This window comes from Homalodisca vitripennis, chromosome 5 (assembly GCF_021130785.1).
Source record: "Homalodisca vitripennis isolate AUS2020 chromosome 5, UT_GWSS_2.1, whole genome shotgun sequence".
In the NCBI taxonomy this organism is placed as follows: Eukaryota; Metazoa; Arthropoda; class Insecta; order Hemiptera; family Cicadellidae; genus Homalodisca; species Homalodisca vitripennis.
This window is the reverse complement of record NC_060211.1, coordinates 54,648,775-54,770,670: the sequence shown is the minus strand read 5'-3', so window position 1 is coordinate 54,770,670 and position 121,896 is coordinate 54,648,775. Positions and strand designations below refer to the sequence as shown.

General features: G+C 32.0%; 8 protein-coding genes across 8 annotated transcripts; 1 reads left to right on the top strand and 7 right to left on the bottom strand.

Moving 5' to 3' along the window:
• Positions 1 to 7,640: 7,640 nt before the first annotated feature.
• On the bottom strand, positions 7,641 to 10,862 carry LOC124363836. The gene is made up of 2 exons (XM_046819102.1): positions 10,728 to 10,862; positions 7,641 to 8,052 (listed from the first exon to the last, which is right to left on the bottom strand). The coding sequence occupies exons 1-2, from the start codon at positions 10,743 to 10,745 to the stop codon at positions 7,693 to 7,695; spliced, it is 378 nt and encodes a 125-aa protein (XP_046675058.1). The 5' UTR covers positions 10,746 to 10,862; the 3' UTR covers positions 7,641 to 7,692.
• Positions 10,863 to 13,671: 2,809 nt separating this feature from the next.
• LOC124363476 lies at positions 13,672 to 86,365 on the bottom strand. Its single transcript, XM_046818723.1, has 28 exons — positions 86,223 to 86,365; positions 82,418 to 82,561; positions 81,028 to 81,145; positions 80,257 to 80,441; positions 76,638 to 76,739; positions 74,889 to 75,212; positions 68,794 to 68,937; positions 67,360 to 67,477; positions 66,464 to 66,648; positions 64,551 to 64,652; positions 64,022 to 64,345; positions 55,560 to 55,703; positions 53,954 to 54,071; positions 51,252 to 51,492; positions 43,727 to 43,976; positions 37,273 to 38,199; positions 36,935 to 37,078; positions 35,029 to 35,154; positions 34,767 to 34,892; positions 34,392 to 34,494; positions 32,541 to 32,722; positions 30,554 to 30,840; positions 23,593 to 23,725; positions 22,493 to 22,636; positions 19,740 to 19,848; positions 18,594 to 18,775; positions 16,564 to 16,665; positions 13,672 to 14,172 (listed from the first exon to the last, which is right to left on the bottom strand). The coding sequence occupies exons 1-28, from the start codon at positions 86,329 to 86,331 to the stop codon at positions 13,853 to 13,855; spliced, it is 5,493 nt and encodes a 1,830-aa protein (XP_046674679.1). The 5' UTR covers positions 86,332 to 86,365; the 3' UTR covers positions 13,672 to 13,852.
• LOC124362225 lies at positions 30,351 to 32,456 on the top strand. Its single transcript, XM_046816546.1, has 2 exons — positions 30,351 to 30,840; positions 32,354 to 32,456. Exons 1-2 carry the CDS (start codon positions 30,540 to 30,542, stop codon positions 32,359 to 32,361), a joined length of 309 nt encoding a protein of 102 aa, XP_046672502.1. The 5' UTR covers positions 30,351 to 30,539; the 3' UTR covers positions 32,362 to 32,456.
• Positions 33,561 to 40,437, bottom strand: LOC124362222 (aspartic and glutamic acid-rich protein-like). The gene is made up of 5 exons (XM_046816542.1): positions 40,292 to 40,437; positions 37,273 to 38,199; positions 36,935 to 37,078; positions 34,392 to 34,494; positions 33,561 to 33,632 (listed from the first exon to the last, which is right to left on the bottom strand). The coding sequence occupies exons 1-5, from the start codon at positions 40,383 to 40,385 to the stop codon at positions 33,590 to 33,592; spliced, it is 1,311 nt and encodes a 436-aa protein (XP_046672498.1). The 5' UTR covers positions 40,386 to 40,437; the 3' UTR covers positions 33,561 to 33,589.
• On the bottom strand, positions 51,328 to 57,934 carry LOC124362224 (phenoloxidase-activating factor 3-like). Its single transcript, XM_046816544.1, has 6 exons — positions 57,797 to 57,934; positions 55,560 to 55,703; positions 53,954 to 54,071; positions 53,059 to 53,243; positions 51,945 to 52,046; positions 51,328 to 51,545 (listed from the first exon to the last, which is right to left on the bottom strand). The coding sequence occupies exons 1-6, from the start codon at positions 57,894 to 57,896 to the stop codon at positions 51,475 to 51,477; spliced, it is 720 nt and encodes a 239-aa protein (XP_046672500.1). The 5' UTR covers positions 57,897 to 57,934; the 3' UTR covers positions 51,328 to 51,474.
• Positions 86,366 to 91,383: 5,018 nt separating the features above from the next.
• On the bottom strand, positions 91,384 to 98,102 carry LOC124362223 (spaetzle-processing enzyme-like). The gene is made up of 6 exons (XM_046816543.1): positions 97,950 to 98,102; positions 96,970 to 97,113; positions 95,285 to 95,402; positions 94,491 to 94,675; positions 93,189 to 93,290; positions 91,384 to 91,806 (listed from the first exon to the last, which is right to left on the bottom strand). Exons 1-6 carry the CDS (start codon positions 98,050 to 98,052, stop codon positions 91,481 to 91,483), a joined length of 978 nt encoding a protein of 325 aa, XP_046672499.1. The 5' UTR covers positions 98,053 to 98,102; the 3' UTR covers positions 91,384 to 91,480.
• A 6,192-nt stretch (positions 98,103 to 104,294) lies between these two features.
• LOC124362221 (serine protease 29-like) lies at positions 104,295 to 105,659 on the bottom strand. Its single transcript, XM_046816541.1, has 2 exons — positions 105,531 to 105,659; positions 104,295 to 104,837 (listed from the first exon to the last, which is right to left on the bottom strand). Exons 1-2 carry the CDS (start codon positions 105,562 to 105,564, stop codon positions 104,524 to 104,526), a joined length of 348 nt encoding a protein of 115 aa, XP_046672497.1. The 5' UTR covers positions 105,565 to 105,659; the 3' UTR covers positions 104,295 to 104,523.
• A 10,146-nt stretch (positions 105,660 to 115,805) lies between these two features.
• On the bottom strand, positions 115,806 to 118,221 carry LOC124362220 (uncharacterized transcriptional regulatory protein TBS1-like). Its single transcript, XM_046816540.1, has 2 exons — positions 118,097 to 118,221; positions 115,806 to 117,533 (listed from the first exon to the last, which is right to left on the bottom strand). Exons 1-2 carry the CDS (start codon positions 118,191 to 118,193, stop codon positions 117,127 to 117,129), a joined length of 504 nt encoding a protein of 167 aa, XP_046672496.1. The 5' UTR covers positions 118,194 to 118,221; the 3' UTR covers positions 115,806 to 117,126.
• Positions 118,222 to 121,896: the final 3,675 nt, after the last annotated feature.

Genomic DNA, 121,896 nt, shown 5'->3' with positions numbered 1-121,896 from the left:
TTATCGTAAATACACTTACAGTGAGTAATTTAAGGAGTGCTCTAACGCTCTGTCAGGTGTACCACCTCCATCTACTAGAACCAATTTAAAGCATTTACTTTGAAGGTGGCTCAACAACACATTCTATTAATTTTTCATGTTAGCAAGCGACGGAGGTGTGACCTTATATGGGATTTTTCTACCCATACAAAAACCAGTATTTTATGCAGGGGAAACTAGGTCATTCTTTAAGAATAAAATAAACTTTAACACTAGAACTACTGTTCATCGATACACAGATGATCCTGTAAACACAATTGTACTCGGATTACACATAACATTATTTCATTACATTTACACTACATATTACATTAAATTAAAAAGTATGGTTTATCTACATTTCAAATTTTTCTTATATAAAATCCATTCTTTGAGAGAAGCATGTGAATGTAGCAACTAATTTACGGAATAATAATTACGTTAGTGATAACATACGGTCTACAAATAAATTTATTAGTTTCGTTAGGACCCTTCACTTTCATTATTTAACGTAAGTATTCATTTGGTTTACAAGATACCTGGAGCATGCTTATAATCTAGACCAGAGTGCATGTATACCTACATATATTTAAATACAATTACCATAAAACACAGCTATGTCGGTAATAGTAGAATTTATATAATCTCTGACTATTCACTTTATGAAAAAGTTGGAAAGTCTGAAGAAAACTCTATGTTATAATTAATTTCTGCTGTTTAATTTTATAAATATTTAATTAATATACGAATAATTTATGATAATTCTGAATGTAATGCTTGTATGTATACTTGTAAAAATTACGTATGTTTCGCTCAACAGTGATACAATCAGACACTAGTATACAATTCGTGTTTGTTACGCTTAGCATTGTTGACATAAATAATAAGAAAACATACCTGGAAAGAAATAGGCCAAGTTTAACATGAAAATGTTTAATGACACAAAGTACATAAATGGGGGGAAAATAAAAGTTTTTAAGAATTACATATTTATTTGTTTAAGTATAACTATAAAAACTATTTATACGTGATCATTACGAGTGCGAAATATTGCATACGTACCTGCATATAGTGTTAAATATTTTAATTTCATAATTAATTATATTATAATTAGACAAAATACGTCTAAGTGAAGCTGTACCACTATTAATTGCTAAAATGCCACGAGTAACGTTTGTACAACTCTTCCATACAAAAGGTATAATTGATTAAATACGTATTTGGATTGATGTGAAATTTAAACTTGTATCTATGTTTGATATAGAGTCCCTAAGGATGATACTTCATTATTTCCTGATGGGATTAGGAGCACCAGGATCAGGAGAAAGCACATCCTGCAGGATATTGGTTTTCTCGAAGATGTCCCTCTTTGTGCACGTACTGTAAGCAGAGTTGTTCCGTAAGCTGAGAGGAACGTATTCTTGATATGTGGAATACCCCAGATTACGCAACGTTGTACTTAAAAAAAAAAAATATATATATATATATATATATATATATATATATATATTTGTATGGTAAAAACTATATACATATATACACACGCAAATATATATATATACATGTGTATATATATATGTCAACTAGAATATCATTTAAATTTTACTGTGATGATGAATTGGTAAATCACAATAATACAATAATGACGTAGATTGTTACATACAATCCAACGTTTTCAATTAGAAATAATGCACTTCAACACGAGTCGGTTATTTGTAAATAAGGAGGTTTTCATAAATTACCCTATCGAAAATAAAATTATGTGATGTGTAAGGTTCAAATAAGTAAGAACTGTCATCAAGTATAATTATATCACTTTAAAATCTTTTTGTGTAATTTTTTATGATTTTAAGAGAAATATTGTATCTTTAAAATAAATAAAGACATAATTTTACAAACTTATCACCAATTTTACTCTAATTAAAACCTGTTTTGAAAAAGTTTCAGAAAAATATCGCATGAGGTTTCAAAATGACTGTTTACATAAAATTTCTTAATTGTAATCAAGATTCTAAAATTTATAAATATAATAAAATATAGAATAATTTTGATTAAATATTTTGTTACCATGTTTATTTCGTTACGATAACCTAGTATTTGATGCAATAAATTTTACCAAGCGCGATTTCTCACTTACAATTCAATTCATATTGTTCAACTGCTAATTAATAATCGGATGAATCTTGTATTTAACATTTTAAAATTAATTGTTTTAATTTTGAAAACGTAATATGGATTTCGTTTGGATTCATTAAATGCTGTTTGTGTTGACTTGATCTTTAATTTGTTTATTTGTTTATGTATTGCAACTAAATTTAGCGTCTTTTTTGTTTATAATTATTTTAAAATCATGATCGGGTTTGGCATACACTTTATTATTTTGAGAAAATAAAGCAACCAATCATACAATTATCCGAACCTTTGAAGTAAAATACAGCGAAATATGCAGTAAAATGAAGACATCATACCTAATATGTTATTAAAGGTTTGGCATAATCTATTTCTTTTATTTTATTAAATTGCTCAAATTTAAAAGCTCATAAGCATTTTATTACTCCAGATAAATAAGTATTTAATATGTCAAAGTGAATGTCTAATCAGAATAAGCAATTCTGTATCGTCTACCAATTTTAACGTTTCAAGATTGTTTTAGTTTGGTGACCTATAGAAGTAAAATATGGTTACCAGTTTATCATTGCATATATTATTTAATTGCTTTAATTGACAGCAACAACGAAACTTCGTTTTGCCTCCTTTTTTAAAACGTCTACAGTAAAAATTACTGTACTATGATAGTTCTAAAAAAAACATCTACTGCATTCCAATAAAAATATATTGAAGTTTCCCAATAACTTTAAATCTAATTAATAAATTTTTTAACACATTGGAAATAATTATCAACAGAATAAGGAATTCTCTATCAGTATAATATGTGCATTACACACACACACACACACACACACACACACACACACACACACACACACACACACACACACACACACACACACACACACACACACACACACACACACACACACACACACACACACACATATATATATATATATATATATATATACATCAAAAAATCAATCAAAAAAGTACTTGCTCCGCCGGGAGTCGAACCCGGATCTCTCACTTGCCGGGTGAATGTGCTACCATTACACCATAGAGCGCTTACTTTTTCTGATTCAATTATTTTGAATATAATTGTTATATAGTATTTTATATCTTCATTAATACAAATATAATTTAAGATTTATCCAGCTAATAATTTCTTTTAACTTGTAAGAATATTAATACTGTTTCAAATTATATTGGTTTCACACTTTACATTGGCAACTTTGGTCCTGAACGGCCTCGCGTATTAAATTATAAATTATTGGACAATTGCGTGATTTCTTTCTCCTGCAATAGTTTTTTTTTATTCACAATAGCTCCTCCGTCAATGCAATCCATTTGGCATTCTTCAATATCTATCTTTTGTAATAAAAATATATCATAATTTGTATTATTAAGATAAACTAATGATTTACCTAAGTATTTCCTAATTGAACGGATATTTAGATGTTAAATAGAAGGTGAGTTGCGAGGAAATGCGTTACCCGAGTAAAAGGATTAGACGTCCTGTTAACACTGAGAAAAAATCTTTACTTCTGAACACTACATACACAAGTATTTTTATCTCATTGAGAACCAGTTATTTGTGGGCGTCTAACGTGACCTTGGCCTAGAAATCAAGTAATTTGATAGTGCGTAAAACTGTCGCACGCTGATTGCGTTTATTGTTTGTTTATGAAACAAAAAAAAAACTCTTAATTCTGCTAACCTATGAAGTGTTTTTGCCGATTGGAATTTCATTTTGTTCCAGAGCTTTTAGTTAAACGGACTTCTTGTTGGTGAAAATACAAGCAAGATGGTTTGTCGATTTAAATGTGGATACAAAGACCAAGGTTTTAGGTAACAGATATGCAAAATAACACTAATATATAATTTGATATCCAAACATTAAAAATGCTGAGGCACAACTAAACTATTGTTGTAAGTTAAACTGAGCCTATCGGACAGTTCACGTTGACCAGTTGAATGTTATAAATATGTACTCTGAATAACCATAATCTCAACTAGCTTACATAGATTCAAAACCTAAAAGCAGAAGGGATAACATTCACCTAGCGGCATACTTACTCTGTTCTATTACCACCAACTCTAAGTCATTGTATTCAATAATGATATTCTATAGCACCACAACATGAACAAATTATAAAGTATTAATACATACATAATTAATTATCAAGCTCTCCAAGTAAAGCTGTAATGTTGTATTATTCTTTATGTTTAGGTGGATGGATAGTTTAACATATTATATACTATTTATGTTCTAGCTTGCTGTGCAGTAGATTCTCACAAAATAAAATCATTTATGAAAGCTGTTCAGATGTGTTAGCTTGAAATGTCATTAAGGCTAACACGTTGATCTATTTCTATTCCAAGAATACCGGCGGATTAATCCAAACTTGTGGAGTACTTAGTTAAATTTAATGTGTGAAACAGTTGTAATTTCCTCGTATCGTAAAGCCTGGTAATAATACATCTGTAAATATATTCCTAGTTATACCATAATTTGAAGGGTAATGTAAAATATATTGGAATCTATCTTCCTTCCAGAAGAACCCTACTTAGATCCATACCACAACAATTTAGCAGTGTACAAGATATTTCACAGTTTAACTATTTAACGAAGAATGTAACAGTTAATTAGGCAAATTACTGTGCTTCAAATTCATATGTAACCTAGTTTATTACTTAATAAAATTACCAATATTTGAAGTTGTTTAACCTGTTTCAAAACTATGTTCACTATTAATTTATGTTTTAAACAATTAATTTTCATTAGTGGCTCGTGGCAGCACTTGCTCCTTTATACACACCGTTTCTAAACTTTATTACACTAACTCGTGGCAGCACCTGCTCTTTTATACATACCGTTTCTAAACTCTATTACACTAACTCGTGGCAGCACTTGCTCTTTTATACACACCGTTTCTAAACTCTATTACACTAACTCGTGGCAGCACTTGCTCCTTTATACACACCGTTTCTAAACTCTATTACATTAAATTGTATAAATGGCAATTGCCTTATTTAATTTCAATAAACATTGAATCGCAAAAAGTACTTGCTCCGCATTGGAGTAAGTACTTTTTGCGATTCAATGTTTATTGAAATTAAATAAGGCAATTGCCATTTATACAATTTAATGTAAATAAAAGTCGTTTGACAGGTATTTGGTCTTCCGATCATATGTTAGTTTGCTTATTTAAACGCATATGTGACAGATACGGCCAAATACAAAATAATTGAATCGGAAAAAGTAAACTCTATTACAGTAACTCGTGGTAGCACTTGCTCCTTTATACACACCGTTTCTAAACTCTATTACACTAACTCGTGGCAGCACTTGCTCCTTTATACACACCGTTTCTAAACTCTATTACAGTAACTCGTGGCAGCACTTGCTCCTTTATACACACCGTTTCTAAATGCTATTGCGCTAACTCTTGCTCTATATATTTCAATAGAACAGATCTATACCAATAATATACATAATTTCAATAAACATTGAATCGCAAAAAGTACTTGCTCCGCCGGGAGTCGAACCCGGATCTCTCACTTGCCGGGTGAATGTGCTACCATTACACCACAGAGCGCTTACTTTTTCCGATTCAATTATTTTGTATTTGGCCGTATCTGTCACATATGCGTTTAAATAAGCAAACTAACATATGATCGGAAGACCAAATATTAGTCAAATACAGTAAATAAAAGTCCTTTGACAGGCCTGTCACTCAGTGGGATTTGGCTGAGCGTTAGCTAAAACGAACTGGACTACAGACTTAAAAGTTTGCATGACACTTCGTGTCCGATGATGTGCATGTCTCTGAGCGTAAGCGAATATTTTTATATCGGTCTTAAGGGTGTCTGCCGGGAGATGTAAAACTTTATTTTCTGTGTGAAAGTCTGTATACAGAACTGTCCGCAGGACGTCTCGAGAATAAAATGAATGAGCTATAGATTTAAAATGTTGCAAGAAACCTCAGCGAAGCCTGTTACGCGACACGTGGTGTGGCGTACCTCTACCTTCTAGATATGGGTAATCAAATATATGAACTCATCAGGATATTTTATGCGCTCAATATGTTGCTGAACTAAATTAGATACAAATAAATGTATAAATATCTCATTTCAACACACTGTATAATTCTAAAATAAGAAATCTAACAATAAATTGTCTGTTTGTATATGGATGGGGCTTTCATGACCCACCATCATCTGCATTGTGTCGTACGAGTTACAAATCATCAGGTAGTAACTACTAAATACATAAAAACCATAAAATGTTTCTTCGGGTAACAAGCTTAATGAGGGAATATTTCCTCGAAGGGCTGACTGAACAATTTCCGTTCTAGACACGAGAGTGCCGCAGATAAGATAGTTGAGGGCGTGGATCTTACAGTCCGCCATACACCTTCATCCAACAAGAGTTTATAACAGTATGTTATTATTATTAAAATAATAATGAACACCAAATTATCTTAATATTCAATGTTATAAAACAGTAACAATCCACAAACATTCAAATATGTTAATGTTTCTTGTTAAAGAATGTGATTAAAAAGGAAATAGAAGGTGTCATATTATTTGCCATGTTGGGCTGAATGAGTTTGTGAACGAAGTTACTTAATTTTTTCAATTAAAAATGATAAACAAGGGTATTATGAGATGTTATCAGACGCGACAGAGACGACAAATTGGGTGGTCCCTAACCGTCTTATTCTGCTCCTCTCTGGTCGCTTGGCATACATCTGTCATATTTAATGAGTTTCATGACATTGTAGTAATTTACTGAAATTTAAGTAATGACATCACCATATTTGGGACTTTTAAACATTTGGTTTATTGTTAACTGTGGAAAAAGTCATATTTTAACTTATGCTTTAATAACTGTAGCCTATAATTCGGGACAGTTATTCCTCTGACGAGTATATAAAACACTTCAAAAATTTCAACATACATATTAGAAATTTATGTAAAATATCGTTTAGGAACCCTTGGTTGCGGACTTTGGGGTTTCTCACATCCTCCAGGTGATGCTGTACTTTGAACTTTGTTCCATGGCAGCAAGTCAGGGATTTTAATTAAAATGGAACATGAGGTAGACACATAAAAAAATTGTACATTCCTAAGCACCAGTGGCACAGGTTGGTGTCAAGCTGATAAAATTCTTTCAAAAGGCAAATAAATGAATGCAACAAATAAATGATTTAAATTAGTTTTAATTAAAGCGTCTATTGGTGTTGAGTGCGTCCATTGCAAGTATATAGGGGCAGCTACTTGGCGAATGGAAAGTTTGGTTTGATGATGAATGAAGTGTAAGTGAAATGTGATGGTACTGCAAAGCGCATTTGTGACAATTAGTAAATTTTAAAGTCATGACATTGTTAGGTTAAGGGTCAAGGGTGAAAAATGTATTACATTGTATTGTAGATGTCCAAACTAAGACAGCTGGATAATCCTAACAAAGTAGTGAAATTTAAATAATAGTCTCCAGTTATTTCTTTTATTACTTACTTTTTAATTTATAGTTATTGTTTGAAAGTACAAATAATGTTAAATAACTACCTTGCAAACTTTATGAACTGCATCGACAAGAGTACGAAAAAATGTTTCTGTGTTCTGGGATTGCCAGTCGTCCGGGAGAAGATTTGCGATTTCTTTTGCAAGTTCTTCCTCTTCAGCCTCAACGTCATTGCAGAGGCAAACTTGAAGTGCGTCCTTTAGATTACTTACAATATTTCTTGTTTTAAAGTATGTCTCGTAATTTGAGGGTTCAATGTTAACTTGGGTGGTTTTACCATCGTCTTCCTCAGAGACGTTTCTGTTTTCTCCGTGAAATCCTCCGTATTTGCTGTTCCTTATAATTGAAGTTTCATCCAGCAGGGAAGAAGAGACGGCGATAAAGCAGAGCACCTAAAAAAAATAATGACGTAATACAACCCTACATTTATTTTATAATTTTAATATTGTATCAAATATGTCTAGCAAGAAACAGAGTGACTGTAAATTAATATGAGAATACCTTATGCTTCTTGGCTGAGACATTAACGAGACGTTATATATACCTGCTTGGTATTACCATTACTATGTTGTGAGAACTATAAAATGAACTCCAAGAAACAACAAATCACCAATAAATATCTTCACAGTTTGAAACTACAGAATTATAATTTGAAAGAGTTTATAAATATTACCATATAATGGAATATGAAATAAAATAAATTCTCAATGCTTATGCATAAACCCGTTCTAACACGTCAACGGGGGATCAAAGGCTTAAAGATGACTTCCGAACCAAAACCAACGGCCGGGCAGACGAGTTGGTTGCTAGGACAGGATCACTCAGCGGTCACACATCCAAGCAGGAGCCCCACTCAAGTGGCTTAACTCGTTTATCTTGCCGTAACCGCCATATCCGGTACAATATGTTATTGTTAATATTTTTTTTATGAAGTTTTTTCGCATGTATGACATGTGTAACAATAAACAATTGTATTACTATTCCGATACAAAAGGTACAACTAATATGTTTAAAAGTCTAAATTCCACGAAAAGTACTCGAAATTGGCTTCTCTAATATTTAACCAAAAAGTGTAACTAATTGGGTTTATTGTAATGTTTTACATACTGATGTATTATTTGTATTGTACAATTACATTTGTTTAATATTATGTTATTTAACCTATTGTGTATTTAAAAAATACAGGGAGTGGGGGAGAAACTATTTCTTCAGATTTAGTGAAAATTTTGAAGTCACCTAAGTTTAAAATGGGTGGAAAATGTTCGATGGAGCAACGGATACATTAGGCTATTTATTAAACAGTTTTAAGACCTGGTTAGAGCAGTTGCTTGTAGCTTAAACTATCCTATGCCTTCTTTATTTTAAGTTTTTTTTGACATTACAAGGATTTTTAAGGAAACAGGATTTTTGAGACATTTACCATCGTTCAGTGATAAAAAGATTAGTATCACTACGTTTAGAAATCTGCAATGTGATCTCTTCCTCGGGTAAATATCTAAACTAAGATGTAACTACAATCTTTGTGAAATAAACAAATCATACCATAGCGTTATGACACGCTACACCTCACACAGCAATCCTGAGTCAGTGAATCAGAATAGAGATAACTCAGCGTTTATTTCAATCCCTTTTGTGACGGGATTATGGAAAAAAATTAGAATATAGAAAAAACTACAATAAACCACGTTTAAAACATCCATTACTCTTAAACAAAGCATCGTAAAAACAAAACCAAATAATAACACACAGGATTCCAAAACCATTAAAATATATATGTATTTCCAATAGGCAAGGCATAGACGAGACAGAAAGAACATTAAACGTAAGGATAAAAGAACATAAAAAATACAAGTAAGGAGCTACAACAAAAGTTAAAAATTGCGCATTATTGTTGGTTCAAACACCATTTATGAAAATTGAGATGAAGCCACCATAATAAATCGGGAACTTCATTTCTTTAGAGACAATTGATCAGCCTTCATCCATAAAATTGGAAGATCAAGCTATCGATAAATTATCCGTCGAAATTAGGTCACTTTGGTTGCAAATTCCGAAAAATGAACTAGCATAAAAACTTAAAGTACGTTCAATATGGAAACGCTATAATAACAAGACATTCGCAACATACATTTTGCACTAAACAATTTATATAAAAACAACACGTTTCACTTAAATTAAACATATTTCTTTGGAGCTAATTTTAAAACACTAAAGAGTTCTAAAACAAACTTAAAGATCAAAGATAAACTATTTTTTACTGACTTTTAATTGTTGTTTAGAATGTAGGGTAAAGAAATGTAGTTTAAATAATAAACGTTGTCACATATTTCGTGCCAATAATAAAAATATAAATTTTTAACCAATTTTCAAGTGGAAATATTCTAGAAAAGTCAGATTGAATCATATACTTGCAAATATAATATTATTATATAATGTAAATATCCCGAATGAAGCCTCTTTCAAAATAAAAAAAGGCATGTGAACTTACTTCCCATAATAGAACAACCCAACGATGTATTTAAGGAAAACAAAATAATATATCTGTGTGGCTATATCTGTGGCTATTCAAAGAGCCCAGAGACCGTGGGAATTCCATTTCTTAAAAATGCAGATTTGCTAAGGATCAGCCGTGAACAGAGACAACCAACAGGCATAGAGGTCCCACAACTGAAATTTTAATACCTGGAATATTCTATGGGTTGAGAAGCGCTGGACGGATAATTTGCAGGACTTGCATTTCTTCAATAAGATATGAATGAATTTTTATTTTAAACACGATGGCGTGCACATACGTAGCGAAATAGAAATAATGGTGCCGTTGTTACGGCAGGGGAGAGCGACACTATTGTCGTATAAGCTAACCACATTCGAACATTTACACTGACCGTTATCGCTTATATAGTAACGATGGTTAATATAAGAGATTTCTAAGAACTCCAAGGCAATACCGAAACTGAATTCTGTTTCTCTGATTCCGAAACAACCAATCATACAAAATCTAAAGCAATCAAACAATTTCAATCCTCAAACAACAAGTTGTTTTAAAGATCTGATAACTTTTACTTACAACGAAAAGCTTCAACATGTTGATGATTATGTGTTTGCGGAAGCAGTTGAGTGAGGGAGGCTGAGATGTTATTTTCGATTTTATATCAGTACTCACTCAACCGTAATGTTTTATTACAGTTTTCCTTGAACATGCTTTAATGCATAACTATCTAAAATACGAATTATGCATAGAAGGGATCAGTAACTTTTAATAGGTAGTTGAATGTTAAACCAGAGAAAACTACCTATTAAAGCACATTTTAGATAAGTTTCTCAGATCTGTGATAGCATTTAGAGCGCCGCAAACAGGTTGAGTCTAATCAATTTTGTTTCGCTATTTTTTACAGATTGTGACTCAGACACAACTTACAGTTTTACTTACTTACTTTTACAATTTTACAATGTGCATCAGACTGTACATTGTTAAAGTTTTAACGTAGTCACTAAATAAGGTTTTGCAGAAATTCATTCGAAGTTAAATTCCTTTAAAACCCGAAAAAGAAATAAATAAACTATATATTCCAGTATAGATTAATACGCAACTTATTAGTTTGGAAATTAAAAAAAAAAAACGAGCAACACAATTATATTTTGAAGTCAGTGAATCAGAATAGAGATAAATCGGCGTTTATTTCAATCCCTTATGTGACGGGATTATGGAAAAAATTAGAATATAGAAAAAACAATATTAAACCACGTTTAAAACATGCATTACTCTTAAACAAAGTATCGCAGAAACAAATCCAAATAATAACACACAGGATTCCAAAATCATTAAAATGTATATGTAGTTCCAATAGGCAAGGCATAGACGAGACAGAAAGAACATTAAACGTAAGGATAAAAGAACATAAAAAATACAAGTAAGTAGCTGCAACAAAAGTTAAAAATTGTGCATTATTGTTGGTTCAAACACGATCAATGAAAATTGAGATGAAGCCACGATAATAAATCGGGAACTTCATTTCTTTAAAAACAATTGATCAGCCTTCATCCACAAAAATTGGGAGATTGAGCTATCGATAAACTATCCGCCGAAATTAGGTCACTTTCATAGCCAATTCCGAAAAATGAACTAGCATAAAAACTTAAAGTACGTTCAATACGGAAACGCTATAACCAGATATTGACCAGTTACGCATTACATTTTGCATTACACAATTTAAATAAAAACAACAAGTTTCACTTAAAGCAAACATATTTCATTGGAGCTAATTTTAAAACACTAAGAAGTTTTGAAAATAAACTTAAAGATCAAAGATAAACTATTTTTTACTGACTTTTAATTATTGTTCAGAAGGTAGGGTAAAGAAATGTAATGAATGTAGAAATGAATTGAGATTGTTTTTTATGCATACTGGTCTTCTCATTCTAAAGGTACATAAACAGCCAATCAATTCACTTTCAGCGCCAGTTTCAATTATTTTATTTCATTTTATGTTTTATTAGTAATACAATTTTTATAGAAAGTACTATTTTGACTATACCAAAGCCTGGAAGTTGAAAATGTGTCCCAACCCTCGCCTCTAGTATGGATTATGTAATCCTTTTTAAAACTGTTTCTATACACTCTGTAGGAGTGTCTAAAATAATTATAGAGTATTGGCTTCTATTCAGAACGCATTTATTTTCTTCCAATTATACATAAGCTTTCTGGGTTGAACATACTGGTGATATGCGATTATAAAATAGGGGTTTTATTTTTTTTATTTCCAAAAGTTTACATGTTGAAATGTTGTTGATTGAAGGAACTTATAAATCAAGTTCTCCTAAAAAGGGAAAACACTTTAAAGTGGGAAATACCTTTCCCGAGAAAATAAAATTGAACTAAATTTTTGGAGATATGGAATTTTTAAATTGGAATGAAGAACATTATCTTTAATTAGGGTGGTATACAAATTCTGAACACATAATCCACACAAAACTGCCCTTGTTCCATTCAGTAATATAAAACACAGAAAAATATGTATAAATTGAAGTAATTTGGTTAATATTTAGTTACGATGTACTAGTAGACAATTCAAAGTATATACAACTATGCAACTTTAATATTTCTAAGTAGTAATATCATCGTTTTCTATTATTTTCTATAGTAGCTTATCCGTTATCTTGTTTGGTTGTTGGTCTTAAACAGACCATTACTGCCGGAAGATTATGTTTCTTGTCAATCTGAGGCCAGTGTTTCTTCAAACGCTGCAGCAATATGTGGACCTCGATTACTCCAAAAGCTGTACTGAAGACAGAAAAGAGCACAATTTCTATTTCTTGATTCCTACATAGACACAAGACTAGTTTTTAACTCTCTTTAACATCCTGCACTCTCCAAGCTTGCATTTGCACATTTGCATTGCCTCCTGTGTTACATATTGGAGTAACTTGCAATTTTAGTGTGTAAACCAAGGATTTTTAAAGCAGAAAGCTGCAATTGTCTGCTTTAGAATCTCATAACTTCATACGATTACGCTGGACTGCACAAGAGGTAGCTTATCCAAAGTCAAATTTTGTTCGTCAGAAACTGCACTGAGACAAACATTGCTTTACGGCCTGATAAGTTTACCCTTCCAAGTGATGCTGTTACGTTGGTTGTGAACATTTTCTTCCTTTTTACAGTTGCTTTTTTAAGTAATTCTTGGGGAAATTTTTTAATTGGGATCTGATTCATGAACTATTTGTATAGAAGTAAATACTAAAAAATGAGAGAAATTATAGAAATAAAAATTAAAAAAACAACTTTCAATTCATAGGATCTCAATATTCCCTAAATAGCCCAGATTTTGGTTTGACAATTTTATTTGCTTAGTGGAACAAGGCCAGGAAATGGAGATTAATACTTTAACGTTTTCCTATATAGTTATTAAACACGGTAGTACGTAGAAACATGAATATAAATTCTCATGCAGACATTCATTCATTGCAGAATTAATGTTATTCTTACTCTAAGGGTTAAATAAGTAAAACAAATGCACTTCAAAACTCTCTTATTAATTATTAAGATCATAATATTAAATAATACCTGATTTTTTTATATATTAAAACGTATATGTTGGATTCTATAATATGCAAAACATTTTATAAAATGCACATAAAAGAATGTTCCAGTTTTATTTGAGATTAAACACCTGCATTGTAAGTATAGAGATGTATTTACTCATAAATTGTATCCAAAATCCAATCGATATATTTGGAGACTTTCGTGTAGTAGCCGGGAGAGTATGCAGTGAGCTCGTGAGAGCAGGGAGGCCCAGAGGAGACCAGGCCTACGAGGTAGTGTGTAGCTGCTCCCCCCTCCACAGTGGTGTACATCAATGGACCGCCCGAGTCACCTGCGCAGGAGTCCTGTATTTGAGCGTCTCCTGCGCAGATATGTGTACTTTCTTCAAACTCCTCCAGATCGGGACACTTCTTGTCCGATAGTACTCGGACTCTGACCTCTTGGAGAACCTCAGGGGTTCTTGTCTCGGGCTCTAGAGGCATAATTGAAAATATGACAATAACGTTATTATTATATAAAAACTGTAATAAAGAAATTACTTTATGAATAAAGCTATTCTACTGCCTAGTAACGTAAACATGTTATAAAATATGTATTCTTAGTGTACAACAGCATCTAAATTCTGCCCACTGATAATTATTAGCATTAAACTTGTCGTAACTGGTCAATCTGAATTTTCACCAATCACTATTTTCTATATCAAGTAAATACATATCTTTTAAGTTTTCAAAACTAAAATTGGGGAAATCTCCGCAGATAGACTGCTCCCTTGTTCAAAGATTGATGCAATATGCAATAACTGAGGAATAAAACAAGATAAACGTAAGCTTTCTAACTGATGAGTTTTAGATTACATAAATAAAAAACAATTATGAAATCTAGCAGAACTATTACACGTCAAAAATTAAAAACTCTTTGAAATCTGTTTCTATTTAAAGAACTAAAAAATTGCTATTTATAATGATCGCTACATTAAAAGTTTACTCTCAACATTGTATCTTCTGTATTTTACTATATTAGTGACAGATAGATATTAATATACACTGACTAAAATATATACAAGTTGTTTTCAAAAGGTTAAATTAGAAGTTAGATGTCATACAACCCTAACACAAATTTACCATGCCATTTAAATTTTTCTTTACTGTGTAGGATTGTAAAAAATATTAAATTAATTCATTATTATATTTTCTTCTTTGTTTTTAATTACTAAATGTAGTACATATTGTAAAAATATTATAAATCGCACTTTTTTCTTTTATAATGATATGCATGAATTTAAGAACAATATTTACACTATGAAAAAATAAAATATATATGAGAAACCGAAGTAATGCACTGTGAACAAGTGTCTTTCGGTATTACTACTGCATTTTATATTGTCGACTTAACCAAATTAACTTACAATATATTCCCACCAGTAGGAGTTAAACCAATGATTTAAATCTAAATAACATAATATTAATTTAATTCTAGGATTTAAATCTAGTTGGCCTTGGTATTTGCACTGTTTTGGAGATCTTAACATGACAGGTCTCTCTATCTGTGGTGTCTCTAAATCGAGGAAGCTGGTTAACCGCACCTAGTATCCAAGTCTCAGATTGTAGGTAGATGTTTTACTTAGTTCTTGATGTTCACCAATATACAATGAGAAATTCTAAAGTGGGAAGCTAAAGCCGTCGGTGAAGTCTTCAGACTCTGGATCGGGACCATCCTCGGTGTACAAGCTCAGAAGAGCCCAAAAAGAGCCTCTCTGTCTCTTCTACTTAGCGCATTTGCTATCTCTTGTAAAGTGGTCTCTAGGCCGCCACTATAGCAGATGGTAAGTTGCATCCGCTAGCTGCTAAGTTAATTGTCTCACTCTTACTGAAATCTAATATCTTTTATCCAATAGCTCAGAGATTATTAAGTTCATTTAACTGTTGTGAACAGATAAAAAGATAATTAAATAACATCCACAACTAAGAGATCCACTTAAGTTCTCATCCTGGCACCACGCTTAAACTGGCAATCGAAATTACGAGTATAATATCTATCCGATAACCATCCGTATTGACAGTTCACATAGTACGTAAGTGACTCTACCAGCACTATTTATAAACTATTTCAAACAGAAAGAATTGCTGATTTCTATTGTGACATTTGTTTTACTGTTTTGGCAACAGTGATTTCACAGTGACTTCATAATACTTGCCAAATCGATCGTCTTCATGTAGCCAATTTAAAGTCGATGTCTGTATGTCTTAATGAACAATAATAGTTAAATATGTTTAAATAATTATTTATATAATTTTTATACCTTGATTATCTCCAAATTTTCCTGAAAAAATAATCTATTACACATGTAAATTCATAACATAAAGTTATTATTTAAAACATTTTTAAAGTACGAGTTCAAAAATACTCAAAAATGGCTCTCCATCTGGGGAGAAATGACCACCAGTTTAACGAGTTAGGTAGAGATAAGTAGTATAGCTGATGGAGCTACCTCAGATGTAGCGTAACAGCTGTGTGAGTAGTTCTATTATGTTTCCTCAGCCGTGTTCAGTAAATCTCAGTTGCTGAAAGAAGAGGCGAGTATCCAGGTGCAGAGTATAACGTATTCAGTGGAGTATGGACATAGATACCGCCCTGGACATTGTTACAACACTGTCAAATTGCCTACGCGTCGGCAATAAACCTTTTCATTAACGTGATTGCAGTTGACGCAATATCATTGAACCACTGCAGGTTTGATTTATTTGCCCAGATATCTGTATACCAAAAGCAATTAATTAAGAATTCGTGGAATAAAAGAGGTTACCTGCTGAGTACCTGCTGTATTATTCATTCTTAGTTGACTGCTGTAAATCATGTAACTTACCCTGTTCAAGATACCCCCATCCCGCCACAGTCAGGGTAGAGCCGACGAAACTTCTTTCCATCATGTCTTTAGATGTGGGGAGACATATTGGCTTCACATAATCTGTGAGAAATTAAAACAAATGTATTAATATTACGTTATACAAGGTCTATTCAATTAATCCTCAGGCTATCAATAAATCCTTTTGGTAGTAACAAAAATAGGTTGTTTTAAGTTGACAAACTATATTTAGTTGTATCTAGCTCATGGCGTTATTTTCGAACGAAGTGACAAACTTGTGTTTATTGAGGACAAAAAGGTAATTTCCCAAACAGACGTTTATTATGAGATGGAGATGGAGATTATGAGTGTTGGATGATGATAAATTAAATGTACCCATTATTAATTCTCATTTGTATCTTGTCCTAAGGAATGGACATATAATTAATTGTATTTCTGTTTTTCCATATAAGTTTATATAAAATATAATATAATTTGTTATCACAGTTCATATAATTTACAAATACACTAAAAACTTTATGTAAGATTAAAAAAAAATTAAAATAAATGTCCTGAAAATGGCCTGGGTGCAAGGTTGATGTGATAATAGTGTTTTGACATCTGTTTATAATTTTTGAAATACGATCGCCATATTTCGTCTATTGTATAACTTGGATACCAGTGATATTTTTCTTATCTCAAAATAACCATGTTATATTCTTATCTCATTTCATTACAATATTTATACATCTGTTTACTCGTATAAACTGAATGTTTCTCAGAAAGGTTTGGACGGTGTTCACGGATGGAAGGCTGCATACAGGGTGTACCAGACCGCCTGGGCGTTTCTAGGGGTAATACGAGTAAAAATAGAAACTCAGTTTTAACTGTACCCTCACTGTAGCCTGGAAATTCGATAAAGTTATTTTAAACGCCTGAAAAAATCTGTAAGGAGTACTTTTGGGGGTTGATGTGTTGTTCCCCCATGATTTTAAACGTAAATGTGTGGGGTTTGGTACCTCATTTTAAAGGTCCCTTGACACGGATCATTTAAAAAATGATCTTTTCAATTTAACTTGCTGTAAATCCACAGGGTGTTAAAAAATCAACACTTTACTACTTTAATTTAATTTGGTGTAGTGCAAGCTATATGGTTGTATATAGTGTTTTAAAACATGTTTCTTATGTTCAATGTTAACAATATTTAAATTTTGAAATTATTTTGGAACTGACATTTCTTATTTATTTTTTGAATTGGTAGGTCTTCAAGTAACAGTAAAAAAGCCTGGTAAAGCAGTTTTTTTAGATTTATTAAAACTTTGTACATTTACTGGAACATAAATTTAAAAACTATATTTGAAAGTATCTGTGTCAAGAGATCTGTCAAGGTACTACACACCCCACCTTTACATATAAATTTTTCAAGAAAACAACCCTCCACAGCCAAAAATACCCCTTACAGATATTTGGGGGTTCAAACTAATATCATCGAATGTTTTTCCCACAAAATATTGGGGGTAGGCTACAGTTGAAATGGAGTTTGTATCTTTATTCGTTTTACAATCAGTGACCCAAGCAGTCTGGTTCTCCTTGTATGAATAAAAAAAGAAGGCACGTTGGAATTAGTTTTCAGAAAATTTAAACTACTATTTTGAAACTGTCAACATAAATTGAATATGTAAAATATCTTTTGTCGGCGTAATTAATAAGACCGTACAAGCTGAATTAGTCTATGTAAAATTAAATAGTATAACTTTAACCACAACAAAATTAGTAAATAATAAAAAAAATGAAAATTATTATTACAATAATAAAAAAAGTTGTTGTAATTTATTTATCCAATTTCTTTGGTTAATGTAGTCGATACTTTAAATTAAGGCCAGAAACAAACAAATAGTTTTGTCACGAGATAATTGGTTTTATAGAATTTCTAAAAACATTGATCGGCTTTGCTTTAGAGCTTTTTAAAATCTTCCATTGATACAGTTATGAAATATACTCGAATATCCTTGATAGAATGTTTTAGATGAGTGCCAAAAAATAACACCTACCACTAAACTCAATATCTTCACTCAAGCGGAGCAAACAAATGTCGTTCTTCAATGAATTTGAGTCGTACTTGTGGTGCATAACGATCTCCTCGATACCGATCTCCAAGGGTGGTGGTGAACACTTCCCTCTGCGGCAGTCCTTCGTATGATGGATATCGAACTCTCCCAGCTTGACGTATGACCTGGATAAGAAACAGGTTATGTAACAGTAGAATCAATATTCCGCTTGATATCAAAGTAATTCTACAGATGACTTGCTCCTACACCACGGTTCGTGTAACAGGCATCACTGATTTTGCATGCAAGATTTCGAACATATCGGTTGACAGATAGACAGACAAACAGTGTCAAAGAAAAGATATGTTTATCCCCCCTCCGAAGTAGAAAAAAGGGAAATTGTGTCAGACTATTGAGTGATAGTTGGCATTGACATTCAGCCAAATTCCACAGTATGACATGCATCATATAATTCATTCTTGTCTATTTAGAAATGAAGTTTGATGCAAAATGTCTTCAAATGAAACACTTCTCGACATATCTTTTATAACATTTTTTGTTCATCGGGATGGCTTTAATAGCAATGTAAGGAAGAATCTGCTAATATAAAAAATACCGAGTATTATCACCGATTTTTAATATTATCTTTTCTCTTATTCTTTCTTACTCTCAGATTAAAAATTTCATACGGTTTTACTCTGTTTACAAATTTCTTTATTCTGCAATCAGCTCCCTGATATCATTGCTATCCATGAGACCAATGTAAAAATGTTTATTAACACTCTTCCAAATCCCATATAGTTACATGCAGCAACACAACACAGTGTTACTAAGTAGAAATGAGGCTTTGTAACAAATTTCAAGTTTGTAGATCAGTTTGTCTTCGAGACATTATTTGGATAGACAGAAAAAAATTGGAATTTTTACGCTCAAAAAATAATTATATTAAGTTTCTAATAATATTAATATTAGCTGAATAAATTCAGAATAGCTACCTTCTTTTCATCATTGTATTTTAAAGTAATAGCTTTACTCATATTAAAATAGAACAAGTTTTTTTAAAGCTAGCATACTAAGCAAACTTCGCTAACGCTCAGCCAATAAAGAGTGCGTTTATATAAATTATGGAATTGTACTGAATGGATTTACAGGCCGCCGTCGTAGACAGTAGTACAGCAGTGTGCAGCGGTCAACACGTATCTCTTGTTTATAACAGAACCACCACAAAGTCCTGTCTCACCATTGTTCTTCATTGATTCTGAAAAAATATAAAAACAATTAAACTATTGTGGTGAAGCTATATCTTATAATTTACGTATTAGAAACATTATAGTATAAAAGTTCCCTGAACATTTCCTATTAACTTAGCTAAATGATTTAATTTCTCGCAAATGTTTGCAAATCATCACGACCTCATCAAGATCCCCAGATATTAAAACCACCGACGTAATGTTACTTTATATACAGATAGCCTACTCTCCCAGAACTCTCCACCAAACTTGTCATGTATTATTTCTGAACTAAGGACGAACCAAAATATCACATTAAAGCTTTTAAAAACTCAGTAATTACATGAAAATCCACCATTTTGTTTTTATCACATAACAATTTTTTATTTGAGATTTCCTTGTTGGAGTAAGTTGAAATTTTGTATGTAAATTTATTACTGAAAGCACTAACTACAGAAAAAGTATTAATATGTGTAAAATTTATTTTTAAATGGCAGCTTCTTAAAAATGTTTGACGTAAAAATAAGTCTGTAAACACCTTTACAGCTATTGTATTTTATTTTAAGAATTTAATCACAAATCTATACCATGCTTAAAAAATCGCTTTATGAATTAATTTTTAACGCAGGAACTAAACAAAATCAACAGTCATCAGGTGACATCATTGCTTGTGAGCCACAACAATGAGCTGTTTTCATCATAGATGCTCTAATAAGCTATTTAAAAAATTATTTTGTTGAATTTATACGTAAAATTCTTAATAATTACAGATGTTAGGTTTCTTTTGATTAAAGCTCATTAAAACAACAAGAATTGTACGATTTGCAATAAATCGTAATAAAAATATGACTGCTAATAAATAATACATAAAATATGTTTTTTCTTATGAAAAAGAGAAATCTTTCTGTAGTCTTTAGGCTGATGCGATCATTTTATTGTAATCGGGAGTAATACCTAAAACAGTTGGTAGATTCAAAGCTCTGGTACACCCTACATGTGAAAATTTTTCATATATGAATAACATTTTTGGTAAATAACTCTAAAAATTGTAAAGGGGGTGCAGTTTTACACTACAGTAGTAAAGTTAAAAGCTACAATATCAAAATATCGCATGACAGTATGAAAATGCTTTAGACATGTGCAGTGTATTTTACACGGTACAGTGAGAGGTCAACGACCATGGGAGAGTTTTGTTTTGAAACATCCACACCTCCTCATCATCGGGCGAGTCTATTTTTAACCCTATGTCACGTCACTGTCACCTGTCATTTCAGTTGCTCAACTTGTTCCACAGTGTAGTCGTAGTTGCGGATGCGGTTTGTATTACATAACAATCTTCAGTAATGTTTATTCAATAATACATAGACAGTTTTTATCCTACCATTTTTACCATAAAAATGAATGGTAGGATAAATAACCTGGATATCAAGGTTATGCTCGAAAGGCCGAACGAATCGGATATCCTAATCCCTCAGTCCCAATTGGTTCAGATTTTTTACGCTGTACTGTAGTTATACTTCAGTTGTAGCAAAATGAAACTGAGCAAATTCGTTTTTAATTCATAGATTATCTGTTTATAATTATGTTAACACGTTTTATAGACTGTTCTATGTCATGTAAGGTTTACGATTAGAACTGTAGACGGTTGAATAATAGCATTACATCATCAATATTTGGAATTTTAGCTACCATAATTTCTAACCGATGACATACAAATCAGGCACAATTATATTTAACATACACTGATTGAGATTGTAGGTTTTACCCGCTCAATCAAAAGTAATGCCAGTTTTTGATTAATTGTCAAAGCAAGGGTTTTTGCTTATTTCGTAATGTACAAATTGAGAGTTTACTCAATGTAACCTTCTTAAATCAACACATAGACATAGAATATATGACCTCGGCATGAATATTATTTACTTTCTCTGAGAATATAAAAATATCTGTTTTCAAAGTTAAAGACCATGCTCAATTTTTTTTATTTATAAAGTGGTTTACCACATCTTCTTGTACCAGTTAATATATTCTTGTTGGAATACCGCGGGTTCAATTATTATGACAGATTTAACGAAAAGCGATGGAAGATAAGATCAGAAACGTTTAAGAAATTAGAAACTAGTTCATAAAAAGATAAAACATTCATTATTTCTTTTTTTTAAATCGGATGACAAATAACTGATAACATTAATTGTGTATATTGAGAAATCAGTTTAAGGGAAGTTATTTAGGTTATAATAACGGTCCTACTGTAAAACCATAGTCCCAAATGAAGCCAACCTTAGTTAAAACCCTAATTGCTAATATAGAGCTACTATTTCTGCTTTGGAGGAACCTTATTACGTTTAAATAATAGCTAGGAAAACTCTGAATCAAAAAAATAATTGGACTAAGATGGATTGTATTACACTCTAAGAAGAGAAAAGAAAGTGTTGTCAGCACTGGCAGATCATGATAAGAGCCATGTCATCGTGATATCTGTGTCTCACATTATTGTACAGAAATAAAAATAAACCGTCTTAAATTCCGATGTAATCCAAGCTGTCGAAGCACTGGACAATGGTTTTTTCAAAGTTAACAGTCTTAATTATATACGTGATTGTTGTTATTATGGAGGTAGTCATCTCTAAATTAACTTAAACTTAAAATTTCTATGAATGCGTGTAAATCTATTACGTCTGTATATGAGCCGAGCCATCCAAGGATATTCCGCCAAGTCAGCGTTGTGGCCACCGATCGTCTTCCTGGTCCACCAGGTGGTGCTGCGGCCACATACGTCCTTGAGATCCAGGAGAGGCCAGTTCTCGTGTTCTGTAACGTCTGGAAAGATAAAAGTAAATTTTACTTCACTGAATCACAATGACTTTAGTACTTTTGAAAATAATTGGTGTAGTTCCCAATACAAAACAAGGAGGGTGGAGCAAGGGTCAACACAAAATTACTATTTACTGCCAAGCCAATTAGGTTTAAAAAGTAATTTGTTTCTTGACAAATTGAATGATCTCTTCAGTATCCGGCCAGTATCCTAGAGTTTACTATCTGGACTTCCAGCCAATACTATTGGCAACTCTGATGATTTACAAAACAAATTCCAGTACTTCCTTTACGGAGTGAACATATTTATCCCTTGTTTATAAAACTTCTTGTTTAGCTGTAGAAATAAGACGTACAAGTCTCATAGTTTTAAACTCAAATTCAATTATCTTTAAATTAGAAGCTCTCTGAAAAGTTGGTTTCAGCTATTTCTTCACTAATCTGAAAAACTTTACTTTTGACATGAATGTACTTTATGAATTTAAATTATTAATTTATTACAGAGCCTACCATTTTTTTATGCATTAAGTTACATACAGCCAAATACTCGACTCGAAGTTAAAGGTTTTAATGTGTGGGTTGCATGTGTGGTTTTACATTATATACACTTTTAAAAGAAACAAAATAAATCTAATATAAATCAAAACTACTCCAACATTATTTTACTGAAAAAGGAAGCTTGAAAGTTTAATATTATCTCTAAATAAACTCGCGTTATACATAATTTGGAACATATATTTGGAATCGTAACATATATTTTTTATGACGATCATTTGCTATGTTGTTATCTGATAAACGTAACACGACTCTACTTCTACTTTTGAAATAATTGGATTTTCAGAAATTTATATTTTGATTGGGTTCTAGAAACCTAATATTTTTAATCCCCGCAAGTAAAATAGAATCTTATTTTAAATAATCTAAACAAATAGTTTACCAAATTTAAAATTAATTTCACTCACCATCTTGATATCTATGTAAATGAAAAGCATCTGTCACAAAAAATAAAGTTAAAAATATTAAGGTTTTTGGCACCATTTTGAAATCTAAATTATACTTTGCTCTTTGGAAATGCACGGGTGTGATAGGGATAACGTATCACAATCACTTGCGTAATGCCACAATTGATTGTTTTTGACGGAAACTTGTGGTTACCAAATTATCAAAATTCCCACGCATTCCAGGTTTCTATAGGTTACTCGACGCAATCAACAACTAATACAAAACCTAAATTTACAATCATACTAAACCACTTAACCTATAAAGCTACGTGAACTTTACATATAAACAGCAATTTATAGGATGTGTCTGGAAATACCCTAATATTTACCTTAACAGATAAAATATACAAACTCTGAACAATTTTATAAGGTTATATTAACTATTTTTTGGGGCAATAACAATAAAAAACCAATTAGACATGGCTCGTAAGGATATCTTAAATGAAGCTTAGGTCAATATGCATATCATTTACACATTTATAGCTATTTACTATTAGAACATAATGCCGCAGAAACCAAATTTCAAAAGCTTTATTCATTACAAACTGGTGGATGTTGAAGTAATTTCAGGGTTGAACCTAATATAATCACCATTTTTATGGGGTAAATGTTTTAAAAGTCATGTTTAGTTTGCATATTTTATCCGCTATGCTTTAAAACAAATTAAGTTGCCTTCAGACATTTGCACACCATGTATAACATAATAATTAATACAGATACAATACTAATACATATTTCAGTAGAGCTTTAAGTTTTATTTTAAAAGTTCCAATTTTTCAAATATCTGACTAGCTGTATTTTTATAACATTTTCTATAATTCTGTTAATATTGGCAGAACGGATTTGAGGAGTCATTTTATTGAGTGAGATTTTCTAATAATAGGTGCTAATATGCTGTTTCCAGATTAAAAAAAAAAACACACACACACTTAAAATATACTTATATGAGTCAATACACGGATCATCAATTCCGAAATTTTTTATTTCAATAGCACGAGGCTATAAAAATCTGCTTACTGCTGCTTTTTGTTTTTCAGGTTCCGTAATTTAAAAAAAATTTAGTTGTATTATTACCAAAGCGATAAATTTGCGGGTCAAAGTTGATGGAGTATGGCAGTTCATTATGTTAAACACAAATTCGAGGTCAGATTTACTGACAAAAATTTATCTACTTAGTATCCTCTCATTTATCCAGTGGCTGATTTTTTAACCCTATTTCAACTCATTCCTTTGACGCTCTTTACTTAATTTACTTTTTAATGATTAAATTTAACATCATTAAATATTTTTAACATTCTCAAAACATAAATTTGTATAATTTCCATAAATATAAGACATCAATAAGTACCCTTTGACGAATCCATTCTAAAAATGCAAAAATATCAAGCTTTTGTGGATTAATAAGATTTTAAACATATTGTTTATTTCATTGAAATACAAAATTTACCAATGTATATTATTTTATGAATAATATACTAATATATAATATACTAATAATAATAATAATATATAATTAAATATTCTCATATTTAATTAAATGATTCAGAATTTTTAGTGGTTCTAATTTACTCATATACCACATGACTTAATAATATTTTAAAATTAATTATTACGATTACATACTAACTCGTTTAAAAATAACCTTTCTCATGCGTTTTTTACATGTAAATACAAACTGCGTGGAAAACCAATCTGCCTTAATTGTTTTAATTATTACTTAAAGCAGTTTTAAACCAGTATTTCACTTACTAACAAGTCTACATTAAGATGCATAACCAGCTGCATCTCCAGATTGTAGCAACAAAAAGATGTAGAAATTAGATATTGTATGGACATTTTTTCACTAGTATTGACGTATATTTTAGTAAAAACAACGTATGTAATTTTAAACTGAATTGGATTAAATTCTAATTTAAAACTTTAAAATCTTTTCTGGTGCTTGTAATATTTGTATTTAGAAGTAAATTCAAGCCACTAGAGCACTTTGCTTGATAAATAACTTTGCTCTACAAAACGATCATCGCTGCTTTATTGTGAACATAAATAATAGTAAGTGTGATAAATTTTTACGCACACACACACACACACACACATACACGTGGTCCTGTTGGTTCAGAATCAGGTGTTTTCAGCGGATGTTTCACCTCCTGGAAGGAAGTACCGGCCTAGTGTCAGCTGTAACTTTTCACCACATGATATTTTATATTTTAATATTTGCATCGGTAAAATATAATATCAGCAAATATAATATACATGTCAAAATTTAAAAAAAAATAATAATGGAAAGTTAGTAAAGTGGTTGATATATATTTTTCAACATTTGCTACATTTTATAAAATACAATAATCACTGACATAAATATAAAAAGTAATGAATATTAATTCATTTTCCTTACTAACTCACTGACACCAAAATGGCCGTGATAGTAACATCCCTAGCGGATACAGAGCGAACATGCATGATGCGCGAAACGAAAGTTTTTCCCCGTGCAAAACATCTATAGCCCGCCAAACGAAGTAGTCACTTCAAAAAAGTTGCACTGAACATAAACTAGTAAGGATAGTAAAACAAACAGTCAAATGGAAAATAAGAGTGTTTCTGATTGGTTATTTTGAGGAAGCATGGTTGATAAGATGGAAAAACTGTAAAAAGCACTCTTTGGTCAAAACATAAATATTTATTAGTTTATTATAATTATATAAAACACGATTTAGTTGAAAAAACTACAGTTTTAATTGCAATTCAACGTTAAGCTTTCAAATGTATCAGTATTTAAAAAATGTTTTTCGGAAAAACAAAATTGAATGTTTGCTTCTTAATTGGGTGAGGAAGAGACGCCTACCTTGGTCTAATCGTTTAATTCGAGGAGAAGTAATTAAAATCAATAAAGGCATAGAGGATAAAACAGTAAATTTCAGGCTTCATAACCTACATGACATATTATTTGTTTAAAGTATGTTTTTGGCTGTGGAAGGCTTGTAAAGGTTACAGGATTATTCCAGATCGGGCGTTAGCCATTGTTCAATAGCACGAAATCAGTATTATTAATTTTTGAGATCTGCAATCCGATCTCTTCCTCAGGAGGAAAAAAGCGATGTGACTGACACTCATTGTCAACAATCACAATCATGATTCATTTTTGTCGAACTTTCCAAAACCACACGTTGACTGTGCATTAGTTTATTTGATCTTTCAATATTGAATAATGAATATGTTCTCCTTTTTAATTTACGCTTTGGTGATCAAAGCGGACTAATTTCAAAGGACGGATAAATATAGAGTCAGCAAATTTAATGTACGAGTTCCCGATGTAGACTATGCCTTATTATATCTTACTAGCACATACTTGCGGCTTCGCCCGCAATTTATATGCAATATTCCGTGTATTTGTGTGAATAGCTCTTACGATTTGAGTAACACAAACTACTTCAGATCAATGCAGAAGAACTACAAAGTCGAATTTCAAAGCTTTCTTTTTGAACGCACTTGTAATGTAATACCATAGGTTCCTATGATAGTTTTAAAATGTAACTATATTTGTGGTGCCTGTTTTTCAGTGTTCATAATTAAGAGAGCAAAACGTTAAGAAGAATTTGCTAGTAAATTGCGTTTAAGGTTTTGTGCTTCTAGTTCTAATTAATTTCTACATTTTATGCCTTAAAACACACCAACACGTAACATTAACACTTTTTTCGACACCTAGATAAAATTAAACTTTTTAGTACGACTCTAGCCTACGCACAGGCTACTTACTCATGTAGGCTAATTTCCAATGTAGACTACATGGTAATCTGTAATATATAGCTTAACAACTCATACTTAAATTATATAATAATATTTATCCAACTGTTGGACTTAAAATTAAACTGTTTTATTTTATCGCCGCTTAGTAAGTATAGTAATATATAATTTATGAACTGTAAATAAATATAATATCTTGGTGTATATTTTTATGGAAATAAATCATTTTTCTATTCTAAAAAAAACAACGTAAAATTGGATTTGATATTTTGTCCCAAGAAAAACTAAACATACACCTATATAACTCTGTAATCAACATAATAATAATAACACATTTAAATACTTACATTATGACAGCTCTCATCCATTTAAAGATGATATGTGATAAAAAAAGTACAGGTTCTTGCTTCTCAATCGCTATATCATACTATTTCTTCAGTCCTGTCTAGGAGTTATATCAGTATTTATGTACCTAATCATTATCGTTTACCTCATCAGTGAGAAATGGATGTGATGTCCCCTCAACGATTGTGTCAATAAAAATTGTATTTACTGTCTCGTGTATTACTTTGTCATTTCGCTTGCTATAATCACGGACTCGACTGCGCACAAACCACACGGAGTGAATGGTTGTTGAACCCGTCCATTTTTTGTCCTTAATTTACTTTAAATATTCCGCCCCACAATGTCTAAGGAAACCAAATTCCATAACCTTACATGTTCACATTCACAATTAGGTTCTATAAATAAATCGGTTTACCTTGGTGCTACGATGTTGAAATGAGAAGTGTTTTGTCAAACTTTCACTCTATAATGTAAACCAATTTAAAATATTAGTTAAATTAATGAAACATGGGACCATGCTGCCGTTATAAAATGTCACACAGAAAAATTAATTACATTTAACAGACTCTTTCAATTATTTTTCGGAACATTAAAGACCAAGATAGGAATGTAACTGCTTTATGGACCATTGGAGCGTAGCCTGGAGGAATTTTCTATATAAGAATAGGCCTATATCCATTCCAGGGGCCCTATGTACATGTACATTTTTAGTATAATCTATTGAAAAGTTAATGTTTGAAAACAAAGCAAACTAACAATGGCACTTTCATATGTATAATATTATTAGGATATATTGGTCTATGAGAAATATATTATGTTCTGCTAATCCCTTTCTCATTTCCGAGCTCAGAGTCCGGCTCCAGTTCACCCTCCTCTCAGAACGGCGTTCGCATCCGCAAAATGATATTTTTAACTTCCTCTTCTAATTTCGGTTGCATAAACTGAGAAACACTAATGTTGAGATCCAAAAATTTGTTCAGTTTAGTAACTTCGGGAGGGAAAACAACAAAGCTCCACATATCTCTACCCAATCTCGTTTTGAACTCAGATAAAACCAAGGTGTTTTTCTTAAATTCCTCCATAAACCTATGGGCAACAATAGGTAAAAGAGGAGACTTAATTACATTGAGTGCATAGTTCCAGCAATTTCACATTTAGTGAGGCTGGTCATCCCAATTCACTACAAGTCAAATCACGACAGTTAATTTATTGACTGGAAAAGGATGCTTAGTTTTTGAGTTTTGGGAAAGACATAAGTACGATTAGGTTGGAATAGTAAGGAGTTATTCCAATCTTAATTTAGCTCAAAAACTTTTCCGCTGGAAAATAATTAATAATAACTTTGTTCCGCCCAATTTATTGATTTTAATAAATTGTATAATTACAACTGAATAGTAACACAGTAAACATTTTATAAAGCAAAAAATGAGTTTTCCATTTAGCATTATGCAATTGTTTTCAATCTCTATGCATGTTTCAAAGTAATGTTTTATTCAGAATAAGCCTGTACAGAGTCATCATAAATTCATTAGTCTCTATAGATCTTAACATCTTGCAGTTTATTTATAAATATAAAAAACAAAATTCATCCTAAAACAGATCCATAACATACACCATAGACAGTTTTTACATTTTAACTGACGTAGTCACTATTTTTTCTCTTTGGTTTGCATTTTACAGATCTCTAGTAAACTACTCAATAGACATACCGTATTATTTCTGACAGCCACATAGTATTTAAAGCTTCAGTAATACGTATTCTATGGCATCATATTTCTTGCATTTATTTATTAAATGTAAAACTGTAACCGGGTAAATCTCAGAGCAAGGAATCTCGTGAAACCCGTGACTAACCCCCCCCCCCCCGCCACCCATCGAATAAAAGAGGTGTTGTTAAGGCCAATCATTTTTGTGACTTTCAAGTTTCTGCCTTGATCGGGTAATTACCGCGACGATAGTTTTTCTTACGTCACTGAGCGGATGTTGAATGTCGAGTGATGTATAAGGTACCTTAAGATAAATACGATTTAATAGTACGTGTTGTTTTGACGTAATATTTTAAAAACTGTAAAGCAGATGTTACTTAAAGGAAGAATAGTTGGAAATTTTATTTCTTTTTAATTTTTGTATTACTTACATTTATTAAATACATCTTAATTTATAAGATTTACTGCATATGTGCATGATGGATAACCAAACCTTCATTATTATAAGATTGATAATCCTACAAATTAATTTCTTGTTCAATATTCTGCACATTTAAATAAAATATAAAATTTTATATTTTATGTGAAATGAATACGAGAATTAATTGAATTTATCATTTAAAACATTTTACCACTATTCAAATGAGATTTGATAATGTGTTGTATTGGACACTATAGGTATCAATTTGCTAGTTTGTACATGTACGTGACACATGAAACAGTTGACGGACATATGGTGTTACATAACGTGGTGATGTCATAACTAGGTGACAGTCGCAGACCAATGTCGCTCCGTAACTGCTACAGTTGGTAACTATTATTCTATTGAATACAAGGGGAATTTTGTTATTTTTATCAGTCACATACATGTACGGCGATACAGAAATAAAAAACAACATTTTTTCGCAATAGTTTTTATTTATTGCCACACAAATATTTTGTCTGGAGTTATAAATATGAATCATACCCAAAATAATGAAATCATGAAACTAGATCTATTCTGATGTGATTAAAAAAAGCATTATGAAATATATTTGAAAACAATAAGTGCTCCAGTAAAATATTTGTATTTTGTCGAACTGTGACTATTGGCGAATTGTATCCAAGATCCAAGTCATGAATGCGGAGACCTTCGTGTATTCTCCGGATGTGGGATCACTGTCCTCGGGGGAACAAGGCATTCCAGAGGAAACGATGCCGAGTTGGTACTGTTTTGGTGCTCCGTCCTCCGTATCTTCAAGGTCAGCATACATGAGGGGTCCGCCGGAGTCTCCTGCGCATGCGTCTCGCCCAACGTCCCCTGCGCAGATCATGGTGTCGGCGTCATACCCATCGAAGTCCCAGATCCTGCATTTCAGCCCAGACACCACTCGCAGCTTCACCTCCTGCAAGATGTCTGGCAGTCTTCCCACAGGCTCTAGAGAGTTCGATCGGATGATACTTTGTAAACACAATTTTGTAAAAAGTTTTTTTTTATAAGAAAGAGATTCAACTAATTAAAATTTTCAGGATAGCTCCAATTAAGGTGCATAATTGTTTAAATATTTCAAAATAACTTAACATACATTTCTGTAAACAGATCAAAATATATTTATTCCACAAGGTGTTTAGTGTAGACATGCTGAGCATTTTTGTAACCAAGCCCAATAAAATGGATCTAGAGAAGGATTAGATTGTTTTACAGTACGTATGCGAGTTATGTCACAATCCTCTGAGCTTCCTTCATTAATATTACTGATGACTCGAACTTCTACTGAGCACAATTATCGAAAAATTACAATTTAAACACTGTCGTGTTCGAATTTTCTGATTTGTCTTTGTAAAATACATTACGATTGATGGCAAAATTGACTTATTTTATCAATGTGTTAGAGAAGTATTGTAGGTAACGAATTGAAAATAAACATATTCTTACGAAAATATAAAAAATACATAAGTTTATTATACAGTACATAAAGCAGGCTGTGACAGCGTCATGCGCTTCACTAAGAGGGTGGTTAATTGGAGCTATATTCAATATTTACATACATTTACTAATAACACTTTTTTAATTATACATATCTGTCTTCAGGATAAAAAAAACTCCTACAATTTGGATATTCTGCTGGATATGTGTAATATTAAAAAGATACATATATTTTACGTGGTTCTTATTCCGCACTGGAACAGTGTGAAAGCAACACTTTATGCGTTAGTTATTAATGTTCTTATGAACTTACAAGGAGAGCCTGCAAAATCTCACAAAACACGTCTGCACTTCACAACATGTAATGGTCGCCATCAGGGTTAAAAGCAGGATTTAGTAAAATTACTTCGAATTTTTCCCTATAAAAATTATTTTACGCTCTTAATTTTCATCGTACCGTTACGGGAAATTCCGCTTGTTTTTTTGTAAAATGTATACTTTTTGATAATTTAATAATTAAAAACGACAAAGTTTGAGATTCTTTTCTGAAAGAAACATAATAAATATCAAAAATACAAAAAAATCGTTTTTGTGCAAATTTATAATATCTTTTATTTATACATATCTTTAAAATGAGATATGTCATAAAATGATGCTTCTAAAGATAAGAGCGTAAATTGTATTTGGTTTAGCAATTTAACTTTGAGGAAAACTCAATGGTCATTTTCCTACCGCCGGGATTTGGAAAAACAGGCGTGTTTTTATAAAGATCATTAAAAAGTTCATATCATTAACCGTCTTTCCGTCACTGTTATTTTAAGATGTCCTGAAATGCAAGTTTAAATTTTCACCACTCTTCGCGGCGGTATAATCAGTATTTTCCGTGTTCTTGTGTCGAGAAAAACTATTTAACAGGACATAGACTGTACAAAATATTTTAATTGAAAAGATTAGTAAAACCTCTTGCATTATCTTAATTATACAATCAAATCAATCCAAGTAGAAGGATAGCAGATGTGTTTACCGCTTTGAATTTGACCCCATCCGGCCAGCGTCAAGGTTGTGCCTACGAAGCTGCTCTTCATCATTTCAACGGAAGTCGGAAGGCAAATCGGCTGTACATAGGCTGCAATAAATAGGAAGAATTACGTGTCGGTTAATAAAGTACACCAAAATACTGAAAAACTTATCGGCTTAATTAATATAATTACCGTTAAACTCGATTTCACCACTCAAACGGAGAAGGCAAATGTCGTTCCTCAGAGTTTGGGGGTCGTAATTGTGATGTTTGGTCATTTCCACAATGCTGTACTCTTGAGGAGAAGGTGCACATCGGCCTTGGAAACAGTCCTTCGGGTAGTGTACGTCATACTCGCCAAGCCTCACAATAACCCTGCTCGTCCAGAACACACAAAACATACAGAGATATATAACAAATGTTGCCTTAATACTACATGACTACCTCTGATTGGAAACAGTCCTATGGGTAGTGTACGTCATACTCGCCAAGCCTCACAATAACCCTGCTCGTCCAGAACACACAAAACATACAGAGATATATAACAAATGTTGCCTTAATACTACATGACTACCTCTGATTGGAAACAGTCCTATGGGTAGTGTACGTCATACTCGCCAAGCCTCACAATAACCCTGCTCGTCCAGAACACACAAAACATACAGAGATACATAATGAATGTTGCCTTAATACTACATGACTACCTCTGATTGGAAACAGTCCTATGGGTAGTGTACGTAATATTCGCCAAGCCTCACAATAACCCTGCTCGTGCAAAACACACAAAACATCCAGAGATACATAACCAATGTTGTCTTAATACTACATGACTACCTCTGATTGGAAACAGTCCTATGGGTAGTGTACGTAATATTCGCCAAGCCTCACAATAACCCTGCTCGTGCAAAACACACAAAACATCCAGAGATACATAACCAATGTTGTCTTAATACTACATGACTACCTCTGATTGGAAACAGTCCTATGGGTAGTGTACGTAATATTCGCCAAGCCTCACAATAACCCTGCTCGTGCAAAACACACAAAACATCCAGAGATACATAACCAATGTTGTCTTAATACTACATGACTACCTCTGATTGGAAACAGTCCTATGGGTAGTGTACGTAATATTCGCCAAGCCTCACAATAACCCTGCTCGTGCAGAACACACAAAACATGCAGAGATACATAACCAATGTTGTCTTAATACTACATGACTAACTCTGATTGGAAACAGTCCTATGGGTAGTGTACGTCATACTCGCCAAGCCTCACAATAACCCTGCTCGTCCAGAACACACAAAACATACAGAGATACATAATGAATGTTGCCTTAATACTACATGACTATCTCTGATTGGAAACATCTAATTTGTTGTCAAACATAATTACTTTAACAAACATGCAATTAATTTCTCAATTTACCCTTATTCTTCTCACATGGGCCATTAGCTTTTGCAAGGATCTTACCGATACAAAGTAAGGGGCAAATATGGAAGATATTATTAAAAAATCACTTTCCAATATCTACAAAGAAAAGAAATAATAATGGAACATAAAATGTCTTCATAACAATATCATCAACATTCTTACATAAACATTTATATACAGGAAAATGTGTATATAATGTATATATTGAGTATTTCGGGAGAGGTTGATACAAGTATATGACAGCAGAGACATCTGTTACAATTTGTGTAAAATTCTTCAAAAATGTAATATTTGGGAGAGAATAAACAACAATCTATTATTCCTGCTAAACAGGATAATAATTCTTTTAACAGTAACAATATTAATAATTACAGTGTTTAACGTTATCAATTATTCATTAATGTTAATAATACTATAAAAGATGTTGAAAAAATGTTTTTTAAAGTTACGAGATACGGCCAAGACATTTTTAATTCTATTTGGCAGAATAATAAACAACATATTGAAATGATGAAATTATAATCTGAATTTTCTGCACATAACGTAGCTGCACATATTAACACGATTTTTTGACGCTTTTTTACAGGAAAGAAGGAGCTAAAAGACTTACAGAGGATCCGAATCTTCGTCTGGGCAGCAGTGAGCAGCAGTGAGGACGTAGCGGTTGCTGATCACAGATCCACCACAGGCTCCCATTTCACTGTCATCCTTGCCTGTTGGAAAATTAAGTATATTACTAAGTATAATATGGATTCTAGTCTTCGTCTGGGCAGCAGTGAGCAGCAGTGAGGACGTAGCGGTTGCTGATTACAGATCCACCACAGGCTCCCATTTCACTGTCATCCTTGCCTGTTGGAAAATTAAGTAGATTACTAAGTATAATATGGGTTCTAGTCTTCGTCTGGGCAGCAGTGAGCAGCAGTGAGGACGTAGCGGTTGCTGATTACAGATCCACCACAGGCTCCCATTTCACTGTCATCCTTACCTGTTGGAAAATTAAGTAGATTACTGAGTATAATATGGATTCTAGTCTTCGTCTGGGCAGCAGTGAGGACGTATCGGTTGCTGATCACAGATCCACCACAGGCTCCCATTTCACTGTCATCCTTGGCTGTTGGAAAATTAAGTAGAATACTAAGTATAATATGGATTCTAGTCTTCGTCTGGGCAGCAGTGAGCAGCAGTGAGGACGTAGCGGTAGCTGATTACAGATCCACCACAGGCTCCCATTTCACTGTCATCCTTACCTGTTGGAAAATTAAGTAGATTACTGAGTATAATATGGATTCTAGTCTTCGTCTGGGCAGCAGTGAGGACGTATCGGTTGCTGATCACAGATCCACCACAGGCTTCCATTTCACTGTCATCCTTGCCTGTTGAAAATTAAGTAGATTACTAAGTATAATATGGATTCTAGTCTTCGTCTGGGCAGCAGTGAGGACGTAGCGCTTGCTGATCACAGATCAACCACAGCTACAATCATCATCCTCATTGTCATCCTTGTCTGCTGGATATATATTTATATAGTAATCTAAATATAACTAAGTATAGTAGAGTTATATTAATTAACTTTAATAATGAAAAAGTAACTTCAAGCTTCTAAACCCATATTGGAGATGTGACGTGAAGAGTACGCAACTTTGGCGAAAGTTTTTATTGATTCTTTCAATTTAATTATATTTTAACTTCACTTTATACCAAACTGTAAATTAATGCAAAATAGTCCAAACCATTTGTAATTTGTGTTGGTCTCCCCAGAAATCGAACCCGTGACCTCTGGGATAGATAGCCGCAGCTTTAACCCAGGGCTACGGTGAAGAACTATAGATTTTAGCACCGGTATCGTCAAAATAACGCCTGTACATATTTGGTACGTTCCCTTTCCGAACAAATTAAAGCGTAGAGTCCGGGAAACAAATAAAGGAAGGGCCATTTTAAATTTTATATAATTGTTATCTACGAAATATTACGTAGTTATGAATGAATGAAACTATTTACTAACCTGAAAGGGGGAATGAGTACTTATTTACTATAACAGAAATAAAACTAAACTAAACGCTTGATGAAAATAAGAGTTACAAAATAAAGTAATATAGGATAGGTATAGTTTAAAATAAAAAATATCCAATGCCTGAAAAAGAGGAAAGGAAAGGCAACATTAAGCACAATGTTTTAGATGTGGATATAACATTTTCCAATCAGTAGAAGCATAGACTAAAACCAGATCAAACAAGCCAAGGTTAAAATATAATACAGTCTATGATTATCGTCTATGACTAAGGTCTTTGAGTAAATCAAATATAACCGTATTTTGTAATAAACATTACCTATAGAAGGCATAATTACTTTTTTTGCTAAAATTTAGAATTTTACTACTAAAGAGAGATGATAAATTCTGTAAAGGGCGTATTTATATTGCTTATGCCATGGTTGTTTAGTTGAAAATGAAGCTCATCGGTCTTATTATTTTGTTATTTTATCCTTTTTCCCAATAGTTAAACTTTAAAAATTGGAATTTATCAACATAAATTCACTGTTGCATTCGAAACCTAAAAATATTTCTAAGTGTTTACATTTTACGTGTCCTCGTCCAAGTAATAACCATAGTATTGGCAGTGAGTATAATAACTATAGTATTGGCAGTGAGTATTACTACCTGACTATTAATATTATTTTACTTCTTCGCACAGTAAGCATCCTTTACTTCTTTATCCACTTTTGGAAAATTTTATGGGCACGAGTTCACTCACCTTGCGGGATAAGGAGCGTAAAGCTAGTATTAAAGTAGAACTAGTTTATTAAAGCATAGCAAAATCTGAAAAGCTAATTTTAGTTGATTTAAATTTGTATCTATCGGAATTTCCTTGGCAGACTACACATTAATTATTTTAGAGCAATATCCTATGACATAACTTAAAAATGTAACTCAAACTACTGACGATTTGTTTAGGCCAGATTTTGATATGTTCGTTTTATACGAGTTGTAAATAATAGTTCTCTAGTACCTATTTGTACGATTCAGCAATATTCACTACACAGTACCATGATAAAACAACAGATAATTTGAACTGAATCTAATAATATTTGGATCCTATAAATAGACTTTATTTTCTGATACAACAGATAGGTAGGTAGTGTGTGACATATATGTACCTCTGTATATGAGTCGAGCCATCCAAGGGTACTCTGCCAGTCTGGCGTTCTGGCCACCAATAGTCTTGTCGGTGGGGGGAGGCTGCCTCCTACCACAGTGGCCTTTGTTGTCCAAGAGCTCCCAGTTATCGTGCTCCGTCAATTCTTGAAAATACAATATATAGGTTCCATAGGTTAAAAACGAAACAAAGTATGTTTCTTTAACTTTAAAATTAATGTTTTGTTACTTTTCTTTGACACAATCAAAAGCATATATAATAAAAATAATAAAAAATAGATAAATAATAATAATAATAAATATTTTACAGCAAAAAGCAGTATATTATATTACAACTTACCAGGACTTATATCACCTTCTTCTCCAGATGTCTCCTCTGACTCCTCGCTGATCTCGTATTCTTCTGAATCATTTGTATCATCTTCCTCTCTTGATGCCTCATCTGACTCCTCGCTGATCTCGTATTCCTCCGAATCATTTGTATCATCTTCCTCTTCTGATGTCTCCTCTGACTCATCACTGGACTCGTATTCTTCAGAATCATTCGTATCATCTTCCTCTTCTGATGTCTCCTCTGACTCATCGCTGTACTCGTAATAATCTTCAGAATCATCGGTATCATCTTCCTCTTCTGATGTCTCCTCTGACTCATCGCTGTACTCGTAATACTCTTCATAATCATCCGTATCATCTTCTTCATCTGATATCCCCTCTGACTCATCACTGGACTCGTATTCTTCAGAATCATTCGTATCATCTTCCTCTTCTGATGTCTCCTCTGACTCATCACTGGACTCGTATTCTTCAGAATCATTCGTATCATCTTCCTCTTCTGATGTCTCCTCTGACTCATCGCTGTACTCGTAATAATCTTCAGAATCATCGGTATCATCTTCCTCTTCTGATGTCTCCTCTGACTCATCGCTGTACTCGTAATACTCTTCATAATCATCGGTATCATCTTCTTCATCTGATGTCTCCTCTGACTCATCACTGGACTCGTAATTCTCTTCAGAGTCATATATTGAAGTTGTTGATATATCTTCATAATAGTCTTCATCTGAAGGAGAATCAGATGATGTACTGTATTCATCGTCTGATTGAGTGTCATCACCTCTGGATGATTCATCAGGGTTATCGTCTGAGGGTGGCTCATCAAAAGGACGATCATCGTCTGGGATTTCGTTAGTAGAGTCATCGGTAGAAAAGATTTTCAAAGAATGACGAACACCACGAACATCACCGTCAGGAATACCAATATCTCTACCTGTAGGTTAAAACATTGCATAGTCATAAGCAATTGAATGATTTTTAATCAAATGTATCCATGTTTTTATAGATAAATGTATCCCGTTCTTCATAAAGCCAAACGTATGTGTTTTTGAATAGTCACGTTATACACAGTGTTAATTCTTATGTGGCCTTTTTATATCTAGTAGTACAGTTGGTATAAATGTATCTGGGGATGAATGTACGATAACATAGAATCATTGCATGTATATTTGTTTAAAATATGATTTTTAACTAGCTGTGACCATAACTTTCTTAATTTTTTTGGAGTATTTCAAGTTTTCCAATCTTCTTATACTGCTAGTGTGGTACAAACTGACATTAAAAATGATAATGCAACTCCAGTATCAAATCGAGATGATGGCCTACTGTTTTTTTTATACCTACCTTCCTTTGTTTACTGCTCTGGAAGGGATATATTTATGATTAATCTAGGTTTAAAACACCTTTTTATTTTACTCTTATTGTTTAGTTGACAAAACATAGAATAAAAAAATTAGTAAACAAATCTAACACCTCGTCAAATTTAATCATACGATATTCCTTGGTAAGTTACCACATTGTAACTTTTTTGGAATGGTTGATTTAACTCAAAACTTGAACATTTTAGCTTCGTACGAACGTATAAAACGTTTACAACATATAGCAAACATATATGGCAAAGAGCGATTTACTGTATTTTGCAACATGTAAACACGGATGAAAGATGAGATGAACGGAACGTGGATCTCATGTATGGTTTTTTAAACATTTTATTAACTCCCTTTTTTAGTTAAGTACACATATTTATACTGTATATATATATATATATATATATATATATATATATATATATATATATATATATATACTCATAAGAGATTTTGCATAAACTCGGGATAGTGCTCTTTCTATCTGAAGGAATACTTCAGGAAGGAATAATTTTTCTCTGAAAATTATTTAAGACGTTTATCACTATATATGCAATTTTTATTAATTTTCTTGGTTTTCCTTGTCCAAAATTACTCATTACCAACATTTTCCTCCTGAAATCTATACCTCAAGTTACAAGCGTTAGCTATGCATAAATATTCATGTAAGCATTGCAAGTACCGGATTAGTTATTGTGCAATTATAAAGAACTATATTTAAATCTGCTGTAAATTTACATACACCTCCTGATAAACAATGCTTTTTGGTAACAATAAGGAGTCTGATTCCCATATGAAATTTCAAATTTATCAATTTTAGGGAGGGTTTTTACAAAAGCTGTATTAGTTAAATTTATACCTGAAATATGATGGTTCTTTGTTTTCGTATTAAATTTAAATTTAAATTAGTATACCTCCATAGTTCCTTTGAACAATTTAAAACAATGTTATCAAAAAACGTTCAAATAATAAACTTTTTATATTTATCCAATGTACCTTAAAAGTATTAATAGCTTATAATTAGGTTTAACTATCAAACAGGGTGCAAAGATTATGTGAAAAAAATCTGAAAAAACTGCGTAAAAATTTAGCGAATTTAGTATTTATTTGTCTGTGTACAAAAGAGGTACAGGAAAATTTTTGAGTGAATTCCATTCATTGATTGTTAAATATAGTCTTTAACCCTACACGAAGTTTTATTGGCTTAGCATGTAGATGGAGGCTATAGCATGTAGGATGTATCATGTACTATGTAGTAAGTATTATGTATCGTGCAAGCTGTAGCATGTAGCATGTAGCCGGAGTATCTCCCATCAGTTTATGGTTAATTCTGATTTCTGTCTTTGTGAATTTGCTTATCTATATACACGACACTTTTTGAACAGGTTAACTTAGAGGTTTGAAATTTGGTATACAAATCCACTTCTACGTCATTCATATCAAAATGTAAAATGGTAACTAACGGACAATTGGCAACCGCTCTACGGGTTACGATGTCCGCTGTGGGGAAACCTTCCACACCGTCATGACCTGAAGTGTGTTTGACCAATTACATTTATGCTAATATGATGTTTAACATACATTAAATTTAAATGAGTTAACTATTGAAATGGTGAAAATCATAAAAAGGTTACATATTTATTTAAAATATATACTTACTCGTACGGCTGTCGTCAATGTAAAAAGCATTTGTCATAAAAACAAAGGCTGCAATTATTGACAAAGTTACGTAACAAACATTAATAGCCCCCATGGTAAAAGCAGCTGTAGTATTGACTATAAACGCCGTATATGTATATTTTAGCGACGGAAGCCACAACTTATCTAAGTCATATCTCGAATGGTTCACTTTTGTGGGAGGCTAATTTTATCACTTTCTTCTAAGCGTGTGAAAATTTTTTCTCGCGATTCTTTAGACACAGTTTTTAAATATTTATAAACTTTATTAATAAGGATTTTTTAAATTAATTAAAATTTAAAGACGATTTTAAATATATCGTTTAGCCGGTAGCCGCAATTAAAAAAATATGATCTCCAAAATTTGTAAACCTACAGTCACCAAACTTTGCGCATATGTTTTGATATGATAAGTAAAAGAAAATATGAACAAATAAAGGTGTAATTTGCTTTCATATTAACAAGATTGATATTAAAATTTTTTAAATATAATAATAAAAACCAGCATTTTTATAAAATGTTTATAAGATACCGATAATTTCTCAATTTTTATAACAATTCCAACTCATTTCAACGAATCCGTAACAACCACTAAGGGTACGCTTGCACAAGGCGGCAAAAATCTTATTCCAAATATATATATACATATGTAATTATATGTGTGTGTGTGTGTGTGTGTGTGTGTGTGTGTGTGTGTGTGTGTGTGTGTGTGTGTGTGTGTGTGTGTTTATTGAAATTATATGTATATATAAAATATATATATATTGAAAATATATATAAAACTGTTATACATACACTATATGTACCTTTTATTTACTGCAATTCATTTTCCTAAATAAAATCTAAATGTCATTATTCTCATTTTTTCCTGATAAACTTAATTATTACAGCTTATCATTAAAAAGAACTATTCAATATGACACCTAATTTATATATGATTAAATTGTTTTGGTATAGTAACATCTATCGAATTACCTGGATAAGTTTTAGAATTCCTTAGTTCTTTAAACTGTTTAAATGTAATATATACTCAAATATAATTGGTTGAGAGTTACGTTGTCTCAAATTTTATCTATAGTAAGGGCTGTGATATTCCACTAGAATTGCCAAGAAATTTAAAAACAGAAGGAAAGTAGAAAATAGCGCCAGTAGTAAATAAAACGTATTAGATATGTATTACATAGTAGCGGCTGTTTTACTAATAAGTTTTGAAAATATGAACAGGGGATGGGAATTAAAAGAACCCTTAAAGTATGCACCAATGACCAATATTTTCTCTTTTTTAACTTTCTACATTTCTTTTTCAATCTAGGTTGTATTATGTATTTGTATACAAGTTTTAAAGATCCACGATTTTCAATTTTGTTTTATTTTTTGCAATATAACTTTGGTCACAATAACATTTTCCATAGAAATACTACAGTTACTCGTATAATACTAAATTCAATGTAACTTAAATAACTAATACGATAACTGATTAATGTTATACGATCCACAATTAGTAAAAATAACTGTATAAAATTTAATGATTGAAAATATATCCTATTTTCCTTTCCTGTGGTCTTTGATGCATTCTATGTAGAACTTAAATTTAATTAAAACTTCCCTGCAAGTATGCATCCTCCAATAAGTGAATAATCCGTAGACATTTAAGTATCAAATGGTCAAGAAATTAAAATTAATTGTTTCAAAATATATACGACAAACTAAGTACATAGTAAAACGTTAAAACATTCAAGCTCTTTATCCGTACTTATTGTATTATCAATTTCCCTTGTTAACATTGTAACTCCTTTTCTAGTATAAAGTATGCACCAGTTATTGTGTCGATCGGAGAAGATTCAACACATTTACAAGCTAACAGATATTGAACCATGAACTGTGACTCTAGACAGTGAACTAGTTCCTTGTCGCTGTAAGTAAGCAGCCCCGGGCAATACTGACCGAAGCACTTCAAAGCGATCAAGCGATCTCAACGTCGCAAACGTTACTTTATCAAACAAAATTCTGTGATGTTTGTGATAATATCTCAGAAATGCCGATATTATGGGGATGACCAACTATTACTAATGTAATTTTTGTTGTTTGACTTTCTGCTTACTGAACAAAATTTAATAACATTTAAAAAATAAATCTTCTATCGAACCAAAGGTGTGTTAGATATTAAGCTTAAGCCCCCCATGACAAGGGTATATCCATTATACATTAATCCATTATTATTCCATAGTCACCAATATTCCAGAACTTGGACCACGGCTATAAAAAATACTTAAAATAAAGTCAGAGTTTTTTTTGGCTGTCTCTTTCTCTGTGTTTGAAATAATTTTTGCTTTAAAAGGGTTTGAATTGCATTATTAATATTCAGTACATATTGCGGGAATTCAAAATAATCAAGCGAAAAAACAATATTATAATGTTTATAGATTCAAAATTGCAACATTTTTCCACTATTCCAAATTGCATCAAAATTACAGACTTTTACTAACAAAAAAGTATGAATAAATTTTGTGAAATGTAATCACTAAACTAAATATACCAAATTTATTCACATGGTTTGAGTCATTATATTTATTCTAATCAGTCTCATATAACCATTTGCATGCCAGTTAGTTTGAATATCTTTCAAGTTTTGGCAACAATGTAACGTAATGTCACTGATTACTGCATTACTGCATTTTAATGCATATACAGGGTTTTTTTTTATTTTGGGCGGGTAGATGTTGAGATGAAATAAAACAAGCTATGTATGATATATTAACGAAATTTATTTTTCATTTGAAAGGCCCGTGTATGCCATTATGTGCAGAACATAACATCGTTCAAATGTCCACCGCGGTTTCTCACAATAGTACGGATTCGAATGGGCCAATTTTCAATTACTCTGCCGCATAAATCCGGTTGAATTTGAGCGATGGCCTGGGTTATGTTGGTCTTAAGTTCATCGGTTGATCGAGGCCTATTGGCATAGACCTGCGACTTCAGAAAAACCCATAAAAAGTCTAGGGGCGTTAAATCGCAGGATCTTGGTGGCCAATTCACGTCACCTCTGCGAGAGATAACCATACCCTCAAATCGTTCATACAAAATGTTCATGGTTTCGTTTGCTGTGTGGCACGTAGAGCCGTCCTGCTGAAACCACATGTCATTTACATCCATATCGTTCTGTAGCATTCGCCGTGTTGACAGTGATGGCCTCACAAACGTTGTTTTCAAAAAATTCGGACCAATCACACCGCCAGCCCAAAATCAGCACCAAATAGTAACTTTTTGTGGATGCGCCGGTACTTGGTGAACTTCATGTGGGTTTGCGTTGTCCCATCATATGGCAATTATGCTTGTTATCATAGCCATTCATCCAGAAATGTGCTTCGTCGCTGAAGATAATTTTTCGGCAGAAATTAGGGTCCTCTTCCAAACGCTCCAAAGTCCACTCGGTGAACAAACGGCGTTGTCTACGGTCATAAACTTTAAGCTCCTGGGTCAGATGCATTTTGTAGGGATGCAGTCCTAGATCCAGACGCAAAATTCGCCAAGTTGAAGTTTGTGAAAGGCCAAGTTCTTTTGCATGGTGAGGAATTGACTGCCTCGGGTTCCTCTGCACACTTTCACGGACATTGGCGGCGTTCTCGATAGATCTGCTGTTCCTTTGACGTCTGGGGTCTGTAGGCTGGTTGTTTACCTAACTGGTCTTCTCGAATTTAGCTACCAAAAGTTGAAGAGTAGATATTGAAGGGCCTCCGCGTCTGCCGTAAAATGGTCGCAACGCACGTAACGTTTTAACTGGTGAACACTCATTTTGATAATAAAGTTAATCATCTGAACGTGCTGCTCAATCGAGTAACTTGTCATTATGAAATAAATTGTAATGAAATTGCAGAAATTACTGAACAACAATACACTAATGAAACAGCTGACACCAAAACAACATGTCCGCCACAGGCTGCCAACATCTACCCGCCCAAAATGAAAAACCCTATATATGCACATATAATATTTGTTTCAAATGTTGAGTTGTAATGTAAATGGTACTTTCCTCATATGATAAATAATAAATCAGAATACAAATCTTGGTTGAAGTATATGTTTTGGTCAATAATGTTATTTTTTAAATATTTGTATTATTCTTCAATAATGGATGGACGAACGTAGTTATCAAATTTATTCCATTCAAGTTCTCTCTAGTAACTTTAAAACCCTTCGCATAACCTATGGTTCAATATTGTAATATTATCCGTAACAAGACAGCAAAAAAGCGAATGTTTCTGTACTCCCAGATGAAGGGTTCGCTTCTGTCTGTTCAAACTCTACAGTTGAACCTACTCTGAGAACAGCAAATAACGATTTGTCCTTTATCTCAAGGGAAACCTATCGATATCCAGTAGGCACATTATTAACTACAAATGTTGAGATAATATTGGAATGAATGGGATGATCGATAGTAAACTAGACTATTGTGTAGGATGATTGTTGGAATGGCTAGAGTATTCTTAGTTTTAGCTATCCTAGATATGAGTGGCTGCTGTCCTGTGCCCACTCTGACTAGAGAGGCTGGTACAGAGCTAGCCTCCCCTTACGAGTTAACACCCGCTATCACTCCTCATGGGATCTCGATATGAAGTAAATTGCAAACACTACGTTTCGAGATCTCCAATCTGATCTCTTATAACTAACCAAGCAAATGAGTACAATCTAGCTTAAAATAAATAAATCACACAATATGAATAACAACAACCATGTTGCGCGTCAAATCAAGGCCTTGGAGCCGGCCTTAGTCAAGTCATGAACACTATCCACCTTAGGAAGAGATCGGATTACATGTCTCGAAACGTAGAATTACTAATATTTGGTACCACTGTACAGAGGCAAATGCCAAAGATCAAGTTTACTTTAAAAGCCTTTTATCGTCAAAAACAAACTTTAAAAACGAGTAGTTACTGTATATTGGGACTCTAATAGGAAAATCCGTCCCAAATTCATTTATATTAAAAATCAATTTCGTACCCAAAACAGTAATAAACCCACTATCTAAGCCCAATGATTTGTTGTCAGCTCTCATTGTCTTACAAAAACATAAACGAAATCTCATTCATAATGCAAACAATGTGACAATAAATTAGTTACATTAATATGTTGAGTAAGCCAAAGGCCATAGTGCGCTTGCTGTCTCATTAAAATACTTATCATTCATTACTCATGATTGAACTCTAGTGAAGGTGTTAAACTAATTTATAGGATTATAAAATTATATTAAGAGGGCATTTTGTTTGGGTTCAGTAACATGTAATTGTTCAACAATTTAGCCCAGACACTTTTCAGAGACTTGTAAACTCCTACATCAGGGGGTTGAAAAAAATGACTCGTGTGTGCAGGAAAGTCACAAGGTATATTTCATTTTGCTTTGTAAGTTCTATGACTTTAAGCCCAACATGCGAGCCATGACAGTCTATCAGTAAGATAACAGGCCTTGCTGGACAGATAGCACCAATGAAGAATTTAAACCATTCTAGGAAAAGTTCTGAATTTATCCAACCTTTTGAGGATAGCCTAATAAGTGAGTTAGGAAGACTGTTTTCTTTGAGTTGGTCACTCCATCTTATCCCTTTAAAAATCACCATTGTTGGGAAGAAACTTCCATCAGCGCAAAAACAACACAATACTGTTTGAAGCTGCGTATGTTCCTTTATAAACATATTTTTTCCAAACTTGACACACTATTTTATTCGGTTTTACAACATCCATCCCCAGTTTCGTCTACATTCCAGATCCTATTTGGCTGGTTTTTTACTCCCAGTTCAGACAAAAGTTTTTTTAATTTTTGAAAATAATCTTGCACCATCACTGGATTTGCCATGCTTGCTCTTTACCTTGATAAGTTTTCGGGTGTCCAAAGACACAGGTTATAGCGTTCTTTAAATTGTTACCACCAACCATTTACTGGCCGTCTTTTTCTCAGTAAAAAAATGTAATTTGCCTATTTTTTCTGAGAGGTCATAAACCAGTTTTTAATTTGAAGCACTGTAAGGCCAAAACCCAATACCTGCATTTTAACAATAAAGTTAAAAACACGCAAACTCAATATCTGAGGGCAAGACGAATGGCCTGCACATTTTGAGAACATGAGCATGATCTAAGTCGTAATTTTGGCTAAAAGGTTTTTTAATGTATTATAAGGAACCCCAGAGTCCTTGCTTGTTTTGTACAGGGTTACTTCACCTGCCTTCACTTTCTTCGCCGCACTTACTAGATCAGATATTTCATAATTTCTATAAGTCTTACGATTGCTTAACTCTTTGTCTTTACGTTTAACCATTTTGAATTTTTAATCAAGAGTAAACTGAAATAATATGAATAATGGTGTTCACGAAACACAGTATTAATCAGGTTAGGTCATTTCGCAGTGAAAAATAAAGCGTAAGAAAAGGGTAAGGTAATTTCGCATAGCCCAATTTTTTTTTTTTTTTTTTTTTTTGACAATTTTATTTACAATCTGTTCAGACATTCTTAGAACAATAAGTAAATTAGAGAAAATAATAAATTAACACGAGTTAGACTCTATCCAGCGATAGAGCTAACACAAATAAACAAGAAATTTTGAAATTAGAACCTAAGAGGTAAGTCCAGGATTGAGTGTCTCTTCAGACGTGTAACTGACGCACTATTATCCAACAGGTTCATCGCAAGGTAGTTCGGATGAGAATACAGCTTCTCTTGGTACTTCTTGCTATAGCGAGTTATTTCCTCTTTTACTGTGGGAAGTTTTGGTGTCTTGATGTATTAATTGATTAGTTATATATACCACGGAGCTTCCAGGATGTTCCGAAGGACTTAAGACTGAAAACGTTGGAGAATTTCGATGTTGGAGTTTGATTTTAAAAATTTTTAAAATATGCATTATCATATAACATTACTTATGCATATGTATATCGATTTTATCAGGCAAAATAGCAACAAACTTGCTTAGGAAAAAATAAATAAGCTATACAGTAACTGAAACACGAAAGATTATAGTGATTTTGCTAACAAAAACATCTTGGTTTCTAAGGTTATGGCTTATTTATTTTTACGGATAGAACTATCAAACTAATATTAGCTGAAACTGTGTTTCATGAACGACATGTACCATACCAGAACTTCTACCACACACACACGTACTATATAAACAAAATCCACCAAACAACTGTAGTATACTCGTAAAACAGCACAACACTTTAAAAGAATTGTCAGATATAACCTTTCACTTTTTTTACAACACGAACTAGAAAGCAGAACCGGCAAAACATGTGCTTCTTCAAAACTAGACATTTTAACCTACCTAGTGGCAAATGCTTGAACTAATAACTTTACAGGCAAGTCTGTAGTAGAAGAAACAGAAATTACTGCGAAGTTACCTATACTACGAACTAACCTTACCTTACCCTATATGAAGTTACAAACATTATGTGCAAACATATTTTATGTATTATGTACAAATAAATGTTTCAGCTATAACATGACACAGTAGAAGTTAGAACCTTATAATTTCCGTCTTTACATCTTTTATATAATTCATCGTGACATAGAATTATAGGTTATCCTTAAATTGTTATTTGCATTTTTTCCCGAATGGAAGTTTTACAATCAGCCAAAGTCAATGATTCAGTCTCGGGAAACTATAATAAAAAAGGAGACATAAAAAATGTTTAAATTAAATTTTAGTAATTGATAAAAATTTAATATGCTTGCAAATAATTCTGTGTTTCTTCATAGACATTGTTATAAATCCACATCATCGCATCCAGAATGGGTGCAAACATGCAAGAAGCATGTCTCTATACCGGAACCATTACGCCTCCCAGGACTTTAACGTGTACAGTGAAACTCCTCAGTTGAAATATCTATATGAGGTTTCACTATATCTCTTGCAGCATTCGCTATCTATTTATCTATCTATGGCCCGTACAAGAACTACGAATTTTAAAACTTGTAGTTTTTTTAATTCGGAGTTCTTCAACAAGGAGCTGTCAGGAGTTCACAGCCCCTAAACTTTCTTGACCCCAGGGATTCTCCAAGTCTGTAGACGCTATTGGCATCCGAAGTTATTCAGCTTCTAGATGTTTTCTGCACGTGATAACTCCAGTTCTTTAGAACACAGTCTACTTAAAGAAACCTCCTCTAGTAGATTTTATATTCCCAGAATTTCAGATCTGGAAATCTCCAGTCTTTGGGATATCACTTTCAGGAAACTCCTACTCTGTAAGAGCTTTCAGCCACTTAAAATTCTGGGCTAGAGGCTGCGACCCTATAATAATTATGCCTTATTGTTGAACACTCTTCAGTTAACACTATATTCTTAATTAACCTATCGGTGTCAGATCATAAAGCATCGACATATTTTTTCTAGACTTCCAGGCTTTGGAATCCTTAGCTCTAGGATCTTCTATATTCTAATATTTCTTAACGTATGAGTTTCCTCTCTTTAGAAAGTTAAGATTTTCCTTGAATAAAATTTGTTTGCAACTAAAAAATCGTAGTCACCACAATCACCAGGGCCTTTTGAAACTTCCAGTTTGTAAGATAACCAGGATTCACCATCTATGGACATTCTCTGCCTTTCAGTCTTGAGGAACCCTTAGCCAGTAACATCTCTTAAGCTTTTGGAGATCTCTAACATTGGTAGACCCCCTCGTGACTGGAATCATTCTGCGAACGGGTGCTTCCCATCTCCAGAAAGTTTTTTCCTGAAATCTGGGAAGTTTCAGTATGTCAGACTTAGTTCCAGCATCTACCTTATAACACCAGCATCACGAACATACTTCCAGCATCTCGGATTCCGAAGGCTCTTGATCACTGAGAACTCGCGGTGGTTTGGAATTCATGGATGTTGGAAACATCCGGTTTCCATGGTATTGCAGATTCTAGGAATTGTGAGAAAATTGCCTGGATAATAGCTTATTTTATTAGTGTATGAGTGTAAATGTTTAATTCAAGTTATATACCTTTTAAATTTTATTAGTAGTATTATGTTATTGGTATTACAACAAAATTATTGTTAATATTGAAATCCCGTGTTTTATTTGAATTGTGTAGTTTATGGATTGTAAAACTGGTTTAAATTGAAATAGGTTTTTATTTTGTTTTAAATTTGACTTCAAGCGTAGTTAAAATTTAATCGTTTTAAGTTGTGTATTTATTTCATATCTTCCTTTGTAAAATATTTAAGTGGGTGATTACTTTTAAATTGGTTCTGGTTAAAATCATGTACATATTTTGTGTAAAATAGACATCCAATTTCAATCTTGATCACCTGCTTGTACTACTTATAGTAGATAATATGTAGTACTTATACTACATATTATGTTGTATGTTATGAAATAGGCTGTAGCTGTCTGATTTCTACTAATAATTAAATTTATTAAAATTTCAACAAATATGATCTTTGTAAAAATATTTAGTTCCCAGGAAGCAATAAATAAATGCTGGCTGGTTTTACCACTAATAGAATCTATACTGGGTGTAATAAAAGTAGAAGTCACTTACGTCTGGACAACCTAATGGATATCCAGGATCGGCACATCACTAACCGCTAATGACAAGATTTATTAATATTACTGCTGAAGAGAATTTTTGGGCGGGTAGGGATCCCTCTATTTACAAGTTATTGTTTATACCTAAATTTAAGGGAGAACCTCTCCCTGCCCAATTTGACTGGAAGGGCCTACACTTCTTCGCAGCTGACATGAATGATTTTAGTATCTTGGGTTCTTCCAAATGGTCAATTTAATAATTTATTATGCGATCTCTTCATGAGGCGATACCGATCCTTACCGAACCTGGATATCCTCAGTCACTATAGAAGTGACTACTGCTATGGCTATATGCAAAGAGACGTTTCTTTAACGCCTTATCCTCAGAGAACGATAATATTTTAAAGCCATACCATTGTGTTACAATAGTTTACTTTTAAAATTACTTTTTAGGAAACGACTTATCTGGAGGTCGCTTGGTTGACCCCGTTTTCTCCAGTGTAGTCTGAATCAGCTGTTGGAGTTATAGGTCGGGTCAGCACGCGTTCGGAGGCGGACAAATTTCATTCCATAAATCTTTAGTGCTAAGAACCGAAATTAGGTAATAGTAACCTTGAGTTGTAAGGAACGCCCATACCACAACAAAAGTACTAAAAAATACAAACCTCAACGTAAACCCATTGGCTAAGGACTTGTTTCTTCCTCCAATGTATCTTCAAAACATACTAATAAAATATCCACATAAATTAAAGCATTAAAATTTGAAACCATTCATGTTATCTTGCTGTGTTTACACACAAACGACTATTAATATATTTAAGAAATTACTAACCAAACGCCTGAAACCTTTTACAGATATTCATGATTACAATGCTTCAACCGCTGATATAAAAGATTGAATAGCAACTCAGAACAATTTGCAGGTTCCACTTTTTACATAAAAGTTTTCTGGCTTAATAAATAGTATCATGCAATTATTTAAAATTGACAAGTTTACTTAGTTAAAACTGTCATTATGTTTCTAAACACAAGTTTAGTTTAACCAGCAACTACGTTTAATTGGAAATTGTAATTACAAATTTCAGTTCATTTAGTTAAATCATTCCTGTTTTGGTATTCTCAGTTTAGAATTTCAGCACAGGAATGATTCCAAGACACTCGGAGTAGTTGTGATTTCTCTTCTATAAAGTATTCACTTTATAGATGATTATGAATAAATTTAAAATCAGATTACGTTCTAGATCAGAAAGCTCATTTATTTAATTTCATTTTTGACATTAGTACACTTTTCGTAGGGTTGAACAAAAATAGATGTTCAACCCTACATGTATATGATATATATTAACCACAAACTTAGCTAAAAACACCAGTTATGCAATTTCAAAAAACACTTTTATTAAACATCATCAGTGGATGTTATCTAAGATCCAAGGCATTACAGTGGACACTCTAGCGTAGATGCTAGGACGGACCTTCAGGTTGTTTTGGAGACAAACGTATCCAGCAGAGGTGACCCCCATAAGCACATATCTGCCTGAGTCTCCTGTGGTGTTGTAGTACATGAGAGGACCCCCAGAGTCCCCAGGGCAAGGGCTTGTGTTGGGTTCGCTCGCCCCTGTACAGATCTGACTCTCCCAGTCAAAATGCATTTCTATTTCAGCATCACAGAACTCCGTAGGTCTGACGACAAACGTCTACCTCTTGGAGTATATGTGGATGTCTGGTTTGGGGTACTGCATGGCATCAAATAATTCAAGTTATTATTAAAATATATTCATTCAGCTTCAAAAAATTATAGATAAAACATGCACTGTATATCAAAAGCATATTTAAAATATACAAACTTGCAGAAAAAAATAATAACACTTAGTGGAACATAAGCTAAGTTACTAATTATGTTATTTAATTTAACCTTCCAAATATTTGAAAATTCCAAAACATATTCCAAACATTTTTATCATTATATGATATGTATAAGTATTGGTTTAGCATTCAATTACAATAAGATATGTTGTAAATTTAACGAGAAAATATTAAATAGGCACATACAAGAGATAGATGTTTTTATAAAACAGTAAAAAAAACACTCCGTTTACCAAAATAATAAATATTTATTCATACGTAATACTCACAATTCTCCGTAGCTCCCCAACCAGCGACTGTCATATTCATATTATATAAGGTCTTCTCATCGTTATCAATTACGGAGGGTAGACATATTGGCTGTATATAATCTGCAATCACACTATCACTTATAATGGGATTTCAATCTATATAAGATCAATATAGTAGTACGATGCCTTAATGTTTTAAAAATGTTAGTGTTTCTTTCTGAATTTGGTAATTTACTTACAATTTAACATGAAAAGGTGAGGTGAGCTGTGACAAAAATGGAAAGACTTGTCTAGTATTTTTATATGTATGTTTTTAAAGATGCATGAAATTTATCAAAATTTATTCATCGGATTTTGAAAATTATATACAATACTTGAAAACTATATTTTAAGTTTCTTTAAAAAAAAAAACTGAATGTTCTCGTTAATGGTGTTACGTATAAACGTTTTAAAAGGAGTTATTAGAAAAGTTTTAAAGTATTTGAAAAGCAATTGGGAGAGTACAAAATAGCAGGCAAAACTAATTCTAATTCGACATTCGTTATATAAACTTCAACACTTTTTATTGGTGGTAGTAGTCTTTCATTGATTACATCATGTGACATTGAATGACGTATTTAGCTTCAAACTTTTTTCTTTAGTTATTTACTATTTTGTTTTTTTTACAAACTTCAGCATTTATTCATTTGTATTGGGATTACTACAACTATGGTCAATATTTTTAACATATACACTGATCTGTATATTACTGTAATAATAGCTTATGCAACAAAAGTACTTATATCTTAATTTTTTATAATTTTAAAACCTTTAAAAAACTACAATTTACTATTTTTATTATTATTCAAACCTTTTTAAACTTGATTTTAATTTTAACTGGTTAACTGTTGCTGGGCCAGATTGTAATATAGTAAGGGCAAGAAAATAGTCCAGGAGCCAATTTGAATGTTATAAAACAAAACAAACAACCTACTTTTCTGTTACATCGATTGAGTAATGTCTCATAAGAAGAAAATCGATTGTAAACCCTAACATTGCAATTCTGTTACACATAATATATTTTAGGAACATTTTTTTCATAAACTATCCAAAATGTTTTAACTCTTAGCTAAAATCCTAAATTTAGCATTACCATTAAATTCAACATCATGGATGAGTCGAAGTAAACAATAATCATCTGAAAAAGGGTTCGCCTTTCTGTAAAGAGGATGTTTTATTATATCTTCAACTTCAACTTCCAAGACGCGAGGTGCGCAGTTACCTCTGTAGCAGTCCCTTATATGATGAACATCATATTCTCCCAATGTAACGTATGCCCTGGAGAAAATAAAGTAAGAAATTGCATCAAGCCAGAGAAAGAAAGATGTAGTTTTATATACTGTACAAAAATAGTATACACTGTTTTGTAATAGATAGCTAAAAAAATTAAAACCCCATGATTACACAATTTCAAGCAAAGGCAATAACACATTAATCGCAAAATAGTAAGGTTCACACTATGACCACAGGTAAATTTTGGGTGCCCAATCGTGGCTTACGATGAAACACCGAAAGACACATTTGGTCCATTAGATGTCAAAAAGCAACGTTTTTTCATCATACACTAACAACATAAAACTGTATTATACTGTAATACGAAAACAAAGATAACGTTTGCATGGTTTATTTGATTTATATTACATAATAACTCATCATAGTTACAACGTCAAATTTACATGTTAAAAAAGCTGTGTCTTTTGAATTTATCTTCTGAAACAATAACAAAGTTTAGTTTGAGCTCACTGAAACAATTTATCTTGTACACCAGCTGCATTTTAGTAGTCACTTTATAGATCAACTTAAGTATGAAAAACAATTGTTGTTTGTGCATTATGGTAAACAGTGATATTTCGTCCACTACTGAAGAGAACATGTTTTAAAACGTGCCCATTATACATTCGAAACTGCTAATTACATTTGTAACAAGAATAAGGTTCTATTCTATAGCTTTGACTAGTTATTTGTATATGTTTTATAAAATAACTCACAACACCATTCCGTATGCATTCGCAGCAGTATCAAGGCAGCAGTGAGCCGCTGTGAGGATGTAGCGTTTGTTTATCAGGGATCCGCCACAGCTTCCAGTCTCGGCATCGTCTTTGGAAGCTATCAACATTTATTTTTTTTTGTTATATATTAATATAGTTGCAGAGTAAAATGCTATAGCTGGATCTGTGGAAGAGTTAATGGAAATGTAAAGTGTCAGAGTTTCTTCTCTGTTTGAAAGGTTCTAAGTTATTAGAGTGTTCTGGCAACTGAAACCTATAAGATTGAGATGTTAAAAAAATTGGATCTCAAAAAATGTCGTACGTATAAGTAAGAAAAGAAATTTTTGAGGTATTACTATTGAAAGAATTTCAACCTGACCTAGCATTTTTTATATATTTGATTTATTGTGTATCTGTTGACTCAAAACCAGTCAATTCGTGAAATAAGTTGTGAAATGGCCTTTGAAGAGATCAGATTTAGGGATTTTCCAAGTCATGAGGAATGGAAATAAATTGAATTTTTTTAAACACTACTATTATTTTGTTTTTTCTGAATAATTTTTTACCAGGTACTTGTTAATGACAACTTTTTATAAGCTTGATTTCTACATCATGTTTGCGAGGAATTAAAGTTATTATGCCTTATTGCATTGCCTTTTAAGAGCGTTTTCCGAAACTTTAGTTTTTGCAACTTAAAGTACCATTTTCTCCCAAACTACAGTATAACTCTAACTAACATGAAATTTGTTTGCTTATTCTTTCAAGTATGATTGATAATAATAAGTTTTTTCATGATGCCGGAATAAAACATATATTTTACTCACCGATAATAGGTCACTAACTTATGGAGTCTCCCTACAAAGGATTGCTGGACTCAAGAAAAGTCATTTCCCTCCAGTATTGGAATATTGCTTTTTCTGTTTTAGGAAGAGGCTCAGCTGATAGCGATTATTCCCATTTGGCGTTGATAAAATAAAATAAATTCTTAGAGCAAGATCATTTTCTACAAGATGATGAGTGAGTAGAGAATTTAACACCAGTATTCCTCAATGAGCCAAGTATACAAAGGCTAGAGACCCAAGGAAAGTGCGATCGTTGCGAATCATACGATGAATTCATGATATTTACAAATATACATATCATGTTCTTATCCATAAAGTGTTTTGCAGTTTGTCCTATTTTAAGCCAAATATCATATGATCTCCCTTTTAAATTTCTAATTTTCGTAGACGTAGATACTATATAATTCCTTTTTTATATCCTAGCAGCACATGATTCTATTTATTAAACATAAGGGTAGAGGATGCAAGTAGTATTTTTATTAGTTCATATTTTAGTTGTGTTTCTCTTGAAGTAAACTTTAATTAAAAAAGGATACATAATTAGGATGACCAGTCCAAATAGTAAAGATACTTATTCCAAACACTTCAGGTAAAAAGATTTCGGGTTTCATAGAAACTCTGAAAAATATAATCATCTAACAGCCTTTTTTCCGTATATGATAATTGTAGCAGAACCTCGTCTAAAAGTGGAAGGTTCTTGGTTGAATTTCAGCTTGGAATTTTGCTATCTATGATAATACTTTATAAAATATGTGAAATCTTACCTCTGTAGACAAGACGTGCCATCCACGGGTATGCTCCCATGTCGGCGTTGCGGCCAGTAATGGATTTGCGAGCCAGCGGCAGTTTGCTGCGGCCACAGTTCTCGTCGTGATACACCAGCGGCCAGTTCTTGTGCTTCGTCAGATCTGCAAATCAACAACAAAACATAATAAAGTTCTAACATTTCACTTCGATATTTCTGAAAATTTGAACTTTTACGTTATTGGGTTAATTTTAATGAGGCGCATGGTGACTGATTTCACCTGCAATACTTACAGGACAGAATTTGTGTCATAGAAACAATAATAGCTATAATCAACGAACAAAGGCAGTGGTTTCCGCATGATACAAGTATTTGAAGGCAAAATTTGAAACGATTGCTATGCCCTGTAACAATCCTGCAGTCTCTTGTGTAGAAAAAGCAGAAAATTAAAATGTAAAGCGATGCATAAAATTAAAAAAGGAAAAGATTATATCTTATCCTGAATTGAACCAAACTACTGCGCACCGTATTTGTAACTAATGAAATGCTATATTACAACTAATATAAATATGAATATATGATGAAAAGAGATTAGTAAATTAACTTTACATAATAACATATACGTGTGTTTAAATAATGTATTTGAATTTCAAATTTAATTTAGTACCATTTAATATGATAGTTTTAACAATTTTAGTATGATTTAATAACAATAAACCTTGAATCACAAAAAGTACTTGCTCTGCCGGAACTCGATCCCGCAGTAACTTTTATATAATATTAAAATTTATTATTATATATTGTTATATCATATATTACATATCTTCTGTTTTTATTGAGTCTAAAAGTATCAAATACCCGGGATTTGGATTTTTAGTGTGGATATCGTAACTGATATTATGTGTAATCATGAATGTCCAATGTTTTAAACGTATTTTTTACTAATGTACATAGATACATAATAGTTTTTTCTAAAATTTTTTTTAGAAAGAAGTCTCTTAGGACAAGAAGCGTGCATTTATATTAAATTGCACTGTATCTGTAAGATACCTTTATTTATATTAAAGGATACAAATGGGTAAGGTTTGTATAAATGGCAGTAGCCGAATTTATTTCAATAAAGAATTAGGGCACTACATCACAAAGTACTTGGTCTGCCGGAACTCGATCCGGAGTAAGATTTTATATAATATTTAAATGTATTATTATATCCCTTGTTGTATCATATATTATATATCTTCTGTTTTGATTGAGGATATATCCCACCAACTCGCAACAGTCATCTTCCACAGTAGTGTGTGTGTGAATTGTGTGTGAATCTCAACATTTGCGTGTGTGTGTGCCGTGTGTGTGTGTGTGTGTGTGTGTGTGTGTGTGTGTGTGTGTGTGTGTGTGTGTGTGTGTGTGTGTGTGTTACAATGTTTTTAGTTTCTTAGGGCAATGATCAGAGAAAATCCAAAAACTACTCCCAGAAATTCTGTCATGAGGGTTACTTCAATAGGCAGATTTCTACATTCATTCAATTTAATTCATTTTCAATTGGTAACTTATGGTACAATGTTCATTTTCCTAGTGTCATACAACTAAATAAATAGTTTATATAGATTTTTCATGGAAAATTAACATAAGTATATATATATATATATGTGTGTGTGTGTTGTGTGTGTGTGTGTGTGTGTGTGTGTGTGTGTGTGTACGTGTGTGTGTGTGTGTTTGTTAATATATATATATATATATATATATATATATATATATATATATATATATATATATATATATATATATATATTAGTAGGCCAAAATCCTTAAAGATTACACGAGATTACAACATTAAGCATTATTAAAACCAGGTGTAATGAAGTAACCCATTCTACTTGTAGAACGTAATGAAAATTATCATTCAGATGTGAAGAATGTTACACAGCATAAAACATCTTAATTTATTATCCATTGCTCATTGAACTTTTTATTCATTCTGAATTATTGTGATACCTACCTTAATTTAACCTAAAATTAAAAAATATACGTATCTAAGTGCAATTAAATTAAAAAAATTTTTAAACGTGTCGTATTAATTTACATACTATCTGATTAGTATAAGGTGTTCTAAATTTAAATTGAACAAAACTTGTAAATAATGGAAACCTTTTGCTTTATTGCTAATATAAATGATTGAGCATTTGTAACATACTTAAGTTAAATATATGTATATTTTGCTATATTTATAATTACTTTCAGTAAATTATTGGAACTTACCTATTTTATCTTGGTTGAGAATAAAGGCCTCCACCACAAGATGGAAACCGACAGCACAAAATATTAGTAAAATTGTCATGTTGAACAAAACAGGCCCCATGTTTTAGTCCAGATGTAATAGCCAAAACTGGACTAGCGGTTACATCTGGTCTTTTCGTTGATAATTTATTTTGAGAACAATATTATCAACCACATGTGGTTTCCTCAAGAAGTAAAACCGTTCCCACGTTAGAGCAATTTTCTTGTGAAATATTAAACATTTATTTTCAAACGAAGGCTTTTGCTGATTAAAAAGATTTTTCAAGAATTAACAACAGTGAGAAAGTTACTTTTAATTGCAATTTACGTTATCCATCAGAGGTGCAGTTTGGTCTGATGGCTTCTGTATCAAAAATTATTTAACTATGTAAATAATAAGTGTCCATTTTGTAATGATGCTGCTCTGATTGTATAACAAAGGACCTGGAATGGAATGTATGAGGAGGGAATCTAAAAATTCTGAACTATTGTCAACCTAAATACTGAGTGGTTGGCTTCTTAAGTTATCACCCCTAAATATAACGCAGCTATAAAAGGGTTCATTCAATGGGAAATAGCTTAGAAACTCGGTTGCTCCATCTTGTCTGAAACATTAGTGCACTCAATTGTGCACCTGATGAGATAATGAGAATAACTTCTCGCCTAGATTACACTTTATCTTGTGTTTCGGTGTCTCTGATGTCGAAACGATGCAAAGAGTTCGTTTTGGGCTTCTCCGTTGCCGTCTAGTATTATAATTAGTAGTATATAAATAAAACTTATTAGTCATATTTCCTACATTTGAGAATCATAAATTACAGATTAGAACATGAAAGTAGAAAGCGAACACAAAATATATTTTCTAGATTTATATGTTGACATGAATCTCTAAACTTACGTATATCCTAGAAACTCTTCAAAAGTTTAAATTTCGCGTAATTTGCATCGAAAACATTCTGTTTTAAGGGTTGGTATTTTGTATTATAGTAGGTAAATATCAGTTTCTTTTATGAATTGAATATAACCCCAAAACCAATGAAGTACCGTATACTTTCAACCAGTGAAATCTAACAAAAACTTGTTTTGAAACCGTCCTATTATGGTAAATGAATAAATTATATTGGAATACTGTAAATCTTTCTGTAATAGGCGGAATTACAATTAAGCGTTATAAATTATAATAAATACATAACACGCTTGTCCAGTATCTGTACAAAGACGTCATGAAAGGTTACTACGTTTGTATCTGTTTGACAAAGACAATAGGGGCACTATTGAAATACAATAATATAGCAACTAGGCTTTTCGAGCGAATTTTGTGTTAGGTATACAGGGTGATTCATGAAGTTCTCCCCCCACTTCTACAGCACATTGTACTAGTAAAAATAATGAAAAATGTTATATAAACATAGGTCCGAAAACGCTTCGTTAGCGAGTTACAGCTAGCGAAAGATTTCGCCTAAATTCCTGGGTAAAGAGTAAAATAAAGCCATACTGAACTTTTGAAAAGGTTAATGAAGTAAGAAATATCGTGGATTCTTATGATTTTTTACCTAATAAAGCTAATAAAATAGGTTTCAGAACTGTAACTGTAGTAGTTTTTGAGGGATTCAGGGTTTAAATTCAAAAAATTGGGGCACGAAACAATGTTTTTTTTTTAAGTTTGATGTACAATAACTTTGTTAAATTGGTAATAAATACATAAAATCAACAAACAATTAATTGTAAAGAATTTAATTCTGAGAAAATTGATATAATCAAAGTCTAAAATAAAACTGAAATAAGTACCAAAAAATCGATTTTATTTCAGTATAATACATTACTAGTTTTAAGCAAAATTAATCAGGTTGGGCCAACCGTACGCACCTTTTTATAATAGATGTTCGAAAATGAGGCCATCATTATCAATACATTTTGCAGCACGTTTGTGTATTGCTTTTGTTGCGTTTCTTAATTTTTTAGGACTTCCCTGTATCTGCACAGCCGAATCCATATTACGGGCAATTAATTCATCACGAGAATTCACTTTTGTCTTGTATACAATGTCTTTCATCCATCCCAGATGCAATAATCCAATGGAGATAGATCTGGTGATCTTGGTGGCCAGGGTGAGGCCCTCCACGACCAATCCAGTGTCCAGGAAATTAATGATTTAAGTAAGTAGAAACGGCACGTGAAATTTGGGGAGGTGCTCCGTCATGCTGGAAGTACAAATTTTGTCTGAGATGTAAAGGAACATTCTCTAACAGCTGCGGCAACTATTCTTGAAGGGAAATGCAAATAGAACTCAGCATTTAGGCGTCCAGGTAATATGAAAGGTCCAATCAGCCGATTGTGCAAAAGGCCACACCAGACATTGACGCTAAATCGGTGTTGAAAGTTCTGTTCCACTACCTCGTGTGGATTTTCTTCTGCCCATGAGTGTTCATTGTGCAAGTTATTGACACCATCCCGAGTGAATTTTGCCTCATCCTTAAACAAAATACGCTTGTAGAGTTGATTATTAATATTCAAAAAAGTTGCAAAAACTCCAAGCGAAGCGGACCATCCCCTAGCTGTAGATGTTGAACCTTTTGTTTATGAAACGGATAAAATTTGTTTCGATTAAGTGACCTCCACACCGTTGACTGCGAAAACTTCTATCCGCCTAGAAATACGTCGTGTACTTACACCTGGACTGCGATGAACAGCATTAATAACAATATCATCATCAAGTTGGACAGCTCGTTCATAATTGGTTCTAGTACTTGGTAGTGATCCTGTTTCCCGAAGAGTTACGAAAAGTTCCTGAAATTGTTTTGGTATCTGGAATCCTCCTATTAGGGTAACGTAGTTCATATTCTTCTACAGGCAGCTCTAGCATTACCATTACAGTAACCCAAAATAAAAACCATATCAGCGTATTCCTCTGATGTAAATAAGTAAGGCATTTTTTCGCTGAATAAACAATCGAATTATAACTCACAGAAAAATTGCATTTAATAACACGATTCACAGAACCCGATCTCCTGCTGTAGCTTGCAAAACACCACTAAATACACAGTTTCTAACGTAACCGAATACCATTGTTGATCAGCTGTTATTCGTGCGTTTACCAACTTAGAAATTAATAAAAAAAAAAACTGCATTTCGATGATTAGTAAAAAATAATGGGGAAAATGTTTGCTTCATTTATTATCGAAACATTTGATGTAAATTTTTATTTTAAAAAAAAACAACGTAATAAAACATGATATTTTTATTTACAAACAAATTTATTTACCAGTTAATCTTGTTTTCTCAATTCATCTCATCATTAAGGAACAAACATTTTGTTTTTGTTTTATTTTAACTAAATACCGTACGGTATTTCTTTACAGCTAGTAATGTATTATACTGAATAAAATCGATTTTTTTTTGGTACTTATTTCTGTTTTATTTTAGACTTTGATTATATCAATTTTCAATTTTATGTATTTATTACCAATTTAACAAAGTTATTGTACATCAAACTTAAAAAAACATTGTTTCGTGCCCCAATTTTATGCATTTAACCCAGAATCCCTCAAAAACTACTACAGGCACAGTTCTGGAACCTATTTTATTAGCTTTTATCAGGTAAAAACACATAAGAATCCACGATATTTCTTACTTAAATTAACCTTTCCAAAAGTTCAGTATGACTTTATTTTACTCTTTACCCAGGAATTTAGGCGAAATCTTTCGCTAGCTGTAACTCGCTAACGAAGAGTTTTCGGAACTATGTTTATATATCATTTTTTCATTATTTTTACTAGTACAATGTGCTGTAGAAGTGGGGGGGAGAACTTCATGAATCACCCTGTATATACATGTATTATATATACAATATATATATATACCTAAACGCAAAATTCGCTCGTAAAGTTTAGTTGCTATATTATTGTATTTCAATGATGGTGCATGTCCAACTACCAAATTTGGCTGAGCGTCAATGAAGCCTATCACTGAGTAGGTGAAAAAATTATATTTAGATTATTGGAGAAATTGACAATATAATCAAAATATAATTTTTTTCACCTACTCAGTGGTAGGCTTCATTGACGCTCAGCCAAATTTGGTAGTTCGACATGTACCATCATAGAATTCATTTCTGTGTAGAAATTAAGGATCATCCAAAGTATAAAGTTTACAGACGAAATCTGTCTTTATTTTGCTATATGATACATTTACATTTTTATTCATTTAGTTAGGTTTCATAACGGCGGTGAGCTAGGTGGGGCACTACAACGCAGGATTGCGCTGAAATAAATTCTTGTCATTAACTTTTATCATTAACTATCCCCTCTATTATTTTCATTCCTTATTACAGTATGAATAAATTATATGTATTAATATGTTACATATAAAATTTTTTTAATCCATTTATTCTTATAAATCGTGTCGTTACCATATTGAGTAACGAAATGCTCAAAATCTCTACTTTAGGCGTCTTTACGAGTTTATTTTAGCGGTGAAACAACTATTTACGCCACTGTAAGATAAATACGATTAAAAAAAATTATAATTTCATTTTTTTAAACACTTTTGACTCCCTTCAATTTCGACAACCACCAAAAATATACAGTACTTGGAAAGAACCGAGTGGCAAAACAGCAAATATCCTAGCATTACTAAGGTCTGTATTTAATTTAAAAATAAATCTTAATTATTACGATCTATTCAGTTTTATTAGTCGATGTCAAATTCTTCACGGTTTTTTAATAGGAACATTTATAATGAAATTTTGGATGATATCTCTGAAGTCAAGGTCATTTGTAAAAATTTGTACTACCAGCTACTTGGAGTGACGGAACACAAGTTTAATACTCTTTCGACTAAAGACCCAATCTACATCTCTTAAATAAATATTAATATATCCAGTATTAAAACTGGACTCAGCCACGGTCACTTTTGTGATCTTACACTATGTTGTTATGGCCTTCGGAAGCGTCATCCGAAACAACAAGTTTTATCCGATCTCCAAAATACTATCAAATTAAACTGAGTTACGAATATTCATTAATTTTGTCGTCATCTTTATTTACAGCTACTGTATGGTATTTGCCAACTTTAATTTTGTAAGCATGATTAAAGAATGTATATCGAGAAATATATTATTCATAATATATTTTCCAAAAAAACAAGGCATACCACTTGCATACAGTTTTAAATCTATCCTACTTTCAACTTATGTTTTATAATATAATGTGTAATTAGAAGAATTATAATGACGAAAACCTTTTAAGAATTTCATCAAGGCATTATTATTAAACGACTACTTTTATCATTCCTTTTCTTTTCCCTTTCCCAGTGAATAAAATAAATGTTTGAATCCAAAATTGAAGGCATTTATTGACATATAAAGACTTACACGTTTATGATATTTTATATAATTGTATACATACACATATTTTAATATTAATAATAATTTTATTCAACAAAACATCTGAAAACATACATTTTGTGGTATTGTGGTGTATTGGCGTAAGCAACTATAAGTAATTAAATATAAAATAATAAAACTTCGGAGATCATGGTTGTCATTGAAGAATTTATTGATGCAGTAGTAAATTTCTCAATTTATAAAATTTTAGAGAACTGTTTGTCTTTGACGAGTTTCAATTGTACAGGTAACTTATTATATAGATTTTTCTTATAATCCTTCTTGCAGGCTCTTATAACAACTTTCTGAGCTATGAATATAGTTTCACTTAATTAAGCGATGCACCCCAAATGAGTATTCAATAGTCTAGTATGTAAACTATACAAATAAATTATGTGAAGCCAATTATGCAAAATAATTTACTACATAACGTAAATATAACAAAAAAATAATAACAAAATAAGACAGATTGTAACAAAATTTGTATTTCAATTCCAAAAGTACTTATTTTTGTATAAATACTGAGCATGCAATTTAAAGTTTAAGAATTGGTCGTTGTGAATACAAAGAAATGGGTTTTGATTATCTCTAGCGTGAAATTAAGTACTATCACTTTTTTATTGGTTATATATAAGAAAAATCATAAATTACCATATATTTATTTGTTTTACTTCTTTTATAAAATTAACACACTTTTTGTAGAATTGAACAGAAATATACCTTCAATATTATATGTGACATATAAACCAAAAACCTTAAAAGCTGAACACAAAATTTATACAAATTAAAATTAAAAATCCATTATGCGAATTTATGAAATCATCAGTGGATGCTGTTTAAGATCCAAGGCATAGCGGTGGACACTCTAGAGTAGATGCCAGGATGGGCCTCGCGGTTGCTGTACACACAAGGGTAGCCGCCAGAGACGATACCCATGACCACATATCTGCCCGAGCCTCCTGTGGTGTTGTAGTACATGAGAGGACCCCCCGAGTCCCCCGGGCAAGGGCTAATGCTGGCCTCACTCGCCCCTGCGCAGATCTGACTCTCCCAGTCAAATTGCATTCCTAGTTGGACGTCACAGAACTCCGTAGGCATGACGACAGCGTCGACATCTTGGAGTGCATGTGGATGTCTGGTTTGGGGGACTGTATGGCATCAAATAATAAATTGTAGTCATTATGTATATATTACACATTCACTTTAAAAACTATATATACAAAATAGAATGCTTAGCAAAAGTATGTTTAAAATATAAGAAATTGAAGAAAAAATTCGCAATTAAATTATTATTTACCATCGCAATACGCTAAAAATGCAACTTTAATATTTATTAATACGTATAATACTCACAATTTTCCATGGTCCCCCATCCTGCCACTGTCATGTTCAGATAATATAAGTTCTTCTCATCGTTGTCTATTGCAGAGGGAAGACAAACTGGCTGTATATAATCTGCAATCAGATAATCATTTATAAATAGGATTGCAATATACTAAACGCAATTTTATCAATATTTTAATTCTTTGTCTTATTGTTTTATTTTTTTTTAGTTATTCTAAGTCTAGTTATTTCTTTATAATTATACGTGGAAGTGTGGGGTTTATTAAGATAAAAACAAAAAGACTTATTTTTTAAATCCAATATTTTTAGATTTAAATGATTTGAACCACGATTAAAAGTGTATAAATAATAAGTTTATCTCCTACTTTTGATAATTTAGTTTTATTTGTGGTAAATAGAGGCAAATACTATTAAATATTTTATAACACCTGACATGTGAAAATATTTGTTAATTATAGTGTCAAACTAAAATTATTCTTAATTAATTCAAAAAGCAATTATATTTTTACAGATCCAACTCTTGAAAAAGGATAAAAATTTCTTACCAGTAAGATTAAAGTGGTATAGAAAGAAAATTTAGGAAGCTTTCCGGAATATTTTTAATCGAGAAAACCCTCCTTATCGTTATTAAAGGGGGATTTCGTATGAATTTAAGACTGTAACTGATAAATGTGAGACTAATTAATAAAAGTGGAGTGTTAAATCATGCTCGGAAGACCAATGACCAATAAGGTTGAGTAGTTTAATTTACATTTAAACAAAAATGAACAAATTTAGATAGGAAGGAAAAGTGTTCATACAGAGTAAAGGGTTGTATAGAGAAATGAAGTCTTCGCCTGTCACGTGACACGGGTGAGATGTCTCATCCTCCCAAAAGTCTGCCGCAGGTTCGACACAATGTATATAGGCACATTTGTAGGTGAAATCAGAGATAGATGAACACAGTTCAAACCCATGAGTCATTGTCATCGGGGGGGGGGGGGGGGGGGGGGGGGGCAAGTAGTCACACGGAAAACCCATATCTATCCAAGATCACATAAGTTGAACTCCATAATATCATTAAATATGGAATGGCTTTAAAGGTGACTACAATTAAAAGAGTTTTAAGAGACATGTGCCTGGCACAAGCGATTTTACGAGCATGATTTACTAGAACAATTTTAAAGCATGCATGCTGAAAAAAAACCAATTGGAAAAATGAAGATTATCACGGAAAAATAATTCAAATTCGAAAATCTTTGTTTCGAAATTTATTCTACTACGATAATTAGTGGTAGTTTTCGTTAATTGTATACGACATATGTAACTGTATATATACAGGATATATATATATATATATATATATATATATATTGAATTACAAATATATTGAATTTCGTATTTGTTTATTCATTATTATATTGAGATGGAAGTAACAAACCGATTGAAAAGAATTTTTACCACCAAAAATGGATTCAAACATTTCTACTGTAATTTACTACATTTTTTGACAATATTCTGCGTTCACCAGTTGGATAGACAATAGGACATTCTACGGTCAATATTGGGAATATGTGAAGAGATCATTCACAGATTATGTTTTTCCAACAGCTACGTTTTTTATTCTACATGACAATTTTGGTTGGGCTATCTAGTAATACAGTACATGCAAGAAAATAGTGCAGGAGCCGTCGGCCAATTTCCAATATATAAACAAATAACTTATTTTCTGTTTAATCTATAGAGTAATTTCGTATGAGAAGACAAAATTTAACAAACTCTATAAGAGTACAAATTTATGGCATATAATATATTTCAAAAATATATTTCATAAAATATATATAAACGAACAAAAATGGGTCTATTCTTAGATAAACATCGTAAATATTGTATATTCAAACTATCTGTATGCTACATATTGAAGGGATTATACTATGTATTACCAGTAAACTCGACGTCATGGATGAGTCGAATTAAACAAATATCATTTGCAAAAGGGTTCTTTTTCTGGTAAAGAGGATGTTTCATTACATTTTCAATTTCAACTTCCAAGACGCGAGGTGCGCAGTCTCCTCTGTAGCAGTCTCTTATATGATGAACATCATATTCTCCCAATGTAACGTATGCCCTGGAGTGAATAAAGAAAACCATTCTCATAAGAGCAGTAAAAATTTTAGTTTTATATAGACTGTGGAAAGATAGTCTAAACTATTTTGTAACAGAAACAGAGAGATATATACAATTAAAAACTTACACAATTTCAAGTATATTATACTTATACTGTGCAAATATATTATAAACAGAGAGGTATATAAAATAAAATCCTTATGATTATACAATTTCAAACGGCAGCAGTAAAAAAACAATCGTAACGTTTTTACACGAGTACCATAAGTGCTTCTTTGTGATGTGCAGTCGTATTTTGCGATAAAGCGCCAAGGTAGACTCATACGGAAGAAAAATTAAAACCTCCTTGTTATATATAAGATTTATATTACATAATAACTAAAAATGGTTGGCGTACAAAAAAACTGTTTTTTTTTATTATTTGTACTAAAAAATACCAATGATTGCTGCTTTATAGATCTCTGTTATAATAGTGCAACAAAAGAAATCGTTTTTTGGATCAAATTAAGTATCAACATAACAATAAGCATACAGCTGTTATTTGTGCATTATGATAAAAAGTGATACATTGTACACTAATAAAAAGGACTTGTTTTAGAACGGAAAAATTACACACTGGAAAATGTAAATGATATTTTAACCAATAATAGAGTCCTGCTATTATAGTTTTAACTAGTAATAGAAATTTGTGTGTTATACAAAAAAAACTCACAATACTGCTCCGAGTGCATTTTTAGGGTCATCAAGGCAGCAGTGAGCCGCTGTGAGGATGTAGCGTTTGTTTATCAGGGATCCACCACAGCTTCCAGTCTCGGAATCGTCTCTAGAAGCTAGCAACATTAATATTTTAAATATATACATATATTAATAAAGTTACAGCTAAAAACACTATACATGGATCTGTGGAAGAGTAAATTGAGATGGAAAGAGTCACAGTTTCCTCTCCGCCTAAAAAGTTGTTAGTGTGTTTATGGCAACAGAAATCCATATAATTCAGAATTTAAAGAACATTTGTATCTCCAATAAACGTTTTACGGATAAATAGAGAAAGAACTTCTGTTTACATATTAACCTGAAATTGTTTATATATTTTAATTCTTGTGTTTCTTTTGACTCAAAAACAGCCTATAAGAAACCAAGTTGTGGGATACCCTTAATTAAGGACATACGCCTTAATTATTTTTCCCAAATATGAGAAATCGAAATAAATTTAATTTTTTTTCAGCTTTCCTGTTGGACAAGAAGTTCGCACGATGTAAAGCGTAGTTTTCAGCTAAAGTTTGAATAAAAACCACGATTTATTTATCAGATAGTCACTATACAACATATGTTTACTCAAACTTTAATAAAGGTTCAACATGGTAATTCTATCTATATCCCTGCAATACTAATGTGAATAACCTATATGTCAAAGAACAGGATTTTTATAATTTATAATCGTAATCTAAAGGAAAATTTGTACATCTGAGCTACAAATATGTGGTTGACTATTATAAAAATTGTTTTTAGAAATTATTCTTATGTCCAACAACCCATGATACTACTTATTATACTAGAATGGTAGGGGATGCAAATAATATTGTTATGAGTGTATATTGTTAGTGAGGTTTGTAATGAGGTAGTATATTTCTCTAAAAGGTAGAGAATTATTATAACCAATTATTATAACCAGTTCAACCAGTCAAGATAATCAATCCAACCATATGAGGAAAAACGAATTTTGAGCTTCAGAGAGAGTCTGAAAAGTATAGTCTTGAAGTTTGTAGTGTTTTTTCCCGTACACGATCACCTTGGCAAAACCTCGTCGTCTAGGAGTGAAGGGTTCTTAATATAATTAAATAATAAATTAAATTAATTAAATTCTAATATAATTAATATAATTATCAACCTGAAAAATAATATAAAATTCAGTACCGTAAGTAGAATACTATGACACCCAGAGCTAAAGGTTTTGCTGGTGCCAGAGACTAGCTCTTTTACTTGAGATTAAAATTAACATTGTTAATATACATAACATACTCTTTCTCAAATTCAATTTTTTCATTTTCTTTGTGAAGACAGTGTAATAACAGATTTAAAATTCCATTGTTATTATAAAAATTATACTAATAACAAATAATATGATCTGCAATATGGGATATCTTACATCTGAAGACAAGACGTGCCATCCACGGGTATTCCCCCATGCCGGCATTGTGGCCACCAATAGACTTGGAAGCCAGTGGCAGTTTGCTGCGGCCACAGTTCTCGTCGTGATACACCAGCGGCCAGTTCTTGTGCATCGCCAGATCTGTAGATCAGCAACAGAACATAATAAAATAATAACTTTTCGTTCCAGTATTTATAGAGATTTGCGTTTTTGGGTTAATTTAAATTTAATTCCAATGATCATTTGTAGTTGGTTAGAGTTTATAGCATTCTATTTAATAAAGATTAGCGAATGAAAGTAAGAATCCATCCAAGAGACCAGGGTGTAGAAAGAACAGAAACTAACTATTACATCCATACCATTACAAAACAAATACAAATTACTCCTTTATCTTATTTCGCTATATCCTGGATTTAACTAAATTATTGCACGACATGGCTGTGCCAAATTAAACTGTATTCTATGACTAATATAAATATAAATACACAACGAAAAGTATTTAGTAATTAAATCTTACATAACCACATGTACTTAAGACATGTATTTAAATATCTAATTTAATATGATATTAGTTAGTTTTGACTTCTTTCAATCTAAGACATTAATTTACTGAGCTTACACATATCCTCTTAATATGTAGTGTTCTAGTATAGAGAAAACCAAATTCGAAGAATATTGTAAATATTGACAAAAAGCTATTACAAATCAGATGATCAATAAGTCCAGTAATAACATTTATTTTACAAATAAATCTTATATTTATACTATTGTGTTCCATACTTTTCTTTGAAATAGATAATAAGTGGCTTCTCTCTTTAGAGTTCTTTATAGATCACATAATTATAATTGATCGTATTTACCAATTCGTGGAAGTTGGGAATCGGAAGGCGACCACATACGCTGTGAAACCGATTATATATATCTTACATAGAATTAAAATATATTATTAGAATACAAAATAATTACAAGGCAATATGTGTACAACAGTTGTGATAAATACATCTGCAAAATATTGATTTGGACTGATTCCAGCTGAGTTCTTTTTGATTAAAAGTAATTCGGTTAGATAAAAGGGAAAATTGGTATATGTATATATATATATATATATATACATTTACCAATTTTTGTATATATATATACATTTACCAATTTTCCCTTTTATCTAACCGAATTACTTTTAATCAAAAAGAACTCAGCTGGAATCAGTCCAAATCAATATTTTGCAGATGTATTTATCACAACTGTTGTACACATATTGCCTTGTAATTATTTTGTATTCTAATAATATATTTTAATTCTATGTAAGATATAATTTTTTTATTACTGTATTGTTTGTTAATATTTAACCATTACATTTAAGTTGTTGCTAGCAACTATAACTATATGGAAATAATACAAAAAAAAATTAGATCCCAAACTCAATCCTAATCTTTTGAACAAAAATTTTCAATGATATAATAACTCTGGTAGTACTATTAATAGTGCCTTAACTAATTGTTTTATAAACAGAATTATGAGTTGCAGTATTAGTAAAATATTTGGAGATATTTTCTCTAATAAAGATAGATATTAATAATTGTCAGCTTCACTTATTTTGGTAGGACTCAATAAAAAATCCATAAATAATAGTTATATTATTGTCATTCATTGAAATATTTAGACTGAAAGTCATCATTATCAGCCAAATAGTCGGTATTGGACGATTGGACTTTTAAGTACGTTTTGGTTAAGTGTGTTAGGCTAATGAGATATATTCTGATCAAAATATTGTTTTAGTTAGTTTTATCCTTTCAATGCAATCCTTATTTTACATCATCAAAAGTAGCTTAGCTGAAAATGTATTTATCTTTTTGAAAATATTCCTCTCTTTCGATTTGTAGATTGTGTGCTGGTTCAATGTAAATTGTTTCGGAATCTTGACTATAAAAACACATCTTTGTATCATCACATACCACTAATAAGATAATTTCTAATAAAAATATCATTTAGTAAGTTTTATCCTTTCAATTTAATTAATATTGTAATTTCACAAAAAACAAGCTTAGCTGACAATTTATTGCTTTCTTCGGAAAAATTACTCTTTAAATTTTTGGATTGTATGTTGATGAAATTTAAATTGTTTTGGGAACTTTCACTATATGAAATGCATTTTTACCTATTACAATATCACTTTCATTATCATAATCCATTGAAGGATTAACGGATGCAGTCTCAACGGTGGGGTAGTTCTTAGCAATTTCATCCTTACTCCGAGAGTTAGGCGAAATATTTAAACAGTCTCATAATCTTTAGGAAAATTTTTACATCATGTACAGCCAGTGAGAATTCTGTGGTGGAGTATCGTTTCATGTACTCATCTATAAAGGGATCATTGTCTGACGTTTAGAATAAAGTAGAATAGATCTGTTGAGTCTTCTGCCGTTGGTGGTTTACGACGAATGCATCATCTTGAAAAGGATAATCTTTTTTGCTAACGATATCTTCAGAAAACTTCAAGGACTTTCCCATCAAAAGCACATCATCATAAATATTACATAAATGGTTTGGATATTATAATTAATTGTTAAAAACAGAACAATGCATAAACTACTAACGCATAAACTTAAAACATTTAAGTTAGACGTGAGTATAATATTTTACTATTTTTATATTTCATTTTAGTAAGTTATTGACACTTACCTATTTTATCTTGGTTGAGAATAAAAGCCTTCGCCTCGAGTAGAAAAACGACAGCACAAAATATTAGTACAATTGTCATGGTGAACTAAATAATATGTTCCACGTTGCACTTGTCAAAACTGGAGTGACAAAATCTGGTCTTCTTATAAATGCATTGATGATTTAATTTGGGAACAAAATTATCAACCACATGTGGTTTCCTCAAGAGGTAAAACCGTTCCCACGTTTGAACAATTTTACTGTGAAACATTAAACAGTTATTTTAAAACGAAGGCTTTGTTTGTATAAAAAGAATATTTTGTAACCATTAACTACAGTTAGAAAGTTACTTTTAATTGCAGTTTAAGTAATCCAGAAGAGGCACAGTTTGATCTGAATCAGTTTGGCTTTTGTATCAAAAGATTATTTCACTGCGTAAATAACAAGTGTCCATTTTGTAATGATACTGCGCTGATTGTATAAAAAGGGATCTGGAATGGAATCTATGAGGAGGGAATCTAACAATTCTGAACTATTGTCAACCTAAATACTGAGTGGTTGGCTTCTTAAGTTATCACCCCTAAATATAACGCAGCTATAGAAGGGTACATTCAATGGGAAATAGCGTAGAGAACTCGGTTTGCTCCATCTTGTCTGAAACATTAGTGCACTCAATTGTGCACCTGATGAGATAATGAGAATAATTACTTACAAAGATTACACTTTATCTTGTGGTTCGGTGTCTCTGATTTTGAAACGACGTTCTTTGCGACGGCCAATGAATAAACTATATAGGAATACTAGGAGCAAACGCAATCTTTCTGTAATAGGCTAAGTTACAGTTAAGAATTATAAAGTATAATTAATAAATAACACTCGGTATCTGTAAAAATAGTATGAAAAAGATACTACGTTTAGTACTACCTTTGACAAAGCAATGGGAATACTATTGAAATAAAATATTATACGTTTTACATGCTAGAACCATACTTTTTCATTACATCATTTTTCATTAGGTGTATATATCAATTTCTCCAGGAAGTACACAAGCCACGTTTCGCGCAGCAGGCTTTGCTAAGGTTACTTACAAATTTTAAAATCTATACTTCTTTTCATCCTGCGGACAGAATATATACGAAACATCGCCTGGAATACCAAATACAATTTTTGTTGCCTACTCAGTGATAGGCTGCATTGACGCTCAGTCAATTTTGGTATTTGGGCATGCACCAACATAGAATTGAAGTCTATGTGGAAATTAAGGTTCAAGCAAAATATAAGTTTGCAGTTAAAATCTTTCTTTATTTTGCTACATTACATTTTTATTCATTAAGTTAGGTTTCATAACTGTAAGTTAGGTCAGGAACTACAATGCAAGAGTGCTCGGAAATAAATTCTTGTAAAAAACACTCCCCTCTACTATTTTTTAATTTTTACTGTATAAATAAATTATATGTATTAATACGTCACATATTAAATCTCTTTACAAATCCATTTATTCTGATATTCTCTAGTTACCATCATGGATAACGATATCGCTCGAAATATTTACGAGATAAATTAACTATTATTTACGTCAATTTAAGATAAATATGATATTAGAAAATATTATAATTTCATATTTTTAACTGTTTTTATTTCTGATACACAGTACCTGGACAAAACTGAGTGGCAATAGGGCGAAATATCCTAGCATTACTGAAGTCGGTATTTTAATTTAAATCAATCTCAACTATTACCCTATATTCAGTTTTATAGATCCAGGGCACGTTCTACACGTCTTCTAATAGGAACAATGGGAGTGAAATTTTTGATGATCACTGAAGTCAAGGCCATTTGTTCTGTTCTGCTTTGAGTGGTCGAAAAAACAAGGTTCATACTCTTTTGACTAAAGTCACTATCTACATCACTTAAATAGCTATTAAAATATACAGCATTAAAACTGAAATCAGCCACGGTCACTCGAAGCAACAGTTTTTATCTAACCTCCAAAAAAATTATTATATGAAATTCCAAATTAAAACTGAGTTACGAATATTCATTAACTTCGTAGTCATTTTTATTTGCTGCTACTGCATGATATTGCCCAACTTTAATTTTGTAACCTTGGTTAAAGAACGTAGCCCATGTCGAGAAATATATTACTTATAATATGTTTTTCCAAAACACAAGGCATACGGCTTGTATACAGTTTTAAATCTAAGCCAGTTTCAACTTATGTATTATAATTTAATGTATAATTATAAGAAGTGTGATGACGAAAAGGTTTTAAGAATTTCATCAAGGCATTATTATTAAAGGCACTACTTTTATCCTTTCTTTTCCCTTTCCCAGTGAATAAAATAAATGTTTACATCTTAATTAGAACGCATTTGTTGATATATAAAGACTTACACGTTCATGGTATTTAATATGATTGTATATAAATATACATATATTTTAATAATAAAGTTATTTTATTCAAAAAAACCATATGATAACATACATTTTGTTTATTAAAAACTGATATATTGTCATAAGCAACTATAAGTGACTAAACATAAAATAAAAACATTTCTGTGATCATGGTTGACATTGAAGGACTCAATTTATAACATTTTAGAGAACTGTGAGTCTTTGAGAAGTTTTAATTGTACATGTTACTTATTATATGGAGTTTTCTTTACCACTAGTACCACTTAAAAGATATAAATACAAAATAAAGTCAAAATTTGAGCTTTCCCAAGCAAAGGATAATTAATCTCTAATTGCTGTGCCGGTCTGACGGTACTTGTAGTACTGGATGAGAGAATAAATGATCACTTATGTATGTTTGAATGTATGTGTGAATGCTTTAGCTATAGCCTAGGGGTTAAAACGAATGACGCTTGCAATACAATGTACATATTAACCCTGTAACCCTTTCCGTAATTTTACCTAGGATGGGGCTCTTAACACCATCTAAGCAATGAACATAGTTCCATTTATTTACGCGGCACCTCAAATGAGTATTTAATAGTCTATTTCAGTAAGTAAACTATACAAATAAATTGTGTAAAGTCAACTATACAAAAAAATTTACTATATGACGTAAAAATAATAAACAAATGAGACAGATGTAACAAAATTTGCATTACAAAACCAAAAGTACTTCTGTTTGTATATATTGAGCATGAAATTTAAAGTTTAATTTTTGGGCGATGGGAATACTAAGAAGTGTGTTAGTATTTTCTTAACTGAACGTTTTGGTAATCTGTAGCGTGAAATTAAATATTATCACTTTTTATTAGTTAAGTATAAGAAAACTCATTTATTATAATTTATTTCTTTTGCTTTCATTTATAAAATGAGTACTTGCTTGGTAGAATTGAACAGAAATAGACCTTTATTATTATATGTGACATATTAACCACAAACTTAGCTGAACACACAAAGTATACAATTTATGATCCGTCAGTGGATGCTGTTTAAAATCCAAGGCATTGCGGTGGACACTCTCGCGTAGATGCCAGGATGGGCCTCGAGGTTGCCGTGCATACAAGGGAAGCCACCAGAGACGATACCCATGACCACATATCTGCCTGAGCTTCCTGTGGTGTTGTAGTACATGAGAGGACCCCCAGAGTCCCCAGGGCAAGGGCTAATGTCAGGCTCATTCGGTCCTGCGCAGATCTGACTCACCCAGTCAAATTGCATTCCTAGTCGGACATCACAGAACTCCGTAGGTCTGACGACAACGTCGACATCTTGGAGTGCATGTGGATGTCTGGTTTGAGGGACTGTACGGAATCAAATAATACAAGTTATTATGAATATATTATACATTCCCCTTCAAAATACATAATATCCAAAATAGATCGCTTAGCAAAAACATTTATAAAATATAAAAATTTAAAGAAAAAACTGATAAATACTGCAATACGCTAAAATGCAACTTTAAGGGAAAATGTAATTTATTTAGCCTTAGAAATGTTTAAAAAGCAATTTAATTATGTATCTGTGGTTGAGTAGTTGATATAATGTGAACGTTGAGTTTAGTTCCCGTTCACCTTCATCTTTAGTGCAACATGTACGATTTGATGCTGTCGCAGACTTGAATCCTAGATTCTGGACCCATGTTCGTCTGAAGGTGAACGGGAGGAACTGGAGATGAAGTAAAGAACTTCAGCTAAACTGAAAATTCACGTTAAATCAACCAATCCCACCATAGCTACATAGTTCAATACGTTGTTTATTATTCAGCCAACTAGAATTGAAAATATCTTAGCCATACATTGTGACTTTTTATCAAATTTTTGAACATCTTTTATAGTATTATTAACTCAAACACACTGTAATTAATAATTTTATACTGATAACACAATGATTAACATTAGTATTAATAATTAATTTTTGTTTATTCTAACCCAATTATTACAGTTTTGAAGCATTTTACTCAAATTGTAAGAGATGACACTTTGCTAGGGTTTTTTTGGAAAATGTATATTCAGGTTGTTTCGCGATAGGTTACCTACGTTGGCACAGTTCAGGGTATGATAGTAAACTCATAAAAACCAAAACAGTCTATATGAATATATGTCCTATATCGCTTCGTATTGTGTCCTGTGTTTATCATTTTTTTAAACATATCTATAATCAGTTTTTTTTCAGTGTTGTAATAGTGTCATTCAACATAGCAGTGTACTCAATTGTACACCTAATCAGACAATGAGAATAACTCTTCACCCAGATTGCACTACTTTTTGTAGTGTAGGCGTCTCTAATGTAGAAACGACGGAAAGAGTATGTTTTGAACATCTTCATTGCTGACTATTTTGGATCCCTTCAGACAAACATGAATCCATATTTCGGGAGTTAAGTCTGCGACAGCATCAGATTTCAGATGCTGAAATAAAGAGAAACGTGGACCGGAGGTAAACTCAACATTTTCAGTATTTTAAATGTTATAATATATATTATTTTTTTACACATTTCTTCATTACTTTGTGCACTTTCTCTCCGATAACAGAACATTTATAAGCCTGCATTCGCCTAACCTGTTATTATTACACAGAAGGATTCATTCAGTTTTTTATAATTCCTTATAGTGAGATATGTTAAAAATCGTACCGAGAAAACATCAAACAAATACAAACACGAGATAGTTTGTATGAAACAATTATAAATAAATAGATGAGAAATATTTATTCCTACGTAATACTCACAATTTTCCATGGTTCCCCATCCTGCCACTGTCATGTTCAGATAATATAAGTTCTTCTCATCGTTGTCTATTGCGGAGGGAAGGCAAACTGGCTGTATATAATCTGCAATCACATCATCATTTATGAATGGGATTGCAATATTCTATAAACGAAATTGTATCAATGTAGTAATTCTTCGTCTTAATGTTTTAAATTTTTTTTTTTCAGTATCTCTAAATCTCATAATGTATTTAGAATTACACATCAAAGTGTGGCGTTCACTAAGATAAAAATGGAAAGACATGCCTAATATTTTCGGATTTAAATGGTTTTGACCAGGACTGTATGTGTTATTACAGGTAATAAGGTGTTCTCCTGCTTTTGAACATTTATTTCTATTTTCAATAAACTGATGGAAAAACCATTAAATACGTTCGAAACATTTGGCATGTGACAATATTTGTTAATTATAGTTTCAAACTAAACTGTTCTTCCTTAATTCATAAAGCAATTACCGATATATTACCCATACAACACTTACAAAATTACGAAATGTTCTTACCAGTAACATTAAGATTGTGTATAAAAAAATCGAAGAACCATTCCGGAATATTTTTTATTCGAGAAAAACTAAATGCCCTTATTAAATAGGGAGTTCATATTAATTTAAGACTGTAACTGATGAACGTGAGACTAATTAATAAAATTAAAGTGTTAAATCATGCTCGGAGGACCATTGAATAACTTTGAGTACTTTAAATGACTTTTAAACGAAAGTCAACAAATTTGGATAGGAAGGGGAAGTGTACATAAAGAGTAAATTTAGAGGAATGAAGTCTTCGCCTATCACATGGCACGGGTGAGATGTCTCATCCTCCCAAAAGTCTACCGCAGGTTCGACACAATGTCTATAACCACATTTGCGGGTTAAATCAGAGATGGATGAACACGGCTCACACCAAGAGTCATTGTCATCAGGTGGGGGGGGGGGTCGAAGTTACACGGAAAACCCACATCTATCTAAGATCGCAAAAGTTGAACTCTACAATATCATTAGCGGGTCAAGGGAACTAGTCTACACCGTGCGTTAGAGTTACGGTATGGAATGTCTTTAAAGGTGATTACAATTAAAAGAGTTTTAAGAGACATGTGCATGGCACAACCGAACAAATAAATAGAGGTCTATCACCCTCGGATCTACATTTTAAAATGCAGGCTGGGGTCCGAAGCATCCGAGCCATCCGCCGCGCCGATCAGGTGATAAATACTCAAACACCCGTTTTCTACCTGTTACCGAAAGTACACAAAACAAAGATATCACCACCTGGCCGTCCCATAATCGCCTCAATATCATCTCCCACAGAAAGAATATCAGGGTTTGAAAAACACTGATCATTTTATTGAAAGATTTAAAAGAAATACCTCAACCTATTGCAACAAATGTGACGTTAGTTACGATTGATGTAACTTCCTTATATACTAATATTGACCACAATAAAGGTATGGAAGCTGTGAAACATTTTCTAAATAAAAGACCTGGAAATTCAAAACCAAGCACTAATTTTATCATTGCTCTCATAAATTTTATATTATCTTCCAATTGTTTTCGATTTCAAAACAAATTTTATTTACAAATGAAAGGAACAGCCATGGGTACCCGAATGGCCCCATCATACGCAAATCTTTTTATGGCAAAATTTGAACAAGATTTTATACATTCTCAAACATGTACACCTTTATTCTGGACTAGATACATAGATGAAATTTTTGTGTTTTGGACAGAGAGTAATGAAAAACTTTTAGATTACTTAAACGCATTGAACTCCTTCGATAAAAATTTAAAATTTACTTGGAAAATTTCAACAGAGTCCGTTACATTTCTGGATATTGACGTTTACATCAAGAAAGGTTACCTGAAACACAAAATTAATGTAAAACCTACTAACACTTTTCAATATCTACACTACAACAGTTGTCACCCTGTATATGTAAAAAGATCAATTCCCAAAAGCTTGGTTACACGAGCAACTAAATTATGCAGTGAGAGTGAAGATCTTAAAAATTACTTTAGTGATATATATGATGCTTTTTTAAAACGAGGATATCCTGAGAAGCTATTGAATGAAAAGCTACAGCTCAATGAAAGTAACCTTAATAATAATTATGTCAAAAAGAAATATTATGATGAGCCTAAATTAATAACACAATATCATCCTGGTCTCTACAAAATTAACATCATTTTTAAAGTAGCTTACAAAATACTTCAAAATTCTCCACTGACAGACTCATTTCTAAAAAGTATTCCACGTATTGGTTTTATAAGACCTCCTATCTTAAAGGACATTATATCGAAATCAAAATTACCAGCTGATTCTGATGTGGAAACTAAATTTAAAGGAGCACATCCATGTAATAAATCAAGATGCATGGTGTGCAATCAAATACAAGAGTCATCAAAATTCGAAAGTAGTTCAACTAAAAAGTATACAAAATTATTGGAAATTTGACATGTGATACAAAAAATGTAGTATATCAAATTCAGTGTAAACAATGTCCTAAAGACTACATTGGCTCTACAAAAAATAATTTAAGAATAAGAATGACAGGTCACCGTTATGATTTTAAGCATAATGATGAATCAAAACCATTAGTCATTCATAGTAAAATACACAAAGAATCTTTTGAAAATTTGTATACAGTAAAACCAATACGATCAATAAAGAATAATTCAAATACATCAAAATTAAGAAATTTAGAACAAGCATGTCAAATTGTCACAAAATTTAATTTCCCTATGGATTAAATCTTCGATAAATTTAAATCATCTGAACACTCATCACATCTTTACACCTACAGTTTGAACATATGTTTATCATTTCAAGAATATTATGCTTATTAATTTATTTATCTGTTTACATGTATGTTTTTAATTATTTTATGTGTTTTGTTATGTTGTTTTGACCTAAAGAAGCGTAATGCGAAATATAGTTAATTAATATTAATATGTTGGCCTTTTTCTACATATATATATATATATATATATATATATATATATATATATACTAGATTTTTTAATTGTTTATTACACGAAATTATTTATTATATTAAAATCGACATAACAAAACTGATTTTAAACAAATTTGTTACCACCAAAAATGGGTTTGAACTTTTCTACAATTACTTCCTATATTTTTTTTACAAAATTCAGCGTTAAACAGTTGGACAGGGATTAGAACAATCAAAGGTCAATATTATAGGAACATGTGCAGAGATCATTCATAGATTTTGTTTTTCCAACAGCTACGTTTTTTTTAAGTTGACAGGACAATATTGGTTGGGCCAGCTAGTAATACAGTACGAGCAAGAAAATAGTTCGGGAGCCGTCGCGTCGGCCAATTTCCATTTTATAAGCAAGTAACTTATCTTCTGTTTAATATATAGAGTAATTTCCCATGAGAAAACAATATTTCATAAACTCTATAAGAGTACAATTCTCTGGCACATAATATATTTCAAAAACATATTTCATAAAGTGTATATAAACGAACAAAAATGGGTCTATTCTTACCTATACATCGTAAATATAGTATATTGAAACTATCTGTATGCTAAATATTGAAGGAATTATACTACGTGTTACCAGTAAACTCGACGTCTTGGGTGAGTCGAATTAAACAAATATCATTTGAAAAGAGGTTCTTTTTTTGGTGTAGAGGATATTTCATGACATTTTCAATTTCAACTTCCAAGACGCGAGGTGCGCAGTTTCCTCTGTAGCAGTCCCTTATATGATGAACATCATATTCTCCCAATGTAACGTATGCCCTGGACAGAATAAAGGAAACGATTTTATAAGAGCAGTAAAAGTTGTAGTTTTATAGTCTGTGCAAAGGTAGTATAAAATATTTTGTAACAGTTTATATAATTTTATATAAAATTATATCCTTATAATTACACAATTTCAAGCAACAGCAGTAAAACATCAATCGTAAAAGTTTTCACACGAGTAGCATAAGTGGTTCTTTATGGTGTGCAATCGTGTTTTACGATAAAGCGCTGAAATGTGACTGAAATACAGAACAAATTTCAAACTCAACATAGTTATCGTACAAAAAACAAATATATTTTTTTCTTTCTTTCTACTGAAACAACACCAAATATTGCTGCTTTATAGATCTCTGTTATAGTGTAACGAAAGCAGTCACTTCGTGGATCAAATTGAGTATCAAAAACAGTTGTTATTTGTGTATTATGATAAAAAGTTATACTTTGTACACTATTAAAAAAGAACATGTTTTACAACGAAACCAATGTATACACTAGAAAGTTTTTAATATTTGAACCAATAATAGGGTGCTGCTCTTTTAGTTTTGACTAGTTATTTCTATTTGTGTGTTATAAAAATACTCACAACACTGCTCCGTGTACATTTTTAGGTTCATCAATGCAGCAGTGAGCCGCTGTGAGGATGTAGCGTTTGTTTATCAGGGATCCACCGCAGGCTCCGGTCTCGGCATCGTCTTTGGAAGCTATCAACATTGATATTTTAAACATACAGCGTAAAAGTCTATAGCTGGATGTGTGAAACTGTTAATTGAGATGTAAAGAGTAAGAGTTACTTCTCTGCTTAAAAATTTCTAAGTTGTTAATTTGTTCTGACAACCAAATACTATGAAACTGAGATTTTAAAGAAATCGTTTGTCTCAAAAAACGTTGTAGGGTTAACTAGTGAAAGAACTTCAATGAACATATTCACCTGGAATGTTTTATATATTTTAATTCTTTTGTTTCTTTTGACTCAAAAACAGCCAATAAGACAACATAGTTGTGGGATACACTTTAAGAACATCATGTAATTATTTTTCATGAGAAATCGAAATAAGTTTAATATTTTTTTTATTCAGTAATATTATTTTATTACCAAACCAAATTTATACCAAATATTTACTAAAGTTTGCTTTAAGTTTAACTTCAATGTCATGAAAGCGAGAACTTACTTTGAAAGAATTATGCCTAATTCCATTTTATTTCAGGAGCGTTTTCCGGTAGCTTTATCAACTTTAGTTACCATCTATAATTACCAACTATAATTACAAATGATATGAAATTAGTTTTGCTTATTCTGTCTACTGTGTTTTACAACAATTTTTTCATGAAGGCCTAATCAAAAATGTTTCTTATACTTGATAATAACAGGTTCTCCTCCTTATGGAGTCTCATTACTTATGATCTTGGAGTGCAACAGATAGTAATAACAGGTGCAACAGATAGTAACTATTCTTATTTGGTTCATATGAAATAAATACTTTTTAGAAAAGTTTATTTTTTAACAAGAAGAGGAGAAGTGAGTGAAACATTTAGCAACAGATCCAACATTATACTTCTTCAAATAAGGCCAGTCTAGTAAAGTCTTAATGTATGTAATAGCTTTTTACCCGTACACGATCACTTTAGCAAAACATCATTGTCTAGGAGTGAAAGGTTCCTGGTTTATGTAAGCCTGTTATCTCGGCTATTTATGAAAATCAACCTGGAATATAATATAAAATTCAGTTCCGTAAGTGGAATAGTATAACCAACAGAGCTGAAGGGGCTGTTGGTGCCAGAGTACTGCTCGTTTACTTGAGATTAAAATTAACATTGTTTGTGCAATTTCATATAATATACTTTCTTTTTTCTCAAATTCAATTTTTTAATTTTCTTTATGAAGACAGAGTGTAATAACAGATTTAAAATTCCATTGTTATTATGAAAATTATAATAATAGCAAATAATGCGATCTGCAATATGGGATATCTTACATCTGTAGACAAGACGTGCCATCCACGGGTATTTTCCCAAGTCGACATTGTGGCCACCAATAGACTTGTGAGTCAGCGGCAGTTTGCTGCGGCCACAGTTCTCGTCGTGATACACCAGAGGCCAGTTCTTGTGCAGCGTCAGATCTGTAGATCAGCAACAGAACATAATAAAATCATACTTTTCGCTTCCAATTTAATGGATATATGTTTTTTTTTACGTTGTTGGGTTAATTCCAATGAGGCGCCACAGCTGCATACTTATAGGGCGGAATTTATTTCTTGGAAACACGTTATTATCATATTTAGCTGGTACAGTTTAATATCATTGTACCTTAAGAAGATTAATTAACACCGCGAGTAAAAGTAACAGCTTTTGTCAACCAAAAACGGCAGTGATTTGCGTATAATATTTGAAATTAATGATATTTCCTGTAAGAAAGCATATAGCAGACTTGTGTGTAGAAAGAAGAGAAACAAACCATTACATCCATATCATTAAAAAGATTAGGCATATATCTTATTTCGTTATATCCTGGATTTGACCAAATTACTGCACAACATAACACAACATGGGGGAAATTTAACTGTATTCTAGAGTAATATAAATACACAATGAAAAGTAATTAGTAATTAAATCTTACAAAATCACATGTACTTAAACGTGTATTTAAATATTTAATTTAATTTTATGTTTGTTAATTTTTTTAATGTTTTCCATATAACATATTTATTCACAGAGCTTACACAGAAGTAGTTTATACATCCTCTTAAAATGAAGAGTTGTAGTATAAAGCAAAGCAATTCCGAATAATGTATTAAATTTGCAACAAACCAGATGACTAATAAATCCAGTAATATAATTTATTTTACAAAGATATATAATATATATTATATACATATATGTGATGCAATGTTTATTGAAATTAAATAAGGCTATTGCCATTTATACAATTTAACGTAAATAAAAGTCGTTTGACAGGTGTTTGGTCTTCCGATCATATGTAGTTTGCTTATTTAAACGCATATGTGACAGATACGGCCTAATACAAAATAATTGAATCGGAAAAAGTAAGCGCTCTGTGGTGTAATGGTAGCACATTCACCCGGCAAGTGAGAGATCCGGGTTCGACTCCCGGCGGAGCAAGTACTTTTTGTGATTCAATGTTTATTGAAATTATATATATATATATATATATATATATATATATATATATATATATATATATATATATATATCTGGAAGGTAATCAGCTGGAGCAAACAAGACCAAAAAGACAACAATGAAATTGCCAGCTGACAGATACAGTTGTTTTATCAACTCAGTCACTTAGAAGTCTTCAAGCCCTAATTTTGCAAGTAGTTTCAGTAGTGCTAGTTTATTTTGCTATGGCGCTTTCCGAGAGAGAAGGAATAACTTTATTAATGATGCGCGGGTTTGGTGACCGTATTAGATCATGTGATGAGGTAAGGCATCTGTTTAATGATACTTTTCCCAGATAAGGAAGGTAATAACCTTACCTGCTGATAAGGAATTTCCAGATAAACAATGCGATATCAGCGTTCTACAATCGATTGGGATATTGTCAGCAAACTGAAGGCAAACACTTTGAACACTTGTTATAACTGTTTTGGTAAGTTATTTGAAGTAAAAGAAGTAAAATAAAAGATTAAGTGTCTCAGTTTTCTCTAACAACCAGAATGTTTGCATTTGAAAAATTCTGTATTTTATAATCTTTGAGTGTCCGCCATTTTGTAATGCGTCAACTGTTTTACGTCAGATTTTCGCCAAAATGTTTCAATTAAAAAGAGCTTTAATTTGATGTACGACTCGACCTATGCTTCTGAGCAAATAGTTTTTATATGAGCAAAAGCTTGATGTAAATTTTAGTTCTTATATTGTAATTAGTTCAAAAGTTTATTAGACCGTCCCGGGACTTTTCAGCACCCCTGTATATATATATATATATATATATATATATATATATATATATATCGTTTCAGCGAACCCCACTATTCTTTTCTCTATTTAAATAGATAATATGTAGGTTGTTCTTTAGTGTTCTTTTTAGGCCATTTCATTCTAATTGATTTATATTCACCAAATTTTCTATTTTATCTAACTGAATTTCTTTAAATCAAAGAGAATTCTACTGGAATCGGTCAAAATCTATATTTTGAAAATGTATTTACAACTACTATTATGCAAATATTAACTTGTTATTATTTTTATTCTAGCATTATATTTTAATTCTATGTACGATATTTTTTCAGTACTGTTTTGCTTAGTAATATTTACCTTTTAAATGTATGTACTTTTAAATAATATAAAAATAATAAAAAACAAATTTAGATTATCAACTCAAACCTAATCTTTTAACAACAAATTACAGTTATATGAGGCTAATAGTACTAATAGCGTCTTAGCTATTTATTTTATTAACCGAATCATGAGTTTTTCGTAGATTCTTTAGAGATATTTTCCCTGATAAAGATATTAATGCTCAGCCACTCTTGTTATAGTGGGAATGGAAGTGTTAGAAATATTAAGAAAAAACGCCACCCATAAAATGCCTTAAATAATAGTTATACTGTCAATCACATTTGTAGAATCAAATTCATCGTTATCAGCCAAATAGTCGGTATTTGGCTGACATTGATTGGACTATTATGTACGCATCTCATGGTTGGGTTTAAGTATGTCAGGCTACTCACATATGTTCTGATAAAATTTTATGTTATTATGTTTAGTTAGTGTAATCCTTTCAATGCAATCCATATCGTACCTCGCCAAGCTTGCTTAACTGAACATTTATTCATTTCTTTGGAAAACTTCCTCTCTCGAGCTTTATATTTTGTGATGATTCAATGTAAATTGTTGTCGGAAACTTCACTATAGAAAATGCAATTTTACTTATTACAATATCGCTTTCATTATCATCATATACCGCTGATGATGTATGTTCTGATAAAAAATATCGTTTCTTAAGTTTAATCCTTCAATCCATATTGCAACTTGAAAAACTAGCTTGGATGAAAATTTATTTATTTCTTTGGAAAAATGCCTCTGGCGATTTTTAGTTTGTGTGCTAATTTCATGTAAATTGTTTTCGGAACATTGACTATAAAAATGGATTTTTACCTATCACAATATCGCATTCGTTATCATCCTATCCCATTAATCAGATATGTTCTAATAAAAAAAATCTTTTATTAGTTTTATCCTTTCGATTCAATCCATATTGTACCTTGCCAATACTACTATGGATTACAATTTATTGTCCTTGTTCGAAAAATTCCTCTCTCAATTTTTAGATTGCGTACTGATTAAATGTAAATTTTTTAGGAATTTTGGCTATATGAAATTCATTTTTACCTATCACATTACATCACTTTCATTATCATAAGCCGTTGAAGAATTAAAGTCTCAATGGTGGGATAGTTCTTAGCACTTTCATCCTTATCGCGAGAGTTAGGCGGAATATTTAAGCAGAGGCATAATTTTTAGGGAAATCTTTTATATCATGTACAGCCAGTGAGAATTATGTGGTGGAGAGATGTAGTCATCAATAAAGGGATCATCGTCTAATACATGTTTGGAATCAAGTAAATCTTTTGAGTCTCCTGCCTTTTGATTTTGAGCTATGTGACGAATGCATCACCTTGAAAAGGATCAACTTATTTGCTAACGATAACTCCAGAAAGCTTCAAGGACTTATAAGCACATTACCATATCTGATACAAGTTGGACTTGTGTATCATATTTTACTAATTTTATAGTTAATTTTAGTAAGTTATTGGTACTTACCTATTTCATCTTGGTTGAGAGTAAAAGCCTTTGCCTCAAGTAGAAAACCGACAGCACAAACTATTAGTAAAATTGTCATGTTGAGCAAAACAAGCCCCATGGTGCACATTCCAAAACTGGAGTGGCAAAGTCTGGTCTTCTTATAAATTCATTGATGGTTTAGTTTGGGAACAACATTATCAACCACATGTGGTTTCGTCAAGAACTAAAACCGTTCCCACGTTATAAGATTTCTCTTGTAAATTTCCAAACATTAAAATGTATTTTCAAACAATTTCTAAAAATATGTTGAATAAAAAGAACATTTTGTAAGAATTTGCTTAATTTAGGTAGTAGGAACTTTTACACATTACCTGAGTGATATTCTATATTTAGCTCTAAATTTTCAAATTAGAACTCGTATAGAACTTGTCCTTGATCAAGTGCACCTGATGGGAATAACTACTCACATATATTATCTAATGCTTCGGTGTGTCTGATGTCGAAAGGATCAAAGGAGTTCGTTTTTAATTTCTCTTTTGCTGTTTATTTTTGCATCTCTATAAACGTACTTGACTCTAAATTTCTGGAGGCAAGTCTGCGACAGTATCAGATTTCAAACGCTGTACTAAAAGGAACGTAAATTGGAGCTAAACTCAACATTCCCATTATCATCCCTGTGGCTCGCGTTCGGATCTCGTAATAACAGGTTTCTAGCATAGAACGTTAGTTATCTACAAAATATTAATAAAGTTGATTTATTTGAAGTTTTCTCTGTGTATTTGACAGTACTGATAATTAGTAGTATATAAATATAACCCCCCACATATTTCCCACATTTTAGAATCATAAGTTACAGTTATATTTTCTATATTTGTATGTTGACATGAATATCTAATATTAAATATACCCTAGGAACTCTCAAAAGTATAAATTTGGCGTACTTTGTGACTAATCAGTGATAGACTTTATTGACGCTCAGCCAAATTTGGTGGTTGGACATGCACATCATAGAATTATTCTTTGGCTATGTAGAAATGAGAGTTCAAGCAACTTACAAAGTTTAAAGATGAAATCTTTGTTTGTTTTGCTACATGATACATTTACATTTGTATTCATTAAGTTTGGTTTCGTAACAGGAGCAAGATCAGGTGCTACAATTCAAGATTGCGCTGAAATAAATTGTTGTCAACTCCTTTTATTATTAACTTTAACCTCTAAGAAAAATCCATTTATTTTTTATTTATTATTCTGATATTTTCTCTTTACCATCAAGGGTATAATATAAAATATTAGATAAACTATTTTAATCGGACCAATCCATGAATCTAAACCATTATTGAATCCCCATAAAGGGTAACGAAATCGTTAGAAATTTCCACTTTAATGATCTTTTCGAGGTTATTTTACGCGGTGAATTAACCACTATTTAAGTCACTGTAAGATAAATATGATATGAGAAGAAATAATAATTTCATATTTTTAGCCCTTCTGACTGTATCCGATTTCGACCTCCGCCAAAGATACAGTACCTGGACAAAACTGAGTGACAAAAAGGTTAAATGTCCTAGCATTACTGAGGTCGTTATTTTAATTTAAACAAATCTTAATTATTACGATGTATTCAGTTTTTTGATTGATGTTAAGTTCTATACGGCTTTTAATAGGAATATTTGGAGTGAAACAAACTTAGAGTAGCCAAACAAACAACTGTCATACTCTTTTGACTAAATACATAATCTACATCTGTTAAATAAATATTAAAATATACAGTATAAAAACTGAATTCAGCCAAGGTTACTTTTGTGATCTTACCCTCCGTTTTTATGGCCTTCAGAAGCGTCGCCCAAAACTACAGTTTTTATCCGACCTCCAAAAACATCATGATCCTATAAAATTCCAATAAAGCTGAGTTGCGAATGTTCATGAACTTCATTGTCATTTTTATTTACAGCTACAGTAAGATATTGGTGAACTTTAATTTTAGAATCTTGGTTAAAGAAAGTATGTCAAATAATATATTTGCCATAATATATTTTTCAAAAACACAAGGCATACGGGGCTTGGATAGAGTTTTAAATTTATGCTAGTTTAAACTTATGTTTTATAGCATAATGTATAATTAGAAGAATGATAATAATGAAAACGTTTTAAGAATTTCATCATTATTATTAAGGCAACGTTTTAAGGCATTATTATTAAACTACTACTTTAATCCTTTCTTTTCCTTCCGCAGTGAATAAAATAAATGTTTGAATTCAAATTAGAATTCATTTATTGATATTATATATATATATATATATATATATATATATATATATATATATATATGTATATATACTAGCAGTTACCCGCGGCTTCGCTCGCATTTTCCTGTTGAAAACTCCGACAATATATTCATGAATTCTTTATCTATGACATAATAAACACTCCTGAGATTATCGACAGTCACTCAAAGCTATTCAAATCCCCTCATCCATTTTAGATTTAAGTTTAAATAACAGTGTTTTGGGATCCTGAAGCCGTAAAGTGAAACAGCTTTTATAAGATTCGTATTCCCTCCAACATTTCTATGATAATTTATTGAAGTGCTCCGACGATTTCTGTAACAATAAGAGCCTTTTTATCCCAATGACGAAAGTGTATCGTCCAATTAAAAAGTTGCTGCGCTCAATATGAGTCTGTTCTGGTCGTTAAATTCACCCCCGGTGTAATCTATTTACAGTTCCACAGTTGATTTATGCTGTTGCACTAACGAAATCAATGGTCTCATATGTTTGGTTTCGGAATTCAATTTAGATTAAATTTTGGTAATTAAGTGATTTTGATATTTTTACTGATCAATAAATATATAAGGGGTATATGCTTCTAGTATAAGGGCAAAAGTGTGTTATCCCCATTTGCTTTTCAATAACTACAGTAAAAATGCCAGACACAATGTTAAAGGAGCTAACCAGATTCTATTACTTTATGTGAAAACATTCACAGCATTATTTACTAAGGTACTTTTTATAACAGCGTATAAATAGCATTTCCTTGGCATTACTGATCAAGCAGTTTACAGTAATTTAATAGTTACTAAAATTTCAATGTAAACAAATGTTTCTGCCTCTTTGATGAACTTTAGCTTAAAGTTTTAACAGCTGAAAGTATCAGTTCTCTTTGTATTACGTGTCGTAGCGCAATCTGCCGGACCCAATATAAAACACTCAAACAATCAACAACAATTAATTTATAAATAAAAAATTAATTAAATGAACTATTTTAATCCGACAAAATCGTGAATCTAAACCTTATTCGAATCCCCTTCAACACACACACAAAATTTCATCAAAATCTGTCCAGTCGTTTAGTAGGAGTTCATTCACATACACACGAACACAAGAAATATCTATATATATAAAAATGAAACTGTTCGTGTGTAACAGAATCACTCACAAACGGCTGGACGGATTCGCCTAATTTTTTTTTTAATTTGTTCGTCTTGATCTGTAGAAGGTTATAGGATACTTTTTATCCCTTTCCCGATTCAGGATTCCGCCCCACTGGTTACAGAAATACCCGTAAGAAATGCATTGCAGCAAACATATGTTATTAAGTGAAAGAGTCTTTTCAAATTTTTAATCAGCTGTTCTTTGTAAACATATATAATGCGACAAAAAATTGTTGTTATTTTTGACAGTAACTAAGTAAACATAAATATTTTTGACGTTTCTATGTAAACAAACATTTTTTGACATTTACAACGTGTCACAAATGTCAAATTTTTGATAAACGTGATTTGATATCTTTTTTACAATTTCCAAGAACAGTGTTATTTTCCATCAGTAAAAGGTTTAAAAAAATAGGCAAGTATTTTTGTTTTCTCATGTAAATATTCTTTGAAGAATGTTTTTCTCAACATTTTTTTTTTACAGAATTCCTTTGAGCAGTTTTGATCAATAATCTTCTATATAAAAATGAATGTTTGTGTGTTTGTCCTTTATAGACTCAGAAACTATTGGACCGATCACTATGAAAATTTGTATTTATTTGTATTTTTCTATGTAGAAGGTTTATATGCAATGCCCATTGATGTAACTCACCACCAAGCTGTACTGTAAGATATAAAAGTTTATCAAAGCGCCTTCACATTATAAACTGCAATTAAGACACAGTTACGTATATTAAATAGCCAAACACTATTTGAAGGCAAAGAAATATACGGGCAAAGCTTAAGAGACGCGTGCGAAGCCGCGGGAAATAGCTAGTATATATATAATTGTATAAATGGCAATTGCCTTATATTTCAATGTTTATTGAAATTAAGTATATATATACAGATATACACCTATACGTATATATATTCTAATAATAACAACAATTTTGATAGATAATGTTGTTTTCTACTAACATACATATTGTGTTACAAACTGTTGTATTGTCATTAGCAACTATAAGTAACTAAAACATAAAATAATAAAACTACGGTAGCTATGGTTGTCATTGAGTAATTAATTGGTGCGGTAGTAACATTTCTCAATTTATTAAAACAACAAACACACACACATATTTTGTGTATGTTTTAATATTTTAGAGAACTGTGTGTCTTAGAGAAGTTTCAATTGTACAAGTAAATTTATATAATAAGTTACCACTATAACTAGTGGTAGTTAGAGTGGTTGAGTTTTTCTTAAGACTAGTAACACTTCAAAAATTAAAATAAAAAATAAAGTCAATATTGGAGTTTTAGTGAGCAAAGGGCAACAGGTGGTTCTGTAATTTGCACCCCTCATGGGGCTCTTAACACCTTTCTGAGCTGTGAACATAGTTTCACTACTTGGTGAGGCACACCAGATGCTATTCCATATTTCAGTATGAGCTGTATGTACACAAAATGAATTATAATTATATATTTCAAGTTTCAAATGAGACATATGTAACAAAATTTGCATTGCAAATCTAAAAGTGCTTATTATTTATAAGTATTCTTTATGAACTTTAAAGTTTGATCATTGTAAATACAAAGAAATGTGTGAGTGTTTTTTTCTCAACTGAATGTTTTAATTTTCTCCAGCGTGAAATCAAATAGTATCACTTTTGTATTAACCATATATAAGAAAACTCATTAATTATCTTTTATTTGTTTGAATTTCATTTATAAAATTAGTACACTTTAGGTAGAATTAAACAGAAACATACCTTCAATTTATTATATGTGATATATTAACCACAAACTTAGCTGAACCACAAGTTATACAATTTCAGATTACAATTCCATTATACGAATTTACGAATCATCAGTGGATGCTGTTTAAGATCCAAGGCATTGCGGTGGACACTCTAGAGTAGAGGCCAGGATGGGCCTCGAGGTTGCTGTACACACAAGGGTAGCCGCCAGAGACGATACCCATGACCTCATATCTGCCCGAGCCTCCTGTGGTGTTGTAGTACATGAGAGGACCCCCCGAGTCCCCAGGGCAAGGGCTAATGCTGGGCTCACTCGCCCCTGCGCAGATCTGACTCTCCCAGTCAAATTGCATTCCTAGTTGGACGTCACAGAACTCCGTAGGCCTGACGACAACGTCGACATCTTGGAGTGCATGTGGATTTCTGGTTTGGGGAACTGTATAACATCAAATAATTCAAGTCACTTTGAATATATTACACATTCGCTTTAAACAACTATACATCAAAAATAGAATGCTTAGCAAAAGTATGTTTAAAATATAAGAAATTGGAGAAAACACTCATAATATTTACTACCACAGTACACTAATAGTGCAACTTTGAGGAAAAAATGTAATTTATTTAGCCTTAGAAATATTTACAAGCATTTCCAATAATTTTGCTGCGGTGGGAAGTTTATTTAATGTGGATATTGAGTTTAGTTCCCGTTCACCTTCCTCTTTAGTAGAGTATTTGATCTCTGAAGGTGAACTGGAGGCGAACTAAAGAGTAATGTGAACTGCAGCTAAACTGAAGATTCACATTGAATTAACCATTGCCACCATTGCTACGTTATGTGTAGAAAACTCAGGATATAGTGGCACAGTTTATGTTGTTTATCATTCAGCTAACAAGAATTAAACAATTCTTGGTCGTACGTCGTGACTTTTCATCAAAATTTCCAACATTTGTTATAGTATTAATAACACTTATACACTGTAATTAATCATTTTGGTACTGATAACAGAATTATTATACTGATTAGTATTAATTGTTTTTTGTTGTTGTTTATTTTCACCCAATTATTACAGTTTTGAAGCAATTTACTCAAACTGTAAGAGATGACGCTTTGTTAAGGTTTTAGAAAATCTATATACATGTTGTTTCGCGATAGATATGTTGGCACAATTTAGGATATGATAGTAAACCCATAAAAAGCAAAAACAGTCTAAATGAATATATGTCCTATATCGCTTCGTATTGTGTCCTGTGTGTTTTTTTTTTAACAATTCTCAAATCTGTTTTTGTTCCACTGTGCGTTGTAATCGTGTCATTCACCATCGCAGTGTTCTCATTTGTACACCTGATTACATAATGAGAATAACTCTTCATCCAGATTGCTCTATATTTTGCAGTATAGGTGTCTGATGAAGAAACGATAGAATGAACATTAGTCCATATTTCAGGAGTTAAGTCTGCGACAGCATCTGATTTCAGTTATGGCACTAAACAGGAATGTGGACTGAAGCTAAACTAGACTTTTACAGTGTTTTTGTTATTGTTGTGTAAATATTATCATATACATAATGTTTTTTTACACATTTCTTCATTACTTTGTGCACTTTTTCTCCAATAACAAAACATTTATAAGCCTGCATTCGCCTAACCTTTTATTATTATATAGAATGATTCTTTCAGTGTTTTTTTGATAATTCCTTATAGTAAGATGTGTCATAAGTTTAACCGAGAAAACGTTAAACAAATACTAACACGAGATAGTTTGTTTGAAACAATTATAAATAAATAAATGAGAAATATTAATTAATACGTAATACTCACAATTTTCCATGGTTCCCCATCCTGCCACTGTCATGTTCAGATAATATAAGTTCTTCTCATCGTTGTCTATTGCGGAGGGAAGACAAACTGGCTGTATATAATCTGCAATCACATCATCATTAATGAATGGGATTGCAATATGATATAAACAAAATTGAATCAATATAGTAATTCTGCGTCTTAATGTTTTAAACATTTTAATTTTTTCAGTAATTCTAAATCTAGTAATTTATTCAGAATTATTCATTAAAGTAGCAAAACGTAACGACTTGCCCAATATTTTTAGATTTAAAAGTTTTGAACCATGAGTAAAAGTTTATACATTATTATTTATTAACACAGAACAAAACCTTATTAGGTTTTCTGCTGCTTTTGATCATTTAAGTAAATAGATGCAAAAATCAATCAATCTCATATAAAATATCTGACAAATGTTAATATTGGATAATGATAGTGTCAAACTAAAATTATTCTTCCTTAATTCAAAAAGCAACTATATTTTTACACATCCAACACATACTAAAGTAAAAGATTGTCATACCAGCCAGATTTACGATTGTATAGAATGAAACATTTAAGAAGCTTCCCTCAATATTTTATATTTTGTAAAAATTAACGTCCTTTTTAAAGTGGGTTTAGTATGAATATTAGACTGTAACTGATAAAAATGAGGCCAATTAATAAAAGTGAAGTGTTAAATCATGCTCGGACGTTGAGTAGTTTTAATTACTTTTAATAGAATTTGGATATGAAGGGGAAGTGTACATAGAGAGTAAGGAGTTGGATAGCGAAATGAAGTTTTCACCTGTCGTAATGGTACGGGTGAGATGAGACTATATAGTCTACACGATGTACAGCGTGGTTTTCTGCTACATTTGAATAACAAGCACGGTTTATCAGTTACTATACAACATATTTTCACTCAAACCTAATATAAGCTTCAAAAAGGTACTCCGATATTCTTCCATTATATAAGCCACTTTCCATTATATAAGCAAATAACTTCTTTTCTGTTTAATCTATAGAGTAATTTCTTACGAGAAGACAATATTTCATAAACTCTATAAAAGTACAATTCTCTGGCATATAATATATTTCAAAAACACATTTCATAAAGTATATATAAACAAACCAAAATGGTTCTATTCTTTGCTATACATCGTATTCACGATGTATAGCAAAGAGTATAAGTATGACAAAAAAGTATAACAAATATAAAAAGTATAAATAAGTATAACATATTTATGTTATACTGAAAACTATCTGTTTGCTAAATATTGAAGAACTTATAACATGTATTACCAGTAAACTCGACGTCATGGATGAGTCGAATTAAACAAATATCATTTGCAAAAGGGTTCTTTTTTTGGTAAAGAGGATGTTTCATTACATTTTCAATTTCAACTTCCAAGACGCGAGGTGCGCAGTTTCCTCTGTAGCAGTCCTTTATATGATGAACATCGTATTCTCCCAATGTAACGTATGCCCTGGAGTGAATAAAGAAAATAATTGCCTAAAAGCAATAAAAGTTGCAGTTTTATAAACTGTGCAAATATAGTATAAACAGAGAGGTATATAAAATGAAATCCATAAAATTACACAATTTCAAGCAACAGCAATAAAAAATCAATCGTAAACGTATTACACGAGTAGCGTAAGTGGTTCTTTATGGTGTGCAATCGTGTTTTACGATAAAGCGCCGAGGTAGAATCATACGGAAGAAAAATTTTAACTTCCATGTTACATTTAATTTATATTAAATAATAACTCAAAACAGTTGAAGTACAAAAAACAGCTGTTTTTTAATTTATTTCTACTAAAACAATACCAAAGATTGCTGCTTTATAGATCTCTGTTATAGTGCAACAAAAGAAGTCGCTTTGTGGATCAATTAAGTATCAACATAACAATAAGCATACAGCTGTTATTTGTGCATTATGATAAACAGTGATACAATGTACACTAATAAAAAAACCATGTTTAGAACGGAAAAATTACACACAGGAAAATTTAAATGATATTTGAACCAATAATAGGGCGCTGCTCTTATAGTTTTGACTAGTTATTTATATTCGTGTGTTATAAATAAAACTCACATCACTTCTCCGAGTGCATATTTAGGTTTATCAATGCAGCAGTGAGCCGCTGTGAGGATGTAGCGTTTGTTTATCAGGGATCCACCGCAGGCTCCGGTCTCGGAATCGTCTCTGGAAGCTAACAACAATAATATTTAAAAAATATTTTAATAAAGGTACAGCGTGAAACACTATAGCTGGATCAGTGGAATAGTTAATTGAGATGTAAAGAGTTGAGTTTTTTCTCTGCTTGAAAAGTTCTAAGTTGTTAGTGTGTCCTGAAATATTTTCATATCAAAAACGTTATACGGATAACAAGTGAAAGAATTATATTGTATATTTCATGACTTGTTTTTAGCTGACTCAAAAACAGCTAATAAGACAACAAACATGTAGGATACCCTTCCAGGACATCAGGTTTAATTATTTTTCTCATTCAGAGATATCGAAATATATTGAATACTTTTTTATTCGGTAATATTATTTTCTTATCCAAACAAATGTATACCAAATATGTACTTAAGTGGGCTTTAACTTTAACTAGAGTTTTATAAGAGGCGCAACAGGATGATGACTACTCGTATATATTGCATATGAAATAAATACTTTTTAGAAAAGTGTATTTTTTTAACAAGAAGAGGAGAAATGAGTATTTAGCACCAGATCCTACATTAGACTTCCTCAAATAAGGCCAGTCTACAAAAGTTAGCTATTCAAGAATCTTTGGGGATATTACGGGGATTTTTAAGAGATTTTCATATGCACATAATATTTTCTTATCCATACATTTGTTAAGCAGTTCGTCTTTATTTAAGCCAAATATCATAGGATTATCTTTTCAGCTTTCTTGCTGGACAAGAAGTCCACACGATGTACAAGCGTGGTTTTCAGCTACCGTTTGAAAAACAACCACGATTTATCAGTTAGTTACTATACAACATATTTTGACTCAAACCTAATATAAGCTTCAAAAAGATACTCCGATATCCTTCCAATACTAATTTGAATAATCTTCGTGTTAAAGAACGGAATTGTTATAAATACTAATCGTAATTGAAAGGAAAAGTTATTAATTATAAGTGTTGTTATACATTATTTTATGTCACACCAACCCATTATACAACTAATTATACTAGAATGGTAGGGGATGCAAATAGTGTTAATATTAGTCTATATTGTTAATTCGGTGTCTCCTAAGGTCTTTTCCTCCAAAAAGGTACATAACTGGAACAACCAGTTCAGCCCGTCAAGATAATCAAACAAACCACATGAGATAAACAAATTTTAGGTTCCAGAGAGAATCTGAAAAGTATAGTCTATATGTATGTAATAGCCTTTTTCCCGTACCCAATCACTTTAGCAAAACCTTATCGTCTAGATGTGCAAGGTTCTTGGTTTATTTTGAGTCTGTCATCTCGGCTATTATTTATAATCAATCTTAAAATAATATAAAATACAGTGCGTAAGTGGAGTACTATGACACCCAGTGCTAAAGGGTTTGCTGGTGCCAGAGTACTGCTCTTTTACTTGAGATTAAAATTAACATTGTTTGTGAAATTTCATATAATATACTTTCTTTTTTCTCAAATTCATTTTTTTAATTTTCTGTATGAAGACAGAGTGTAATAACAGATTTAAAATTCCATTGTTATTATGAAAATTATAATAATAGCACATAATGCGATCTGCAATATGGGATATCTTACATCTGTAGACAAGACGTGCCATCCACGGGTATTCTCCCATGTCGACAATGTGGCCACCAATAGACTTGGAAGCCAGCGGCAGTTTGCTGCGGCCACAGTTCTCGTCGTGATACACCAGAGGCCAGTTCTTGTGCAGCGTCAGATCTACAGATCAGCAACAGAACATAATAAATTCATAACTATTCGCTTCAGTATTTATGGAGATGTGCGTCTTTACGTTTTTGAGTTAATTTCAATGAGGCACAGGTGACTGACTGCACCTGCATACTTACAGGTGGAATTTATCTCATAGAAGCAGTTTTTTATCATTGTTATTGGTTACAGTTTAATATCATTGTACCTCATGAAGATTTAGCGAATAAGAGAAGCAACTAGAGTCAACCAACAACGGCAGTAGTTTGCTAATGATAATATGTCCTGTAAGAACTGTGTGATGGATAATATGTCCATCCATAAGACTCGTGTGTAGAAAGAACAGAATCTAACCATTACAGCCATATCATTAAAAAAACTAACACAAATCAGGCCTATATCTTATTTTTATTGCACAACATGCTTGGGCCAAATTAAACTGTATTCTATCTGTAATATAAATACACATTAAAAAGTCATTAATAATTAAGTCTTACACAATCACATGTACTTAAAAAATGCATTTAAATATCTAATTTAATTTGATATTATTTAATATTTAAATTATTTTATTATAACACATTCATTCAAAGACCTTACTCTTCCTCTTAAAATGAAGTTTTCTAGTATAAAGAAAAGCAAATTCGAAGAATTCGATATCTCTAGAAAGCTTGAAAAACTTTCCCATCAACAGCACAACACCATAACTTTTTACATAAATGGCTTGTATATTAGAACTATTAAGAACAGAGCAATACATAAACTATTTACGCAAAAACTTAACATACTTAAGTTAGACATGTGTATCATATTTGTATAGTTCACTTTAGTAAATTATTGCTACTTACCTATTTTTTCTTGGTTGAGTATAAAAGCCTTTGCCTCAATTAGAAAACCAACAGTATAAAATATTATTAAAATTGTCATGTTCAAAAAAAAAATTGTTTCCATGTTACACTTACCAAAACTGGAATGGCAAACAAGTCTGGTCTTTTAATAAATTCCTTGATAATTTAGTTTAGGAACAACATTATCAACCACATGTGGTTTCCTCAAGAACTTATCGTTCCCACGTTATAAATTTTCTCTTGTCAATTTCCAAACATTAACAATTTATTTTCAAACCGTGTTTGAAAATATGTTGAATAAAACGAAAAATTTGGAAGAATTTTCCAAAATTAGGTAGTAGGAAATTTTACTAATGACCTTGTCCTCAGTGATATCTAACATTTCGCTCTAAATTTTCCTATTAGAAACCGTACACAACTTGCCATTGATCAATAAAACTGAATGGATTGCAATAAATTAAATTGGTTTAAATTAAAATGACCAACGTAAGTAATACTGGGACATTTACTCGTTTTGTTACTCAGTTCCGAGAGCTAATTTAAACGGTATAAGCTCACTTCCTCGTTTTACTTGTAATCGATGGAAAAAGGTCCCTTGAGGAAAGAGAAATGGATTGTCAGACACGCAACTTTTAGCGGAGATCGAAATGGCAAGGAATCAAAAGGGTCAAAAATATAAAATAAAACTTTTTTCTCAGATTATTATTTTCTTAGTGTTATTTACTTATAACCAACCGTCAGACACGTACATAATAGTTAAATAAGTGCGTGAAACAAGTTAACGGAGTGGTGGGATCTAGTATCTTTATTTAGCTGTCTGAAGGTGATAGCAATTTTATTTGTGTTCCTGGCAATGGGTTTTAAGTGCATAACTCTAGAAAAGATTTATTCTGAGAAGAAATTTATTTGTCATATTTTAATCCGTTCGATTAATACCATCCCATTTCGACCTACATTAATACTAAAACCATGAAATACCTCTGTACAATGCTTATCTGTGCCTAAGTAAACCAAGGGATCTTGAGCGTTTGCTCTGTAACACCGAACACGAATGACGAGCTCAGCAGTTTCATCAGTCTCGTCACATTTCCTGCACAGGATTTCCTTAACATGAATGCCAATTCTGTTCCGATGGCTTCGCAACATCCAATGTCATTCAATAAAACCAGGGTCATTCTACTCATTCAAAGGGTTCTACTCATCTGCTGCAATGTTTCTTGGTTGTCCATTGAGCAACCGCTTTACTTGACGTTACCAGTCAGTTATTTGCGAATATTTTTGGTGTTTTTAAAGCACCCACTCGCAACCAATCTCCAAGCAAAGATATAGGAAATTCCACACGTTCGTTCAGGACCAATAGAAGGATAATTGGCTCCTAAGTTAGTGCAACTATCTTCTCCCTCAGTAATTACTCTGTGAACCTACTTTACAATAACTGTATTCGTTTTGCCAGTGATTTCATAGCCATATGGCATTCCTACACTGCCTTTGAGATACAGTCATGATTGGCCAAGGCCTGCTTAGCAACACTGTTTCCGAGATAATGTCGATAGTTTTTGTTTATAGCCTGTCTCCACTTTAATTCTTGTACATTCCGCAAGGGCAGTGACGTCAGCCTGAAAAAACAGTTCTTAGTTTGCGTAGGCTCAAGCTAGAGCTGGCTCTCTAGGTCTGGATCTCCAAATACACTTTTAGGAAACAATGCAACAAATTATTATATAATTATAATATTAATAATTATATTTATAGTTTTAATAATATTCGAACTAAGCCCCAGTACCCTTTAAAGTCTTCGATCCGTCCGTGTATTCTATTTGACCATTCATCTCCTTCATCAATGTTGACCTGAAATGGTTTTTTTCCCAATCCGTAACCTTTTAAATTCTGTCAGACATCATATCTAGAATATCCAGTTTCAGAATTCAGATATTTTTGAGAGCTTGGTTCATGACGGTAATGCCGGTTTTTACTGCCCTGCAGTTTGTTGGCAGCCATCATAGCCTCTCTTACGACAATGATGTCAAGAGGTGAGAGGTATAGCACTACTTCTAAAATAGTGGTTGGTGTGCATTTCATGGCATCAATTGTCCCCCAAGCAAGTTAACCTGAGTTCTTGACAGGCTTTTAGTGCACTATTGAACTTTACCGGCCTTTACGGCCACCATACTAATGAACCATACACCATCATCATCCGTACGCCCAATGTGACATGATGGGTCGATGTCCCCATGTGCATTCTGCCACACGTCCCTCCATCATTAATGTAGTCTGAAATTGGCTATTTTTTATTTCAGATGACTGTTCCAGGTGATTTTATTATCCAGTTTGACTCCTAGATACTCCCTGCTTACCTGTATCTGGCCACCAAAAAGAACTGGCTATGTTATTTCCAAGCAGTGACCACATGCTACCATCCAATGAGGATTACATCATCGCCTTCATAGCCCTCAGCATACATATCCCGTTCATTCAGAGGCCTAAATAGGTCGTCCAAAACTATTTTTCACAGGCCTGGTGACAATACACCACCTTGTGGACATCGCTGCTCTTTAACTCTCTTTCAAATCCACACAGAGTACCTGTACTATTCTGCTACTGAGCATGTTGTGTATCCATTTAACACCAGTTTTCTCAGTACCCCAAGATGTAAGTTTAGATACTATTAAGGGGGTACTCGTATTATCAAAAGCTCTTTCTATATCCAGGAATACTGCTAAAGCCATTTATTTTGTGCAATAGCTTCCTCAGTCTTGCCAGCCAATAGTGTATGGCTGTTTCTCAAGATTTACCTTTCTGATTGGCATGTGGGTTTAAATGTAAGGTACGATTGTTGAGAATTGTGTCTCTTAGATGGCTATCCAGAACCTTCTCCACGGTCGTAAGGAAAAAGAAGTTTAATCTTACAGGTCTATAGAAAGATTTAACACTAGGTCTATAGAATGTTTTAAAAGAAGAGGTAGCACCAAGTCCGTATTTTTCTGTAGGAAGAAAGTCATCAGTACCTGGCGATTTAAACGGTTTAAAATACTTCAGGGTCCATTTGATCCCTGAGTAGGTTACGACAGTCTTTGCACAGTTCCAGTCCTCCATAAACAAGCTCTCTCTAGGTTCTCGTCGGCTTTCACTGGCAGATGTTTCAAAGGTCCAAGAAGATTCTAGGAAGAGTGTGTGTGTGTGTGTGTGTGTGTGTGTGTGTGTGTGTGTGTGTGTGTGTGTGTGTGTGTGTGTGTGTGTGTGTGTTCAGTGAACATTGAAAGGGTCTCCTCAGGCTCTTTCGTTTGAGTCCCATCTTCACTAAATAGTACTTACCACATTTATGGGGCTTCGAGCAAGGACTTTGAGAAGAGTTTTGCACAGTCAGGTCACCTTATCAATACTCTGACAGAATTCTCTCCACGAGTTTCTCTTAGCTCTTCTCACATCTTTATTATATGCTGTAATAATATCAGTGTACCTTTCCTAATCCCCTGCACATTTGCACGTGTTGTATGTTCTCCGAAGGTAAAAACTAGCATGGTAGACTACTGTTTTCATTCATAGAAATAATACCTGTCGCGATTTCATAACCATCCACATTTTGTGCACAGTGAGTCAAATCATTTATGTATCAAAGAGTTGAGGAAATGGGGTTCTTTACCAATGACCATGCCTAACAATAACAATGCTTAGGATTGTCTCGCTTTTACAGAATGCATTCTGGAAGACTGAAGATGTATTTTGAGTGTACGAGTATGTTCTGAGAATTAGGAGAGAATATATTTATGGAATAAGGATATCTTAAAATAATCTGTTCGTAGTTACGAGATTCTATGTCACTGCGCTGTTTATTTCGATGTCCAACCCCTTTTTAAGATAACTCAGCCTGAAGGAACGATATAATATAACACATAATTTAGTACATAATTTTTTTTTCTTACAACTAAAGTCACATTTAGTGGTTAAAAATATATTTTACTGTATTCATGTCTGGATTGTGATTTGGGTTTTTATATGCCCATATTTTCATCAGGGAAAATTTTTACAGCAATAAGTAGTAGAATTCTAAGATAAAAATATGTAATATTTCTAAGTTAGTTTGATTTTTATTGTTAAAATAATTTATATAATTTACAATGTGTTTCCTACAGTATAGTTTTAAGATTAAGAACAGTCAGGGTTTTTCAAAAAGCCCAAATATGTATTACTATTTGTTATGATTGGCTCAGATACTTGAAGTTCATACAATATGATAATTATACCACAGTATAATTGTGTACATTTTAAACCTTTTATTGTATTATTAAATCTTCGCTGAGCCTCTGCCTATCACTCAAAAGGCTGGATAAAATTACTTTCTGTCTGTCTAACTGTTTTCACCAGACCAAAAACATTAACTGACATACAGATTGAAATTTTGTATGAATCTTCATTTTTATACAATATACAATAGTTTTTATGATACTGCCTGTTACTACAAGGATTTTGCTGAATATTTTAGCATTTTTATATGGATAACCATGATGGTAACGAGAAAATATCACAATAAATTAATTGGTAAACAAACTTATTTCACTTATAAACGATTTTTATAACTGACATATTAACACATTTAGCTTATTTATACAATAAAAAGACAAAAACATAGTAGCACACTCTTGCGTTTTAGTACTCTCCCTAGCTCATTAGAATGAAACCTCACTTAATGAACAACAATTTGAATATATCCAGAAATACGTCATCTCTATACTTTACATTTTGCATAAAACTCCATTTCTACACAAACAAGAATGAATTCTGTGATGGTTCATGCCCAACTATTAAATTTGGCTGAGCGTCATTGCAGTCTATCACTCAGCAGGGTAACACATTTCCCCTTCGTCTGCCGGGGTGATGTAAAACTTACTCTTCGCACAATGAAATGAGGTATAGATTTAAAAACGTACAATTAACTGCAGCGAAGACTGATGCGTGACACTTGGTGTAATATATGCCTACTATAAAATATTATTTGGAACTTTGGTACTACCCAAGAGTTAAAACATATATTTTTTATCGTTGGAGAAATTTATATAAACACATAGGCAAGTTTCTATATTATTTTATAGTAATAGTACCTCATTGTCTATTGTCAAAAGGAGTGCTAAACATAGTATATTTTAATAACATCATTTTATAGATATCAATCAAAGTCTACTACTGAATTTGAGACAATCTTTTCTGAAAAACCTGTATATTATAATTAATGTCTACTGTGACAAAATATTACGTCAATATGGATTTTTATTATTAGTTGACGTGCCATTTCAATTTCATTTCCAAACAATGTTATAAAAATCTATATTTTAAAAATAGCGCTTTTAGAAATAAATGCATTATTTAAAATTAGAACCCATTTACCCAAATTTGAACTGAATTACCAATTTTTTCAATTAATCCATTTTGTCTTTATTGCTCTTAGATCCGTACAGGTTTCATTTTTATGGCCTTTACGTTATATTAATATGCATTTAAATTATACGTTTTTTGTAGAATGCTGTACCACTGGTTTTATTTAGGTCTTATTTAAATAAGCATAAATAATTCAACTTAACCACATAGGCAAGTTTCTATATTATTTTATAGTAATAGTACCTCATTGTCTATTGTCAAAAGGAGTGCTAAACATAGTATATTTTAATAACATCATTTTATAGATATCAATCAAATTCTACTACTGAATTTGAGACACCCTTTTCTGAAAAACCTGTATATTATAATTAATGTCTACTGTGACAAAATATTACGTCAATATGGATTTTTATTATTAGTTGACGTGACATTTCAATTTCATTTCCAAACAATGTTATAAAAGTCTATATTTTAAAAATAGCGCTTTTAGAAATAAATGCATTATTTAAAATTAAAACCCATTTACCCAAATTTGAACTGAATTACCAATTTTTTCAATTAATCCATTTTGTCTTTATTGCTCTTAGATCCGTACAGGTTTCATTTTTATGGCCTTTACGTTATATTAATATGCATTTAAATTATACGTTCTTTGTAGAATGCTGTACCACTGGTTTTATTTAGGTATTATTTAAATAAGCATAAATAATTCAACTTAACCACACTAAATGTTTAAAAACATATCAATTATTTTACCAATCGCATTTATAATATTATAGAAACATATTTCAGCATTAGCAAGAGTGGTACATTAATCCTCCATACCTTTTCGGATCAGATTTTGGTCCATTTTAGAGCTATGTGTAAGGGTGGTTTTTTCGTTATACAACTATGCTTATTATTTGTTGTAATTAACAGTTTTATTTAAAATACAATTTAATTACTTTACACTCAAACATACCATTCACACCTAAGTAATATATGTCCACTAAGTTTTAAAAATGATTAGTGTTTTTTATAAGATAGCACATATGTAATTTATCTTCAATGTATAACATATTAAAACTTTTAAAATCTTTATTTTCAGAGACTAAAAATATATATTAGAACTAAGTGTGTTCAACATTAACAACTACAGGCTCATCAGTCAACAACAAACACTACCAATAAACAAGTTCAATGAATAAGGAAACATGTTTTCTTCCTGTTAGCGGATATTATTTAAGATCCAAGGCATAACGTTGGACACTCTGGCGTAGACGCCAGGATTGGTGTCAGGATCATCATTGGAGCAAAGGGTGCCAGCGGAGACTACCCCCATAAGCATGTATCTGCCCTCTCCTGTGGTGTTGTAATACATGAGAGGACCTCCAGAGTCTCCAGGGCATGGGCTTTTAGCAGGTCCCGTCCCTGCTGCACAGATCTGACTCTCCCAGTCCAACACTATAATATCACATACTCCCGAAGGTTTGACGACAACGTCTAACTCTTGGAGTACATGTGGTAGTACGGTTTGGGGATCTGCATGAAATAAACCATGTATTATTGGTTATAATATTCATTACTGGTTGGTACTATCAACGCATAATACAATGAACGTTCCAGAAAAGGTTTTAAAGTTAACTTGCAGAGGTAATATAAAAAATGTACCTAATTTTAGATAGTAAAAATCAAATTTCAAATTCATTCAACTTCAACCATCAACACCTTTAAAAGCATGACTAATTGGAAATTTTAAGAAAAATTGCTTAAAAATATTTGCCTAATACAAAAATATTAACCTGAGATCCCTAACTAAGAGTAAATAACTTTTTAGGAACCTTGTACCCAAAAACAACACATTTATTAAACCTTTATAATCCTATATAACCCTTTAACCGTCATAATCCTATATCCAGTTTTACTGAGAAACAACTTGGAATAACCATAAATATGAAATAATTGTTTTAGTGCTAATTTTGAGTTTAGCTTAGTGCTTCATCTGAAGTCTGGCACTGTAACAGACTTGACTCTTTGAACCTGGAGTCAACGCTCGTCTGAAGAGGTCCAATAAAAAGATCTGTGATAAAGACGATCAAAATGAACTCTTTGCATTGTACCGTTATCAGAGACAACTAGATTACTAACAGGTCTGTCTGGTTTACTAATCAGCCATCCATAATGGTTTGGTATAAATCCCTGAAAGTAACTACAAAGAAAATGCAAAATACTAACGATTCTCCATGGTTCCCCATCCGGCGATTGTCATGGTTTTATTGTATAAATTCTTCTCATCGGTTTCCAACGTAGAAGGTAGACATATTGGTTGTATATAATCTGCAATCACACTTTACAGGTATATAACACTTGTATGCGGTCATTATCTGCTAAATAATCGGTTTAGGAACGTTACCTACGTTAACGTATTAATTATCAACACCGACAGCAATGTAACTAACCACTCAGAAAATTATAAAATCTAATAATTTTATGTATTTTAAATATTAAATTATGCAAAGTATTTCGAAATTAAAATTAAGTTTTTTAATGTTTTTTATTTGAATACTAAAAGATAGTTGTTTATTTAACGGATTTCCTAGTTCCGAACTACTATCAGATGTTCGATTCGGATTTTTACTCAAACCCGTTTTTTTTTCTAATAAATTATTAAAAAAAAAAAAAAAAAAAAAAAAAAAAAAACAGTTTTATTAATGTAATTAACCATGTTCTCTATGGTAAATCATTGTTATATGTAATAGTTACTTTTCATTTATTAAACATTTCTTTTTGGATTTTATTAGTTTTAGCTTTATTTTTATATATCAAATTTGTATAGTATTAACTGCTCTTTAATTAATTGATATTAAGTTATCTACTGCTCAAAAAGAATTATGAGCTTATGTAATGTTGGCTTTGGAGGCATCAGTGTCTTTATGACTCAAATTAAACCGTCCGTATATAAATAATTCATTAATTACATGATTGTTTGATTACCAATTAAAAATCAAAAGCTTAAGAAGGTATACAATATTTGTTGTAAAAATTGAACTTCTTATTTATAGTTTTTATTGTACTATACGAATTACATTTATAATAATATGTATAACTGTAAATAATTTTTGTTTTTAATAATATAATAGTTGGTACGTTTGGTGGAAATATAAGCTTGTGTTTACCATTCAAAAAGATCAGCAGAATTCTCTGAAAAAGTTCAATTGTTTCAATACTTACTTCTTGCTTTTGGCAATCCTAATAACCTGTGTGGATGTTAGAATGGCTTTCGATTTCTGAGGGTTCAAAAATTAAGTTCAAAAATATTTCCACCAGTTATGGAATAACTAATACATCTTAACTTTTAAATAAATCTTAAAACAGATTTCAACACCTTTCTTTTTTATAGAGTCAAAATTAGTCTCTAGTGCCCTAATATTCAGTTATATGCGCAAGATACCTAATAGAATGCTGGATTTTTTAATTTTTAAAGCTGTTAGTTTAATAATGTGTTTTTTATGAGTTTTTAAAATTTATTACGTTTTATAAATGCCAACATTTAAAGTTAACAGGCTTAAAAACTAATAAATAACTTTGACAAAGTTCTGAAAATATATTAAACATGTTAAATTATGTGAATGTTGTATCAAATTAAAAATATGCTCTTCCAAAACTTCAAAAGCCGACTAAGTTTCATCAATTCAAAGCTTGCAATAGCTAAGATAAAATAATATCAAATTATACGCATTATTGAGACTGTTGAAACCATTTTAAATATTTTTTATTTTGTTACTATAACTAAAAATGCTTACAAGTTTATAAAAATATATATTCCTGGTAACCAATTCTTTAAAATCCATTTATATGTCCAACATATTTTTAACAAATGCAATACTTAAAGCCATACTGTCGTAAGGTGTTAATTTATAATTACTTTCCTTAGAAATCTTCCTTTGAAAGTCTATTTTGTTAAAGACACAAGTTAAAGTCTCAGCAGTAAAAGAATATAAATATCCGCAGTATTTAACACTTTGACTAACGAACGTTACAATGTCTAATCCACAACACCACAGAGTGTTCCTGTGACCACTGGTAGCGGACGTGGTATATTTGGACACTTTTATATCAATTGTATACATTAAATCCACTTGAAAGCTTAAATCTTATAAAAGACAATTGAGGGAACAGAATAAAATTTAAAGTGTTTTGTAGTAAATAACGCAAATAATTATTAGACCCTAGTAGCAACACTGATAACATTATTTTGTCACTGTGCAACATATGTTTTATTGTATAAATTCAGTTGTATTTGAACTCTTTCAAATATCGTCCCTAAATTATAAATATAAAAAACTACGATAAATGATATATTTACTTTAAATAGGTATTAATATAAGTAAAATACCTGTAAATTGGACATTAGAGAGGAGTCGAACTAAGCAAACATCATACGACCCAAAGTTCTTCGTTCTGCAGAGAGGATGTTTTTGAACTAACGAAACTTCCATTTCCACCGGTTTATGTGCGCAGTTTCCTCTGAGGCAGTCTCGTGTGTGATGAACATCATATTCTCCCAATGTAACGTGTGTTTTGGAGAGAATAAAGAAAGCAACTGTAGCAGAAACCTCGCATTCCAAGCATAAATAAAGATCGTATCAAATCCTTGTATAAATACAGTAAATGAAGCTGGACTATAAACATAATATGATTTCATGACTCAAAGTGGCATCAAGTATATCATTTATAAACTGCATAATAATACATTTTTTAGTACCGAAGAGTGTGTTTTACATCATTAATTTAGTTGCATACGAATTTTGTAACTATGGTTGTAAATTCTAACTTTTGAAACACGCCTGTCTCCCTGACATTCTTAGATACCATACAAATTTTGTACTCACAATTCGAGTTCAATTCGATCCTTGTCCTCAAAGCAACAGTGAGCCGCTGTGAGGACGTAGTTCCTAGAGATGAGGGTTCCTCCACAACTTCCCTTCTCCAGATCCTTCCTGAAAGCTGATATTATTGTTGTAAAATATGTCTGTTTTCTACTAGAAAACAATGAAAAAGAAGCTTATGCTTAGTATGGTAAAGATTTAGTTCTCGTGAGTATATGAAATGGAACATCTTAAAGGGTTTTTTAAATACGATTTCTTGTGTATCTGCTGACTAAATGTTATTCGAGTATTAGGGTCCTCTTTAATATCAAAAGAGAGATTACGTTGACATACACGGAATAACACGGAATGGAACGCTGTCAATGACATGGTTCCTTTAATCTAAGTTCTGAGATTTAGAAATAATCACACACACACACACACACACACACACACACACACACACACACACACACACACACACACACACACACACACACACTCACACACACACACACACACACACACACACACACACACACACACACACAATAGCATAATTTTATTTCAATAAACATTGAATCACAAAAAGTACTTGCTAGACCGGGACTCGAACCCGGATCTCCCACTTACGGGCGCTCCCACTGTACCACACAACTTTTGACAATTCGGTTATTTTGTGTTTGGCCGTTTCTGTCTCTGAAAATTTCTTTGTAGATGCAAAGATATTACAGATTAATAATCAGTTTTAAATTTATAACAGTGATATAGAACAAAAACATACAGTTAAATATAAATTGATTAAAACTTACTAGTACTTACAATAATGGCTGTAATAATTGAATTTTGAATTCTTTACAAATTATAAAACATCCCAACAAAAATATGATCATATCCTTCTTATTGTTGTATAAATCTTACATCTGTAGACAAGACTGCAATCCACGAGTATTGTCCTATATCAGCGTTGCGGCCACCAATAGAAATGCGAGCCAGCGACAGTTTGCTGCGGCCACAGTTCTCGACGTGGGGACGGTTCGATTACTCCGCGACCCTCCTGAAAGAAGTGTAATTTGTAAAGAGGGTCATTGGCCCAGCGACCCATCTTACAAACATACATAGGTTTGATTACTCCATTGGCTCGTTGGCCCAATGACCCTATTTGTTTAGTTTCTGTAAATTGTAAATATAGGGGTCGTTGGCCCAACGAACCTTATAGTTTTGATTTACTGGGTTGTTTTGATTACAAGGATTAGTTCGTTGGGCCAACGGTCAGTGGTGTAATTGGACAATGAATTAATATTAAGCAATAATATTTGAACGGGGTCGTTGGGCTAACGAACCTTAATGGAATTAATCTTCAAAACGATGTTCAAAAGAGGGCCGATTACGCCTCCAGGCGTTGGCTCACGACCCACGCCGCTGCATTAGCTCGTTTAAGCGACCAGAGGGTCGATTAGTCTCACTACTTCATTCTCCGTCTCCTTCTAAGCCCTCTTGCAGGACAATGTTTTACTTTTTTAGGATTTCAATTAATATGTTGTTCTCTAGATACTAATGTATCTAGAAAATATTTCATATATGATAAAGTAACCCGATAAATATTAAATGCTAAAATAAAAGATATACATATTAGTAGGAATAAGTACTATTATGTCAGCACTTGTATCTACAAATGGTTATATAATTATATGATGATATTTTGTTTTTATCATTGCCTTTTTAATACTTATAAAATAAGGTTGACATAAAGTATAAGTGGTTTGATATGTAATCAAATGTTAGATTGTGTGTATATATATATATATATATATATATATATATATATATATATATATCAAAATAATATCATATATAACGTTTTAACGCCATTTTAAACTAATTATTTTTAGTTATGAAATTTATCAAGGATTATTTTGTATCTTTAAAACACATTATTGTTAGATTTCTCAAGGTCCATAATATCATGTAAAAATGTATAATTGTTACAAAATATATAGTTATAACTACAGTTAGAATTGTTATTTACATATTTTATGGTGTGTGACATTTGACACAAGTTATTAACACATTATTACACAAGAATGCAATTTTGAACTACGGTTATGTGATCTTCGATCGATGAACCACTTTCACTTAAAAATGTTTTCTAATCATTTGAATATTTAATCTTAGATCTTTGGAATCAAACAATTATAAAATACAAATAACATAACATGACACACTGTGGAAAAATATAACACAAGATTTATACATAAAGACGTACAGATAGTATTTGTCGATTACTACATTGCCAGTTACATAAAATAAAGCCAGGTTCCGTGTAGGATGTAATGGATTTAGCTGAATTATTGAATTAAATTCTATTTAAATAATTTCGCTAAGATGAATATTCTTTTGAAATAATCTGCAATGTTTAACTTTTATAAACGATATCAGTCCCCCTCCTTATTACAAACACTTATTCTTTGATACAAGAATTATGAAATAAATCCACACTATTTAACGATGTGTTATTGTTTGATCACAATATATCGATAGTGGAATTATTTTAAAAATAATCTCAATAAAAATATCTTTTAAATTATCAAGAATTAGTGAATTTTTTTATAGTGAATTTGTATCCATAAAATATTTCTATGAAATATAAATATTTTATATTTTGCTTACCTTATTTGAATAAATTTTAAGCCCGACAGTTATTTTTAACCAAAGTAATTTATAATTTTATTTTAATCATTAGGTTAGTAGTAAAAGAGAATTGGATACAAGCAAAATATAAACAACAACTTTGATATGTGTGAACTTGGAATATCAAACAAAGAGAATAACAATGTAATAAAATGGTATGTCATTTAAAAAATATTACGGATTTTAAAAGAAAACTTAATTTTAAACTTAAGAATTATTATGTCAGGCTTGGTTTTAATATCATGCACATTGTACATTTCTGACTACTACATTTTAAACTTGATTTAATGTAAAGTCGGCTCAAATCAACAGTTAGGCCAATGAGGTAATTTAAATTAATGAATTCGCTGATTTTGTTTTTCATGTACAAAAATTAAGTAAAATGTAGTTCCTGTAAAAGCGTTAATTCATAAACTTGGGCATCAACTGGTGAAAATATTACAATGCATAATGAAAACTGTAATATTAATCTTAGGAGTGAAATGTTAGACGTTGAAAATAGGTTTCCGTTTTGTTTTGCATTTTATTAGAAAGTAAGGGTTTTAGGGCTGACGAAGCCAAACGTATTTGTTTTGGTGATTACGACATTTATCAACGGAAATCACTGACGTCAATAATTTTTCGGGACAGTTATATGAATGAAAATATAGCAAAGTAAATGTTTCTTTATTTCAACAATTTAGGCGGTTATGAAGTTTCAGGCTTTGTGCTTGATATTGGACGAATGAAGAGGAAGAATTTTTTAAGCAGCCATAATTTAGGTTATTGATCGAAAATTATTATTATGCCCTCGTTCCCAGAAGCCAGATTATCTGTGTGGCCTTGCACTTACTTCCTGGTCTCTGTGCTGTTGTCTTGTCTTCTATATCTTCCTGCTCTTCTTCGCTTGATTGACAGAACATGTCGTTATCACAATTTATTGATGACCAAGGAAATACTTCAATCCCCTCGATAATCGGCTCCGTGAACTTAGGCACAAACATGACAGAAATACTAAAATATCCTTGATACTACTGTACTAATTTTGTGCCTCAAAAAATAATTCTTTGTTTTAATTTGTAATAAAGTCTACTTACAAATTTGTTTATTCAATATTTTTTCGTTTTCATCGTGGTTATTTATAAGATAATTATGTAAAAATGTTTCCTAACACTCATGCAAATCCCATAGCACGCATCATAAAACCAATGTTCCTTATGCAGAAATGATAATTCAAGCAAAATTTCAAGTCAATAAGTAAGTTAATTCCCCTGAAACTTTATACACCCACTCCCATTGCCATGCAAAGGAAGTTGTCCGAAAAACATTTATGCTCTTGAACTGCGCCCCTTGTGTTCAAAAGAAATTGGATTAAAAAATGATCGTCATTTATTCCAAGGAATCCACATGTTAGTTTCGGTTAAATTCAATGGGTCTCTAAATCCTCTAGGATTGTTGTGAAAGAAATGTGAAGTTGGCCCTAGAACTTCGTCTCTGTAGTTTAACATTTGGACATGTAAATGTTGTTTAAAATCTATAGATCAGTACACCGTCCAGCAGTATTGTTCGAATAGGGATTTACTATACTTGAAATAAGAAATAGGCTTATGATATTATACATGTATGTGACAATAGTTCCACGTGGTTCGGTGCCTCGTAAAGAGGGTCGTTGTTATTATAAAGACACTTTGTAATATTTCGAACAGTCTATCAATTATACTCAATAAATACACATCTCGTTAACCTATATACAAGTGTTATTATTTAATAGGCATCAACCTAACCTTTTCCAGATCAGAAGGTTACGTGTTTAGATCACGTCGAGGTCACCAATATAGGAGAAGGTTGGGTTGATTCCTATTAAATAACAAAACTTGTATATACAGTACATGGTAACGAGATGTGAGTACAATTTATATACTGTTCAAAAGCTTACAATTTAGACAAACAAACTGTCCTAGTAATAACAATCCTCGTTACTAGGCACTGAACTATGTGAAAATAAGGCTACATTATATTATTTTAAATATTATATATTTCCACTGTACTTTATACCTGCAGCTCCGCTCTCCCCTCCATGTTTTACTACATTTCAAGAGCTCGACAACCCTACATATAAACAAAAACACAACAAGAAGAGTGGTGTTCTTAATAATGTTTCTCTACATCTATTTAGGTGACACTTTGTGACATTTCACATTTGATACGAAAAAATACCATTTAAAGCAAAACTAGATGCTCAAAGATTAATTTTTTAAAGTAATTTGTTTAAACAATAAAAATACCTACACAAAGAATTTGATAAATATTGCAATTTATAGTCTGAAAAACAAAATACCACATCGACCATATACGTGCATTCACTGTAGTTGTAATCCGAGGTCAAAACCCTCAGGCGTTTCACTATAAAGTCTGTTTGTGGAATAAAGATTGACAAATCAAGTTTGAGACAAGTCAAGTGCCTATTTTCCATTCAATTTTGCTTCATGTTAAACATAGAGCCTCGGGTGAGCAGGCGGCAGCTACTAGCGTGTCCTCTTACGTATGGGATGCTCGCATCATCAAGCTACATTAGATACCCCTAATAAAAACTACACAGTGTCGATAAAAAACCCTCAAAACTAGCTTAGTTATTGATTGATCCACTGACTTGAGTAAAGGTTTAGACAAAAAGTAGTAATGGGGTTATAAAAGCGATCCGACAATATGCTTTTCGAGGCCACATCACGCCCAACCCCTAACACAACACTAACACTGTTGCTGTCTTCACTTTTAAATAGAGGGTAACTACATAGGCTTCTAGCACTATAGTCAATTTACCTAAGGTTTACGCTGACACTCTAAGTAATGTTTGATATGATAAAGGTTGAGTTTAAAGTGACACGAGCCTATTTTATGTATTTTTGGCTCGGTTTCTGTAAAATAATTTATACACATTTTTTAATTTTTCTTCTTTTAGCCGCCCCTCAAAAACCTGCCGTTTTGGTGGCCACCTAGTTTGCCTAATGGGCACGATTGATTCTCCTTCTGTACAGGTCCACTGCTTCACTATCTAGGTCATACTGGACAATAATATAGAGTAAAAGTAAATAATGTACACAAATTTTAGGGTTTTAAAAATTTCATAGAACACTTCTCGGTAGTTGTTAATATAAATATAATAACCTTAAATACTAAAAGACGAGCTACATCATTTGATAACATCTTCGTTGTGCAGTTCAAACCACGTCGAAACGATGCTTACCCAATTAAATTCTTACAATGTATTGGTTTTTATATGGAGAACTATCTTAAACAACAGATCTTAAACCGGAACAATATTATGACTGAGGTTAGCTTTCCACGGTTAGGCCAAAATAGTTGGTTATGACACCGGCCGTGTCAACCGAAGAACTAATCCGTTTACTATTTTTTATGATGTAAATTAACTGTAAAAGAAAACCACCAGGCTCAATGAAAACTGAATAAAATCATGTAAATAAACTCGTTGACTGCGACTTCATGTTACGGTCGACAGTTGTCACTCTTCACATCAGCCATCACAGCGTACAAAGCTACAATGAAGATGCCAAAGAAATTATAACAAGGTTTGTCACGGAGACATCAATTCAAGTTTGCATGTTTCAACTTGGAAAGAAATTGAGGAAGACAACACCATCAAAAGAATAATCTCAAACTTATGGAAAGCTCTAGTAGTGGTCAGTTGCATGTGAAACTTGAATTCTTTTTGCGACATCACTAATAACATTGTATTTCTAATATATAACCACAAATTACACTATTCTACTTATAACTAAGAGTCTAACAGCTGCATTACAGTTATAGATTACCTCATATAAAATACCCGTTATAAGATAATGTAATGCCTTCTCTCACATCCAATTAACAATCAACATTACTTCTTCAGAGGTTTCTATTTTAAAGTTGGCAACATATTCTCAATTAAGTTTTAATGATTGATAGTTTTCTTTAATATGTACTGTAAATGTAGTTTATATCCATCTGAAGAAATGTATCAGATACACGAAAATGTTTAAATTACTATGAATTTAAATTACTACTAGAACATTATACAATGGCTATTTGATTCAAAATTGATACTAACGTAGTTTCAATAAAGATTAAATCACGCTTTTGCCGTTTATAAAAATTGTATATACACATATGTATATTTAGTCGCGTCAATGACGTAAATAAATAGGAAATAAAAATATGTTACGTTTATATTAACCAATGTAGTTTTTTCTTTACCGACAAAAAAAATAATAATGTACAAGTTACCTCATACCTGCATTTAATTAGTATATAATTTATAATAATGTTTATCGTTATATGTATTTATATTTTCATTAAATGTATTCACGCTCATAATGAAGATAAAATTACTACAGCGCAGGAGGAGCAGCTGCCGTGCCGCCTGCCCTTGACAATAATGGACTAATCGGTCAGTGGAGTAATCGACCCTTTTCATTTGAAATGCAATGTTTTATTTTATCGGGTCGTTGGGCCAACGACCCAGTGGAGTAATCGAACCTCTATAAATTATAAAACGGGTCATTGGCCCAACGAACAGTGGTGTAATCGAACCTGCATTCAACAATTTAACTTGTTACTGCAATAGGGTCGTTGGCACAACGACCCATATACGCTATTAGTATTTGTAAGTAAATTTTTGATCGTTGGGCCAACGAACCTTGATTGTAAATTTACTGTTTAAAGTGTAAATAAGGTTCGTTGGGCCAACGACCCATTTTAGTTATGTTTTACTTTATGAAACAAATCAGTCCGATTACACCACTGATCGTTGGGCCAACGACCCTCTTATTTAAAACTAAACTAATGTTTGGGTCGTTGGGCCAACGATCGGTGGAGTAATCGAACCAGACCCCTCGTCGTGATACACCAGCGGCCAGTTCTTGTGCTTCGTCAGATCTGCAGATCAGCAACAGGACATACTAATATACTCAATATCTCATGCTTCAATGAATTTAATTAAACGGTTATGAATATTTCCAAACAATCGCACTAGAGATAAATATAATAACATAACTATAAAAACATAATAAAACTGATATTATTGAGCTATAATAAAGAACTAAAGGTTTCCCTTGTCTAAGATTTACATTTAAAAAATCATCATTATAAACTATTCACAAGTAACATGGCAATAATCGATATTACTTTTTTTCAAACAGATGTTACTAGAAAAGGCTCTCGTGTTATTAATAAGTACAATATATGTTAGTATTCAACAATATTTACGACAGATAAAAAATTGTATAATTCCCTTACTCAAAGACAATCCATAACTGTAACTTTTATGCAGTAATTGCAGTAACTCTTATGGAGTAATTGGAAAATTCTTTAAATATTACTAAATGTTAATAAAAACCAAAAATAAAAACCAAAGGTTTCGAAAGGCCTCGTCCAAAAAATAAACAAATTGGAAAAGTAGTGTTTTTATTAACATTTAGTAATATGTCATATGTCATATGTCTAACCATTTTCAATACAAAAATCATCTCCAGTTGATGTGCAACAGCATTTGATTTTTATTTATACACGAGAATATTAATGCATATACATTAAATCTCGTTGCTATCAAAAAGTATATTATGCATTTTTGATGATTTTTTTCAATATTAATAAAGTATTTTGAATATATTGGAATTGGAAACGAACGATAAGAGTTGTACTATTTAGAATTCGTTATGTACGAATATCAATGTACTCATGTATTGAGTATATAAATTGTTTTAAATCGAGCAGCACATCCCTTTTAAAAAACTATTTTATTGTTTGCAGCAATACATTCCTTATTTTTACAACTTTAGAGGCCAATGTCGGATTCCTGAGGTTAGAGAGAAACCCTCTTCCTTGTTTCGCATCTAGAGTACAAGATAAACTATGTAATAAATTTCATATCCATATATTTTATAGTCTTTCTGGGCATTGATGAACCAATAAGTAAGTCAGTAAAGACATGTCCCTTATTTATATATACAATTATTAATTCCAATAGTACAATAGTAATAATTGCTTACACATGCAATGTAATTGCTCTATAAGTAAAATGACATATTTTCTAAAAAAAATAATAAGATATCAAAGAGTTGCATTTCTTCGATTAAAATGTAATTAATGTAACATTTAAACATCAGATCAAATACAATTTTAAACTAACTAACAAATAAAATTAAGCTTAATTCTACCAGTTTAGATTCTTCTTACTAGCCACATTTTTATGATACAATAATCCATTTTTACCTGTATCGATACCGTTGTCATCATTGTTAGTCATCATCTTCATCATCATCATCATCATCATATTCATCATCATGTTCATCTTCATCGTCATAATCATCATCGTCATCATTATAATCATCGTCATCATAATCATCATCATCATAATCATCCTTAGGTGAAGGAGCAAATTTTACTGCTTTATTAGTAGGATTCTTATTATCTTTTTTCCAAGAGTTAAGGGAAATGTCATGAGCATGATGGATCAGTGAAGGTTCTCTGGTAGAGGAATGTACGATGAAAGGGTCGTCAATAAAGGCATCGTCTTCTGAGTTATGTTTGAAATTAAGTCGACTTAAGTCTTTTGAGTTTTCTGTTGTAGAAGAGTCTATGATGAATTCGTCATCTTCAAAAGAATCTTCTTTTCCAGCTTCAAAATGTGTCAGGATGGCCTTTCCTGTAAAAAAGCACCATAATAATTTATGTTATTTTAAAAAATGGATTTTCTTTAGAATTGTTTATTAATTTAATTTAATATTATTTAAGTTATTGCATTTATTTGATAGCTATAGGTCGACAATTCTAGTGCCGGAGGCGGAGAGGGGGAACTGAATCATCCTTCCAACCAATAGGTCATATCTCAGATACACATATTTATTGTGTTCAACTTAGTATACAAACGTTTATGCAGGTCTAGGTACTATACTACTGCAATTATCGCATTCTAGGTGATAAATCAAACTTAAATTTAAAAACATTATTATAAATATTACATAATTTATATGTGTATATAAGAACTTAAACCTCAAACATGTGTTCAAGAGACTCAATGTGCTTTACTTGAATAAAATTACTATATATGTTTTGTAATTTAAAATATAATTCAATTATTATATAGCTTTGAATATTTGTTTATACATCAGATTTTTTATTCTCAGCATTAGAACTGATACATAATGATTATGGAATATGATAAATTTATTGTATATTTTGTATGTAGTATATAGAAAATGAACTTGCCTATTTCTTGTTGGTTGAGAACAAAGGCATCAGTTACAAACAGGAAACTAATAGTACACAATAAGAAAGGTGTCATGTTGTACGTGAGGAGTTTCATGTTTTACTAACCTAATTTGGAGCAGTGAAATCCGGTTGATTCGTTGATAAATTAGCTTGCGGAAAGTTATCAAAACTGTGTGGTTTCCTTTCCGAGCACTTCAAGGAAAAATATTGTTCCCACGATAAAATTATTATTTTCTCACGTGAATTCCTTCGTCTCTATTATTAGAACTCCTGCTTTTATCGTAGGAAAGCAGTATATTTTATGACCGTGTAAATAAGATTTCTCCTATTGGCTATTGCTAGAGGCAAGCCCAAACATTAATTTCTCCGCAATATTAGTAGGGTGTTACCGTTCTAATACTGGTTAATGGTGTCCAATCATTTGTTTTCCTTAGAAGGTTTCACTTCTCGTTTTTTTATACCTGCCAGTAAAACCTATACTGGGTACAGCAAAAAACCGATGCGTCACTTTAAACTGGCCAATCTAATGGAGGTCCAGAAGCGACAAATTAATAAATTTCGAGAGATTAGGGTTATAAGGGCTGGTTGGTGATCTAATTAAGTGCGGAGGAAGGCCGTTTGATTTCCTAAATTTAACAGGTTTTTTCAAGTCCAACATGAGGGTATTTTCCTTGCCCGATTTGACAGTCTCTCAGCTAGCCTTCTCTTCATGCACTAACTACATGGGATCTTGAGAGGAAGTGACACGACCACTTACCATACCAATTCGGTATATCCTGTCACTACGGATCAGTGCAAAGGTTCTTTTAGGCGCGAATGTTGAGTATAGCCCCATTTCCCTTTCGCTTAGTGCATCGTTAGAAATCTGATGTTATAGACTTAACTCCTGGAATCTGGAATCTACATCCGTCTGAAGAGATGCAAAAACTACAAAGAAATTTAAAAGAAACTTTTTGTATCGTTTCAACATTAGAGACAAAATAAGGGGTAATCTACATGAAGTGCCCTAATTTTCAGGTTTTCTCATTGAGTTTAGGCTTCTTGTTAGGTCAAAGTCCCCTTTAGGAATAATCTCATACAATTTTTTCCTTATCTTGTTTTCTGAATGAACAAAAAGTCGTTCCCTACCGATATATGAATAATATGAAAGTATGGAAAAGTTTAATTGTTGACAAATTTTACTCTCCAATCATTACCATGAGCATGAATTTTTCCTATACTAATTCCGAATATGTCCTGATATTTTCCCTTTTTATATGCAGGGCGAATAAAACATCAGAACCCCGTCTATTTTCTTCTACAGTTTACATAAGGAGATATCCTTTGGGTAGTGGCGCATGTGGAAAGTAATTTTCGTTTGGTGAATTTGAAAACTTCTAGTGTCTCCCAAAAATTTCAAACTTAAACCCCTCTCAGTGACCCCTCATTTTGAAGAGCAAAAAGGATTTAAAGGATTGTGAAAACCAAAGATTGCTATTTCTTTTACGTTCAAAATAATAGCCAGAGTTACCAAAACAATATTTTTAATAACTCACCACGTTTCCAAGTCAAATCAAATGTTTAAACTGAAGTTCTCTTACTGGCAGTGAGACAAGCATAAAGTGAGGCTCTGGAGTGGTATTTAGTTGTAGCCCTTAACAATTCTTTTTATTTAATTTTAAACGTTTTCTACTGGTGTTTTATAAATTTTGGATTTTAAGTGACCCCATAGAAAGAAATCCATGGGCGTATGTAAGGTCCGAAGACCGCGCAGGTCATTCTATTAGACCATGGTAGACATGGGCTGGGGCCCCATCCTGCTGGAGGAAAACGATAACGTCATCAAATAAATTTATATTCATTTCTACTAAAAACAATAGTTATTGCAGGGGAAATTAATTTTTGTAACATTTGAAAATACGGTACCATGGATTCACATTAATACAAATTTGTCCTAAAATGTGATTCCCAAAAATCCAGACCCTCTTTACTTTTTCTTAGTATTGTGTGCAGGATTCATTAAAACATGAGGATTTTCTGTATACCTGTATCTGCAGTTTTGTTTGTTTACAGCTCCATTAATAAAAAACTACACTCACCAATGAATAAAACGTGCTGAACAAACAATGGATTATCAGAATTATTTCTGCACTAATGTTCTTCATTTCCTCATAATATTTTAGACGATGCTTGATCCTCTTCATTTATCTCATGTACAAGCTGAATCTTTTTAAGGATGAAGTTTATATTCCTTCAGTAAGCGTACCACAGACCCTTGGGAATCGCCACAAAGATTTGTTATTGATCTTGTGGACTGCTGCGGACCTTCAATACATTGTGCTAAAATTTTAAACTGTTTGTCTTCTCCTAAAGGGGCCGACCTGAGCGTGGAGCATCTGAAATGGATCCAGATTCTCAAAACTTATTTACTAAGGTTTTTAAGAATATCCTTATCAAAGGTCTATGAAGATGTGCAACATTAAACCGCCTTTCTGCCTCATGATAATTTTCAATCGAAGCCTCAAAAATAAATATAATTTCTACTTTATCATCTTGACTACGGGGTATTATTATTCGTAGGCAGTAAATTTGAGAATATTATTTAAAAGTAGGTGACAAAGTTATTCAAAATCAATAACTGTAATAATATTCAAACGCACATATTTACAACACGCACTGCATAATAATGATCCACTGTATAATAAACTCTAAAAGTTTGACTTGTGACGGAGATTGAATCAAAGAAATTACTTGTTTGTATTAGACCGTAGTTAGAACCGGGGGGAAAACTCAGTCACTCTTTCCAAATAAACTTATCAGTGTACTTTCTTATCTTCAATTAGATTCAACGTCCATTCCATTCCTAAATGACTCAGAACACAAACGACCAATAAACCGGTTTCGACGTAGACAACAGTACATCACAGTAACTTTACAACATAAAATTACTTGTAAATACTTAATTAAAAATATTGATGACCTATTTTTTTTACATGGGAAAAAAGATAGCGATCTCTGATTTTCAAAATCCGTTATGCTCTTAAAAATGACGAGTCACTTGTCAGGGGGGTTTACATTTGAGTTGCCCCAAAATCCCACATTTTTTCGCGGACGCAAACAATTTTCAAAAATACCAAAAAAACTTTTCTTTCCACATTGCACCACTTTCCAAAAGATATCACCTTATATAAAATTTTAGAACAAAATAGATGGGGAGGATCCTGACTTTTTATTGACCCTGTATATTAAATGTATTAAAACAGGGTGAGTATTAAGTCCTCACCTCCTACTCTATCAACATTTCCTTACACATTTTTTTCCGGAATACCACTGATCATTGTGAAGTAGCAAGTACTTCATTTTGATAAGTTCATATTATCGGCCTCCACCCTGGATCTACAAAATGGTATTAAATCTATCGTTTCTTAATATTTAGCTTGTGTTTTTTAATACATAACTTCAGGTTACGTCTTTGCACTCATGATTCTGCAATCCGTCTTTTAATTTCTTGATTCGTTCTTGAGATATTAGTACTTTAAAAATATATACCTAAAATAAAGCTTTACTGAAACTTTATTATTATTCCTAAAAGTACCAATATCTCAAGAATTAATAAATATATAAAAACGTATTGTGGCACCGTGTTTTAATGAAAGAAATAAACTGAAATTATATATCACAACACAAAAATTATCTTTGTATTTGGTAGTTAATCCAGAGTTCTTTTTTTAACCCGATATAGGTATAACCATTTTAGTAATTCTTTAGTCAGAAATTTAAACAATTCAAAGATTTCAAGATAGAAGACAAAAAAATAA

Bases quoted from the DNA above. Each gene is read 5' to 3' on its own strand.
- LOC124362221 (XM_046816541.1), bottom strand. From the start codon at position 105,564: ATGACAATCGCCGGATGGGGAACCATGGAGAATC. The intron at 104,838-105,530 runs GTTAGTATTTTG...TATTTCATGCAG, and splicing joins ATGGGGAACCATGGAGAATC to ATCCCCAAACCGTACTACCA.
- LOC124362220 (XM_046816540.1), bottom strand. From the start codon at position 118,193: ATGAAACTCCTCACGTACAACATGACACCTTTCTTATTGTGTACTATT. The intron at 117,534-118,096 runs GCAAGTTCATTT...GCTTTTTTACAG, and splicing joins TCTCAACCAACAAGAAATAG to GAAAGGCCATCCTGACACAT.
- LOC124362224 (XM_046816544.1), bottom strand. From the start codon at position 57,896: ATGGGGCCTGTTTTGTTCAACATGACAATTTTACTAATATTTTGTGCT. The intron at 53,244-53,953 runs GTGAGTTATTTT...TATTTTCTCCAG, and splicing joins AATGCATACGGAATGGTGTT to GGCATACGTTACATTGGGAG. The intron at 51,546-51,944 runs GTGAGTATTACG...GATGCCATGCAG, and splicing joins TTGGGGAGCTACGGAGAATT to TACCCCAAACCAGACATCCA.
- LOC124363476 (XM_046818723.1), bottom strand. From the start codon at position 86,331: ATGTGCACCATGGGGCTTGTTTTGCTCAACATGACAATTTTACTAATA. The intron at 76,740-80,256 runs GTAACACGTAGT...ATGTGATTGCAG, and splicing joins CCAAGACGTCGAGTTTACTG to ATTATATACAGCCAGTTTGC. The intron at 75,213-76,637 runs GTGAGTATTACG...GATTCCGTACAG, and splicing joins ATGGGGAACCATGGAAAATT to TCCCTCAAACCAGACATCCA.
- LOC124362225 (XM_046816546.1), top strand. From the start codon at position 30,540: ATGAATGCGGAGACCTTCGTGTATTCTCCGGATGTGGGATCACTGTCC.
- LOC124362222 (XM_046816542.1), bottom strand. From the start codon at position 40,385: ATGGGGGCTATTAATGTTTGTTACGTAACTTTGTCAATAATTGCAGCC. The intron at 37,079-37,272 runs GTAAGTTGTAAT...TGTATTTTCAAG, and splicing joins AGAAGGTGATATAAGTCCTG to AATTGACGGAGCACGATAAC. The intron at 33,633-34,391 runs GTAAGTCTTTTA...CTGGACGAGCAG, and splicing joins GACGAAGATTCGGATCCTCT to GGTTATTGTGAGGCTTGGCG.
- LOC124362223 (XM_046816543.1), bottom strand. From the start codon at position 98,052: ATGGAAACAATTTTTTTTTTGAACATGACAATTTTAATAATATTTTAT. The intron at 94,676-95,284 runs GTGAGTTTTATT...TATTCACTCCAG, and splicing joins TATGCACTCGGAGAAGTGAT to GGCATACGTTACATTGGGAG. The intron at 93,291-94,490 runs GTAATACATGTT...ATGTGATTGCAG, and splicing joins CCATGACGTCGAGTTTACTG to ATTATATACAGCCAGTTTGT.